Source organism: Anopheles coustani, chromosome 3 (genome assembly GCF_943734705.1).
Source record: "Anopheles coustani chromosome 3, idAnoCousDA_361_x.2, whole genome shotgun sequence".
Lineage (NCBI taxonomy): Eukaryota > Metazoa > Arthropoda > Insecta > Diptera > Culicidae > Anopheles > Anopheles coustani.
Genome location: NC_071288.1, coordinates 17,151,875 through 17,273,770, shown reverse-complemented (window position 1 = coordinate 17,273,770; position 121,896 = coordinate 17,151,875). Strand labels below are relative to the sequence as shown.

Genomic DNA, 121,896 nt, shown 5'->3' with positions numbered 1-121,896 from the left:
GGCGCTTATCGTCCGCCGCAGGAAACGGCACCATATGCTGCGGTCGCACATGGCCGGGAACGTACATCGAATCGCGGAAACAGATGTTTCTGTGTGTGCGTGCGTGATGGGATGTTGTACAGGGATTAGCATGGCCCGGTGCATGATGATGGTTGCACAAAGGTGAATTCCGGAGAGGTCAGCTGGGTGATTATTTGGCGCCTGTCCACGTGAACGCTATCCACGTAAGCACGTTTCGTTTCCCTCGCGGGGGAATGTCATCTGGATTCGGAAAATGGGAAATTCCCGCACCCTACTCGGGCATGGTATAATTTTAATTGCTTTTTGTCCGAGGCCGATTTGAAAGTGTCGCCCGGAGGAAGGAGATGTATGTTTCTTTTAGCTCAGGTTATTCACTAGTCGCCCACACAACACATATGCATGTAAATCGAATATCAACTTGAAATAATCGTACTTCTATGCAATATGATTGAATCGTAAATGATGCAAAAATAATGCCTATACGTACAAAAGTGGAGGCGCTAACCGTACCTTGTTCAAAATGTATATGTTTAGTCGTATATTTTCTAAGTCGGCATCAATTACGACTTACGATATACATCAGCCGGACATTGCTCGTTTATCTATACGTATGCATAAAGAAAATCGTATTACATTCTTAATCGGCATCATATGGAACAAAGAATATACATTGCTCGTACATTGTCTATGCTTACTGCGATTCCGATTCGTAACATACTAATATGTGATTCAATTTCTTCAACTTAATACGACTTCGTGTTGTGTGGGCGGCCCTTTTCACTATTTTGCAACGCGAGTTTTTGAAATCATTCTTTATGAATATACCCTCATGAAGGGCTACATTCATGGCTTTTTTAATACTGTTTAAGTATATTTTCATCTTTAGAGACTTGTACGATTATGAGTGAAATGAAAACAATTAACGTATTTTCGTACACCACACCAGTATCTTGTAAAGATTTTCTTTGTATAGAACATATACTTACTGTTTTTTTAAATCTACTTCAGTTCCAAACGATCTGATAATTTTACTGTTAGTATTTTGACAGGTCCTTTAAATTTTTTGCTAACCTTAACAAAAGTTAAATTTGATAAATATCATGAAACGATACTCGTTAAACAGAGACTCTGCATAAAAGAAGAAAGATCAAACGATAGAAATGTAGAAATAGAAGAGACTCACTAATTAAAAGAAACTGTATCTTTATGGTCGCATTAAAAACCTTACCTTATTGATTTCTAAAACCGGGATCAAACCCGTAAGCAAACAAGTCGTGTATGCTTGATTCCTGAAAAAATAACTACTTACCACAAACCGTCCCACGTGTTTGTTACATATTCCCGCACAGTAACCAAAATATCCGCGTACCGCATCGGTGATTGGTTCTGTTTGCTATTCCAGCTTTGTCCACGACGTTGCAAAGCCACCCACTTTCCCTAACGAACTTCAGCGGGCTAAATCTACTTCTCGCTTGCGTTGACCAAAGAGAAAAAGAGAGAGGGATAGAGAAAAAGAAAGTGAACCAGCGGTATCCACCTCCACCGAATCGAATGGCGAATGCCATTAGAGGACCGAAGCGTGGACACTTAATTTGTTGCGGCTCCCACAAACACCGCGAACGTGACTGGTGTCGGGAAATGCGATGCCAAAAATTACGGAACGGCCACGAAAGCCCGAACCGGGCGGAGGCTGCTTGCCATGGTGGTACGTGTTTTGGTTGAATTTGATCTAGGTTCGAACTATTTCAATGGTGTGCATGAATGTTTCGGTTTTTCGCGGAACGCTCCAAAAACACTTACAATGTAAATCAGCCATCGATACCCGTCCAAACATGGTTATTTTGGCTTTGTTTTCTTGTTTTGTGAAACGATTACTTAATTTTATTCAATGGTGTGAACCAGTATTCCTAACCCTAAATGCAAATATATTCCCGATCATATGATAACATAACGAACGAAGCCAGTTCAGTTATTACGAAAACACATTTAAATTAATTTACGAATAGGTTTAACTTTTTCACAACAAATAATAAAGCCAGGAATGAATTGAAAAGGAGCCCGCTTGTACATACATGAAAACGTAAACCCCATAATAGTACAGCGCAACAATAGGGTTCGATTGGGAAAAATACCATTCACAACCGCATGATTAATGATTTAGCTCTTCATTTGTGGTTTACCGGCTGGAGTTCACATCAACCTAACGCTTTACATCCAACGCATACCCCGTGTTTACCGGAGTTTAGAAAGCAAATCAATGGCATCCCAGCATCGATAAGCCTCCCGCGTTCGGATGCAGGTACACCAACAAACAGTGTAAACAGTAAACAGTGCCTGCTAAATAAACCCCATGACGGGCAATGCTGAAAACTGCGTGAAAGTGCAATCGTTAATGTCAAGTGAGCAGCACGCAACATTATCAAACCCCAAGCCCCAACGCGAGTATTCGCTACCACTTTTCCAACGGGAGTTGAAATGAAAAGGGATGCTAAATCGTGATTTCACGATTGAGATTGAAGTTGAGTTGTCCCGCACAAACGCCACGTGGGAGCGTGTTTCGTGAAAGCAAATCGTTCGAAAGCACGCCAACCACCGTGGGGAGTTTTCTAAACTCGAAAACTCGATGTAAAACTACCTTCACCCAAAGCGTACATGTGCGCGTTTTCCTGGTGAATGAATATGATTCAAACACTTGCTTGTGGTGCCGTTAAAAAAATAGCATTCTGTGCACTGGTGTTTTTATACCATCGCCGTGAACACTATGTAAATCTGAAATGGGGAAAACCTAGTATGCCCGAGTTTTCCCCACTGGTAGTCAAATGTGCTCACAGGACGGTGAGGACAGAACGGAGGGAGAATAATTCCACCGAACAAATGGCGTGTGAACATATTTTAACATCGACGTTAAATCAATTTTCCAAACAAATATTTGCCTTCCTGGGCTACAGTTTTTTCCTCTTATTTGTGTTGGAATCAATAATCAATAATCTCTTTGTGTTGGAATGAAAAATAAACCGTTTGTTTGCGTTTGAGCATAGCAAAAATAACTGGACTTTAGAAATTTGCACTTAAAGAAAGGTTTTTTTTTATTATTATTGCATTTAATTTCACCAATAAATTATGTTATACCTCCCGGTTCAATCAAGTGCTTTAACGGTCCTATCACTTTATTTTCCTCTCGTACGCTTTTGTACCACGGAAACTGCCAATAAAAACAACAGCGGCTGGGGGTAAATTTAGGAGTAATAAAAAAACAATCCTCGCCCCCCCCCCCCCCCCTTCTTTCCTACCCTCTTTAGTGCAAACGGAAGGGATTAAAAAACTTACTCCTTATTTCACAGCCCATGACCGGAACCCTTTCGTCCATCCGGCGCAAGCACGGTAAACATTGATCCTTCAAAGAAAAAGGGAAAATTTCGTCACCCAACCAACCGGAGCCTCAAAGTGTACGCATTACAACACCTAGCATTCGCCAACTCGGAAACGGTAGGCAAGTGGGCGGGAGAAAAACATAAATGTCCGTCGAAATCGGTACTAAGCCATCGTCCACGGCGCGGGAAAAGGACCTGCCCCATAAAAACCAAAACCCCTTAGAACCATTTTTCCCTACCACCAGCCCACGTTCGACACGGAAAACAAACCGAGCTTTCGATACGACCGTCCATTCGCGCGCTACGGGTACCTGGAAAATTATTCAAATGATACATCATTCGAAGCCAGTCGGTTCCCTTCATCCCGAAAACAATCAACCCTCGTAGCAATTAGTACGAAATTTGTGTTTTTAATTCCGACACTTGGCCAGCATTCCATTCCGATGCTGCCTTTCCCCCGGGGCAAGGGAATCGAGGGGCCGAGTCCTCGCGAAAACCTCCGCCGGTCGTCCAAGGTGTGGGGAAAGTAAAAGCCGTAGGGAAAACCGCGTCGACCCGTTCGGCTCGGCTTGCGGAAAGCCCGTAGAAAGGTGATGGTGTACTGTTAAGCCTGCACCGTTGTCTCTTGCCGTTCCTCTCAAGCTTCGTGGTGACCAGCATCGTCTTGCCTTCCCATGCAGACTACGGTCGGGTGAGTTTACGGCACTTATGCAAATTGACATTCGTCTGTCCGGTCGCTGGTTTGGTTGGAGATTTTCTCGCTGAGAAGTGACCCGTCATGACGGTCGGTTGCTTTTTCTTTTTTCTTAAACTCTTCGCGGATTGGAAATGTCCAGCGTTGCTCAAATCTAAAAATCATTTGAAAGAAATATCCAATAAAGAGCTTCCCTCAATTTTATGGATGGAAACGAAGAAGTTACCAATTCTCGCATGACCGCCAGAGTAAACATTTATATGTGTTTTCACTACAAAGAACTAATTTAACTTCTTTTCGTGAGGCATTGAGGGTAACTTTGTGACTTGGCACCATAGTACAAAGTACTCTCATTTGAAATTACCTTTGATAAACTGTTTGTGAAAACCTTTTCGCAATGTGAATCAATTTCCCGATGCGAACGAATCGAGACCAAAAATCAAACTCTTCACCGGCGGCAAATAACTATACGAGCATAATACGCAAGCAACCAACAGACATATTTCCCTTTTCCCAACTGTAATAAAGCAGTGTGCACCAGATTGACCATCTCGTTGGATAAAATCGTTCCATCAGGCGATACCAACCTAACCCCATCCAACCAGGGGGTTTTGTGTGCGCATAGAGCACTTTCAATTGATCTCTACGAATCAACCCTACGATCTTGCACACCGTGCTTGACGCTCTCCCACTCAGGGTGCGGAAAGAAAAGAAAGGAAAGTCAGTGTGTTTGCACAATGCTGCGAGAAGTATTTCCAGCAAAGTAAAGGAAATAAATTGAGTACGTGATACAATTCGGGTGCCATACATTATCCCAAACGTAGCCCGGGGCGGAATATGAGCGGCAGTGATTGAAGGGGTTCGCCGGGAAGGGGATGGTTTACCCTTCGGAAGCCCTCTCTATCGCGCATCCATTTCCCCTTATAGACGTTTTATTAACTCCTAGTAGCAAGAAAAACTAACAACTAACAACATTTACCGAAAACGAAAGCCTTGGGAAAGTGCGAAGGGTTTACTTTACTCCAAAGAGCAAAAGTCGTCCAACAGTGTCACGATCGGAATCGGTTCCCGATACGACCAGCGTCCTTTAACTAATCCCAGCGCTCCAGCGAGCGTTAGTTTCAAGCGCATTCACCTTGCGGGTGTCTCATCGTCGGAGAAAGAAACGACACCGTGCATTATCCATATTCGATTAGACGACAGCCGACGCCGAAGGCACGAACGATATTTATTTATCAGTAAAATTCTGTCTCGCTGCAAGAAGCCCTCCCTCCGGTGGCTCTTCCTTTTCTTGTTGCGCCCCGAACTCGACCCGGTTCGTAGGTATTTCGTGGAAAACTAAATCCGAGGACGACAAGAAACTGCACGCCCGCTCGGAGCGCGCGTCTGGCACGTAGGTTGACTATCGGCACTAGACGAAAGCCGGAAATCTCGATCGTGAAGTAAAATAAACGAAGGAAAAAAAGCAGGTGGAATTTTGGGGGGCTCACAGTTTCCGCTCCAAAAGTACACCTGTAAGTTGGTTGACGATGGCAAACAGAACGTCGCCACACATTTTCCAGGAGGTCCTTACGCCAAACAGAAGAGAAAACCACAACCATTGTGAAGAGTTGGTCACGAGGGAGTTGTACGACATGCGCTTGTTTTTCACTTACCTCCAATCAGGCTTTTGCAAAACCGACCGCTATCGATGCACGTGTACGAGCACCTTTGCCGGGTTTTTCGTCCTATCGATGCCCAAGAATCTTAAATCAATTTCGTGATCATTGACGAACCGAACCTTACCAGCATACGCTGCTCCAAGGAAATCCAACGTTCCAAAAGGACGAAGGCGGTATCGTAACGGACTCTTAATGGTGAAAATTGTCCAAGAAACCATCCGGTGCACAACAAAGAAAACCCTTGGGCACATACATACCCTTCGCAATTGCAATTTCGTGAGAGAATTCTGATTCATGGAACGGTGACAACTCCCTCGGTCCTCGAGGAGGCAAGGGGGCGGAATCAGGGGCTAAGCACTCCGATCTCGATGATGTATCGCCAATACCGGGTTGGCCATTGTTCCCCAAAATGGAGACCATTTTCTTCGCCCTACATTCCAGTCCATTGGAAGAACCGTTCCCATTCATTCGAAAGCAAAAAGGTTCGAATTGGTTCGATCTGGACCGAGTTCTCCACGAAAATCGGTTGGAACCCACAACCTCCCCCCCCCCCCCCCCATTATCTCACCCATACTACCACGGTACCGGTACAACGCTTTTCCTCACTTGCCATCCGCCGGTTGCGCCATCGTAAATTGAGCACGTTCCATTTCCGGCCCGGTCCCCGGAAATGAATGCTGATCCACTGGAGTTTTGCTGATGGAATTAGCACCGCCCGCTCGCTCACCTCCCGTCGGCGATGGGCGGATGGTTTTGTTGTCGTGCAGTGGACGAAAGTGTCTTAGCAAGTGAGCATTCCACTGCTGACCCGTTTCGGGTTCGGGACGGAGCTTATCCGCTTCCCTATTCGACTTGTTTACGCTTCGGGGCAGTAGTTTGCTAAAGTTTGGACATCGGTCCCGGCCCAAATCCGATGGATTCAAAGTTGGGCTCACCCCTCACACACATACACAGTCGGGGATAATGATATTCAAGGCGGTCGGAAGATGGACAGTTTGACGTCGCCCCGAAAGGGCTTGGCAGCGTCAACGAGTGCTGGTCGATCACTGTCGCCGGCAATCCTCGCCAGCCCATTGTAGCTGCGGGGTATGGTAAATCCGTCTCACAAAGTTGTTCACGGAAGCCAAAAGCTCCGGTCCCGTTGTTTACGATCCTGTAACGATGCCCCGCGCTCTCCCCATCTCAACCCGACCAAACAGGACACACACACACTCTCTGTTGACGTTCATTAGCGTTGTCCTACCCGTGGCCCTGCATTTTCTCTCGTACGCAAGCATGTAACGCTGAAACTTGGTGCCATCTTTGCGCAAATCCCATTAAGCTTCCGATAATGACTTTTCAAACTTTCTAATTGTGCGGTAACGTGGGCTTGGGGTTGGTGTATGCAAGGGACCCCCTTGGAAAACCCGGAAACCCTTTTCAGATCCCGGGCCGGGGCGAAAAGTTTATTTCACAATCGCTCGTGAATTGTCCTCGGCTAATCCGACGACCCAATCCTTGCAGGAAAATGCACAAACGAATCGAATCCAACGCTGCACTGAAGGATGCACGCACTCAAATTGTTTTCCCTTCCGTGTGTGTGCATGTGTTTATGTTTATACGTTATGTTTGAGAACGAAAATGTGCAAGAACATCCCGCTTAACATAGGATGACACACTCTGAATCCGTTTTGCCACCCGGAGGACAAATGATAGAAACCATTTTCGGATAAGCTCCGCTTTTGAGGGAAACTTTTCGAATGCAACAAAAATAATAAACACAACACCCGGGGTGCATACGAATGCGATGACTTTTCCCAGAACGAGCAACCGATGGAGACGCCTGGTAGTTCATCTGCTTTGCTGTACGATTACGTTGCGAATTTGGTAAGAAATTTTCCAAAATCTATTTGTTGAGCTTTAGATTTTGTCGGATTTTTGGAAATGAAATATTATCTCATGATTTTTCGAGATGAAATATCACCTCATTCTTAACGAGGAACTTTTTCCCGTAATGACGTAACCATGGAGGCGCCTGGTACCTCACTAGCTTTTATGTCATCAGGATTATGTCAGGATAATTTATTATTTGTGATATTCCATAAATCTTACTGTTTATATGGTTTTCTTTCAAAAAATGTATTCAAGTTTAAGAAATTAAAGTTGTAAACCTTTTTTTTCTATCCCAGATTTAAGTATCATTTCTTTTTACTGCACGCTGCCTTGGCTACGGATTAATAATTTGTCCTATTTAGGTACATTTTCCTACCGGGAAAGTTTCCCCCCTCTCCATACTCACAAGTTTTTTCCGGATACTTTTTTTCTGAAACCACTCAGTGCCGAACAACTAAAGAAGAACATATTTTCACCATGCATACCCTCATTCCTCTTTAGATCCGGACCATCTAAATGCCTCACGATGTTTCTAATATTCATATTTTTCCAGCCTTTTACCAACAAAAAACCTTGTCTGCAAGGCTGACTTTGGACCATCATCACTTTTCCATCGACGATACTATAAGATATTCTTCACACACACAATTTATTTAAAAAAAACCTTCACTGACAACCCACATAACCGGAGGGGACTTTGTCGACTTTGTTCTCTTTACCGTTTTGTATTAATTATTCCCGAGTCTCGGAAAATGAATAAACCCACTCGCATTAGCGCTGGCGGGCCCATTCGTCCACGGCCCGACGCTCGGCATACAGACCGCGAACCGACCAACATCGAGACAAGGCGAGGGAATGGTAAGAAAAAAGAAAACAACACTGCACACCCGAAATTATAAATTCATAGGACAACCCACAGAACCGGCACCGGGGCCAGGGCTGGCCGGAAATCGGTCGAAAGAAGGCTGAATCGAAAACTTTGCCGACAGTTTTTCCAGGGTCCATACGGCGATGCGGCCGATCTCTTGTTTGCCTTTCCATGAATTCGTTGTTTTTTTTTATGCCTCATTTCTCTGCTCACTACCATTTCCAATAAAAAATTCTATGACTAAAATTTCCGCTTAAAAGCTGCTTTCTTTCGACCACCGCGTAAAAGTGCCATCATGGGACGATTTTCCACCGCCCAGCCCGGTCCATTTGCGAATGTGAACTGCTGTTCTACGCACTCTACACCTTCTGCTCCGGTTGGCTCCATTCGGGGTTGAGCCGCGGTCCTCTTTATTATTAATCTGCGTCCCGTTTGGATGGTACGTGGTAATTTTTCATGAATATTAAGCGACTCCTGGCTAAGCCGGACTTTGGTGGCAACCAGGTAAGTGGTCCCAATTTGTATTACGCTCCCGGTAAAAATTTCCCTACGCAATATGGGTGCCCACTGCTTCCGAGCCCGGAACGACGCCTTCCGGTCCCTTCTGGCTGCGGTCAGCCCGCCGGGGGCGACACATCTGTGCGTGCGTTAGGGTAAAGCGCAACAAAGAAAACGGCAGCCAAAAATAAAAACAATAGCAAACCCTGCTCTCCCTACCCGGATGGTCCGGAAATGGTCAACACCAGCCACCGGCATAGGACGACATGCCACCGCTAGGTCGGAACGAGGCGAAGGATTCGCGTAACGATAAACGAAACCCACGCCGCCGAGAAACGCCAGGCCCATTAGCGCTAATGGCAAATGATGGAACGGTAGGCTTTCGGTTCCCGGACAGTCCGCGCGCCGGAGATCGGTGCCGGAAAAAAGGATAATGGAAAATATTACTTGTGAAAGGATCGGCTCGTAAAACCTTCGGAGGGCGAGGCACCGCTTTCTAATCCATTCGCTCTTCACTCGGCTATCAGGTGCTGGCGGATCTGTAAAGTACGGCCCGTAAGGACGGTTTGCTAATGCTCAGCTTCAGCTAAACTCATTCGACCAACTGGCCAAAAGCATTAGACCATCCCTTTCGATTCCAGTGGTGATGAAAAATTAGTAACGATCATTAGTATCTTTTTCCCGGTCGAAAATTGGAACGATCGGTGGGACTTTCTTCTCTTCCGACGCTATTTATTTAAGTATACTTGCTTAATTAGTTGTTAGATGTTTCGGTGCGGCTCAGAAAGGATTTTTATATTATTAAAAACAATGCCCATTAAGGAAGCTAGTTATATTGGGGAGGTTTAGAACGAGAGGAACTTTAAATCCCGCGAAAACCATTGGTGTTGTTTACAGAGTTTTTCATTTAGCTCTTTTGTTATTCGTGACTGTTCATATCTTGTTTTAGTGGCTTTATTATGTGTATCATATATTAGTTATTCATTAACTGTTTTAGAAACTATCCTTTGCAATTATCAAGATGAAATAACTGGCAAAGTCGTCTTTTATAGTAGTCTATTGGCTAATTTTATATCAAAAATTTCTTTATTATTCGTTTCAAACCCAATGCTTAAAAACAAAACAAATCAGCCATATGATAAAATACAAATTAACATATTTTTATTGTCTTTGTTTTTAAACACAACAATATTTACAAGCGCAGCCTCAACAATTTGATGTTTCAACTTTAGTTAAGCTATCCGTTGTCGATGTTGGTCTTCTACTTTGCAAATAATTACTCTCTTGATTAACTAAATTTGGTTGTCGTAAAATGGTACTTCCCTACGGCTAACATCGCTCAACAACTTGCCTTACAAGCTTCATGGCAATGGGCAAATTATAAACATGGCTATCAGAATAAATCTGTCCCACGTTTCCTAAGCAAAAGACAAACTTTTCAGCTCATTAAGATGCTTTTCATACGATGACCCTTTCATCCCTAAAGATTGACATACTGACATAAAAAACGGAAATAGACAAACATGCAATGTACCTTGCCTCACCCTAAAACATTTCATCTGAAGAAAAACTTCATAACCGAGCAGAAACAAAAAGAAACACTGTCCTCTTGCTCGTTCGGTTGGGCACGATTGAACACGTTTCAGAAGGTTCAACCCTACGCCATCCTTTTTCTTTCTTTTTGGAGCATGCAGTGCACGGTGTTTTGCCAAATATTTTCATACACTTTTTGCTGGAGTAAAAAAGCATCAACTGCTACCACTCCATGGAGCAAACACGTGCATACATACGTGTACTGGCACGAGCAACATGACTCGAAAGTAGTTTTGTTTTGGAGGGATACTATTATTGAATAGAATGTAAAGTGGAGGAATTGAAAATAAAACATCTTCTGACGCTTCTGCAGTACATCCTGAAAAAATTGGTTTAATTGATAGTTTTTAAACAATATTTTCGTCATTTCTTTGTTAACTAGGTTTTTCGTTAAAATATTTAACTTGTTTAAACAACAACAAGCATGATATAGAAATGTAGAAAACATTTGAAACAGGTTCACTTTAACGAATGTACTCGGAAGCGAAAGGTTTCCGGGTAGTGTATCTATTTTAAGTTTCTCTCCTTCCGATCCTTCATCATTCATTTGGTATGAACAGAGAAGATTGCTTTTTTCTATGTGTTTATTTCATTTGTGTTCTGTTTGAAGATTGGAGGTAGTTGAAAGCTTTTCTTTATCATACTAGCATTTTCATTTGGATAATTGTTCTTTCATTGTAAGCGACTCATTTTCATCAAATGACGTGTATCTAATCTTCAAATTGTTGCATCTACCGAACAACAATGACAACATGCAGCACGATTCTCCAGCCAAAGCCCAGGCTAACTCACTTCCGGAGGCATATTAATGCAGCACAGCATCAGTACAACATTGTGCAGCCTTTGTTAAACCCGAACCGACGAAACTGCTGCATACGGTCTGGGGCCGAGCAGTTCCGGACGAAGCGGAGCCCAACACAAGCCTGGCGAACTACCGGTCCTTCCGTTTCCCATTTCCACCCCCCGAGCCGGTATTTTTGTCGGATAGAGCGATAATAAATTTGGTACAAATTTCCATCCAAGATGTAACCTTGTTGTTTTGTTCTCCGGGAATGATTTCATGCCCGGCGTAGCGTGTTAGATTAACAACTTCAAACTTCTGGACCACCGCGCTCCGCTCCCCAAACCGGCTAGCTCCGTTCCATCTCTTCGCCCAGTTGACACCAACTTGCGACATCGTTGTGGCGTGTGATTCGTGCTTTTGTGCTGTGCTCGCCTCCCAAACCCGCCCGCTCCGCCTCCAAACTGCGAAGGGCGAAACTTTGGAGCGAATTGGAGCTTGAAGTTTTGCGGTTCTCTTTCCGTCGTGGTTTAGAGCGACGCCATCGTGAAGGATGGAGCTGCAGAGTTACCCCACAATCTCAGACGATCACACACACACACACACACACGCACACCAAAAGATAAAGGCACACCGGTTGTTGGCTAAACCGAGCTTCAATAACTCGGTCCATAATCTACCGCAGGGTAAGGCGCGGGCGGATGGCACCGAATGTTCCGGTTCGCGCTTACCAGGACCCCGTTTGACTTCGGGAAGGCAGATTTCTACTTCTACCCCCCACGGTGGCTTTGCTAACAGCCCAGCCGGAAGCCCCGAAACCCGGTCCGTAAATGCGGTACACTCTATTACGGGTCACGCGCCCTAAACCGCGGGTCACGATGTCAAAGTCTGCGATACACTCTAGCGTTTTCCCGGGGCCCAAATCCGAAACTTTTACCCCCCGAAATTGGGTCGTACCAACACCTACCCCGCCGGTAAATGGCTCGTATCTGAATTATCTTTCGCCGACTCCGGCAACATCTTCTTGCAAAACACCAGGCTTGGCCCGGATACCGTACCAAGGCGGGCTCGAGCTTCCAAATAATTAAACATTCCATTTCACTGCCTTGCCGTTTTTCCACTCGACGTCGAGGGTGGGCAAACGGTTTAGATTATGTTCTCGGCCATGTTCGCCCTGGGCCCGTGAGCTTCTTGCTCTCGATCCCCCCTTCACGCACTTGGATGCTATCCGGGCAACCTGCCACCTGATCCGCCCCAATCGGGGCGAAACAATCTAATCTAATCTGCAACGGGAAGCGCACTTTACCGGCCACATAATGAGCGGTGTGATTGTGCAACGTACAACCCTCCGCGGATGTTGGTTGGGTGGGGTTCCCGGAACTACGGGTGGGCAACAAAAATACAAATGTTGCAAATGCAAAAAAAAATTTTCACCAATTTTCCCACAATCGTGGTACGTTTTTCCGTGTGTTCAGTTGTCTCTTGTGGGTAACCAAACACTGGCTAGTGGCTTCAATTGTTGATTGAATTTTTTAGACTAGCCCCCAAGCATATTCTCCAATGGCATATAATTTATAGAATTTGTTTTCCGCTTTTCACTCGGGAAACCCCGGGAAGGGGGTGAAATTTAATTAAATATTTCTTTGGAATTTCCTACTGGGAACACAACCCACCAAATGAAATAATGTATGATTAATGGAAAAAGCTCACCCTTTTCTTTCGGTGTATCCGTAAAATGACGATCAAAGAGCTTCCATCACTTTTTTGGTTGTTATTTTCGTATAAAAACTACATTATTTCGGTGGGCAGCAAAATGAATAGAGTGAGGAAAATTAACATTTTTACGAAACATTTTCTCCCGGAATGGGAATTGAAATTCTCAACGCACTCGCTTTCATTGGGAGCTTTTTTTTGTGTTTTGTTTTATGCACTTTCATTGCCTGTTTTACTGTTTTCATGAACATGGGAGCTACTGGCATAACCAACCTTGTTCCTGGTCGGAAATATTCGATCAAAAATCACACGCGCAGTGAATTGGATTTTTTTTCCTGAAACAATTATCAGATCGAGTAGAAAAAATCAACTACATTATGGCAAATAACTGAAACATTTTTTGGTAAAAATAACCCCTATGTAATGTATTCAGTTTGATCCTTTCGGACATGGGTTATTTTCTGCATCTTTTTTCCCATCGAGGGAATATATATTTTTATATTTAGTGTAACAATTTTAACTCTAAGAGCCTTTACTGTATTTCTATCACTCCCCGGTGGCTTATGATTTCTGTTCATTGCACAAGGGTTCATCTATTAGCTTTCCACTCGGGTGCATCGGTCGGTGACGGTTGTTTAAGTAACGTTAAGTAACGCCCTTTATAACACTTCCGTTCCTCTCATCCTCCAGAAATCACTTTTTCAGCTTATTCCAACACCAGGAATGTAGCGACGGGTAGTGGTTGAAATAATTCACTTGCCTTTTTTTCGTCCCTCACCTGTATGCAATGCAAACATCAATTGCCGCCCCATGTGTGGCTCGGATTAACTAACCTACCCTTCATGCGGAAGACCGCGGGACTCGCGGAGAGGGTGGGAAGTCGGGGCAGATATTCAACCGCCAATGACAACAGCAACCACTAAGATAATCCTCATCAACAAAATGGCTAAACATTCCCGCAAACCTGCCCTCCAACCGGCATACCAGTACGCTCATCGTCCATTTTCACGATGTGATTGTGAATACCATCTTTTTCATTCGCAACGTAATCCTTCACCGAAAAAGCGGGCCAGATGATGATGATGATGATGGTGATGGCGCTGTTGGCGGTAAAGGCGGTTTGGGGGCCACGGAACACAGTGGATGGCGATGTATTGTGTTCAACATTATCAATTATTCCATCACTCGACGGTTTTCCACCGCCACATTTAAACTCCCAGCCTGCCAGGAGAATGGTTGACTAGGAAAGGGTGGTGCAAGTTTTCCCCAAACAATTCAATGAAAAGCTGTTCAGTGCGTTGTCGATTGCATTTTAGTTTACAGTGATAGACACTGTGTTTGCCGATTATGTACTGATGTTAATTTTTATGATGTTGTGTTGTCTACCTTTTCTAGTGTGTTTGAAATTTAAATAATAACAAAAATGAAAACTGAGTAACATCTCAGTTCTAGTGTGCTATTGATTGTTAATAAGCAAAGAAACATAAGATGCACTCATATTCAGTCGAAGATGGATGACGCTCATATCCAGAAGAGATCATTTCTAGTCAAGGTTAGCAGGAGTTCTCGTGGACGTTACTTTGTTTCGAATTGATATACTTTTCTTGCTTTTATAACACATAAACATTATTTAATGTTAATATGTTTTGGCAGCACTTAAACATTGCAGATTTTTTTAAGGATTTTTGCTACAAATTTGTTTTAATTTGAGCCATACAAAGTATTTAGTAAGAGATCTTCGAAGTTTATGAAGGAAAACACAATTTTTGGTTCTACAAAAATGTAATTCAATTCTAGTGCTCGCTAACAAAATTCAATGAAGTGGAAACAATCAGCAAATGTGACGTTTCACACTGTTGGAGGCCTGGAAAGGAATCCGGCGAAACATACAAATGTCCTAGTCTCGGTGGAATTTGAAACATTTCATGAAAATATTATGCCACTACACAACACCTCACATAAGGCCCCTACACCCACCCTACAACCTTTCCGATCCCTCGCTAAACATCGTGTCCTATAGACGCACACACATAGGTTGAGGTCGCGTGCACCAATTTTAAATTTCCCAGGATGTTGCATTTTCGTGCACATTCTCACTCGGCTGCGGGCATGCAAATATCGGTATGCATGTGTGAGTACTAACCCGCTCTGCCCTCCGTTATCGCTTAAAGGTTATTCCCTCGCGACTCCCAGCGCGAATCTCCTGGGTTTAGGCCTTTTGATAACTCCATCCATTAGTTATGATTGTTTTCGCAAGCGATAATATTTGAAATTCCTTCCCTACGACAAATATTTGCCGACGGATTTGTCGCATTAGGTATTCTGTTTGGTAAAATAGTAGTTGTCGTTTTTTTTTATTTTGCCCCTTTATCGGGTTTTAGCAGCGCTCCAACAAACCCTGGATCAAACGGGGCTTAGCAAATCGGCATCCCGCACTAGAATGGAACGTTATCAGGCCGCGGACGGAGATTGGAATTTATTTTCAATAACTTTATTTCACCCACCCACCCCCCGCTTAATAAGCCGTAACGATAAACAAGCGAATAAAAACGTTATTGCTATGAATGCACAATTTCAGGGCTGCACGGCCGGAAACACTCAGGCCCAACCCGCGGGCACGAGTTCTCTCGCTTTCCTTTTGAGCCAGACATTTATCAGAACAAATGAATACGACCAGCAACGAACAAGTAATAGAAAAAAAGAGAGGGGGAAGCAGGAAAAAAACTCCCTCCTCCAAACGCGAACCCACGTAGGGCGTTTGTACAAGTTCATAATTATTACAAACATTTTCCCGACGCCAAGAAAACGGCCAATAACTGTTCCGGCGCGCCATCTCATAATTTTACATTAAACAAAACCACAGCTTTAGTAGCGGCCCCGGCGGCAGGCCGGTTGGAGGGCAACCACAACCACTTCTAGCGGGGCAAGAAGAGACACCGGCAGTCACCCGGCCAAAGTCAAAGTTTAGGAAAAGAACGGCAGCGCCCGGTGCCGGCCCTAGAAGAGCGCCAGCATTGCGTCGTTTTCTTGCGAGGCTCTGTTTAATAGACTCATTAAAAAACTAAAGCCGAGCACCGGCGAACTTCTCGTCGGTGGCTTTGGTTTCAAAAGTTTGTTGGTTTTATTTTGTTTTTCTCCCACCCAACCGCACCCTTCTATCTAAGAGAAGCACCGTACTGCCCGTGTTGCGGCATATTGCGACCGGTTGTTAGTATAATTTACGTCCATGGACCGAAAAGGAAAAGCGGTGTACCGGGCGGACAGTGAAAGTTTGAACCTTGTCGGGAAGCCGCAACCGACGGGGCAAAACTGCTCGCAAACAAGCTCGGTCCAGTTGTTGGACCGGGGTTTTTTGCAGGCCCTACTCCCTTCCGCCCAAAACCGGGGTGGGTCGATGCCCGCGAAGCCCCCCGATCCCCGAAAACGGTGCTCGAGATTGTCGGTTGGCCACCCGGTTTGTTTGGGGAGCCAGATTTTCTGCCAGTGAAAATCCAGGCAAATTGCACGACTTCGTAGCCTTTACCTTCGTAGGTTCTTTTAACATGCCTACAAAGACACATCCGCTCACACACACACACACGAAGTGGCGACCGCAACAAAAAAGAGGTTTTCCGAAAAATGTTTTCTTTCCGTTTTTTCCACGACGGACCAGAATGGGGTTTAATTGCCTCCCGGCTTTCGGGAAGGGCGGTTGGGGTTGAATTTTCTTTTATTCTCTCCATTTTTGGACATAACGACCGCAGAACCGATTACTACGATGGTACCGATGACGATCCCGATGATGATGATGATGACGAGAAGTAAACTAATGAGTGTAATCCTTCGCATGCGAAAACTGTTTTGTTTTCAAAAGTCCTCCCCCACCGCCTTACGGTTACACTTCTTTTCGTCGACTGATTATAATTTATGAGTTTATTTTTACCGGTGACCACATCCTCCCGGTTTGCATAAACTGAGTGGACTCCGAAGAGGGAAGGGAAAAGAAAATAAGGCGTAAAAGTGGCCAAGTATAGCAAGGGAAACTAGTGCTCACACTTGTTGCAGGGGTGGATGGGATATTTTTTACAAGGTTTCCCACAGGAGTGGAAGGAAAACCCGACGGCTTTTTGTGGCTGATACTCCAAAGGAACACCGGAGGCCATCAAAGTAGTCAAATAAATGATGATCTTTTCTCCCCCCCTTGGTCGGAAAAGCATGGAAACAAACTTTACCACCTTGTTACAGACCAATCCTATTAAACGGATACGACCTGATTCGAGTGTATGGTTGCCAGCCCAGAAGTACATAATACACCAAAGGAACCAATGCTGTCCGCTGCTAAACTAAGTCCGGCTGGAGTTATACCGGTACGCAACACTTCCTTCGGTATTGTTACCGAAAGGACCACAACTTATGCTGACTCCTTGTACTAGCTTGCTTCATGGAACGGGAAACTTTGCGGACAACATCCACCAGCACTTCGAGGAGAGTTACGGCTATTGATGACTCCCGCGGGGAAGGGTAGCGCATTTTGTCTTTCGGCTCCACCATTGTCAACGAGTTTCCTATAGAGGAGAAAAATGCGATTCCGGTGAGGATGCACAAGCCGGGGCTGAGCGGGATGTGGGGGAGAAAACTTTGGATGTTTGCAGTTTAAAGCGTAAAGTTGGAACGGCTCGAAAGACTGACATTATGAAGCGTTAGACTACACCCCACCACCCGTCTCCTTACACAAAGCTCGGACACTGAATGGCAATTAGGAGATTAGGGAAACGCTGATAAAGCACAAGAAATGTTCCTTTTCTTTTGTAACTATTTTTTGCCGAGGATTGAGTTTCTTAAGGAGCAAATAAACTGTACGGGGAAAAAATGTAAGATACACCTCTTAAGAAAAATACATTGATTTTTCGTAGTTCACTGAAAAAACACCTCATATATTCGACTCTCTTCCATTCTTAAATATAGTTATTTGTTCAATTGTTTTAATAAATCTAACGACTTATAAGATGCTATCTTATCAATACGTAAATTAACATACAGATATGTTATACCCCGGAATGGCATTTGGCATGTATTTCAATCGAGAATTAAGTCGTAAAAGAGTTACCTACGTCTTTCAAAGGACATATTGTGAAACTAATTATTGAAATGATACCATAAACAATCCTGTAAGAGCAGAGTGGGGGCATTTAAATGTTTCAAGTACTGAGGGACACATAAACGAACCCGTTTGATGACTTGCTGTAAATCGGATTTTATGACATTTTCTTCAATAAAACAACTTCTCAGCACCAAAAAAAGACCAAACGCCCTCCAAAGCCCAGTGAAACATTTGCAAAAGCCTTTCCCCGTCATGCCAAACAGAATCCGTCCGTTCAAATGGCTGGAACGAAATCGTCGGTATCGCTTTTTACGCAGCGTATAATTCAATTTTGGAAAACTGTACAAAAAAAAATGGAAACCATCATCAGCGTGGGTTCGTTCAATGCAAATAAAAACAGGACGGCACGAACAACATTGTGTGCCACACTATAAATATTATCGTTTCGTATAAAATTTTTACAGATGTGCTAACCTATGTCCTCGCAATTGGGAGCTTCCACCCCGCTGGGCCTACAATTAGTGCACGTGGAAAAAGAAAACCGAGGCAATAAAATGCGCAACCAACCAGCCGACGGAAAGGGGGCTCTAGCAACAGCTTGATGACTGGAAGCTGGGAAAACGCACCATTTTATTTGGTTGTATCTTTTTTGACAATTTTCCTTTCACCTCGAATGAGCTACACGTGTCACGTGGTATGCATGCTCCGACTAGGCACGTTTCATTGTCCATTTTTCTCTCCCTTGTGACCACTTCGCATGGGCGAATTTTATGTAGTTTCTCCAAAATCCTGGTACACACTATCAATTGCAATTCTACCTTTTTCGCATTCAATCGGATTAATGTGCCTACGTTTTTCTATTTGGCCAACAAAAGGAGCATGAAAAACGTTTACGATCGGTCGACCAAAATCGTATTGCAGTTTTATTGCATTTTTGTATCCCACGGTGGGTTGAAGTTCCTTTCCCATGCGTAAGTGGAGTTCTCAATCGATGTCCTCTCTTCTTATTCCTCTTTCCCATGCTGTTCCTTGTTCATGAGGCAGAGATAATTTGCATAACCGTTCCTTCATCTTAAACGTAGCGGATACACACTTCAGGACGCACGACGTACCCGGGTTTATAAGTGCGCAGCAAATAGTATTAAGTAGCAACTAAAAGAGATGATAGAATAGCATGTGTTTTTTTTTTCGCCCTCAATTAATTCATCTTCCCTTCTGCCTCACGCTCGGCAAGGGAAGAAGCACGTTTAAAAACGTGGCGCAAAAGTTCTTCCCCTTTAGCCTTGCAGTTCCCCTTCGCTGAAGTGCTATGTTTTAGTTTAAGTTATGGTCTGTTTTTACCGTCGGAAGAATTAATACCGAAAGGGGAGTCGCGCCACGATCGTTGGCGTTGGGTACGTCTGTCAAAACAGTGGCAAGAAAGTTAGTCATAATTTATTCACAGTATTGTTTCGTATCTTGCTACTCATGCTTCAGTGCATCTGGCTGCAAGCAGATGGTTATGCATTTTTGGCACCGAAAAGAACTTCTCCTTAATACGGTCTGCTACGGGAGATTAAAGAAGCTTGTATCTGTGTGTATATATAGTTGAGCTTTAAAAGAAAATTCCTTTATGCATTCCATCGTTCCATTTGGTGTTTAACTTAAAAGAACCGACCCGATAAAGTTTTTTTTGCCCTTTCAAAGAATTTTTATACTTCTTTTTCGCAACAGAAAAGTCATTCAAAACTCAAATGAAACAAAACAACTTATTTGTCGACCGTATAGTGCCACATATAATTTTATTTTATATTTAAATCGCTTATAAACAACAAATCAGCCTAAAGAACGCATTATACAAATATTACTCAATCCGTCGCTGCATTCTCCGGCGGCGTGTAATTAATCTAATTTTTAAATTTGCAATATTTTGTTCGCATGCGTGCTCTTACTTTCATTCAACGGTTTGCGCATCTTTCTGCGCCATAAATACGACATAAATTAGTTTATTTTGCAATGTTGTAACCGATTTTCGCGACCAGGTCAAAAAACAAACGGTCAAAACGGGTCAGCCCCGTGTCACACGTTCGGTGTTCTCCTGCAAGGTTCATCTGACGGCTCAGAGGGAGTTGAGAAGAGACGCGGCCTATGTGTTCCGTCGGAAAATGTGGTCTAAATGCCGCCTAAAGCATACGATCCACTGTTGTGGCCATGCACATAACGTTAGCGAAAATGGAGCAGATTCGAACGGAGCGGAAAAAAGCGAATACCATTACACCAATCAGCAGCGTATAATTTCGCAATCGAACGAAACCAACAACTTGTTCCGCTTGTGTACCTTTCTACTGCGACTGCATCCAAGGTTTCTCGTAACGTGTTTACACTTAGTTGTTTATGAATTAATTTAGCTTAACATCGCTTCCGGACACGTCCGGAAGACGTAATTTATCTACCAATATGACCCCGCAGCTAGTAGTACGCCCGTCGCGGATTGTTCTGTAAAGATGGAAATTAAAAACGAAGCATTAAAATACCACAACCGGATATAGCCCTCCCCCCCTCGGGGGAGTTGTGTGTGGGTGTGTACACACCAGCGGATTCGGCCGAAAACGGTATGCCAACATCATCCTTTTCCGGTACGCGTCATACTCGTTATCGTTCACTTCCGGGTTGTCCGGCGTAATGATGCCCAAACCCTGATTATTATCCCGTTGCGCTGCCCTGCGGATATGGAAGGAACATCAAAAAGTAAGGTTTTTTTCACCAGAGCTACCACCCCAACCACCATTGTCTCCCTCTGTCTCTTTTTTCCACGCTTACTTGTTAATCGGATCGATAATGCCACTTCCGTCCGCCCCGAGACCCTGGCCCTGCTTCCAGCCAAGCTTCTGGAGCATCTGAAACCCGACGTTGTCCTCACGCAGCTTGTAGTCCTTGTAGTCGCTCAAGTTTGGCTGACGGTTGTTCTTCTGCGCCTCGTACTTCTCCATGAACTTGCGCAGCTCTTCCGGTGGCAAAAAATCACCAATGTGGTGCTTGCCCTCCGACTGTCGTGTCAGCTCGTTGGCCCACTTCTGGGTCGCTTCCATCTCCTGCTGGCGCAGCTTGTGCTCCCACGTGCCGCCCGTCGTGTCCTCGTCCGAATCGTACTCGTACTTGAACCGCCCACTGTTGGCCAACCGATCGATCTCCTGCCGCTTCCGCAGCATGTCCTGGTACAGCAGGTTGATCTTGTAGTGATCTTCCGCCTTCCTCCAGTCCTCCTCGCTGAGGTTGGTCGTACCGAAGTTTTGCCGTGCGTACGCCAACAGGGCCGGATCGGTGCGGTTTACGGCACTCAATTTCGCCGGCGGTGCTTTCGTCAGCGGTGGGAGCGGAGGTGGTGGGTGGTTGAGTAATGGCGGCGCGTTACCCCCGGCCGAGAACGGAGATTGACTGGGCACGAACCGTGGTCCACAGTCGACCGCCTGACCACCCCAACGACTTTTGCGTCGTTTGGCTGCCAACTGTTGCTGCTGCTCGTGTTGCAGGTCGGCTTCCTCGGCGGTGCGTTTCTCACCGGCAAACGAAGAAGAAGTGGACGGATCCTGACCGACCCTCGACTGTCCCATCTCTCCTCCACCTCCTCCTCCGCTACGTTTTCCTCCTGTTTCTCCTTGGGCACCAGACTGGCGCTGTTGACGACCTTGTTGCGATTGCATGGAACTTGGAGGTTGGTCTTGGTAGGAAACGAAATCGGAATCGGTAGAACTGTACTCGGGTCTACGTGAGCCACCCGACTGCGTTTCCGGTCCACCCGTTCCGGACGGTTTCGCTACGCCATTCGCCTCCCGCAGACGAAACTCCTTGTAGTCCTCAAAGTTCGGCTGCCGGTCCGACGTGCGCCGGAACTGATCGATAAACCGCTCATAATCGCCACGCATGAGGAACTCGCTCAAATGCCCTGGCCGGACGCGCTCGTACAAGCGCGTTATCTCGTTTATCCAGCACATGATCGCCTCCAGTTTGGCCGTGTTAAGCCGACGTTCCTCGTCCGAGTCTCTGCCCCGTTCCACGTTCCCTCGGTTAGGACCAGCTGCTGGCGATGGACCACCACGAACGTACCGCTCGTGTTGCTGAATCTTCGAAGTAAGATCGTCAAACAGGAGCTGCAGCCGATAGTGCTCTTGTGCTTTGTTCCAGCACTCCGCCGAGATGTCCGCCACCGAGCCGTAATGTTGAAAAACGTACTGCAGCAGTCCCGGATTGTTACGATCAATGACACCGGGTGCCAGGGTCGGTGGTGGCGGTGGAGGCGGTGGTGGTTGGGAGGTATCAACCACATTCATTACCTTTCCCCCGGTTGCTCCACTCCATGGGGCGGGCTGCTGCCCATCGCGCGAAGTACCGGCGGTGAACGATCCCGACACATTGCCGGAAGTGCTCGGACCACCCTGACCTTGTTGCTGTTGCTGGCTTCCATCCTGACTGCCAGCCGTTCCGGTACCCGCGTCGGTGTTGTCTCCCCAGCGTGACTTTTTGCGAAACTTCTGCCGATGGCCACGTGATCCCCCACCACCTCCACTGCCACCCGTGGCACTTCCACCAGCGCCCGAACTTCCGCCATTCTTCTCGTTCATCGACTCATTCGCACTGTCCCCCAGCCCACCGTTGTAGTCATCGTCGGAGTCGGTCGAACTTCCATCCTCGCGCCGATTCCCGGCATCGAACGTTTTGCGCTTGAGATTCTTCAGGTTGCGTTCACGCGCCTCCCGCACGTACTCCGTGTCGGAGTCCGTCTCCGTGGTCGACTTGTCGTCGTAGAAGTGCCGCTCGTCGCCGTAGAAGTTGGGCATCATATGGATAGGAATGTCCGCACCAGCCGCTCCTGCCGTCTCACCTACCGCTGCCGTTCCCTCGCCACCTCCGTCCGGCTTCTGCCTAGAAACTTCCTCGTTCGTCTCATCAATAATTGAATCGTCCAGCACGTCGGCCGGATCGTATTTGGTATCATCCTCGTCCTCCTCAACCATTGTGCCGCCACCATTCCCGTCTAGCTGGGAGCGTGCATTGCCACCGAACGCATCACCGGAAGCCACATTGGGGTGCCCCTCCGAATGGCCCCTCGATTGCCGCTGCACGACGATCATCCGACGGTAGCCACGGTACGCCTCGGACTGCTTGTCGAATATGAACCTACAGAGCAAATACAAACACACAAACATGCCACGACAAGAGGCAGAGGCACAGTGCAGGAATGGAAGGGAAACAAGAAAGAGAAAAAAAGAACAAGAAAGAAAACGAGACGGAAAGAGACAGAGAGAGAGAGAAAGAGAGAAAGAGAAAGAGAGAAGGAAAAAGAAAAGAAACGAAACAAAAATCGCACGTAAAATATTGTCAGATTTTTTTCCACCCAGCCTCCGCATCTGCTCTCCAGGCCTGGCCCTGGATAGCATTTCTGGGTTGTATTTTTTTTTTCTTTATACCCTAATAACATCACACTCATCTTCCGAAGGATCCGACGGTTGAAAACAAACGGAAGCATGATGTGAGAGAAACACTTAAATGGGAACACTAATCCTTACTGAATCTCCTAACGTTTTCTAGACTCTGTGTCCCTATTCTGTATGTTTTCAAACAGAACAAACTAATCATTCAGTTTCGCTAACTTTACATTTTTCATAACAAATCTAACCTTTTTCTTTACCTTTTCGATTACAAATAAACCTGCTAAAGGCCTACCAAAAACTATCTCCACTTCCCCGTCAATTTCATGGAACCTGTGCTGCTAAAACTCTAAAGATGATGAATATTGATACGTCCAGCAGTATCCTAATTACGTTCAGCAGTATCCAGAGTAGTATTCCTTCTTGCATAACTAAGAAATGTTCTTGAATTGTACGCTGTGTTTTACCTCAATTACAGAACAACTAAGAAAAATAATGTTGAATGAGCACTATAATCCGTTGTATAGAGTATTCTAAAAACTGGCTACAGCACTCCATCAATTATAATATTTTCTGCCTTTGCATGAAAATCTTTCTACCTTGCTTTCCCTAACTGTAGCATTATTTACACCCTGAGCAACTGTTACACCTTAACATATATGTTTATATATATAGTATATAAATGTAGTTATAAAGGAAAACAATTACCAAAGCGATGGATGCAAATCATTTTTACGTGAACATAATTTTTCTTCATAAACATCACCGATATCGGCAACCAATTGAATTAATTCTTCAACTGTGGTTGGTAATTTATCATGTTCTGAAAATACTATACAAAAATTATAACTAAAAGAGCAAACAAACGTAACCGGGTAACCGGTTCAGGTGGCCAACGTGCCGATGGAAAAGTAACGGTACTATTATGGGTAGGGTTAGATTTCTCTTCCGTCCACCGTACGCGGGGCACGGTTACACGGTGCCCCCAGACACGTCCTTTTCCATCGCGCCACATGGTAGCCACCGGTCAGTGAGAAACGGGTACTAACCTTGGAAGTTTGTTTCTACCTCGCCTGTGGCAGTCTCATGGCGGCCCACCTCATCCGTGCCATCGGCCGATGGTGAGCCGGTGGGGGCAACGGGGGGCAAATCGTAAAACGGTTCAAAGTGCACTTCATCGGCCATTTCCGGAAGCTGTGGTGGTGGTGGCGGTGGCGGAGGTGGTAGTGTAGGAAGCAACGATGGTGGCGGTACGTCAAATTTAAACATCTGTTCTCCGCTGGTGCTGTAAAAACAAACCAATGCGATCAGAAAGTGAACAGAGTTTGGGTTGGTTACCTCGACGGAACCAGTCGTTCCGGGAGATGCATGTGGTATGGCTTACCCAGCGGACACACCCACTAATGGAACCGGTTCGGCGCTTGCCGTCGCATCCGGTTCTTCCAACAGTGGTTTCACTTGGTCCTCGGTTTGCTTGACGATTTTTTCACTAAGTTGCTTGAAGCGCTCCAGAAACGAGCCGTCGTTGCTGAACGGGAGCACAACCTTCCCCGCCGCTTCTGGTGCCTCCGGCACTTCGGTGGTACTGCTGGTGGTGATCAGGAAAAACACAAAACATCACATATACATTACATAAGCCAAACACACAGCCACACAGTGGCTGGCATTTGCATCTGCATCAGGGGGGATCACTTATGCTTCACCTCGGCGTATCCTTCGTCGCTTCGGCTGCTATCTGTTTGGCCAATTCCAACGTGCGCTGCTTCTCTAGGATCTGCTGGCGTTTTTGGGCGATCAGTTGCTCCTGCTTCGACATCTGAGCGAATCGCTCAGTTCGGCTAAAGTTTACACGAGGCATACCGACACACTAATCGGCCCGCACACCACCGTCGGTGAGGAGAGTGTGTGTATACACACGCAACTCTTGTTTCGCTGATGCCTTCCCGGATGACGATACGAAAGGCGGATAGATTTATCCCGTGTGGCCGAACTTTACTGCTTTGCACACGCAACGCGATTTTACACAGTGCAACTTAGTTGCACCTGCGAAAAATCAATAAATTCGTACCACTCATCTCTTTTTCCAAACGTCGACTGCACTTTTGATAGCTTTGTTGATGAACGTCATTTTGGACGCCAAGGTGAGCTTGTTTCACCCACGTGATGTCCATCACTGACACTTTTTACAATCTTTTAAGAATAAAAAGGAAAACAAATAATACATAAATTGTAAAAATATTATTATAATATTTAAAAATTTCTGATAAAGTGTTGATGACACAACTGAATGCTTTAAATAATCTCAATTTTGTTTAAACTGGCAACACTGATTTCTTGTTTTGAAAATTTTGCGCTGTTTTCACGCACCCAACCGATCTGCTTTAAAATCAAAACAAACGGCCGCACTGCGACATTTCACCGCTCTATTTCGTGTAAAAATGGATGAATCTCGTCAACTTTCAATCCAATCCAGTGGAAGTGATGCTCAGGAGGAAGAGCTCAACCAGGAATTGCTGAAGTACTACAAAACATCGCTCATAATTGCCCTGCTTAAACAGACTGATTCGCCCATTTCCGTGGAGAATCGTGCGCTGCTTTCGATGTACAAGCACGATGGTGACATGCCTTTAGGTAAGGATGGTGAAATATCTTGGCTGTGCGTTAGATGATCGTCGAACGTGCTCTTTTATATTCCATTCCCAGGCCTAGATCACATACGTAATGTTGAATTGAGCTATCACGAACGGCTTGCGATCAACAAGTATGTCGAGGCTAAGATAATCGAACAGGCGCGACCATTTGTCGATAGAGCGAAGAAATTCTCCGGTGGCAATTTGAGTGAGCTGGCTGTGTCACCACACCAAGAGCAGATCCGGAATCTAGAGCTCGACGCAGAACGAGAGAAGCTGCAACAAACCCTGGCCCAGCTTAAAATTCGCAAGCTTCAACTGATGAATGCATGTGCGGAAGTTCGCACTGGTCCGTACCAGCGGAATAACGTAGAATTGAAGCACGCTGAGGCACGCTCAATTCAATCAAAAACAGAGTACGTAAGCTGTTCTTCGGGTCTGCAGAACTATTGGTGAATTCTAACTAACATATTTTCTTACAGATTAATTCAAAAGCTTATAGCAAGCGAAGTATTCAACTGTACACCACATGCCATTAAAGCCATCAGAGACGTAAGTGCCAACATAGATACGCTCCTAGGAAACGGTAAATAATCATTCTCGGAAATTTAAAAAATCAGTCCTTTTATTATCCATTTTTGTAATTAAATAAAATTTGCAAAGCATTCACTGAACTGAAAGCAGCCAAAATCTAGAGCACACCGCACACATTCAATCCGTTATCATTGTCACCAGTGCCGTTCCCCGCAGTATCCAGTGATCGGGCATCTGATTCGAATCAAGTAAAACAGAAAGTACGAAATTTGTGGACTGGCCCGTCGTTGAAAGAATGCCCGCACGAACGCTCGTTTTGTACAGCGGTGCTTCATAACGTTGCCCCACGTCTAATTCAGTACAAGGCTTAAGCCAAACGACCGGCAAGTGGGCGATCAGTTCTCGATGTCTCGTATCACATAGCCCCCCTTCGGTTCGATCCCATCGACCAGCTTCTATGAACAGGCCGTGTATAAAAATTCCATCTTTCGGCGAACGTAGACCCTTGAAACGGTCGTCCTTCACCTAAAACGGCCAGTAGAGAAAGTGTTATTTTATCACATTTATGACTCATTTAGCAAAATATCTTCGTACCTGTTCAGATTGGTTGTTAAAAATTTCCGACTGATGCAACGTGATATCCATTACTTCGAAATCAAATCGCAATGAATCGATTGGAATGTTATGTTTGCGTGCGTACGTTTGTAGTGTTCCTGTTAAAAATGATTGCGGAAAAAACAGTCCACATATCCACGAAGACTCCGGTATCCCATCGGTACACCAATTCCGCACGTATTCAATCCGCAGCTTCAAGTCCGTCACCCAACTGGCGAGCGTTTTTGTCGAGAGAAATCCCTTGGCGTGCCACAGCTGGGGGACCTGATTGTTTCCGAATGCGCGGTAAACCATTTCCAAGCTTTCGGACATCACCACGAGCCCTTGAATTGCCTTCTCTAAATCTCGCAAGCTGCAATGGATCACATCCAGCAGCCGATCGAACCTCTCCACCTCCTGCAGGAGCACCGTGGTCAACGAAGGTATACGGTTTTGGGAGTCGCGCCGGAGAAGACTTTCGTGCAGCTCGTCACACCCGATCGCAGGTGCGATTGCCTTGCGGATGGAATCTACTTTATCCAGACACAGCTTATCCATGGCAGCCACGGCCTCTTCGCCTTGCGCGTCGCCGCCCGTTTGGCTTTCTAGGAGGGTGTCCAAAAAGAAGCGCGTCTCGTTACGATTGTATATAATGTTGGCATTTTCGTGCATTCCAAAGACGTCTGGTGGATCATGAATAGGTAGCTGCCCAACGTATTCCATGTATTCGTCCATCTTCCGCACTTCAGGGCAGTAGTAAACTCCGCTTGGGCTGTAACAGTATCGTTCGTCTAGGATGATGGGCGAAGAGAACCGCTGCAATATCGATCGCAAACATCGTTGATCCCATACATCCGTTACACGTCCTCCGTATGTTATCTCTCCGTTGATGTACTCCAACGCGTCCCAGGGAATCGCCGCTCGCAGCTCTCGATCGCAATAGATATCCAACGTCCGGAGGGCACATTCTCGATCACTTTCGCTGAACTCGTACGTGATGTTCCATCCGAGCGGACCGAACTTTCGGCGCTCCAGGATTACTCCGTGGAACATGCACAGACCAAAGATCAGTGCACGCCAATTCCGACCCAACACGTGAAACTCGAACCAGCTCCGGTCAAGTTCTCTTAACGAGCGTACGAGATTCGATCGCAACCCTTTGGGAGGTTCATTTGTCACTTTGACCGAGTTTTGTAGTACACTGATCGGAAAAGAACGAACGGGCATCGACGAAAGAAACAGCCGAAAGCCTGAGTCGACCGTCTGCAGACCCATCGCGATTCGGTTCACAATTTTCTCCATCGACTCCATCCAAGACGTGGCCAGGTGACAGTTCTGTAAAAACACCCAGTGTCCTCCCTTGGTGCCAGCTTCGATCAACGTTTCGGCGGCCGGACCCTGGCCCTGTCCGAGGGAAATCGAATGCAGCTTCTCGACGCAGTCACGTTCCTGGGCGAACTTGATCAGGGCCGTCATCGGGTCCGACCCCGGCGATAGGACAAACACCAAGGGAATTAACGGCGAAATGTCCGAATACAGTGACGCCAGACCAGTATTTTTGGGCGGTTCCGTGTACCGCTTCCCAAGCGTATGCCGTATAAATTCCATCACGGCTATCACTAAGAACTCGTCTTTCAATGCGGCGACAAGCATTAGCTTTTCCGAAACTCTCAAACGCGCATTCCAATCTACGGTGGCTGGCTCGGGATCGGGCGCGAGACACAAGTCCTCCCGGAAGTCTTCGATCTCGATCACCATCGAACGGTGCAGATGTTTGGTAAGATTGGCAAATTTTGCCCGATCGTGCACCTCTAGAAAGCAGCATGCAATCCACTGGTTTTCGCTCACAAAAGGTGGTTTGCCTTCCAGTGAAAACTTCCGCTGCGACGGTCCGCGCACGATAAAGCTGAACTCTTCGTCCAAAAACTGCTGATCCTCCTTGCATACGGCGAACGCCACCAAAAAGCCGCATATATGCTTATGCTTCTCGAACAAACCGCGGCAGATGTTGGCGAACACGGTGAACGTAATGTCTTCCAGCAGACGCTGTAGGCGCTCCGGAAGCTCCACCCGATCGTGCGGTTGTTCAACGACCGAGCAGTACACCTGCGTGAAGTAACGCAAACTGAACTGATACATAGGATCGATCTCCGAGAGCGAGGCAACGACAAAGTACAGGATAGCACCGCGTGCAGCCAAGAGGCGATATTTTTCCCGTGTAGCTGCAATATTCAACTCCGTCCGTTCGGTTTCGATTAGCCGGTCGGCAATGATGGTGGACATTTCCTTTGATTCGTTCAACGACTCCACCAGTTCTTCATCGTCCAGTATGTTGCCCTGTGAACCATACAGGACCTTCAAGATTTTATCTTCCAACAGCAACAGCTGCTGTTTGTCAGAGTTTATGGTAGTGATCAAGTTATTGCGCTGTTTCTCCATTTCCGGCAGCTCTATTTTAATAATTTCACTAGATGGATAAAAAAAACAATGCAAAGCTCATCACTAGCTTGTTTTACAATGTGTGGCCGTTTCGTTCTCCCAATACTCACGCGAGCAGTTGATCTTCAAGTCCGCTTCGGGAGACGAGAAAGTTTACCAAACTCACTTGAATGCAAATCTCTGGCAAAAAATGAGGATTAGCCAGCTTAGTTGACATGTACAGGCGGAAGTTACTGTCGTAATCCACATCGACGTCTCCTAGCTTGATCATAAGCCTGCCGTTTTGCAGGAACACCTGCTTCATCAACACGGTTCCTAGTACCGGATCCAACGTCTCTTGAACGTCTTCGATCAGCATGGGAAAACCTTGACGGATGCTGTAGGAAAAGGAATAGAGAATCGTAATGTTATCTAGAACCGACCTGTGTCGTCTTACCATATTTCTAACATCCGCATCATATTGACATCGGTCAGTTTGATGATGCGCAACTCATTCTCCGCCTCCATGTTCCGTATCCAACGGTTGGCCTGCTCCTGCGGGTCGATCATAAGTGGCCACCGTCCACCCTCCGTCGCAATGATGCCATTTTCGACCGAAATTTCGTCCTGCGGCAACCCGTACATGTTCCACTGGCGTATCTGAAACGAATCGCCGAGGATCTGCACTAAGCTGAACGTGGGACTGCTCGGAATGTTCAACCGCTTGCACTCCGAAACCCAAATCTCCGACAGTGTACGACGATAGTCGATCGGAAACGCTCCCAGATAGGCGACGTAGGCGGATGCGACCAGCACGTCGCCCGGCACGGCAAAATGTTCCGCCGTCAGCTGCTTTACCGTTTCACGCCAGCGGACCTCCTCGTCAGCCAGGGCGGACGTCAACCGTCCGGCACGGTTCAATCGGGCCGCCGTCAGGTCGTTATGATCTTGCAGCAGCTTCATTTCTCGCTTCTTCTCATCCAGCTTCGACATGAGCATCGTTATTTTAGCCTCAATCTCGGCCAACTCACTCTGCTTCGATTTCAGTAGCTGCATTACCTCGCCCAACTCCCGTTCGGCTGCCTTCTGGCGCTTTATCTTCGGCTCTACTACCTTGTAGATTTTGGCGTACTTCTCGATGGCAATTACCCAGAGGCACATCGATTTCGCCACCTTTGACACCTTTTCAATGGTCTACATAACCAAAACAAGTAATTATTAGTCTCTAAGTGGTTAAAAAAGGATCGATCGAAAGTGTCTTCCACTTACCGCCGGTTGGAAATCCTTGTGGTCAACGTATGTTTTAATTTTCTTTATAATCGCCTCAGGAATATGCTCTTTGTCGTAATCCTCTAATTTTTTCAAAAAGTTAACATCGGACATTACCACCTTGGCTGTGTTCCAGTCTGGCCTAAAATATGCGAAAAAAACGAATGATGTCTCCTAAGATGCATTCCAATTACCATTTGCTTGCTTACTTTGCACCGAGCAGAATACATACAGCTTCCATTACAAACTGTACCAGCTTCGGTGGCTTTTGAAAAACGCGCAACTCGTTGATGTCGTTCTTGTTGAGCGATTTCAGGGCATCCTGTGCCGCCTGCAGTGTCGGAAGTACGATCTCTAAATCCTTGGCCGCCTCGTCGGCAATTTCCTGCGTTTCAGCCGCCTTCATTTTCGCCTCCGCCTCATCCTTGGCCACACTCTTCTTCACGTTTTCCGCCATCGCGTTGTCTGTGTCCAGCTTCGTTAGTAAATCTTTCAGGTTCTTGGACTTTTCCTCCAGTATCGGTACGAACTTTTTCAACTCTTCGCCCATCTCCGCTACCACCTGATTCGTCTCGAGGATCTTACTGAGCCCGTTCGCAATGCGATCCTTCTTCTGCACGATCGAATCGACACGCTTTTGCACCAGCACCCGATACTGGTTTAACAGCTGCAGGTAGCTGCTCGGTGTCGTATAGTAGTGGCGTCGCATCTCCCGGTAAAACCGCTCCGAGATGTTCTCAACGCTCTCGTGTATCATGACGCAAATTTGCGCGAGATGCTTACACTGGACCTCGTTGTCGGAGACATCTTTCAGCGAACCGATGGCTACACTTCGCAGTGCCTCGGCTGGCCACTTGACGAACCAATCGATAGTGCAGCAATTCACCAACGAAGGAAACATGCGGCAGCGCCTCCGAAAGGTATCACCGACCGGACTCATACACATTATGACGTGCAGGTTCGCCCGGACACGTTTGATAAAGTATTCGAAGATGCCATCGCGGGTCTGATTCGGATGACCGCTTTCGATGCACGGTGCCCGGGCGTTAAGGATTATTTTCTCATACTCGTCACCCTCGAAGAGATTGGGTACCTCGCCCGAGTTCAGTATATTGTTGATGTCCTCCATGAACGTTTCCTGCACGATCTGGCTGTCGGTAATGAGGAACACGGTCGGCTTGTTTAGAACACCCGCAAGCCAGTAGATGCGTCGTAGATCCTCGTGAAACGAGCCATGATCATAACCCCGCCGAAGCGCTATCTGATGGCACTGGTAACCGTTGATGTGGGAGGCCAGCCTCGAAAGGCTCTGCTTGCCCATTCCGGACACCCCAACCAGCAGCCCGTTGCCTCGTTCCGATCGCAGCAACCGCGCCAACCGAACGATGTGTTCGATGGCATCGGTGAAAAATACCAAGTTCATCTCGGTGCCCACCGTCCCATTGTAGTCCTCCAGATAGTCTGCCAGCACCGTTTTCAGTTTCTTCATCTCTTTGATTTCCTCGTACACCCGATCTTCGGCCGCTTGGCCAAACACCAGGAAATCGCCAAACAAAACCGTTTCTTCCGGCTGTACGACCGTGGTTTCGAAGTACCGTTCGCAGCAATCCTGCAGCAGCTGCTTGAAGTACAGTTTGTCCTCGTCGTTAATCAGCCGGTCGTAGAATACACGGAGCGCTTCGTGGTAAAACAGCCGCATCAGTTGCATCGGGTTGATGTAGCTCGATGCATCCGCCTGCAACACTCCCTGGACGCACTTGGATAAATCGCGTAAATTGAACACGTAGTGCGACTTCTTCGGAGTCGGTAGCAGCTCCCCCGAAATGCGCTCGTACACCGAAACGGCCGTCTCCACAATCGGCTCAGCTAGCGGGCGTACGGCCATATTGAAGTCCGTTAGAAAACCACCCATAATCGCTTTAAAAATGGTCTTCAACGAGTCACTGCTCGGAGAGGGCAGTGAAAGGAGTGCGAAGTGTCGAACGAAGCGTGGCGTGAGCACATTTCGACCACCACCGGGCGGTGCGCAGGCAGCCCCCAAGGTAACGTCCACGACATCCTTCCAGTACATCTTCTCCCGATCGTACACTCCCCGGAAGTCGGTAAACTGTCGCAGCAGCTCGATCGGTGGCTGACTGCCGTATCGGTCCAGCTTGGGCATGTTAACGTCGTCAATGAACACGACGATACGCTTGTTAATAGGCGCACCGAGGAGTGTCTTCTTTCGACGTTCCAGGCGTGATTCAATGAGTTCCTGCGTTCGGCCACTTTCACTTTGCGCGGAAAAGTTAACAATTATTGGTATTACGTCGCGTTGCATGAGTCGCTGGAGGATCTCGCGGGCCAGCACCGACTTTCCGACTCCGGTATCGCCGGTGAACAGCACGGGGCTCTGGTTTTGAAGCAGCATTTCGGCCACGAAGCCATACTTGGTCGTGTCGTGCGTGGGCACGAGCAAATCAAAATACGGCACCGTCGGATTGTAAGTAAACTTTGGATGTATCGCATTCCAACTTTCCCAGGTGCGCGTTTTGGTGTTGATGCGGAAATCCCAAAGCGTATCCTTCGGTAACAGCGCCAGCTCGTCCTCACCCTGGAGATTTCGGTAGAACTGCTCAAACTGCTCCTTCGAGTCGTCCAACAAGTTACCGGCAAAGGACCACAGCAGACACCAAGTGAACATTTTAAACACGTACAGCTTCGCTTCGCCCCGTTCCATCAGGTGCAGCCCCTGGGTGTCCTGCAGCAGCAAGTACAGTAGCTTCATCATCATCGTCAGTTTGCTAATATTGACCTGATGGATGTTCCACTTGCAGTTGCGCTGAAGGTACTTTGTAACGGGTTCGTAATGGCGCTCGTACAACTCGAGCAGGTGCTCCTTCAGATCACCATCCATGTGCAGATGCTGGACCGTGTTTAGCCAGGATTTTACTATCGATGTCCAGCCCAAATGTACCGGGTCCATGTACACCATACCGCAGCGTGAAACCGTTGCCGGTGACGCCTGCGATAGATCCTGCACCTCGAACAACATGTGGACCCAGCTGGTTAGCTTGATGCGTTCCGAGTTGGCCAGGCACAGCATTTTATTGTCGTCCAGCACGGTGTTGAGGTTTTCAATCCAAACCGCATCGACGGGACCATCACACACGACCCATTGGTGGATTTCATCTGTCAAGAATGAGGGGTATGTCCAATAAATACCGTTTACAAATCGTCCAAAAAAAGGGAAACGAGATTGTATGACTGACCTGTTACGCTCACTGCTGATCGAATGGACAGTCCTAGAAGTCCATCTCTCCATTCCATTGTAGCCAAGTTTACGAACCCATAAAGCTCATCCATCGAAACAGCTTTCGGATTGAGTGTTTGTATACGAACGGGACGGTACAACGCTCCGGGCACCTGATCAGCATAAAGCTTCTCAAACGCCTCAGCCAGCATATGGAGGACGGTCGTTTTACCACTTCCCGTCGGACCGACGAGCATCACTCCCCACCGCACTACCATCGTTTCGTAGAGTTGCAACGTTTTTAGTACCATCTCTGGAACTGGCTGCAAATTTCGATCGACCATGCACTGCTCGATCGCAGCCTGGAGTTTTCCACGCTCGGGCGATGGAAGATCGACCCCCGGAAATAGATCGCCCAGAATGCCGTTGAACAGGGTCGCATCGTTGGCCAAAAATTTTGGTAAATTCGAGTCTCGCAACGCCGATATAAGCGTCACAGTCTCCGGTTGATCCGGCGAGGCCCGCTTCAGAGCACCGGCCATTACCAGCACACTCTTCACCGCACGCATACCAAAATCATAGTGATCCTGCTGACTGAGCTGTTCGCTGCACAGCTTGTACATTTGCACCATCTTTTTGGCCAGCACTTTGGATCCCTCAAAACCCTCCGAGTAGAGGATCACCTCGGCGATGAGTGCGTAATCCGGTACCATCATCGATATCGGGCGGAACAGAGCCTTCAGGTTGTCCGGAAGCTCCGTTCTGCCCGCGTACCCAGGGTTCATAGTAATGAAAGCCGCACAGGACGGTTTTAGGCGGATTTCACGGCCCTCGAACAGAAAACGCTTCATCTTCGATGCCTTTGCGTTGCGGATGGTAATCAGCTGCTGGGCAATCACCGACAGTACCTCGATATCGATTCGATTGAACTCGTCAAAGCAACACCACGCACCGGATTGAGCTAGTCCGGTGAAAAATCGGCCCATCATCTTGTAATCCAACCCATCGGAACAGTTAAACACAACGCACTGAATGGCGAGCGCTTTGGCCAGATCTTTGGTGGTTTCCGTCTTGCCCGTTCCGGCTGGTCCCGCCGGTGCGCCGCCGAGGTCCATCTGAAGCGCTCCCATCAGGCAGAGGTAGCATCGGTCGGTCAGAGGGGTGATCACTAGCACGCCTCCCGCTCCCAAATATTCGTAGAAATAGGGCAGCCTAGCAGAGGCCATTTTCGTTTCGATCACCTCCGTTTCGGGCAACCAATAGTATCGTAACATTTTTAGCCATTCGAAATCAGTTCTGGAAGAAAACAAAATACGGATTGTATTCATGGAGGAAAGATGGCCATGGAAGTCAACTAGATTCTTACGATTTCTGCACACGTTTGTCGATCATGTTCGATACCATGTCCTTAGCATGCACATCGATGGTAATCAACGCACAAAGTACTCTGCGGACAAGCTTGGATATTTTTGTACGGGCAATCGCGGCCAGCACAGTCAAGTTTTTCGTCAATTTCTCATGAAACGCGACCATCTCGTTGGCAATATTTCCCCCTCCGTCCAGTATGGTGTGCACATCCGCTGCCCATTGCTGCTGGGAAATGGTTAGTACCACCTGGTTCGGTTGCTCCTGCATCCAGAATGAACGATCTTTCAGTCCGTACAGACGATAGCCTTGTCGCATGTAACGTTTCACGGCCAAAAACATGGCCTCCTCAACCTTGGCTAGCCAGTCCTCGACGGCACCACGTGCCTTTAGTCCTATGCCAAACGTGAGCCGTTCGCCTTCCGGTGAAATCATTGCTATAATGTCGTTGGTCATCGTCGGCTCTCCGCCAGTTTCGGATTTCTTCTTGCCAAACTCAATTTTCGCAATGGCGTCAAAGCACTTCGAGAGATGTGGCTGCACGGCATACGGGTTCTTCGTTTGTGCCAGTATTTCCAGCAGCTCGTCGTTCGACAAGAAATAGAACCGTGGAAATGCCATCCGCTTCACCTCCAGGTACGCCTCCAGGCAGCGAGTAACCTTCTCGAGTAGCAAGTTGTTGATTTGCAGCTTTTCAAGCACTCCCTCGGCCGTCATTGCTCCAAGCGCCAGCGGGGCCTTCTGAGTGCGACGCATTAGCTCCTTCCATGCTTTGTCCACCTGCAGAAACATTTGCGTTTCGTGAGGCAACTGTCGCTGGATGTCTGGAGCGGAAAAGATAGCCTCCAGATAGATCCAAGACTGCTGACACTGGACCCATTCGTCAAAGGTTCTCGAGAAGAGATCCAGCTGCGTCACCCAATCGTCCACCTTCGGCTTGATGGGGCCTACATGTCGGGAGGCGGCCACTGTGCTTACGTGGATGCTGGACTCATCCAGCACGGTTTGAATTTCCTCGATACCGGCCAACACGAACACATCCCGATGATCCCGATGGCTAACCACGGTAAGCTCCAACTCCTTCCAGGCATTTTCTACCTTATTGAGCAAGGTTTCCAGGCCAGCCTCGGCACTGGCCATATTCGATACCTCCATCAGCTCGGCTCCAATATCGTCCTCGAACGCATTCGCATCCTCGAACGTGTGTAAATAGATTTCCGTCTCCTCCGCCAGATGACGATTGAGGATCTGTTCAATCTTTATCCAGTGACGTGTTTTTAGCGCCGGATTGCGCAGGAATCCCAGTACCGGTATCTTGTCCTTAAACTCCTCCGCTTCACCCTTCAGCTTTGGAATGATATCGTTTTTGGGCAGATTTTTATCCAACATGGCACAGTTTTTGAGAATCTTCGTGTTAAGCGCTTCCACTTCGTCCATGTTGAGCTCGTGGAAATGTATCTCGTTCCAGATCTCCACCGATTCTTTCCACTGCTGCACGCTATCCCACAAGATCTGGCGCAGCTTTACCTCGTTGATCACGTGGTCAAGCTTCTCAAACCGTGTCACCTCGAGGCGAAATTCCTTTTGGTATTTTTTGTACTCTTGCGCCTTCCGCTGGCACATGGTGAGTCGCTCGGACAGATCGATCAAGCAATCGCGCACCTGCGCCGATTCGGAAGCTAAATCCAGGAGCCATTCCTTCAACACTTCTTCGTGAATTTCTTCGACTTCAGAGAAAATTTTCGTTATATCGGACTGCAAACATAGATCAAATTTGTTTATCAAATCCTGCTTTTGATCACGTTTACGTTGGAGGATGTCGTTAATCTCCTTCAAAAATTCTTCCATATCTGAAACAATAACAGCCAATGCAGCCATTAATTATTAAAGTGGTTTTTTCAATGCTACTAAAAGAAGGTACTAAATAACGCTCACCCAAATATTTGTCCTTATCCTCGTCCGAAAACGCAACGTTATAGGTTTTCATAATTTTCAATGCTTCGTGTGCATAGCTTAGCTCCTTCTCCAAGCTGGCCACATGCTCGTGGCAAACCTCCAGATGGTTGAAGTAGTAAATGTAGTGATTTGTTTCCTCCGGCACAATCAGCAGTTTGGTTTGTATCTCCTCGCCCTTCTGCTCAACGTAGTTGATTTTCTCCATAGCCAGCCGTGGAATGGTTTCGTCCAAAACGGCCAGGAGCTGCTGGCAGATAGGAGTGATTTCCTCTCGAAAGGCCACCTGTTTCACCTGTAACAATCCCAACGGATACGATTCTCCGATCTTCTCGAGATCGGCCATCTGATGGCTGAAACGTTCACAGTATGTTTCCAATATCTGTAGCTTGGTCTCGCCACGGATTATGTTATGGTCAACCGATAGATTTTCCTGATACGATAAACGAATCCGATCAAACTGGACCACATATTCATCTACAGCGTTGTAAGCTTCGGTTATGCCCTCGAATATTATTTTGCTGCAATAAAAACCCCAAATGTAACGAATTAGTTTGTATCCCATGATTGTTCCCTAACGATCATACATATCGCTCGACAGTTGCACATCATTCCGAATAATAAAATCTAAACTTGGTGGGTTTCCGCACAGCCGATCCTCCTTTCTTCCCATGATAGTTGGTCTGCAAATGAAGAAAAATGGAGTGTACTTAAAAGACAAAGCGAAGATATCAAATTAAGGTTTACTTACTCGGTGTAAATGTCGAAGAACATGTCACTTTGAAAGCGATCAATTTTATATACTGTTCGCATGACCAAATTACTCAAATCCTCCAGCATGCGAGTGGCTACCTCCCGAGAAGGATCAAGATCGATGCGTGTCGGTTTCAGCACCAGCTCGACGTTCATGAACGGCTGCTTCCGTGGCTGTTGCTGCTCGACCATGAAGTTCGAGAAGACGTTTGCTAAGTTTTTGAATGATTCACGTAAAATTTGATGCAACAGCGTGATCATCATCTGGTCAGCACACGCAAGAAACCTTGCCAACAACGCGCACAGCTTGCGCTTGTTCGCTCGCTCCGTGAAGCTCATCATGTCTTTGAGCTTTTTCTTATTGGTCACATTTATCGCTTCGTCTTGCGGAGAGAAACCGCGATCGATTAGTGTGTTGCAGCATGCGTCAACTACCAGGAGAAAAAATGAAATCATGAACGATCATCTATTGCAGATTCCTATGATATGCTACTTACACAGTACATTACGCATTTTATCCCGCAGATGATGTAACAAATCCCGCACCTGTTCGAATGTGGTCATTTGGGTTTCAATGAAATAGGGAAGGTGCCAATTTTCTGACACCGACACATCGAAAAAACGGAACCCAACCAGCTGAACGAATTCTTCCTGCATCGTGAGTAGAGCTTTGGCCAACCGAGGCAGTGCAATGAAGGCACATGCTCCAATCTTTTGGCGGGCACTTTCATACTTGTACCACTGAATGTTACGCTGCCAGATACGGAATGCTTTCCCTAGGCGGTAGTGTTTGAAAAATCGTAGCCCCGTGAGCCGTTGATACTTGCGATAGTCTACCAACCAGGTGTCTATCTCGGTAAAGTGATTTTCCGTATCGCTCCAGTAAGTTACACCGTGCCGGCTCACTGTGAAGTACTCGTGTTTATCCGCTTTACTGAATGGAACTTCCCTGTAAAATAATAAAAAAAAACGTTCTGGATTCTTTGGTTTGCTACGAATGGTCCCAAAATACCCACAGAAAACTGTACGGTGTAAAGTGTTCGCTGCTCTTTGGAAACGCATACGATAGAAAAACGAAACTGTTGTCCTTTAGCTGCTTTATCTTGCCCTCGATGAGCAACTCCAAGTCTATGGGAACGGGAATATTCAACTGCCGAGTACGGGCTGCAATCCGCTTCTTTCGTTCTCTGCAAAGAGTTAAATCGGATAACTTCAATGTACGATAGAGATATTGACAAGGGGCTATTTTACTTACTCCCCTAAGGCAAATGTAAAAGTAGCTTTTGGCTTCGTTAAAGCCGATTTTAATTTCTTCTGTCCTGCCGGTTTGCTCATTTTTATAAAACTGAACCATACGCTACCTAGATGCACATTTGGTTGTTTAAACTGCATACACATTTACCATAGCAACTGCTTACTAACCGTGGCAACGGCGACTTGGAAACCATGATCGCCCTGTGAGTGCAAGATCCACTGGTCAACAGGTTGGTGTTAAGACTTGAAGTAGGGAAAAGACCGCTTTAAGTCCTTCAAGTACTCACATGAGAATTGAAACTTAAACTTAAAAGCAACGTAATTCCGCTTTAAAATCATTCGTCTCAAATTATTAGGGAATTTTGTTTTATTATAAAAATATTAAAAGTACGAATAATGCACATTAATTTAAAAATTTAAATATATACTCCAATTCCAAGGAGGTGTCTTCCTCGAGGTCGGTACAATGGACTGCATTCATAACTTTATTTTTCCCAAACATGGCACGTAATGTGTGTGGTCGAGTAATTTTGGCTGCCTCCTAAAATTTTACAAAGCATGTTTCAGTAATGAAAATCGTTTCAACTATATAATTGTTGTGACACTCACCGGACAAATTGGACCACAAAAATCGCGAAAACTCTGGTAAGTACTGCAGCTTTCGTCGTACTTGTTGGTGATTTCCAGAGCCACACAATCTCCGCTGATCATTTGCATAACCATGGACTGTTATTGAAAGAAAATAAATACTTGTTGAATCATAACACGATGAATTGCAATTAATAAAATCCATAAAACTACTTTCCTCGTATTCCGGAACAACGCCCTTGTATACTTCGAGGAACTCTTCGCAGTTTGCTCGCTCAAACCGTAGCATTTTCATAGCAGTTATTGTGAATTTCTTACGCAAAATTTCCGTGATGATTTCGCCTGATTTTCCTTCTCGGACTACATGTGGCTTGATGATGCAAAGTGTACTATTCGTATACAAAGCCGACGAACGTAGCACAAGTTTTGTGTCGTTATTTTGAAATATAAAACGTGATTCCTAAAAAGAAATACATGAACGAGTCAAGTTTTACCAGAGCACTTTTACACGTAAAGCTTACATACATTGGCTGCATCTTCTGCTGATCGTGAGCAATATACGTCATTTCCGTACAATCCACGGAAGCTATTGGGAGCACATTGCTTCGCCTCGGAAATCGATTCAGGACCACATAATTCGCGATATTGGTTGTACGCATTGTTGCCGATGATTTCCAAAGCAATAAACGACTGGCTAGGCATACAGTCCATCAGATAATTCAAGCTTGAAGCCTCAGATCGAACTGATTTGAGCATTGAGGAGTAATTTTCATCTATCTTCAGCATTGCCAAGCGACGAACTCCTAATCCAGCCTTATGTAAATGGGTCAATACCTCCCCTACGTGCAGCAACGCATCAGCTTTTATCATTCCAAATGAGCTTCAAACAACGAGAGAAAACATGTAGCTATTAAACTTCATTTCGGTCTTCGGAAGTTGTTCTCTACTTACAGTTGTTCGTTGGCCTTTTTGTTTCTTGTTTTAGCATCTCCATAGTCCACAATGTCAATTTGTTTTCCAAAGATCAACAGCTTCGCTCCAATAAAGAAATCGTTCTCGCACAGGTCGTCGATTTTTGTGCGACGGAGGAAAGTTTTCCTCGTTTTCATGTCAATCAGCTCAACTGAATTGTCGCTGGGGAAAAAGCTGACCATCAACTGTCGATTCAGATCTGCCTCCTTTTGGTACCATTCTCCCAAATAAACGTTGCTGTGTGTTGTATTCTGCAAATACCGAAGGAGATTTCGTACTGTACCATTTGGTTTTGGAAGTAGCAAACAGTAAATTACCATAGTTGTTGGATTTTATTTCCACCGCGTACCTAACGGCGTTTTTACTGCAAAAGATCCAACGTTCGCCAGGAAAGCGCCTAGTTTGTTTACTACGCTGGTGTTGCCGGGTACGTTGGTTGCCAAGGTTACCGAGTGCGGTGTAATTATTTACCAGCTGTCAGAATCGCATTCGATCTACGATACGCTCTATTGATCTTGAACAGAAAGTAGCTTCGTTCATAGGACCTTGGTTCGAAGAACGGGACAAACATCTCTGTTTCTAATCATCTTAAGCGTCACTGTTTCACGCACACTTGGATAGTCGGTCGCCGAAATCGCATCGAATCGCTGGGTCGAATTAAATCAGTCAAAAACGCTGGAAAACAGCAAAGTAAGAGTTTTTCGCGTAGCAATAACTATTCAACGTTATAGCAATTACCGTTGGGAGTAACGAGAAACAGGAGTTGCACATATTTAAACACCGGTTGATCGTATTTTGCTGACCGAAAGTTGCGGTCGGCAAATCGGCGTATCAGAACGCCGCTTACCAAGCTTGGAGATTTGGCGGGAGTCGGCAGAATATTGAACGTCAAGCAAATTAATATTATTTGTGCTTTCGCTTGCTGTGCCTGAAAATGGGTGATCGTGCTGATGGAGGTAAGTAACAACGCCCAGATGGTAAACGCTTAGAGAACTTCGTCACTTAACCAAGCGGATTGTTGTTTTTTCGTTTTGTGTTTTAAAGCGGAAGCATTTGATGATGCGGTCGAGGAGCGTGTCATCAACGAAGAGTACAAAGTGTGGAAGAAAAACACTCCATTCTTGTACGATCTCGTTATGACACATGCGCTCGAGTGGCCATCGTTGACGGCCCAATGGTTGCCGGATGTGACAAAGCCGGAAGGGAAGGACTATTCGGTGCACCGGCTCATACTCGGCACGCACACGTCGGACGAGCAGAACCATCTGCTGATTGCGAGCGTCCAGCTGCCGAATGAGGACGCGCAGTTTGATACGAGCCATTTCGACAACGAAAAGGGCGAGTTCGGTGGGTTCGGCTCGGTGTCCGGGAAGATCGAGATAGAGATCAAGATCAACCATGAGGGCGAAGTGAACCGCGCGCGTTACATGCCACAGAACCCGTGCGTTATCGCCACCAAAACTCCGTCGAGTGACGTGCTGGTGTTCGACTACACGAAGCATCCGAGCAAGCCGGAACCGAGCGGCGAGTGTCATCCGGACCTGCGCCTACGTGGACACCAGAAAGAAGGCTACGGTCTGTCGTGGAACCCAAACCTGAACGGGTATCTGTTGTCGGCGAGCGATGACCACACCATCTGCCTGTGGGACATCAATGCCACACCGAAGGAGCACCGCATCATCGATGCGAAGAACATCTTCACCGGGCACACAGCAGTAGTGGAGGATGTTGCCTGGCATCTGCTGCACGAGTCGCTGTTTGGATCGGTCGCCGATGACCAAAAGCTTATGATTTGGGACACGCGCTGCAACAATACTTCCAAACCATCGCACACGGTTGATGCACATACGGCTGAGGTTAACTGTCTGAGCTTCAATCCGTACTCGGAGTTCATCCTCGCCACCGGATCGGCAGACAAAACCGTTGCGCTGTGGGATTTGCGTAATCTTAAGCTAAAGCTGCACTCGTTCGAGTCGCACAAGGACGAAATCTTCCAGGTGCAGTGGTCGCCGCATAACGAAACGATTCTCGCCTCGTCTGGTACCGACCGGCGGCTGCACGTATGGGACCTGTCCAAGATTGGCGAGGAGCAGAGTGCCGAGGACTCTGAGGATGGGCCGCCCGAGCTGCTGTTCATTCACGGAGGTCACACGGCTAAGATTTCCGACTTCTCGTGGAACCCGAACGAGCCGTGGGTCATCTGTTCTGTATCGGAGGACAACATCATGCAGGTGTGGCAGATGGCCGAAAATATGTATAATGACGAAGAACCGGACGTACCGGCGAGTGAGATCGAGGTTGGGGGATCTTAAAATGCACCTATCACTGTCCCTCGCCATCTTGCAGATGTTTCGTCTTAAATTTGTTCGTTTTTTTTATTTTCTCATGTACTTTAATCATAATCCTCACCATTGAAATAGTTGTATTGTTTCTGAAACTGATAAAATATGGCGCATCATCTTTAAATCAAACCAGTTTTTGAAGCAGATTGAAGCTAGTGTTTCTATTCGATGCGATCCTTCTAAATGTCTTTGTTTCCGACACGATTCCGTAATAAATAAGAAATTATTCCATCGCACTACACGATACGGTGGTTAAAACATTTGTACGTGGTGTATCTATCAATTTGTTTAATGTATTTAATTTAAATGTCCGTTTAAAAATTACAATTGTACGAATTCCTTGACGGCTATTTTTCGAATTAAAAGTTTATGTTCGTTCAACATTGTTTCTTGCTCTTCCTTTCAGTACTTATAGCATTTTATTTAATTTATTAGATACAAAACACATTATCTTAAAATGTGGTGTCGAGTTTTTTATGGACAAAAATCCAGTACATCGAATCGGGCGTCTCACAATAGGCCAATATTGCAAGCCCATCCATTTACCATTATTGGGCGCCTCGGCGGTGATTGTCCTCTTACCGCACCCATTCATGGAGAGGATTGTAGGGAAGAGAAGAAGTTGTTTTCCAAGGAAAGTTAAATTGCTATAGTTACAATTTTTTATTTTTGTTTTACGAAGCCAGCCAAACGAGATCATATGCAAGGCAATTATGCTGCCGATTTGAATCTCTCCAACCGGAGGCGAGCCTTCTCGGCGTAATCGACCGACCCGACCGATACCTTCTCGGCACCGTTAGCAGCAGTACTGCTGGCTGTCTGTGCAAACCGGGCCTGCCGTTTGGCAAGTTTTTCTTGCTGCTCCAGTTTGCTCATCTTGGACGAAACAGATCCACCGAAACGTTCGGCACGTTTCTTCAGCGCATCAAGAGACGGTGGCTCACCGGAAGATGTAATGCTGCTGCCAGTGCTGGCGGTGCTGGTGGTGCTACTAGCGGACAAACCGAAACGTGCTGCACGAGCTTGCAGCTTGTCATTTGTTCCGCTGCCAGTACTTGGTGTACTACCCGCAGCAGCGCCCGAAGCGGAGACCGACGCTGTCGACGATGCTGCTTGCGCTCCAAACTTTTTCGCCCGCATTTCAAGCCTCTCCAGGGCGCTCAGTTGGCCCAGTTTGACGACTTTCTTTTCTGGTTCACCGTCACTGCCACTGTTAGCACTGCTGTTTCCACTCTGATGCTGCTGCCGTTGAGCTTTTGGTTCCTCCGTTGATGCGGTCGGTGAATCCGAAACGATCGGAGGCCTCGTGATGGAAACATTTCGCTTCAGACAAATTTTACGCTGCGCAGCGGTTGGTACCGCACCCTTGGTAACGGAGCTCTTCGCATCTTCCCCTGTAGAGGACGGTTTCGGTTGTTGCTCGGGAGAGATAGACTTGGATGTTTCACTCGGCGTTGGAGACTTAAGAATCTGCTCCTCTTCCCCAACAGGATCAGTCAGGTCTTTATCCTCATCAAGCAAGTCGTCGTTTAGGTCATCGTCTTCTAGCAAATCTTCAGAGTTTGCCGTATCTTCCAGCACATCCCCACCGTCTACGACGACGAACAGGTAGAAAGTTAAGACACTACTGGCAGGTCAACACACGCACGCGATACTCACCTAACAGAGCGGACTGTAATCGGTCGACAAGCTCGTTTTTATTGCCCATGACGCTCAAACCTCTTGCCTTCAGCTCCTTCTTCAGATCTGCCACCTACGGAACAAGGAGCATCATGTTTTCAACATTTCAGGATGCTTGTGCGGCATAACCACGGATGGCGTCTCCTCCGGCCGCCATCTCCTTACCTTCATCTTTGTTATGTCGTTGTCGCTCATCGCGCTTACCGCACTGTTCTGATACTTGATAAAGCAACTATTTCCTCACTTACAGCAAATACTGTTTCTAAAGCAGGTAACACTAGCTATTTAACTGGAGTAAAGGAAACCAATTTCTTTTTGGGAAATGTATCCGCTAGCGCTTGAGTTTTGTTTACAGTTGACGTTTTTGACAACGCTGCTCGAATGACAATCAGGGCTGTATCCGATGGTCAGCTCATTTTGCAGGGCTGCAGAAACTCTAGAAAAGTTCAACCGGAAAGAAATGGGTTTTTATTATTTGTAAACTAATTCTCAAACATTAAATCTTCTAGTCAAAGTTAATATGTTGTCCATGGTTCATTCAAAGAGTATCTATAATTTTTATAGGCACTTTAAGGCAAAGTGACCTTACTCTAAACATCGCGATAATTCATCGCTAAAACATCGACAGCTTTCACCAAACGGTATTTACAAAAAAAACTTTATTTGTTTTTGTTTACGTTCATAAACTCGTAGCTCAGGTTCATAAAACTTAAAATATTTTCAATTATATCAAAGAAATCACTAACCGAAATAAAATGAAGTACAAAAAGTGTGTTTGGAAAGCGATTATTGAGCGTATCCTTTGCGGTTACTTTGTTGTACAAAATTCAATGCTCGAGCTATTTGTTAAACGTTTCAACTATCAAATCCGATTAGGAACACCGAATGTGCACAATTTCATGAATCAATGGACTGTTTTCGATAACTATGGATAAATTTAATTATACAAACATCCATATCCATTTAAAAGTAGTGAGTGTTCCCTCGAGGGTTGATGACTAACCAGGACAAATTCCGGTACTTTCATGTACTAGCTTCTGTGAAGCGCATATATATACCACCGTCTGCGAAGATGCTGCCTCATTAGTTTCTAAACTTGTGACCGGCGAAGGTGTTAAAAAGATTCTTGATTTTTCAAGTTTGGATCGACCAAACGAAGTCATGGACGTACAACAGCTACCGTTTCTAGCGGAGTATTCAAAGAGCAACCGAGCTTCGTGTCGCTTGTGCAAGGAGAAAATTGAAAAGGATGTGCTCCGGCTTGCTGCGATGGTACAGTCGCCAAGGCATGATGGCAAGATACCCCAGTGGTATCATGAGGATTGCTTCTTCAAGAAACAACGCCCGAAATCCGAGGGCGATGTAGCCAATTTTGGGGCACTACGATACGAAGACCAGAAAAAAATCCGGAATGCTATCGGTAAGCATGCGGTTTCACGTGTTGATGCATTGATATCCCCTAGACCATGTTTTATCTATTTTTCTTTGCTCTGTTTAGCCTTATCTGCTGAAGGTATTGTAGCCACCGCTTGCGAATTGAAAGGCAAAGGCAAAAAACGAACGGCAGGAGAGACCTTATTTTTAAAGGATTACGGTGTAGAATATGCACCGTCAGGGCGCTCCATGTGTCGAGGATGCGAAATAAAGATCCTGAAGGATGAAGTTCGCATCAAGAAAGTTTCATATGATACAGAAGTTGGCATGAAATACGGTGGCCAATCGCTTTGGTATCATGCAGAATGTTTCGCTAAGCTCCGCTCGGAGCTGGGTTACTTTGAAAAGGCCGAAGTAATACCCGGCTTTGGTTCGATCAAACCTGACGATCAAGCAAACCTCAAGCAATTGCTTCCGTACGTATCGAAAAATCATAAATGTTTGCATATGAACAATAAGTATGAATTATACTTTCCTTATTCAACAGAGCTGTCAATGCTGAAGATGTGCCTACCAAGAAGATAAAGGAAGAGGTCAAAGATGAGGTGGAAAAGGCAAAGGACGATGAAGAAGAGAAGCAACTTGCGGCACAACAAGAAGCTTTCTACAAAATACGGGACACATTGAAGAACTTGCGGGTAACGAAACTGGAGCTTACGAAAATTCTTCAACACAACAAACAGGACGTTCCGGAAAGTACTAACGAGGTGCTCGATCGCGTTTGTGATATAATGTTGTTTGGTGCCCTTGAACGCTGCCAAAAGTGTGGTGGCCAATACGTTCTGCAGAAATCGTCGTACGTATGCATTGGCAATCTGACCGATTGGGTAAAATGTTTGAACGAAGAGAAAGCCCCACCTCGCAGGGCGACTACAATTCCGGCCGCCCTGAAGAAGGCTTATTCATTTTTGAATGATTACAAACCCGTCGTCAGAGATCGAACGATTCGTTACGTACCACCGAGCACAAGCGCGGCAATGAAGAACGTGATGAAAGAGGAAAATGTCCCAACGGAACCGAAAGTGAAGAGGGAGAAACCGCCCTTGCACAATCTTGAATTTTTAATTTGGGGTAAAACTCCCACACCGCAGAACCAGCTGAAGCAAAAAATTCAGAAACTCGGTGGAAAGGTGGTAAAGTATTTGGCCAGTCATACCGCTGCTATTATTTCTACCCCAAGAGAAGTCGAAAAGATGGGATACCGGATGTTGGAAGCGAAGCAATTGCAAATTCAAGTCGTGCCGGAAGATTTCATCGAGTGTGCCCAGGCGGGTAATGCCCTTTCGTATATCGTCAGCCAAAGTATCTGCGACTGGGGTTCGGATCCACAAACGCGCATTCCAGCTGGGGAAGAAAGCAAACCACGATCGAAAAAGAGCATCTACGAAAAACACGTCCCATCCACAATGAAGATACAAATGAAGAACGGACTTGTCGTTGATCCAGATTCCGGGCTTATTGGTGTAACACATGTCTATACGGATGATGAAGTGATTTACAACTGTGTGTTGAATAAGGTGGATATTCAGATGGATAATAATTCTTTTTATAAAATGCAGGTTCTTGAAGGGGATCTAGTAAAGAAGTAAGTATTGTTATACTAGTGCTAAGAGAATAGATAGCAAATTTTTAAAACATGTTTAATGATTGAATGTCTAATCATTTTTTTCTATCCGCTTTCCTGTAGGTATTACTTGTTTCGTTCTTGGGGTCGCATCGGCACTACAATTGGTAGTGTGAAAACGGACACATACTACACCGCATTTGATGCAATAGAGGCATTCAAGAAACAGTTCAAGGAAAAAACGGGTAATGAATGGGATCGTCACGATTCTGAGTATCAGAAGGTTCGAGACATGTTCTTCCCCATCGAGATCGATTATAGTGAAAAGAGGATGAAGCGTTTGCCGGCGGATAGCGATATCAAATCAGAGCTCTCGCTGCCCGTGCAAGATCTTGTACGTATGCTGTTCGACGTAGATGCCATGAACCGAGTAATGGTCGAGTTTGAGCTGGATATGGAGAAGATGCCTCTCGGGAAGCTATCCCAGCGCCAACTGCAATCGGCGATGAAAATTCTATCAGAAATATCTGATTTGATCGGATCGGGTGGAACGAATGCGCAGTTTATCGATGCTTCGAATCGCTTCTACTCCTTTATTCCTCACAACTTCGGCGTATCAGCCCCGAAGGTACTCGATACCCTGGGACAGGTGAAGGAAAAACAGACCATGATCGAGAGCCTGCTGGAGATTGAATTCGCCTATTCACTGTTGAACTCCGAGGAAGGCAAGAGCGACAGAAACCCTTTAGACGTCCACTATGAACAGTTGAAAACGGAAATCGAACCGGTTCTGCCAAGCTCGGAAGAGTTCGCTTTGCTTCAGAAGTATGTTCGCAACACGCACGCCGCAACCCACAACGGTTATGAACTCGAAATTGAGGAAATATTCCGTATCAAACGTAAAGGAGAAGAAGATCGCTACTTACCATTCCGTACGTTGCATAACCGTAAACTGCTTTGGCATGGTTCGCGCCTCACCAACTTTGTCGGGATTTTGACTAATGGACTCAAAATCGCTCCCCCAGAGGCACCCGCGACCGGCTACATGTTCGGTAAGGGTATCTACTTTGCCGATATGGTATCGAAATCGGCAAACTACTGTTGCACCCACCCGGCTGATCCGAAGGGTTTGATGCTGCTGTGCGAAGTGGCGCTCGGTGATGTGCAAGAGTTCAGTAATGCCCAATACGTTCAAAATCTACCAATAGGTAAGCACAGCGTAAAGGGTGTCGGTCACACGCAGCCTAATCCCAAAGCATCACATATCCGGCCGGACGGAGTGGAAATTCCGCTCGGCAAAGGTGTTCCCGTTAAAGGGGTAAATAGCCCATTACTTTACAACGAATACATCGTGTACGATGTGGCGCAAGTAAATTGTCAATACTTGTTAAAGATGAACTTCAAATATAAGTGCAATTATTTATGGTAAGCCATCTTTACCTTGAACATATTTTTTAAACCAAAAGAATTACAAAATTGAATTAGAACACTTTAAAATGTAAGTGCTGTGTATCACAGTGCCAAAAAATTAGAAAAGCTTCGCGAGCCTGCAATCAAAGTCGTAACCAAATAATTCACATTATTGTTTATTTGTTATCATAATTACCATTGGATGTAATGCAATTTAGCAAATAACATATGTTATCGCTTTTACGTATGGTATTACTACATTATTAAAAATTATACGAGAAACTGGAATAAAGGTTGAAACGAGGAACAACTTGTATGGCACAAATTCATGAAAATTCAAGCCAATGGTATTTTCAGATAATAAATTCATGTTTGAACGCGTGTTAGGAGATCAATCAAGTCATCAGCGGTTCATTACGTAACAAATGCATCGGTTAGTATTCCCCCTTCGTATCTAACTGAAATATCCGCCAATTGTCTACTAACGCCATTATTTCTTCTATTTTGAACTTTTTGATGAATTCCCATAAACGCATGTTTAGAATGGTTTCCCGCCAGCACGTTCCCAAATGTCAAACTAGACGCCGGAATCTTCTATTCCGATGTAACTTCACGTTGCTTGTTTCACGTAGTGCGTAGATTCTCTCGTCTGTTAATTATCTGTATTTTCCGTACCGTTGAGAAGTTATTTCTTCAAGTTTTCACCGTTCATAGCAATGGACGCACAACAGTTACCATTTCTAGCGGAGTATTCTAAAAGCAACCGAGCTTCGTGTCGATTGTGTAAGCAGAAAATCGACAAGGATGTGCTCCGGCTTGCTGCGATGGTACAGTCGCCGATGCATGATGGCAAGATAGCCCAGTGGTATCATGAGGATTGCTTCTTCAAGAAACAACGCCCAAAAACCGAGGGCGATGTAGCCAATTTTGGGGCACTACGATACGAAGACCAGAAAAAGATCCGGGATGCTATAGGTAAACATGATGTGATTTTCAGTTGAACGAAACGGTTCCCCCTTGACCGTTTAATATTGTTTGGTTGTCCCTTTGTAGCATTATTTGCCCAAGGTGTTGTGCCTGCCGCCGGCGGATCGAAGGGAAAAGGCAAAAAACGCTCGGCTGGAGAAGCTCTATCCTTGAAGGATTTCGGTGTAGAATATGCACCGTCCGGGCGCGCCATGTGTCGAGGATGCGAAATAAAGATCTTGAAGGATGAAGTTCGCATCAAGAAAGTTTCGTATGATACAGAAGTTGGCATGAAATACGGTGGTCAACCGCTTTGGCATCATGCAGAATGTTTCGCTAACCTCCGCTCGGACTTGGGTTACTTTGAGAAGGCCGAAGTACTACCCGGTTACCGTTCAATGAAGCCTGAAGATCAGACCAAGTTAAAGCAATTGCTTCCGTGAGTATCTAACAATTTTACAAGCACAATTTTGCAAAATTACCACGATCACTTATTATCCTTCTATTTTCCACAGTGCCATCAAGGCTGAAGATGTGCCTACCAAGAAGATTAAGGAGGAAATCAAAGATGAGGTGGACAAAGCAAAGGAAGATGACGAAGAGAAGCAACTTGCGGAACAGCAGAAAGCTTTCTACAAAATACGGGATAAGCTGAAGAATTTGGGGGTTAAGAAATCGGAACTCATTGAAATTCTCGAGTACAACAAACAGGACGTCCCGGAAGGTACTGATGCTGTCCTGGATCGTGTTTGCGATATCATTTTGTTTGGTGCCCTTGAACGCTGCAAAAAGTGTGGTGGGCAGTATGTTTTGCAAAAATCGGCGTACGTATGCATTGGAGATCTGACCGATTGGGTAAAATGTTTGAACGAAGAAAAAGCCCCTCCTCGCAAGAAGACAAAAATCCCGACCGCTTTGAAAAAAGCGTACTCATTTTTGAAGGATTACAAATCGGTCGTCAGAGATCGGGCGATTCGTTATGTGCCACCGAGCGCAAGCACGGTACTGAAAAACGTTAAGAAAGAGGAGGGTCTCCCGACGGAACCGAGAGTGAAGAGGGAGAAACCACCTCTTTATGATCTAGAGTTTGTCATACTCGGTAAAACGCCTACACCGAAGGAGCAGCTGAAGTTAAAAATCCAAAAGCTCGGTGGAAAGGTGGTAACAAAAATCGCCAGTCATACCGCCGCTGTTATTTCCACTCCGGAAGAAGTTGAAAAGATGGGCTCCCGGATGCTGGAAGCGAAGGAAATGCAAATTCAAGTCGTGCCAGAAGAATTCATCGAGTGTGCCCAGGCGGGTAATGCACTTTCGTTTATAACGAGCCAAAGCATATGCGACTGGGGTTCGGATCCGCAAACGCGCATTCCGACCGAGGAAGAAAGCAAATCACGATCGAAAAAGAGCATCTACGAGAAACACGTCCCATCCACCATGAAATTACAGTTAAAGAGTGGGCTTGTCGTCGATCCAGATTCTGGACTGGCTGACAAAGCACATGTCTATAAGGAACACGATGTCATTTACAACTGCGTGTTGAACAAGGTGGACATCCAGCAAGATAAAAATTCCTACTATAAATTACAGGTTCTCGAAGCTGATCAGGGTAAAAAGTAAGTATTTAATGAGAATTTCAAGCAACCACTCGACTTTTGGGTTCGTTTGTTAATCAATATTTCTTCCAGATATTGGCTGTTTCGTTCCTGGGGTCGCATCGGTACCACAATTGGTGGTACCAAGGTGGAAAGTTTTAAAACCAGCTACGACGCAATGACGGCATTTGAGGATATGTTTGAGGATAAAACAGGGCTTGAGTGGGACCGTCACGATTCTCGTTATAAAAAGAATCCTGGTATGTTCTTCCCTATCGAGATCGATTATAGTGAGAAAAAGATGAAACGTTTGGCAGACGAAAGCAAAATCAAATCAAAACTGGCACCAGCCGTGCAGGATCTTGTACGTATGCTATTCGACGTAGATGCCATGAACCGAGTGATGCTCGAGTTTGAGCTTGATATGGAAAAGATGCCCCTCGGGAAGTTATCCCAGCGCCAACTGCAATCGGCTATGAAAATTCTATCAGAAATATCTGATCTGATTGGATCGGGTGGAACGAATGCGCAGTTTATCGATGCTTCGAATCGCTTCTACTCCTTTATTCCTCACAACTTCGGAGTATCAGCCCCGAAGGTACTCGATACCCTGGAACAGGTGAAGGAAAAACAGACTATGCTCGAAAGCTTGTTGGAGATTGAATTCGCCTATTCACTGTTGAACTCCGAGGAAGATGAGAACGGCAAGAATACCCTGGACGTCCACTATCAGCAGTTGAAAACAGAAATCGAGCCGCTCGAGCGTAAATCAGAAGAGTTCAGTTTACTTGAGAAATACGTTCGCAACACGCACGCTGCAACGCACACAACCTACGAACTCGAAATTGAGGAAATATTCCGTATCAAGCGAAAGGGCGAAGATCGTCGCTTCCAACCATTCCGCAAGTTGCATAATCGTAAACTACTCTGGCATGGTTCGCGCTTGACCAACTTCGTAGGTATTCTAACACACGGTCTGAAGATCGCTCCTCCGGAGGCTCCTGTTACGGGTTACATGTTCGGCAAGGGTATCTACTTTGCCGACATGGTATCGAAGTCGGCAAACTACTGTTGCACTAATTCAGCCGACCCGAAAGGATTGATGCTGCTGTGCGAAGTAGCGCTTGGCGACATGCAAGAGTATACCCAAGCACATTATGTTACGAAACTGCCTACCGGCAAGCACAGTGTAAAGGGCATTGGGCGCACGCAACCAGACCCCACCGCATCCCACAAACGACCGGACGGAGTGGAAATTCCACTCGGTACAGGTGTTACCGATGAGAAAACGAAGAGTTCTCTGTTGTACAATGAATTCATCGTTTATGATGTTGGCCAAGTTAACTGCCAGTATTTGTTCAAGATGAATTTCAAGTACAAATACTAACTTATTTTCACTTGGACCTGAATTTTATAATCTCAACTATATTTCACCACTTCTTGTTCTTGAATATCCAATGTCGAATTATGCCTATTTTCGTGTAATCCATGTAACGAATGAAATCATCACACAGTTATAAAATAAAACAAAAAAAGCTGCTTATAATTGATGTACCAGGTAGAAATGTATTCAGCACCTTTGTCAAGGATTTACGCCATAATAAAAAAACAAAGTTAAGTTACATAATCGTAGTTACATTTATTTGTAATTTACCAGCATTCCACGATGCATTGCACCACGCTGTATCCCGTTTGATATTTAAAGTTTATTTTTTGCCCGATGAAAAAAAAACTGACATATTGGCCAGTCCCACCTTCGTGTGAGATAAACAATAACGCAGTTGGTGTAGTGCGCATTTCGAAACGAAGCTTTGGATTTCATTCGCGCAATAATAGTGTTCCTCTTGAGAAATTAAAAGTACTTGGCAATAATAAAGATGTGCGGGCCGAGAGTCACTCAAAACCATTACTTCATGCCAGATCTTGAAGTGCAGTGTGGTTTGGTCTTCCTCAGGTGCTCGTAATCTGTCTAGGTGATTTCGGCTAAGTTACCCGATGCATCCAAGTAACACCGTATTCGTCGACCATCAATGACGGCGTAGTTATATCTAAGTCCACGTACGCCTTTTCAATATGGGAGACCAAAAGTTGCCATTTATAGCGGAGTACTCTAAAAGTAATCGCTCACGGTGCAGAACTTGTAATAACACAATAGACAAGGACGTGCTACGGCTGGGTGTCATTGTACAGGCAACGGGTTTCGATGGTAAAATACCGGCATGGCACCACGAGGGTTGTTTCTTCAATCGAGCACAGTCGACCAATGAAGAAAATGATTCGCTACCCGTATCCGAATGGGAAATAGCGCGCTTCCAACAGCTACGATATGAGGATCAGATAAGGCTGCGCGATAAGATTGGTATGTTTGTCTGAAAACTCCGATGCATATTTCATAGTTTAAATTCCATGTTTAATTTTAACGAGTTTTCTATGTGCTTATTCAGCTTCTACCGTTACCATCGCTGCCTTTGAAGTATCATCATCCGAAGATGAAGCAGATAAAGAAATCAAACCCGATAAAACAAAAAAGGATATCAATGAGGGTGAATGTTCTACAGCGATGTCAATTTCTTGCTCAAAATGTAACAGAATAATTGAAAAGGATGAGTTCGTTAAGGAAACTATAGATGGCAAGGACGCATGTTTTCACTTTGTATGCTTCCGTGAGGAGTCTACGGTAGGACAGCAAACCAAGCACAAGGACCTCGAAACAATCGATTTGGTTTCTGGGTGTAGTTCCCACGAAGTTGTTCAGTAAGTAAGCACACGAATTTAATTTTTTATTAAACTAATGATGTTTATGTTTATTGCAGTGTCTTAGACGATGATTATGCATCTAAAAAGAATAATCAATTGGAATTAAAAAGTACGGTAAACAGTGGAGTTGTAACTACGGGATCCTTGACAAAAAAGATAACCGATCATCAGGCCATTGAAACCATCGACTTGGTTTCGGCGTGTAGTTCGATGGAAAAGCCCAGACTGGCTCAATCCCACGAAGTTGTTTAGTGAGTAAACAATGAATTAAGTGAACTATAAATTGTATTAAACTGATGTTTTTTTATTGCAGTGTTTTAGATGACGATGACGTACCTGCAAAGAAGACCAAATTGGGATTAAAAAGCATGGTAGATGGAAGTGTTGCAACAACACAAGAACAACAAATTGCCGAGCAGCAGAAAGCCTTCTACGCACTTCGTGATCGGTTGAAGGCATTCAATATCGACAAGTTAGATCTCGTGAGGGCACTGCGATATAACGATCAAAACGTTCCGTCCGGGCTGGATGCGATATTGGATCAACTCTGCGACGTTATGATGTTTGGGGCGCTAGAATGTTGCCCAAACTGTGGTGGACAGTTTGAATTTCAAGAGACGGCCTACGTCTGCAGGGGGAGCCTTACAAAGTGGACGAAATGCCTCAACAAAGTAACGGTTCCACTGCGTAGAAAAACGGAGATTAGTGCCGATCTGAAGAAAAAGTATATAATTTTCCGAGAGTACGAGTGCGTCTTGGGCAATCGTATCATTCGCCAAATGACGCAAGTACCGTTTAATGGAGAAAGAAGTATCAAGGAACGAAATAAAACTAAGCAACAACCGCTGGCTAATATGCAGTTTGTCATAATAGGCAAACCGGCAAAAACGGAGAAGCAACTGACTGCAAAAATCTTACAAATGGGAGGCAAAGTGGTGCAAGAAATCACTAAACATACTGCCGCCATCATTTCCACCAAAGAAGAAGTACAACTTATGAGCAGCCGAATACAGGAGGCAAAAGACCTGCAGATTCAGGTAGTACTGGAAACATTCATCGAAAGTGTCACTGGCGGGGATGTGCTGTCCCTTATCGCTAGCCAGGCGATTTGCGACTGGGGTTCGGATCCACATACACGCTCCCCGACTAAGTCGGAGGCAGTCAAATCGCTTCCTTCAAAGATGAAATTTCAAATGAAAAGTGGCCTTATCGTCGATCCAGACTCAGGACTTACAGAACAAGCGCACGTGTACAAAAAAGGGGATGTAATTTACAACTGCGTTTTGAATTTGGTGGACATACAGCGGGATTTAAATTCTTACTACAAGATGCAGGTTTTAGAAGAGGACAACAAAGAGATGTGAGTGTATAGTGTTATTATAATTTTAAACACATCTCTCAAAAATTATTATTTGTTTCGCATTTTCATTTTAGGTACTGGTTATTCCGAGCATGGGGCCGCATCGGGACAACCATCGGTAGTCATAAGTTGCAGGAATTTAAGAATGCCAATGGAGCCGTGGAAGAATTTCACGAATTATTTTTTCAAAAAACACGCAACAATTGGATTCGGCATGATTCACCATATAAAAAACAAGCGGGCCTTTTTTTCCCGATCGAAATTGACTACAGTGAAAAAAATATGAAATCATTGACGGAAGATAGTGCGGTCAAATCAAATCTGAAACCCGCGGTTCAGGATCTGATGCGTATGATTTTCAACGTGGAGGAAATGAATCGTGTAATGCTCGAGTTCGAACTGGACATGGAGAAGATGCCACTCGGCAAGCTGTCGCAGCGTCAGTTACAGTCTGCTATGACTGTGCTGTCCGAGATTGCACTGTTGATTGCTGGCAGAGGATCACCGACGCAATTTATAGATGCTTCAAACCGGTTCTACTCTTTTGTTCCTCACAATTTCGGCCTTAACTCCGTTAATGTGATCGATACGGTGGCCCAGATAAAGGAAAAGCTAGCGATGCTTGAAAATTTAATGCAAATAGAGTTCGCATATTCGTTGCTAAATGTTGACAAATCGAATGATGGCAAAAGCGTGCTGGACGTACACTACGAACGGTTGAAAACGAACATCGAACCGATGGACCGGAGCACGGAAGACTTTGCTTTGCTTCAGCAGTACGTTCGAAACACGCACGCCGCAACGCACAAGGATTATGAACTGGAAATTGAGGAAGTTTTCTGCGTGAAAAGACAAGACGAAGATAAACGCTATGAGCCTTTCCGGGGACTACATAACCGTAAGCTACTTTGGCATGGTTCGCGCCTCACCAACTTCGTCGGGATTTTGTCCAATGGTCTCAAAATAGCTCCTCCAGAGGCACCTGCAACGGGGTATATGTTCGGCAAGGGTATCTACTTTGCCGACATGGTATCGAAGTCGGCGAACTACTGCTTCACCAATCCGGCCGATTCGAAGGGATTGATGCTGTTGTGCGAAGTGGCACTCGGGGATATGCAAGAGTATACGCGAGCCAGTTACGTGGAAAAGTTACCATCCGGCAGGCACAGCGTCAAAGGTATTGGTCGTACACAACCGGACCCGACCGCATCACACATCCGGCCAGATGGAGTGGAAATTCCGCTCGGCAAAGGTGTTACCAATGAGAGCATGGACAGCTCGTTACTGTATAACGAATTTATCGTTTACGACGTGGCCCAAGTGAACAGCCAGTATCTTTTAAAAATGAAATTTTTGTACAAAGTATAATTTGAAAAAGCGAAACCAGTAGTGGTCCTAACGAGCGCGAATAAAAATGAAGCTTAAAGGATTTATGGGTGCGCTTAACTGGAGCGGACCAAAAATGTATTCGCGACTGGCCATTTTTGCCCCGACTTCCCTTATTTATAAACTCGACCCGGAGGCGATGGCTGACCTCAAGCCGAAGTGACAGCTGGCGTTGGGAATGAAAACCGTTCCTAACATACATATTACTAAAACTTATAAATAAACTTATAACAGCCGTCCGGATCAACCTATTGACCTGACCGCACGCCAGTCAAAGCAGAATCTCGGATTGGAGTGATCACAATCCTAATCAATCTCGATTTGAATCGTCAAATTGAAAAGATAGTAGATTACTAATTGCTACGTGTTTTCTGCCCAAATACTTATATGTAACTCACGTACTTTGATGGCCTACTTTGATTCGATGGTTATATTACAAATTGTCCAACGGAACATTGCATACAGGTCATTGTATACAAGTTTGTAAAGAATGTGAAGTCGATTTAAAAGTTGTACACTTCAGTAATATATTCGGTTGTCGATTTATTTTTTTGAATAAACTATGGAACCACACGTGACTACAGCTCGAACGGTTTAAGTATAAGCGTATGATGAAACATATAGACCGGTAAAAAAGTTAATATCTGACGATACAATTCTATAATACACAATAATTGATGTTTCTTCAATTCAGTTATAATTTCAAGCTATTCTTATTTGCCACAGGCTTTCAACATGTTTCGTACACTACACTATCTATCGTTATTTCATCAATTTTTTCCACTACTATTGTAACAGTAAAGGACATTTAATAGATAGCATGTGCAATCGCCGTTCTAGCAGGGGGGTCTTTAATTTATCACCGATTGTTTAATGCCGTCGAGACAAACAACGCGTGCATAGTTTAATCTGTGTTGCGGTCGCACAAACATGCGAGCCAGTTTTAAGGAATTCCCCATGCCTTTGAAGTCCTACGTCATCGAAAACGGCCGCAAAAAATATACAAAGCCTTCTACTGTGGCATGGTACAAGACTCGGAAACCTGCGCAGAGAGAATGGTTGGTAACCGATCGTTCGAGCCCTTTTCTAATCGTAGTATTTTAACGTGCCAAAGGTGGATAATAAAGCTTATCGGTCTCTGATAGGATAAGGTAGTCCGATCCGTCCCCCGCGTTGGTGAGAAGTAAGAAAAGAAGCAAGAAAAGTCTGCGAAGCTGGAAACCATATAAAAAGGGGTCGTACACCTGCGGCCGCCAGTTCTGCGTCGGAAGGATGCTCAAGTTTGCAGTAATCTTGTCGTTGTTGGCCATCGCTGCGCACGCGCAGGATGCGGTAGGTTAACCACTCCGTAGGGAAGCTCTTCGATAAAATTAACAAGCACGGTACATTTGCTTGTTTTGTTCCTTTTAGTCCCGTCCTATCATTAACACCAGTGGGGGCCAGATCCAAGGTGTAACGTCCAGCTGCGGCCTGTTCTGTAGCTATTTCGCGTTCAACGGAATCCCGTACGCGCAGCCTCCGGTCGGTGATTTGCGCTTCCGCAACCCCCGTCCGCACCAGGGCTGGCAGGGAGTGAAGGATGGTAGCGAGCACAGGGAAACCTGCCCGTCGGGCGGTTTCCTAGGCGGTGTGTCGGGCAGTGAGGACTGTCTCTACCTGAATGTGTACACGCAGAACTTGATCGGATCGCGCCCGGTTATGGTTTGGATTCACGGTGGCTCGTTCACCGGGGGTTCCGGCAACTCGTGGATCTATGGCCCTGACAACCTGGTACCGGAAGACGTAGTGGTCGTCACGATCAACTACCGTCTCGGCATTCTTGGATTCTTCAGCACGGACGACACGCACGCGGCCGGAAACTGGGGCATGAAGGATTGCGTGATGGCGCTGCAGTGGGTGCGCCAGAACATTGCGGCTTTCGGCGGCGATCCGAACAACGTGACCATCTTCGGTGAGAGTGCCGGTGGAGTGGCCGTGCACTTCCTCGTCCTGTCGCAGAAGGCGTCCGGTCTGTTCCACAAGGCGATCGCCCAGTCCGGCACGGCCCTGGTGCCATGGGCGTTCCAGTACCGACCGCGTGAGTTGGCCTACCATCTGGCCGATAAGTTCGGTTACTCGCACGATAGCGCCCAGTTGGTGCAGAGCCTTCGCAATACACCCATCGAGTCGCTGATCAACGCTCAGGATGGCTGGTTGGACATTCCGATCCCGCGTGGCTTCAAACCGTTCGACTTTGTCCCCAATGCGGAACCGGTTAACTCGCCGGAAGAAACCTTCCTTACCCAGCTGCCGATCGATATCCTCAACGCCGGCACGTTCAACCACGTCCCATTCATTGCCGGATACATGAGCATGGAGAGTCTGTTCATGGTGTACGAGCACACGATCGATAGCACCGTGTGGCAATCGTTCACGCAGAACCCGGATTACTTCGTGCCGCACTTCTGGAACATTCCGCACGGTACGGCCGCATCGGCTGCCGTCAGCCAGGGCTTGCGCAATGCGTACTGGCAGGATCGGCCGCTGAACGACAACATCATGGTCGAGTGGCTCACCTTCCACACCGACCAGCAGTTCATCTACGGCATTGACAAGACGATCCGTCTGCATGCCCAGCGATCCTCCGCCCCGACCTACTACTACCAGTTCAGCTTCGATGGTGACCTCAACCTGGTCAAGCGCTTGCTGCTGCTAGGCAGCTGGCCCGGTGCGATGCATGCCGATGATATCCCGTACCTGTGGTCGGTGACCGACCTTACGCTCTCGCCAATCCTGCCGACGAATCATGCCCGTACCGTAAGCAACCGGTTCGTCCGTATGTTCACCAACTTTGCCCGGTTCGGCAATCCGACCCCGAACGCGGTCGACACACTGCTGCAGAGCCGCCAGTGGCTGCCGGTCACCTCCGCCACCGTGAACTACATGGACATTGGGCACGACCTGACGACCAGCGTCAACCCGAACGGACAGCGTACGGCCGTTTGGCATGATCTCGAGGCGCGCTATGCCAACGATCCGTTCCGTTTCCCGCGCAACTGAGGGCTATAGTCCCGGTCGCACAAACGCATCTGATTATCATAAGAGGTTATATACGAGCGATCGCTTGTTTCGCGGTCTAAATCGATAGGACATTAAAGGATACAATTTCATACATAATTTGGTGTCGTTGATTCTATTACATTGACTGACCGCCTCCTAGAGCATATCCGTTTTCGGTCTGCCCCCCCGATGCGACTCCATATATCTTATCCGAACCTCAATTGTTTCTATTAACATGAAGGCATTCAATGGATACGAATCCGGTTGAAATAATAATGTTCTACGCGTCTGATTTAGAGTTAGTTGCTCTGTTGAAGCTGGCTCCGCTAAGTGGTGTTGACCAGACGAAAAGGATCTTCAACAACTTACGGATTGCAGTATCATACACACATTCGAAAATAGTACTGGAAATGTTGGCCTTTGATCAAATCCGAATATCTGATCTGAGACTTGCTTAAAGGTGGATTTAAAAACAAGCGAAATCTCCTTCGTAAATACAATTTTTACAACCGATAGTACCACCAGGTGCGATTCGGGAGTAAAGTATGATTATAATTCGATTATCCATAGCTATAAAATGCGAATTTGCTTTCGCAGTTAAACAAAACGTCCGCATCATGATACCATTATCTTATCGATAATGCGTACCCCGACTGGGCCGTTAATGCTTCCCTCTTTCCAATGGCACATTGTGATGTTGATCTTATTATAAAAGGTTCCAGACACGTTGCAGGGGTCCGATTTCACACCATCATCCAGATACGGTCGACTCTTGACCACAAACACGCGTAACTGACGTCACTAGAGCAGGCCCTCATCGCAGAATGTTGTTCCGTGCTGTAGGGGAGATTATTGTGTTCGTGTTGATAGCTGTTTGTTACGTTGCCTCGCAGGATCCCGCGAGACCGATTATCACCAGCCCTGCTGGTCAAGTGCAAGGAACAACCGAATCGTGTGGCCTGTTTTGTAGTTACTATTCGTTCAAAGGAATTCCGTACGCAGAACCACCGGTAGGGACGAGACGTTTTCGGAATCCCGTCCCCCATGGCGGGTGGACAGGGGTACGTGATGGGTCTAGCCACGGGTCGGATTGTCTGCAGGCGAGCGTGATCCCGGGAGCGGTGCGTGGTAGTGAAGATTGCCTGTTTCTGAACATCTACACCCAGCTGCTTGTGGGCCAACGGCCCGTGATGCTGTGGATCCATGGAGGCGGATACGGTGCCAATTCAGGCAACAGCGACGAGTTCGGTCCAGAGAAGCTGGTGCAGGAAAACGTGGTACTGGTAACGATCAACTACCGACTGGGAGCGTTGGGATTCCTCAGCACCGGCGATCGGTATGCCCAGGGAAATTGGGGGCTGAAGGATTGTCTGCAGGCGCTTCGATGGGTCCGAGCAAACATAGCCGCGTTCGGTGGTGATCCAAGCAATGTGACGCTGTTTGGTAATTCAGCCGGTGCTGCGTTGGTCCATTTGTTGGTGCTTGCTGACGCACCGGCCGATGAAGGCCTGTTCCATAGAGCGATCGCCCAAAGCAGCACCACGCTGGTTCCGTACGCCTTTCAACCAGAGCCGCGATTCTACGCCGACCGTATCGCCTCGGCGCTCGGTTTTGGCACAGACAGTAGCGTCTACGTGGAGCAGTTGAGGTCCATCCCGGCAGAGCAATTTATTCCCTTCCAGGAGGCAGCGTTTACAATTCCCGTGCCTCGGTTTCTGCGTCCGATCGACTTTGGGCCAGTCGTTGAGCCATTCGACGCACCCGAAGAGACCATCGTTCGACAGCGTCCGATTGAGTTGATCCGTGGACGTGGCCATCGAGTCCCCTTCATGGTAGGGTACACCGATCTGGAGGGTGGGTTTTTTACGGCCCTCGAGAACGCTATAGATCCCACCGTCAAGCCACAGTTCAACGCCAATCCGCACCTTTTGGTTCCCTTCTTCTGGAATGTTTCACCTGGCAGTGCGGCATCGACGCAGATTAGTAATGAATTCCGGAACCACTATTGGCAGGGTAGACCACTCGATGCGAGTGTGGACTACGAGTGGACGGTGTACCAAACTGACCATCAGTTTCTGTTCGCCATCGATCAGACGGTGCGACTGCATGCACAGGCCGCTCCGTCAGTGCCACTGTACTATTACCAGTTCGCGTACGATGGAGATTTGAATCTGTACAAGAAAATCTTCGGTGTTACGCACCCGGGCGCGATACACACGGATGAGTTACCGTACCAGTTCCACATACCGGCAGCTATGCTGGAACCGATCTCGCCGACTAGTCATGCGAACACCGTGAGCAGTCGTGTCGTGCGGATGTGGACCAACTTTGCTCGGACCGGGTAAGCAGACAGCTAAGGGATTCCTTGGACCGTTATCGCTATGACATGCATTATTTCTTCCAGCAATCCAACACCAGTGCAGGATGCATTATTGCAAAACATGCAATGGCCTACGGTGGGGTCCGACGGGGCAGGCTATCTTTCCATCGGACACGACTTAGTACCATGGCAGCAATCACCAAATCCTACCAGAATGTCTCTTTGGTACAACCTCCAGCAAACGTACGCCAATGCGCCGTTCGAAATTTAACTCTTAAGATTTCGTTCACTACCATCCACTTGGATGTTATTTAGGCTTCAACGAAGAAAAGATGATGTAACTTGAAAAATACTTGATGAGAAGTGATGTTTTTTTTTTTAAAGAAAAACGATCAGTGTTACTTACTCACTTCTTCGAGAAATGAAACCTTTATTTAAGACGACTTTGAGTCGGATTGGTTTTTTCCTTTCATTGAACTGTGATGTATATTTTGATAAATTCAACGCCTACTTCACTTGGTCGCTTGCTTATCGACCGGTGTGTAGTACATCGAGTCGATGAAGCATCTTGTAAAATCTCCTATCAGCTCGCGATCCGGGACGGACTGAGCCACGCCGTAGATTGCCATCTTACCTTCCACGGGTTTGGTGGGATTTTGCATGATAAGCGCCACCTTCGCGCGCACGTGCTCGATGAACTTTTCCGCCACACCGTTCTCGGTGTGCATGTACGTCACGCAGATGTGTATGCTGAAGCGAATGGAATATGATCAAGTTGGTTTATGGAAAACGTGAAAACCTTTGAAGCTGGCGCTTACCCGGAAGGAAACTGCAATGAGTTCAAATTCCATCCTAGGCTGTTCAATTCACCTCCGAGCAGATAAATGTCAAAGTCTCTCGACCCGATGCCGATCACGCTCGTTGCCGGCGTGCCGAAGATGAAGATGTTTTTAATGGCACGAAGTCTGGTGGGAGAGAAGAGGCAGTCGATGACTTTCTCATTCCGCAACTTTACGGCGGCTTCAATAACCACTTACTGTTGTTCGATGTAACGCGTCGTGTCGATGATACGCTTCGTTGCCTCGACGTAACCGTCCAGCCCAAAGTTCATCATGGTTGCCCACGTGGCTGCGATGATCCCTCCGGCGCGAGACCCGTTCACCGTCGGGGATCCGTACACGCCGCCAGGCCAGTCCGTTGTCACCGTGTACTGATAGTGACGGTATACCTTCTTTGAGTAAAGGATCACAGATGACCCCTTCGGGGTGTAGCCGTACTTGTGCGTGTCTGCCGAAATGCTCGTCACGCCGGGGATGCTAAAGTCAAACGGACGAACAGGATAGCCGGCACGTTTCATGAAAATGATCAAGAATCCACCCAAACAGGCGTCGACATGCACGGGGATGTTGTACTTCCGGCCAAGCTTTGCAATTGCCTCGATGTCGTCCATTGTGCCGTACGGGAAGTTGGGTGCCGAACCGACAAGCATGACCGTGTTCCGATTGATGGCTCGTTCCATCGCCGCAATGTTCACCTCCGTCGAATCGGCGTGCACCGGGACTACCTTTGTGAAAATTCCCAAATATTTAGCCGCTTTGTCGAATCCTGTGTGCGCTGTTACAGGAAGCACCATGTTCGGTTTCGTAATCCCACGATTTTCATGAGCATAATCGCGGTACGCTTTGCATGCCATCATGATTGATTCTGTGCCACCCGTTGTCATGGTACCGCAGGCGGACGGACTACCATGGAACAGGTTTGCGGTCATCCGTACGACTTCAGCTTCCATTTTGCACACCCCCGGGAACACATCGGGATGTAACGGGTTAGTGTACGACGCCTTACCATAAACTTCTGTCACCAGCTTTATCAGCTCTGGGTTGTAGTAGTAAACGGCACCGGAGATAAAGCCCTCCTTCCAGCGGTAATGACCGAGTTCGAGATAGTCGTCCACTTTCTTCAGTATTTCCCCGTGTCCTATTCCATCATTCGGTAGCTCCGCGTAGTAGTTACCCTTCTGGCTGATGTCCTTTACAAAGCCATCGTTGATCTTCTCGATTTCAGCGTCGACCCTCCGGCGCACAGCGGGTATAAGCCGGGCTAGTTTGAACACCTTCTTTTTGGCTCGCTGGTAAACACTCTCCTCTTGAAACAGCACTTGCCAGAGCCAGATCGTACCGAGCACCGTCGTCGTGGTGATGGCAACAATCTGCCACGGCTGCCGACCAGTGAAAACACGATCAATCGATCCCGTAACGAGCCTTACGTGGGGTTCCATGTCTTTGCGACACTAGCGTGCTGCCGGCTTGCTATGAGAATGTTTTTCTCTGTTCGCAAGGGTACAACGATCAACTTTTGAGGTGCAATCTCCGATAAGGCTGCTCACTGATAAGTCCGATGCATGGATGATAACGAGAAGATTAACGGTTACACTACTAGTATACTAACATGGCAGAAGGAGCAATTTAACCGACGGGTAGGAATGATACACCAAAAGGGATTCTAATGTTTTTCTAACAAAGAACAAGGCGCGGCTAACCGTGGATGGTCAGTCGCTTTGTGTCCCATATAAGGGACAACTGATATGAGTTGAATATTGCTTGTTTCAGAGAGGTTCCTCTTTACTTGATTGTAAACTTTTGGTTCAGTTCTGAAGGATGGTAACTGTTTTGACTCCATTACAAAGTAACAGCAGGTTAGCTCATAAAGTTTTATAAAACAAAAAAACATTTGCGTAAATTTTAAATGCTGAGTGCATGTTATGTTCAACTTTAATTTTATGCAATCTTTTCTCATTTATCTGATGGTAGATTTGTTAACATTTGTTATTTTTTCAGATTTTGTAGCTGATTCTGAAGAATCTCTAATCTTCAACAAACTGTCCAAATGTTTAATGCTTTTACCTGGAAACTCTTCCGGCGTTGGTAATGTTATTCCTTTTCAATGACAGCGGCCGCGTAAACAAAAACATAATTGGGACGCTTGGGAAACGAAAGTACGAGCCTTCAGTGGTATTTATTTTTGTGTATAAAAAGCCTTCCATTTTAAGTTAAATGTTGCGATGAATACAATAACAATGTAAGTAGTTTATTTACGCAAATAGCACATACGTTTATTGACACATCTTTTCGTTTTTAGACCCAGCACCGATCCGACCACCTTTTGTCGCGTGTGTTTTGCAGAAATTAACCTACTTATTTCAATCTGTCCAGATACGGTAAACGATAAAGTCACCCGACACCTTTTGCATTTGGTTAAAACTCACCTTGGGTTGGAGTTTGGAGGTGGGAATGATTTCCATTGTGCGGTCTGTGAAGTGTGCTACCGGTTGTTGCGGGAGTTTGATTTGCTGTACCAGAACGCCCAGCAGAATAACGAAGCGCTAAATGTGCTGGTAGATAGCGTGCTAAACAGTCAATCAAAATCGTACCAATCAACTGAAGATGCATTGGATATGCAGGACACCACAGTCGTAGAGATCGTCGGGCAGTCTTCTCCCAGAGCGGTAGTGCATGAAAGCAGTGTTGACAATGTACGCCACGTAAAAACGGAAGAAGAGGATTTTTTCGATGGTGAAATAATTCTCGAAGAGGTACCCTATACCGACACCAGCCACGAAGAGCATCAAGTGCACGTTTTCCATCTCGATGGTGAATTGCAGCAGGTGATCATCGCCGGAGAACGGAGCAGTAACAAAGGGTCTCGGAATGGTGCCAAATCGCCCGTGGTGTTGAACCGAGCTAGAGATGGCAGAAAACAAACGACCCCGTCAAATGGGCGTCCCCAACTGAAGCAAACCCCTGTACAGCGTTCATCGCACAAGGGTTCATTTCACAGCATGAAAACTCTCGAATCAGGCAGAACCGTGCCAAAAGTAATTCAACAACAACCACAAAAAACACCCACAATGGCCAGGCGAATGGAAAAAGATACTCGTACCATCCAAAGCAGAAAACTCTACCGGTGCAACAACTGTTCGAGCTTGTTTGGCGAGCAATCTAAATATTTCAACCACGATTGTATTTCGAAGACGCGACCACCCAGCACAGAAAGAAAGTTGATGCAATGCACCGTTAAGCCAGAACCGTACAGGTGCCCCAAGTGTAACGTTTGCTATCGACGCGAGATGCTGTTGGAAAAACATCTCTACGAGGCACACGGTGTCGTTAGTGAAAATTTTGGCATCACGTGCATGATCTGCCAAATACAGTTCTCTCAACGGCAAGACTATGAGCTGCATGTTGCGGCAATGCATTAGATTTTATATATTAAATTGATTGATTGATTTGTCGTATATAGTCTAGTAAAAAAGAAACAATGTGTAGTTTCTTTGTGTTTCACGTGCATCATTATGCATTCGTTTGGGTGAATGAAGTGAATAAATGTGTAAAACAATATAACAAAACTTCCCCCCATAATTAATTATGCAAAAGAAATGTGGAAACTTGTCATCATGCTGGCGTAAATTAAATTCCAACGCTCGTAAGTGTATGATCAACATGGATAGAATCTTCTGGTGCATTTTTCTTACTTCCCATTAGTGGATTACTGGTTTTTAAACTATCCCCTATCCTTTCGTCCACCTCTACTACTTCCCCATACAGCATCCTACGCCGGAGTTACCCGTGGATGTGCAAACACTCACACACAAAAACACAATTTTCTTAATACTTTCAGCTATCTCTGCTACCCTATTTTTTCGAGTTTTGCTCCATTTTGCTGTTCATTAATTTGTCAAATATTACTTTTGATGCTGTAGTTAGTTTAACTTTCGATCACACTAAATAACACACCACATTTGATAAGTTACTGCTGCACGTTGTTTGGATGTTTTTGTTGGTTTTTTTTTTGCATGGAATCCCTCCAATGGGTCGTGTCCTTGTGAACTCGACGACGGACGGGGTTGGGAACGAGGAATTCTAATTACATACTTGCATGTCTCCTAAATATTCTACTCGCCTAGCCCCCTAGCTGTCTTCAGTGATACTCCAACCCAATTCTATTTTAGTTCAATTACAGGAACAAGAACAATCGCTTGATTGTGTCGTAGCAGGTGAATGTGAAAATCTAGGACAAGCTCACCATTATGTGAACGATCATTTTGAATGCCATTGTTCAACGCTGGTTTTGAGATCGTTTGGGGCATGGCATTTAAGGATAATCCATTTGCCGATACAAACAAAAAACGTTAGGAATATAAATTTAAGGATAATCCATCGGATTTAAGGATAATCCATTTGCCGATACAAACAAAAAACGTTAGGAATATAAATTTTGTTCAATAATATCATATTCAATACCATTGAAACTATCTTTCTTCTATACTGTAGTACAAATTGGTGTATGGAGTGGATGTTGGGGATGCAACGAACTGTGCTCCCGGTTGGTTCTTTTGATACTAATGTTTTTGCAACTTTTTCCCCATTTTCAAACTGTGGCAATTCCAACCAAAACTACGTTACCTTAATTATTGTGTAAAATTGGTAGAAATTGCATCTAAAAAATATATTTATCGTTAAAGAAATATCGTGCGCTATATCCTTTTCAACCCATCCCTGGCTGTTCCGTCGCTTCCTTGGATGGGCGTGTATTGAATGTCTATGGCTCATCAAATATAAAGTGCGGATCGTTCTTTTACAATTGTTCTATCTACGAGGAGTTGATAATGGGAGACTTCTTAACTCGGAAAACTGATGTGTGGCGCAAAACGGATGTGGTTTGGTTTGAAACTGGTCTTGAAACTCTCTTCTGGAAACTTATAGTTTTCCTCCAGAATGCAACGTTCTAAAAATGGTAAAGTGTTCTAAGCTCGATACTATTGGTATTGTGGTTGAGATAGTTTAAAACTGTGGTTTTAGTAGTGTGCCTCTATCGTGTGTGTTTAGGTTTCGATTAAAATTCTTCTCGCGTATGGGGTTGAGATAAAATCGTTCTACTCAAGGGACATTAGGCAAGACATCAATGGCCAAATATGAGCCATCTTCGTCACCATCATCCTGCCATTTAGTGAGATCGTTATTTCAATGCAAAACGCAACGCATCTGCTTAATGTTTCCGTTCCAAAACACAGCTGCTCCATCGTGGACCTGTCATGCTTACTCTTCCTGTGCCTTTTTATGTTTTAAAACGATTTGAATCTTTTCCCGGGCTGTGTTTGTGTCTAATCTGATTACGCACTAGTTTTTCTCCTAAGCATTCTACAGCATTAACATTTGCTAGCCCTCGGAGCCTATCCCTCAACCAAGGCTCGTGTACGCTCTGTATAAAAGGAAAAAACAAAACAACACATCTATCATTTTTCAGTTGAGAGTAATTGATTTTCCATAGTCACGCGGGCATGTCCCACCAGAGACTGTCGTCCAACATAACTGGACGCATGCCCTTTTGCGCCCATTTAACAGTCTAGTTTCCACAGTCTAGCATTCATTCGTGTCAAGTATTACGGGTGTTTCGTTCCTATACAACAAGATTACCGGTGGCGGTTGGCCACCGTTGTTACCTAAACGCTAAACGCTACAAGCTATCGGGGGAGAATTGTTACGATAAAATGTTCCATTTTGAAGGATCGGTTTGATTCGATTTGATTCTTTTTGGTATTTTTCTCCTTGCCACACGTAGCTAAATATATTTTCTTTTGCATATTCAAAATTGGGTTTCCTACTTCACTTTGATGTCTAAGTGCGCACGTGGTGCATGCTGCATTTCGTTTTCTGTATTCGTTTGCTTACATGATTCTCATCGAGCTACTGCTATTTCTACCGATAGTAATTTTGTAAAGTACAAACAGAAACAATAAAACAGAAAGACCTCCCTTTGTAATGCCTTCGAATGCTTTTTTGTGTTTTGTCCCCTCACGCAACCTTTAACCTTAACGCCAAACACGGATTTCCTTACGACCGTACGTTCGGTACAGCTTTACATAATGTACAGAAGAGTGCAAATAATTTACAAACATGAGAGACATTCCCTCTACAATGATTAAGCGCACGCTGCGGGCATAACAAAGGCTTCAAACAACAACCCGCTGGGGGGAACTGGGGAAAAACTTAATCAATCCAACGTTTGAATTATCACATCATCGTTATCATTTGCTTTTGTCATGGGTCGTTTCGATTCAGATGTCCGCCGAGTCGCGGTTGGAGTGTTCGATGGCGGCCAGCAGGTCATGTTTCTGGCGTACGTACAGTCGTCCTTTGCGCCAGGGATTTTGCAGTTGCAGCGGTCTAAAGTCGTCCCGTAAGCAACGCTCCCGGGCTCCGATCACCGCGACCAGGCAGAAATTATCTAACCGCTCGGGTGTGTAGATCGGTCCTTCGCGTCCTTTTAGCACTACGGCCATGTTGAGCTGCTTGACGACCAGGTCGATCACCTCCCGGGCGCTCGTTTTGGGTGTGACACGCAGCTTTAGGGAGGTCCCACTCGGAAGGCCCGTTTCGTAAGCGGCGTAAACCTGCAGGATACTGGTGGCGGTAGATACAATCGTCCCGGCAGCACCACTGGTAGCTTCTGCCGGGGCACCTTCGGCCGGTGGCTGATCGGGAACCGTTGCATACGACGCACCGGATGTGGTAGAGTCTGACGTCGTCGTTACGATCGTTACCGGTTCACGCTCCGGTTCCACTGGTTGGTACGATTTGGCCTCGTTCTGCAGTGCGGCGAGCGTCGGCTTAAGGTACGTTGTCGTGAGGATCGGTTTCGTTTCCTCGAAGATCTCCATTTCCTGCTGCAGCTCACGCTCGATGAAGTTGATCGCTTTGAGTGCCTGATCGCGACTTTTCTTCGCAAACAGTTTCAACGGTCCGGAAGGCTGGGGTGCTGGAGCACTCGTGCTACTGCTTGGCAGCTGTCGATTGGTGTTTTCTACGTCCTCGATAGGCGTTGTTATCGGGGTGGTGGTCGTCGTCGCGGGAACCATCGGTACTAGAAACGGCGAGCGAACGTTCAGCAGTGGACTAGACGTGGCCGAGTAACTGGAGTAAATGGTCGGTGGGCGGTTTTTCTTTCCACCACTGCCACCGGTGCCACCCATCCCACCTGGTCCACCTGTTTTACCATCGGACGAATGATGATGAAGATGATGATGATGCGAGGAGCTATTGAGCGTGTCTTCGGAGCGTGACGGTGGCAACCGCTGTACCACGGCAAACTCCTTCTCGGGCTCCACACCCGTCACCGAATAGTAACTACTGTGAGTGGCACCGGACCCAGAATCGGCACTGTTTTTACGCGACCCCGCCTGGCTTACGTTCAGAAAGCGCGCACTATTGTATTTGAGCAGCTGCTCCGATTTGGAGTATTCCGCGTCGAGCAGCCCGTTATGGCCGAGTGTGTGTTCCACCGCCGGGCCTGGCCACGACCCTCGTCCCGGGCTGCTTTTGTGGAAACTATTCGGGCCTGCGTTTCCGGGCGGATGAAGCAGCTGCGATTCACTGCCGCCTTTCTTCTTGTCCCCGCCACCCTTCGGTAGCTTGCCAAAGTAGGTGCTCTTGTAGTCCAGTATTTGCTTCATATTCAACTCCGGCATGTTGGCTCGATCACGTGCATACCCGATCACATCCATCAGCCACCGGACCCCCTTCCAGATCGTGTTCAGCCCCCCGGATAGCTCCTGAAGCTTCGCCAGTCGATCTTTCGCCTTCTGCAACTCGGAACTGCTGAATGCTTCACGGTGCAGGTGGTTCGCTAGCATCGTGTCAAGTTCCAGGATGCAGGACAACCTCGAGTACTTCTGAATAATGCTACCCTGGTACGTCTTGAGGTGGATCATCTCGAACGCCTGGATGGGCATTGACAGCAGGTCACCCCGTTGCAGTAAACTCTCCTTCTGACCCGGTACCGCACAGCTACTCTCGGCCGGAGGACAGATAATAAGGAAGCTGACGTCGCTGTTCAGCTCGATCACCTCGATGTCGTACAGTCGATGCGCAACCGCCACATCCACCGGAATATCCATATACTGGAACAGATTGTGCACGGCTTTGGTGAGCATCTCGAGAAAGTGCAACTGTACCTCCGTCGGTCCTTGGTGCTTTGGTCGGAACTCCAATATGCTGGATGGTTTGTGCTGTTTTATCAATTCCCACTCTTCTCTGTAAGCATACCAAAATAGAAATGTATTTTAAAACAATCGGAACTCTCTACCGTCAGAAGGTTTTACTTACGCAGACACATGAGGATTGTCACGGATTTTGCAGTGCGGCAGTACGTTGGGCGTCTTCACCGGTACCACCACCTGTATCACATCCACCGAGCTCTGCATCTTCAGGTACCCGACGTACAACCCCCGGGAGAGCCGTATGTTGGAGACCTGATGGTAGTTGATCTGCTCCTGGATCGAGTTCATCAGTATTTCGTTGATACTGCTGTCCTCCGTCGAGAGGGCCAGCTTCTTGTGGATCTTGTTCAGCGGTATCCAACGGGAGTTTAGCACCGATACCGCTTTAGGACTCTAAAAGAGCAACGATAATGCAGAGCTAGGTTATAAATTTCAATATTCTTTGCAACACTAAACTGCAACGAACAGTTTAAGAAATTAAATTTTAATTTCCTGTTCCTTGACGGTACACTTACCTTAATACAGTTAACACAGGACAGCACAACGGTACCGTGCACGTCCCGCAGGGGTCGGTAGAACAGTTGGCCGAGGTCGGTAATCGAAAGGGCGGACTGCATCTGACAGGCGGCCGACAGGAGCTTCGTGCGGAAGTGTATCGCCGACGAGGCGTTCCGTTCCATGTCCATCCGTAGCAGTTTCACGTCGTCCCAAGTGCAGGCCACCTATAAATCAAACGGTAATGCAATGGTTTGTTACAGAAAAAGGACAAAAAAATTGCCCATTGGGAAAGTTGAAAAATAAATCGCCAAACGGCCATCGTATAGGGTGCACCACAAATAGCAACCCCGGAGGAAAATGTTTGCGAACCATTATCGATTGTGCTCGACGAAAGTCAAACATTCCCTTGTGGTCTTGGCGGTGGTGGTTGTTGTTGTTTTCCACAGTGGTGAAAGAAAAGCCAAATTGAACTCGAGGCTCCTCATCCCCTCGTTGACTCGGGGAGAGAGGTTTTAAAGTTTTCCCCCCCAGCATACGACCACGGCGCTGATGAGTGGTTTGTTCTGATTTATGTTCGTCTCGCGTGGAAGAAACCACACAAACCGTTCGGTTTGGAGCGAGAAAATAAAACGAGCAGTTTGTCTTTGCTTCATAAATCCTTGCTACACATCCGGGTCAATATTGTTTACTTCTCGTGATCCCGGAGATCCACGTCGGTGCTTAAGAGCAAAACACATACAGCGAAAATGGAATGGAAAATGTGTCGTTCCATAACTTTTCCCCGGTGATTGTTTGTTCACCAGTTTGTTTGTCAGTTGTTGTTTGCGAGGTCCTGCAAAGGCTCATGAAAGAGTAGGGAAAAAATAACTTTGAACTGTGACCGGAATGAAAGCCGAGAGGGGGTTGGGGGAGAAAAATTCGCACCAACATTGAACCAATCCCAGACGGCCAAGACGCCATCGGAAGGCAAGGACTTAGCACCGCGATGAGCCTGGTTAAGGATTTTCTACTGCATTGGCATCGGTGATTGGAGTTTACCGTTTGTCAACATTAAAAAAAAAACGAACTTAGACCAAAGTTTACCGAACGGAAATAAACTGACACTCCCCCACTGACCATCTTCCCAGGCGGTTCCAGTCAAAACGGGGGTAGGGCAGATTTTTGCACAATAAACCCCATCGTTTTACTGTGTGCGCAAAGCCCTTCGAGGCAAATAAATTTCTCTTTAGTGCCCCATCGCGGGCTGGAGCTTCACCGCATCGAGCGCAGCATCGATGAATAAATAAGAAGATACTGAGCGCCCTTTCGAGGTCCTAAAGTGCTGTTGGACGTTTGAGGCAAGTGTTACGCTGTTCGTTATTCCACTCCTGCTTGTGCGTACGTTGATTCGTGGGGATACTCGGATGGTTCTTACCTTCATCAGCCAGTAGAAATCTGTGTGCAGATTGCTGGTGAAGGTTTCATCAATCTCAATTACCGGCACAAAGTCTTCGTTGGTGAGCAGTAGTTTATCCTCGTGGTACAGGACGCAGGCTAAGTAAATTCCTCTGTTTCCAGCAGGAGAGAGAGTATTAGAAAAAAGAGAAGAAAGGTCATTCGGTGTTCCTAACGTTTGCGAGGTGAAAACCAACCAACAAGGGAAAGGGAAACAAAGGTGGTACCGTACCGTTTGAGATTTTTCTGAAATTTGGAAGCCGCCGAGAAGAGCTGCTTGATGGTGGTTTTCTTCTTCGTCGCTCGCTTCTGCTGCTGCCCGGTACTGTCCAGGGCGATCTCGGACGCGTCCTCGGGCCGTGCCAGCCGGACCGCGTTGAACAGCTCGTCCAGATTGCGCTGCTTGCCGGCGAATCGGTTGTCGCGTCCCTCCACATCACGCCAACCTTTTTCCAGGGAAAACGGGAGAATGGACAAAATTGTACAATCATTACAAGAGTCCCCTTAACCCGGCACAGAATTCGTCCCTGCTAGCAACAAAGTCGTGCTTCCCGGTTCGAGTACAGCTCATTACTTTCTTGTGTCCCGCTTCTACCGCGGCAGGCTATTATCACGTGCTATATCCGTAGGGATCGTTCCCTTCGTTGCGAACCATCCTTACCCTATGACCGGAGTCACAGTACACTCCGAGGCCGGTACCCCAATGACCACAAACTAATGGCTGCATAGTCCGCGGTGTTCAGACGGACAGCCGGACAAACGGAGCAAAAGTGGCTTTTATTTCTCCCGAGAGGCATCGCAATCTGGATGCCTTCGGTTAGGTTTGTTTGGCCTCTCCAAATGCTCACCGGTACGATGAGCTACAAATGGTCGGGTGTAGAGACCTCGCGGACCATTGCTTGTCTGCTTCATGGTCAGATTTTTCCTACAATGAGGAGGTTTCCCGGTGGCATTACAATATGATCACAAACAAAACATATCCTTTGTATGAAAGAATAGTCAAGTACAGAAGTAACAACCTTAACTTAAGAATTGTTTCCACGATATTTGAATTAAAGAAAGCATTTCTACCATTAAAGCTGTTTTAACAGGTAAATGAAATGTAACATAGCGCATGAGACGAAAAGGATAGGATGTCTAATTGAAAATGCAATCCAATAGACGATCATTACCAATGAAAATTGTTCTCTAGCGATAATTATACTTTTTAATACAATTACTGATTGTGTTTCTTTGAGTTGCGGCTGCTTTGCTCTCGTGTTTGTACCTAAGCACGATGAGGGTAAACATAACGATGGAAGTTTAATTTGAGGGCAACCAAGGATGCCAAACAATCCAACAATCTGAGCGAGAATCGGGAAAACCGATTCCCAACCGTGGAAACGGCACGCTTGGAATAGCTTGGAAGCACAGCTCACGGAACAGTGGTGCACCGTTACACCGGACGTCCTTTTCATCCACTTACTCGACGGCACGACACAGTTCGGGACGGATAGTTTGTACGGTCCCCAGCCCTTCACGTTGCCGGCGCACGCCCGGAAGAAGTATCGCCGGCCCTGTATCAGCTCGTTCAGATTGCAGACCGCGCCCATGCACCCGTGGAAGCTGCACCATTCGCTGATCTCCCGCTCGCCCACCACGTTGCTGAAGTCCGACCGGGAAGACCATTGCACTGGAATGAAGGAAACGGGTGAGCGAGTGTGAGGTAATTTCGTTTGCAATTGTGAACCGCTCGGCGGCAGGAAGCGACGCACGGATGGGGTCGGTTGGTCGGTCCATTAGCACTCACCTTTGAATTTGGTCGTTATGGCACCTTCCAGCGGTTCGTACAACCGCAAGCTGACCGCACTGCACCCGGTGACGTCGATATCGATCCGGTTCGGCACGTCGGGCGGTTTGGTTTGCTCCCAGCCGAGTATCATCCGCCGGAGGCCCTTGACACGCCGTTCCCACAGTCCGACTTGCTTGTCGATCTCGTTGCCGGTGCAGCTAGTCACCGATGGCCCACTGCTGCCTGTTGGCGATAGGAAAATGAGGAAAAATTAATAGCAACTATCGTTTGGTCGTGTAGTGCAGGCCAATCAGCCGGAGACTCTTAACCTCCGAAAGATTTGCCGATTGTTAGGGTCGGGTTTCGATCAATGATATACATTTTTTTCCAATACATAAGAGAACTTAAAACAGGTCAAGTAATGTAAGAAACCTTAAGAGATCCGGTTCAATAATAATGTTACCATATAATGTTATTGGACGAAAACCACGTAAATTAAATTTGTTTATTGTGAACTGGTTTCAACTGTAATTAAATTACGATACCCTCGCCCTTTCGTTTTACCCCTAACACTGCCGGACAATACCTTTTTAGTTACAAATTATGCGTGTAGAAAAACGCATTCTGGGTTAAGTGCAGTTGCACTCAAAGTTGTAGTAGAATGAAGTGTTTACAAATAAATTAAAACCCGGATGACGGTATATGAGCTGGAAAGTGTTTGCACATCACCACGTTGCGTTGTCCTCAGTTAGGAAACATGCGCTTAGAGCATCCCCCTTCGACTCCCTTCAACGTCGGCAAACATTTAGACGTATCAATTTCCATCCATCCTGCACACAACGCTTGTACCTATTTTGAAAGCTCGTTTACTCAACTGCAATTCTCTGCACCAGAGAGTCCTTACTGCTGCTTGCGCCACATGCCACATCCCGCGCGGGAGCACATTGCCATCTTTTTAATCACACGGAAAACGCTCCGCACTTCGAAATCAATCGAGAATACGCCAACCGGCATCGAATTACTGCACCATCGCTAGGGCACTTGAAGTGATGCGAAAGGAACACTTCCGGAACTGGTGGCATTGCGCGTGGGATGCGCAAAAAAGAATGAAGAAAATGAAATACATTTTCCTCCGGCCAACCAGTGTAATGTGATTATTCCTCGGCTGCCTCCTTGGGACGGTAGTGGATGGAGTAGAGGAAAGACGGGCAACAAAATCAAAGTGGAACGGAAATTGCACACCGTCTCCCGTGGGGTGGAAGTTTGTTCAGGCGTGCTGGCGACGTCTTGGGATAGTATTTCAATTGATGCATATTTTATGCATTACGCGTCTTTTGCAGCAAAAAAGCGAGTCGATGCAAATGTCCTTTTTTCTGATGCTTTGTAATCTGATGGTTTTGTTCGTGGGAAGGAAAGTAAGTAATGCAAAAGACAAATGCAGTAAGCATTGGTGTCTCCTTTCCTTTTAAACTACCTCTTTGTTTTACTTGTCTTAGATGTTAGCCATTTAGTTTCAAGACGTTTTATATTAAATTGATTTGATCAAACAAGCCTTAAACTCGTTCAAGTCATAAATCTAGCACAAACAGACCGAAATGCATAAGAGCTCGTTCAACAACAAACTCAATATACAACGATCATACTTGCTGATCCTAAGCTCCAAACTAGATCCCAACAGATTAAATTGTCTTTAAAGTGCACAAAAGCCTGGCCACTTGCCTCTTGGCCTTCGCTCGGACGCGAGTAAATAACATTCAGTCGGAAGGATGCAGCAATTTACGAAACTTTCAACGAAATCCCACTTCGCCGGCGGAGATAACTTTGCCTCCCACTTCTGGAACAAGGCGGTAAAGACATCCGGCTGGTTCTGTAAACCAAACGGCACCACTTTCGACCGAAGACCATGGGGCAGGTTTAACTTAAAATGTAAACTCTCGTTCGGATTGCAATTTGGAAACTTTTCAACCAACTACTCGTACCTCCAGTGGCTCCAGTAAAGAACTGCCTCTCGACTATTTCGTTCTTTGCCCAATGTCCTTGTTGAGGGGGAGGGCAGGCACAGTTTACTTCATTCATTATGTTTCGGTGGTGAATTGGATTTTTTTTTCGAGTGAGCTTTTGTTAGGTACAGAAAGTTGTAATAAAAGAACAAACTTTCAAGTCGTGCGACGAGGTTCGTCGTTGGACATTGCTTGGCGTACCTGAAGACACCCAGTGGTGGAAGTAAAAGTCACGCAGGTAAAGTGTGTTTTGGTGTTAATTTGGTTACCCACTTTACCAAGGGAATCCAAGGAATGCCAGTTGAGAACAGTAGGAATTCCCGCGAAGCACTTCCCTACATTAAGTGTGGTTTTTATGTACCAAATACTAATTGAAGCAACTTTTACAGGCAACGTGAATCAGTAGTATGGTTTTAAGTAACAACTAACTTTTACGGTTTACGACCATTTTCATCTCTAGAGATATGTTTCGTAATTGTACCTTACGTTGGGTTGGTTTTAACATTTTTTTAGAATCCTCAGTGAGACGAGGTCTTCACATTTAATTTTTTAACATTAAACTGTTTTAGTAAAAGAACTAAAATCCCAACACGAAATTATCTGTGCAACTTGCACACCAGGAAGACAACTGGGAATCAACAATCGTGTAGGTTGATTGCGCTTGACAAACAACCCTTGGCAACCTGAGAAGCGTTGCTCCTAGCAACGAACGTTGTTTATTGACGCTGGAGCAGCAGTGGCGAAGCAACGTCACAAGGGGTTTCATTTCACCAGAACGTCGGTGACGAAAACACACCGTGCGCAATGCCATTGCTGCTGAAAGACTACACCTGGGAGCGCCGGGTCGTAAGTGATTCGGTGAGGATAATCGTGACGGTTCCGTTTCCGGGAAACAAACTTCAACCGGGCGATATATTCACGACGGAACAGTTCCTGAAAATTTCCCGTGCACCACACTACTGGGAGCTATTCTTGTGTCATCCGATCGATCCGGACACGAGCCGTTGTAGTATCCTAGCGAATGAGGTCCTGTTTGAGTTGATCCCGTCCGATCCGACTGTGATCTGGGAAGCGCTTGAGATGGACGTTCCTCGCGAACAGAAGGCGCCCTTAAAGGAGCAATATCTCGAGCGACACCGGATCCGATTGGAGGAACGAGCCAAGCAGCGTGCGGTGGAAAAGGATTGCATGAAGAAGGGCGAGATTCATAGACAGATCGAAAGGGAACGGTGCGACCGATCCGCCATCGAGGGTCTGCTGGAGTCGGCCAAAGAACGCGAGCTAAAGCGAATGGAGTTGGCCATGGTGAAGGACTACCGAAGTCCGGTGTCCGGTACCAAGCGCACTCCCAAAATCGCTCAGCAGACGAGTAGTGGTCCTCTGGTGACGAAACCTGCTCCACCCGACAACAGTCCACCTCCAGTGCGCCGCTCCGGAACGGTCGAGGTGACGTTCAGCAAGCGTACCTTCGTCACTCCCAAGCGCGAATCTATGGAGGTGGCCGAACAGGAATGGATCCGGAAGCAGGCGGCCGCTCGTAGGGCGACGGTCGGGTTCGCCAACGACGACGAGCTGCGGCCGGACGAGCGCAACCCGGAGTGGCTCAAGCAGCGAGGTGACACGTTCTTCCAGCAGCGCAACTATCTTGCCGCCATTGCGGCCTACAGTGCCGGGATCCGGCTGACGAAGGACTACTATGCACTGTTCCTGAACCGATCGGCCGCCCACTTGGCGCTCGAAAACTATCAACGATGCGTAAGTGACCCGGGTAGGGATTTCCTTGCGCTTTTCTGTCTATGTCTAACTCCTTTTTCCTTTAATATTCCTGCTTACCAAGGCTGAAGATTGCTCGACAGCCCTGGAACTGCTGGAACCACCGGTGGAGGCCAACCGGAAGGCTCGGGTAGCCTGTCTCGCCCGCCGTGGAGCAGCCCTGGTGAAGCTTGGCTTTTTACGCCAAGGCTATGACGAAATGGTGGCCGCCAGCCGTCTCGATCCGGACGAGGCGAGCCTACGAGAGGAAGTGGAACGTTTGAAACATCTTCTCGATCGGGGAACCGATAGCGATTCGGACTAAGACCACTATTATTGTTGTTCATCGATATTGTATGCTGACAATTTATTTAGGATTAGTTGATTAATTTGTTGATTAATAAACTTTGACTCCATTTGATGCTTTTGATTATACTCTCAGGTTACAAAGAGATTGTTTGCGTACCAAGAAACAAGACCAAAGTAGACAGCAGTCAAAGCTGTGTTCAAAATGTGAACACAATCAATCGATGGATGCCCTTAAAAGTTTTTCTAGCGTTTCATAGCGTTATAGAAGTTTCGAGTATACCTTAGAACACAAAAAAGAAATACCATGAAAGGAAAAACTCCTCTCGTTACCGTAAGGCTGTAGGTGTCCGAAGGCACGTCATTAAAGAGTCGATCCGAATCACCCGAATTGTTCGCCCCACCCCGCACCATAGCCAAACGTTAATCAATTTTACCTCGTCGGTCACGAGGCAGAACCGCCTCGAAGGATATTATTTTTACCGAGAAACCATCGCCGTAAGTGTCCCATCCCCATCTAGGTCCACTTCGGTGCCAGCGCCTCATTCTCTTCGGCGCACTGTACTGTACTTACCGATGATATTTGAGAAGGATGTTTTGCCGGCGTTGGTTCCGGACCCGGTTCGCTCGTTGCCGGTCGCGCTCGCCTGATTGGTGTCGAAGTTTCCCAGCTCGTGCACGGTCGCTTCGGCTTCGCAGAGCAGATTGTTCAGATGCAGTCCCATGTTGCTGTTGGCCGCTTGCACTAATTGGAAGAGACAGCCGCGGGTTTGGGGCGTTCGTTAGTGGAAGCGTTTGTGTGGGTGTTTGTGTGTGTGTGCTGGGCCTCCGCAACACACGCCTGGGCCAGCAGCGTCAGATAGTTGGCGAAACCGCTTGACTATTGTCCCGTGATCGTCTCTCCGTCCTTCTCATGCTACCGGTTAAAAGGAAAGTTCCTAGCATACTTCAAGACACAGGAGGTGGTCCTTGAACGCAGCCGTACTGTTAGGTATTTCAAGCCGCGTACTTTACAGTGCAAAGGACACACAGCGAGAGCAACAAAGAATGGGTGTAATTTTTAATTACAAAAAATAATTAAAACTCAATTTGTCTTTGGGGAAATCCATCCTGTTCCATCGAACCGGGCAACTTATGCTCGGGTTGGTCGGACGCTGATATGCTGCGTCATGGCGCAAAGGAGTGAGAATTAAAAGTGTTTTGCGAAATAAAACGGAAAACATCTCGGAGAAAAACGGATGCGTAAAACCTTCGATCTTTTACGTAGGACATATTACAACCAGGGGACAAAGTTATGTACGGTTTATTCGCTGGAAATTCGATGCCACCGTCGTCATTACTAACCCGAGTGCGCGTTCTCGATGGCGCCCTGCTGCAGCAGCATCTTGGTCATCGATCGGTTATTGCTGAGCACGGCCACGTCCAGTGGCGTGAGGCCGTCACTGTTGAGGCTGTTAACATCCACGTCCGTGCTCTCCAGGATGGTGCGTGCCTTTTCCAGGTGTCCATGTTCGACGGCCGAGAAAAGAGCTACGGAGAAACGAAAGATTAAAAATTGGTTTAGGTTAGACTAGTTGCCAACGATTTCCGATAAGGTAACGGTATGATTTGATGTCCGTGTTCGGCGATTGATTGAGGGCTTTGGTGAAACTTGACTGATGTACAGTGCAAGACCATACCGAAAAAGACCGTAAAATTAGGACCCGATTAGGCAAATCTGAAATGCTAATGCGTTGACGCATGTAAAACCTCCGAGCATAATTTCGGTATTTGCAACATTATCGCAACGGAAGCCCTCGAGACGGAGCGAAACCGTTGGAAACAACATCCTAATCCTCCTCCCGGCATTACCATAATCAGTGCCCATTTGAATTAAGCTAATGCGATGCATTCATTCGTATGGTTCGCCGGTTTTCTTCTTTTCGAAGGACGCCATCTAACAACATTGTAGTCGCGTTCCCTCGTTAGTTGCTTTTAAGAAGCAATTTGGCGCATATTCGCTAGAAATCACGACCGACAATTGTCAATCGTTACGAATCCACGCTGCGGTCGTAATGTATTCGCTCTCGTCAACTCCCCCACCACGCGTTGTATTATTTTTGTCCATCCAATTTACATCTCCCCCGAGGGGGGGGGGGGGGGGGGACGTGGGTGATCAATTCCCGGGAACTCCAAATCCAATGTGGCAGCTGTCCTCCCCGTTCATTTATGCACACCCGGGCGAGCGGACGGTTCGAATGTGTGCGCTACTAGTTCCCAATCATGATTTATGCTCCGCCCGTACGCAGCCCGGTGTCATCTATGGATTGATTAATTTGACAAACATAGGGACGTGGAAGTTCATATCGGCCTCCGTCTGTCCGGTGATGATAATTACGCGTAAATAAATGATTATCGCATTTGATACACGCAGGCCGATCGGGTCGGGTCGGGTGCATAAACAAACATGGTCAATCGCGAGACGCAGTTCTAAATATTTAACCACATTTCTGTCACCTGCGCCCGCCCGTGTGTGTACTTCTTCTTCCGCTTGTGTTTGGTTATTAACGTCAATGATTCTCTCCTCGATGTGATTGAAATAGTGTGGGAATGGTTTAGATAAGTATCATCGCTTGGACTTATTTATAGCATTCATCGGAATAGAATATTACTCGACATTGGAAGAAAACTATGACGCTCGGAATGGTATTATCGGAAAATCAAATTATCGGACACGCAACGCAGCGGATTCGGCGGAGGTTTGCGTTCCAATTGAGGACACCCGAGGACCGTACCGTGCAGATGGATGTTAATTTGGGTCAGTTTGTCCAACTGTGCCTGCAGCTGCTTGTGCTGCTTCTTCGTCGGCTGCTTCTTCTGCTTCCAGTACGACGGAGGGGCGATCGTGGCCGCTTGCGGGGACTGCTGTGACTGGTACGGGGGCAGCGGGGACACACTCTTGGCGTTGTGCACCGCCAGCACGTCGACGGAGTTGGTGACCGTCACACCACCCGGCCCGCTCAAATTATGATTGTCGCTCACGGTCAGTCGGTTCGAGCGCAGCAGCAGCAAGTGCTGTGCGTTCCGGGCGTTCCGCTCCGCTTCCCCGTTGGCGCTGCTGGCGTGGTTTGCGGTCGGCTTGCGGTGATGGTGCCCACCTACACCGCCTCCTCCATCGGACGCCTCGTCCACCGAGCTGGTCGAGAGGTGACGCGTTTTCTTGCCGATCTTCGGCGACAGGTGGCGCTTCGGTACGTGCACCGACGGTTCCTGGTGTTCCGCACCGGGCGGATGTTGCTGGTGCGGTAGGAGGTATTCCATCCTCGGGCCGGTAGTTGTAGCCGATACGCTTGAGAGGTTCGGTGAGCTTACGCTCGAGATGCGATCGAGTGCGGACGACGTTACCGACGGCAGGGAACCGGCCAGCTTTCGACGATCGGTTTCATTTTCGTACACAACGGTCACGTTTTGGGAGCCGACTCCCTGCTGATGTACGGCGCTGGGGAGTGATTGAGCGGATGCGGTCCCGGTTTGCGTCTCGATCGTGGCCAGCGAGTTGGTGGAGCCGTCGCAGGACTTTTGGCGGGGTGATGACACACCGGAGCCTGGGCAGGGGATTGTCGGGCAGGTGAGGCGACAACTCGGAAACTCTAGGTTCGACAGGGACCGCGTGACCAGATCCGGCAGGCTTATCTCTGTGTGGTACCACCGAAACAATATAAAACGAGAAAGAAAAAGGAAAAACAGAAACATAAGAAACAGAAAATACAAAGATAACTAAATAAACTAACGTAATAAAAATAAGTTTTGTCATTTAAATTTGAAAGCAATAAAAAAAGGAAGTTGATAACAAATTACCCAATCCCAAAGCGGAAGGAAACACAAAAAAAGGGAAGAAAGAAAGTAAGGTAAGGAAAAGTGTGAAAACAAGCATAATGAATGTTAAAAGGTTCGCCCATTTCGTACCCTAAACGGACAAATTAATTACACACAATAAAACACACGGAGCGCGCTCGGTTGCTGCCTTTCGGTTGCGCCCGGGACGTGTCACGGAAACGGCTCACGCTCTTATCGTAATTGTAATCTCTATACACCGCCGTTCCTAGGTGGCAGCTAGGACACCGGATGAGCACACCGGGCACGTCTCGTCCGGCGTTGAAATGATTGTAAATTGTACTCAATTTATTTTTGAAATCCCCTCAATCCGTGGGGCATTCATGTCCGTGAACACCACATCAGCCCGTAGAAGCCGGAAATATTTGCACACCGTGGCATTGCGTTCACACTCAAGCAGTCTCACAAGGAAGCCGAGTTCATGCCACCTGCAGCAACCTGTTTCGGCTTGAGGGCACGTTGAAAGGATGCGTGTGAGAGTTTTCCAAAAACCCCCCCTTCTCAAAGCTTCCACTCGGTGCTTCCTGATTCCGGCCGATTTGCGGAATGAAAGACCGGCGGCACTAATCTTGAGCGTTTCTTGTTCGAATGGAGCCACTCCTTATGCAACACCTCGGTTGTGCCTCGGACGGTCACGAACTCCCGCCGAACCATCCGGGGTGAAAGTGTGCGGTATCGGTTGGGTTGGGCTTTCCTTTCATCAACCGGAGTGTACTCGTTCATTAGAGAACGCGTCGGTACGTTTCCGCCACGGACTTGCCTGGAATCCGGCCAAGGAACCCGAGCTGCACCACGTTGCTGAGTGATGGTACGTAATTCATTCGTCCGTTGTTGGGAATTTAATATTTTCAAAGAGTGTACCAGGACACGGTGGTGTGAAGCAACCTTCCTCCCCCCGCCTTCCGTGGACGCCATTCCGTGCGCTCAAAGGATCTAATTCTGTCGGTCGCTAACCATTTCGCCAGATGCACTTCTCGGTGCTGCTGCTGCTTCTGCTCCTGCTAATGGAATAACCACACGCTTTTTGCTCTCCGGCCAGGTTGCCCTGTAACGCTCGCCACTTTAGTAGCGACTTTTCTTTTTGGTTTTTCCATCCCTGCCCCTTCGCTTTCTCACGCCCAAGAAGGACTCAGCGGTGAACAAAACCTACTGCGAGATTGAAACAAAACGTCTTCTGCTCGGGTGCGGAATAGAAAAAAAAAAACGCCACAAGAGAACGCGTTTCAACGACTCGTCGGCGCTTCTGTTTCTTCAAGACGGGCGCGAAGAGGAACTAGCAACAGTCGAACCCTGACGAAACCTACACGGGCACGGTGTACTATTTTTATCGTATCAGTGACGCCACCGATAGTGGACCGGTTTTCCCTTCTCTCCCTTGGGGAGAAAATTTTCCACCGACCGGGCGGGTTTTCTTTGGAGCGCTACGCGTTTTGTTTTTTCCCCCACAGTGCGTTGAAAGCTCCATCGCAGCTGATGGGAGGCAACGGAGGTGGAGGGGAAGATCTTCATCTGAAGCGACGGAGTGACGAAATGAACGGCGGAACTATAAATTGCATCCTTTTAACCACACTTTTTTTTGTCTGACGTCTTTTTTTTAAACCATGGACCAGGCGAATGAAGGAATAGGAAAAGCGAGCACAGAGAAAAGTAAAGAAGAGCTAAACCTGATAACCGATGCAAGATGAAGATGTCGGTTTTCCATGCCGGAGCAGTTGATCCGATTAAAAAAAAGTCCTTTGTACGTAGAAAGCGTGTTTTGGACGTAGGACGGAAGTACCACTTGGGGGAAAAAAGATAGTTCCCGTATGCCAATTGAATTTTTCCAGAAAGATGTGATGGTTTAGTATTTTTATTTTTCCGTTATATTTAATAATTTTAATTTTACACGATTTAAAAAAAATGACGTTAATCTCGATAAATTAACGGGAGATGCATCTTGAAAAGTCACACAACTTTCAAGTTTTTAGTTGAATAATTAAAAGTAAAAATTTAATTGAATGTACACAACTCTTTCCTTTTTTTCTCACATCATTGTTATGCTTTCCACAAGTTATCATTTATCAGGAAGTTGTTATAATATAAATTAGCTTTTCTTCAGGAAGCGCAGCGAGCGGTCACGGTTCGCTCTTCGGATAATGAATAATGCCAGCGAAAAGGGCCAAGTCCGGGAAAGACATCTGGCAACCGGCTTGCTGACCGCCACCCGTAACCATTAAGCTTAACTGATTCTTGCTGCACAAACCTAATTTCGTGCGCTTTACGTTGAACAACGGCAACGGCCACGCTTGATGCTTGAGGATCGGTTCTTCAACGTCCAGCGCGTGGATGGTCAACTGAAGAAAAGATATTTGAAAAAAAAAGAAAACCCACACAGAAAACCTACACGCTCAAGTAACTTTGAGCCAAGAAGTGTAACGGAGCAAATCATCAGCCCTTGGAAAACCCAAGGAAAAGTCACCGGAGGAAAGGGTTGGTGGATCATCGTCGCAATCCAGCGATGTCCGACAATGGCGGTGACAGTTTTGCAGTTTTCATTTACAACCCACCTGCCCGGTTCCATTCCTCCCCGCTTCAGGCGGTTTCGTCTGGTGGAAATGTTCCGAGTCCAAAAATAGAACGACATCGTTTTCCATCGTGTGCGGGCGCGTGCCCTTTCCCCCTTCTGCCGCAGACCGACGATGGGCAACGGAGGGCAACAGTTCCGGGCTCGGTAACCGGCGTGCAATAATGCACTTTTCCACCCAACACTCCACACACACATTGGGATTACACACACCTACACCCGACGCGCAGACCCCGTCGTCGTCGGAAGTCCTTGAGCTTCCATTTCGAGGCGGCTGCTTAGCTTTCTTTTCGGCATTTCTGGAGACGGCAGGGAAAGGGGAAGTGGAGGGCAACAGTTGCTTGAGTGGAGGTGCCTTTCGGGTTCAAGCATATTGGGTGCATTAAAACACGAGGCCTTTGTACATTGCGTGTGGAAAGCAACTGGCAAAGAGTACGGAATGTACATTATTCCATTTGCTCTACTGCTTTTGTTATTGCATTGTTATAAAAAAAAAAGAATTTAAAAATACGGCTAAAATCTGCTCGACATGCCAACGATGAGGCACCGTTTAGTTTCTGCCATGATTGTTGTTTTTTTTTTCAAATTTTTAGTGGTTTTCGTTCCGTTTCTTTAAAAGGAAAAGCTAATTTTTCCTTTTAGTACGTTTTGGTTGAAACAATAATTAACTAATGGCAATAAACTTTCGAAAAACAAAAGGAAAAAAACCGGCATGTGAAGTAAATGAGATTTTTCATGTTTGGAGGGGTATAACTTTTCAACCAAACATGGAGTTTAAACACGAAACGTAAGAGTACCGAAATTTTCAAAAAGAAAAGCTTAAGAGAATTTGGAATAAAAGTAAAAACCCAAAACATAAAATACAGAAAGGATCAAGTATAGCGTCTGTGTTAGATAACCTTCTACACTCGAAAGTGAAAATTGTAATACAAATCCGCACAACGGACAAATCCAACCTTAGCTACTAAGCTAAGGATCTAAGGAGTGGACCGGAAAAGTCACACCGGTGACACACACATTGACCAAAAGTGAGCTTAAATCGTAATCTTTCCTAACACTAGCCGGAGAGAATTGCGCCATTGTGTCACCGGCTACGGTTGAGGAAATCTGGCAAGTTGCAACCACTTTTCCTTCGAGTGCCACTCCAGGAACCCCGGACCGCAGGATCGATGAGGGATTTAGGGGGGAGTTTGGGTACAACTTTCGTTTCCTCTGGTGACACACACATGTGTGTGGCATGCCGACGGAAAAGTTTAACCATATAAGAAAACCGTAAAGCACGGGCGGAAGAAATCCTTACTGGTGCTATTGTTCGCCCACACGGAACCTTTCCGTATGGTGGCCGTTCGCGTGACGGTGAGCGAAGCCGGACGTTGCTGCTGGTGTGTCGGTTCTGTCACCGTCGGTCGCTCCTGAACAACGGGGAGATGTCCTTGCTGCTCCTGCTCCGGTGGAGTTCCACCGACGACGGTGGGTTTCGCGGCAGAAGGATTGGCGAAGGTGGTTGGCTGTTTCCTAACAACAGTCAACTTGAGCTGCTGCCCACTCGGAATGTCTTCTGGTCGGTTTTCCTTGTCCCGCACCGACTGGGAGCGGGCGAGTGGCGTGACGGTGGCGTCGGTCGGTGGTCGTCGGTGCACTTTCAGCGAGCTCTGGACGGTCGTCGAGCGACAGAAACCCTCCATCAGCAAGGCGGCCGCTTTGGGCGGAACGTTCGCCGGAAGACTCGGAACCGGCGGACCATCGTCCGCTTCCTCGTCGACGGTACGCTTCTCCTGGAGGACCTTCGCGTGCAGCCGACGCAGCTCGGTGTAGGTGAGCTTCAGCTTGTGCAGCTTGTGGCGCAAACTGCGCCGCACATCGTCATGGTTCGGGCGGGAAAAACTCGCGTTCCGCAGAATGCCACTTCCGCTTTTGCTGCTGAGGCTGCTGCTGCTGCTGCTGCTGTTACTTCTCCCGGCACCGACCGGAGAGGACTGGGCCAAATCACCGACCGCTGGCAGATGCGAGTAGTTTACGGGAACGATCCGACCGGAACCACCGGAAGCGCTTGGCTTCAGTCGAGTTCGAAGGCTGCGCAGCGAATTGAATGACGATCGCATCGAATGGCTCCGACGGAACGGTTGCTGGACGTTGCCGATGCCTGAGCGTGACGGATCGTTGCCGACGGGAGTACGGCCCCCGCCGATGACAGCCGCCATCTCCTCCTCGTCTCCGAGCGTGTCACTGCTGTCGTTGAAAACCGCATTCGAGTAACATCCGTCGGCGGCGATGCCGTTCCGTTCGTAGAACGACTTTTCAGAGGATTCGCGGGAACTGCTGACTTTACTGCCCCACTCATCCATCTGTTCCCTTCTTTTTGTTTACACTACGATTGAACTGTGTTGTGAATGGAAAATCCGTATTAAAACACCATCCGGGAATCAAAATGAGATCCGGTTTTGCAGCACGACGGAAAGAAAGCGACACTTGTGGCATAAATTAAACGAGTTGTACCCTGCTTTTGAAATGTATCCTTTTTCCAAAGAAAAAAATAACCATAGCAACGCTTGGAACACCTCGATCAATGAATGAATTTTAAGCCTACAATCGCTTTACAAGGTTTGAACAAAAAAGCAAATTTGAAGGCTTGGAGTTAAAAAAAAAGTTAAATACCCTAATGAACCCCCACAAATGTTACCTCCCCATGGAATTAAGGAAAATAATTTATACAATCCGTTTCCCCCACCCGTGCGGTCCCACTCGTATCCCGCATATCGTATCAGATGGAATACTAATTTGTTTTATGTGCTTTCGCAATCGATTTTGCAATCGAAATTGATACTTCCGGTTGGAAGGAAAATTTATCGTTTGAAAATGGAGCGAAATAATGGGAAAAGGAAAACCCTCCTAACGAACCTGCGTGGATATTTTTCACACTTCCCCTACACGCCTTTTCCCGCCTTTTATGGGTTTTATTTTCCGAAAGCTCTGGGTTTAAAAACATTCCCATTCTTCCTGTTTCTTTCCTTTTTCGCCTACTTCGATGGATGGAGTGGTGAAAGATAATGGGATGAAAGTCCTTACAAACGGAAGTATGCGATGAATTTATGTTTTCTTTTTTGTTTGCCGACCGATCCACAAATGGGAACCGCGTTGTAATCCGCTTAGGAAGGCGTCCCCAACCCCCCACGGGAAGGCTCGGAGAAATGCAGCCCGGGGGAGGACGAAGCGAAATTGAATAACTTTAACTCTAAAACGCCGGTGGAGGTAAAAGTTTTTCCCCCACATCGTGCACAAAAGCTTTCCAGACTGCTTGAGATTTGAGCCAAAAAAAAGGGAACCAAAATACCCAATACTATCTTTAAGGAATGCCCTTCTTCAAACGGACCAAACGGACGTTGCGTTTGCGAGGGACACGAGTTGCGTGAGTTCCCACGCAGGTTCCGGTCCCTATGCAAACGACCACCCGGTGTGGTTGTTCTATTTTTGGTCACCTGGAGGTTAAAACTTGTAAACAATATAATACCACCACCAACCAGAAAGGGACGTTTGTGCGTGGGTGCATTCCTGGAAGGAATGGAAATCCTCGCTCGCAGAAAACAACTTTCGAGGTGCGCATCAATCGCTGCGAGAAACAACGAAAGGCGGTACAGCTTTTAAAGTTTATTTCTTCTTCCTTGGGAGTCGTTGTTTTTAAAGGCCCACACGTTGCGCTTGGCCGTCCGCTAAGTATCCGTGTAAAAACCTTCCCGGGGACGCACTGTTTATCCTGATCAAACCGCTACACACGCAGCGGACCGGCTCGGAGCCGTTAAATGGAACTGGGATTTGTGGCGATCCCCCGAAGTGTGGCCACAAATCTTCCGGAAGCCCATCTTCAGGGCCACTCAATGGCCGCCGAGCGGAGAGATAATCGCTTAACCGCACCAACGCCAGCACGAACACACGGGGCGCGTGTGTGTCGTAAAGCGAATCCCGCCGTGGAAGTTCATAATAAACCAACCGACCGGTCGTCCGACCGACCACCTCACCGGAAATGGCCTCCTCGGACCCACGGTTTGTGTGTGTGTGATGTGAAAAAATAATACCAGGAAACACGAACGGCAACGGTAAAACCACGTCACCTTCGAAGACGATGACGCAAAAGTCCTTTTCGGTTTTCCTTCTCCTTATTAGCCAACAGGACAAACTGGCGAACGGAGGAGGGGGTGGGCGGGGGAGTTTAAAAAAGATCGCCTTCTTTCCCACCAGGTCGTCGTTCGTTTGTCAAATCTGTAATTCCCACGACTCCCCCCCGCTCTGGAAAATCGCATCGGCGACGAAGTGTTCGTTCAAGATAGGCGCGGAGGAGGCAAATAGAACGTAAAAGGATATTTTAGTACATAGGAAAACAACCTACGTGCACGAGGGACCTTCGCGGGTTCGGGAGATGACGCCATTTAATTAATCTATAAATTATAACAATCCTCCACGGGACTTTAATAGGGTGGGGTAAGGGTGTTCTAGCCGGTTTAGCCATTTTTCGGCCAACGCAACAAAAAAAGTAGCGTACCACAACATTTTAGCACTGATAAAAATGATCCCAAATCCTGAGCCGGCCGGGACCCGACGTGGTGTTAGCCACGCGCTTGGGTTTTCGACTCGGTGTCGCACGCTTTATTTATTTATGGCGTTGACGTCAGCGCCGAGGTCTTAGGAGATCGAGAAACTTCTTAGCTCGCTGAGCTGCTGGTTCCGCTTTGCGCGATAAAAATGGTGCTGGATGGGTCCAATTCATTCATCACCCCCTCCCGGTTGTTTCGCATTCTTTCTTTCAATGTTGTAAACTTAAGAAGCTTTTTTCTTGCCGATATCGCGATTTTCTTATTTATCCTCACGTTCGCGGAGGAGAACTTTCTTTTTGATCCAGTTCTGAAAACATTCCACCCACAACGCGACACGACGACAAAGTCAGTAAAGTGGGAAAGTCCATTACCCAGAGCAAAAGGACACGTCGACGGGCCGCACTTTCTATTCCGCTCGAGTCGAGGAGGCTAAAGGTTCCACGTAAATTTAATTTAAATTTCACATCGTCAGTCGAGCTTTCCCGCGAGAATCGAGGAGGAATAAAAGCTCGCGGGGAGACCAACACCAACGCACCCACCAAATGGAATCGCTATTTCGTTATCGGGCGCCATCGTTCACATTCTTCGGTCGGATTTTTCCCGGTGGCGTGCCGATGTCCTCCTAATTGGGCGTCGTAAATCGCTCATTTCATCCGGTTGGTTTGGGTTCCGGAAAAAGGGTTTTCACCATCGCTTTAGCGCACCCATCGACGTGGACGTCGCACGATTTATTGGCATCACGGATCGGTGGGAGGGGTTAGGGGAAAACCACCTTGTTGAGGGAAAAATTGGCAACCTTCCACCGTCCGCCCCCCTATGTCACCGCAAATCGTTGTGGAAATCGATTGAGGAAATGGCTTTTAGTACGAAGTGAGATGCACTAACACTAAGCTGTCGATAAATCTTGCCCCGGCTGATGGTTCGATTGTTGCGGCATTTGCGCTGGCGGTTTTAGTTTTATGTCCCCAATTTTTCCACACCCCAAAACCCCCCTCGCCCTCGTTGGGGCAATCCTTTCGCTATCAATTATCGAAAAGTTTGCTCATTGAATATTCAACAGCAGCAATACGCGCGCATAAAGGGTCTGGGGGTTGCTTACTTCGCCAGTCGCGACTTTGGCCCGTGGCTTGGCAACACGCCGACCAACGGGGGATGGAGATAAATTATAGGAGCCCGCGGGCCACGGACGACGATGATATAGCGCGCCGTTCTCGTGTCACCGTGACACGCTCTTATCTGTCGACGTCGGCGGCGGCGGCGGCGGCTGTCTGATTTATTTAATTACGCCACCCAGGTCCTTAGAAATGTCCTGTCCCGGTGAGAGAGAGAGAGAGAGGGGGAGGGAGGTGGTTCCTACTCCGGCCTAATCGGGTGCGAATTTTGCCGACAGCTGTGAGGCACGGATTTGGCGTGTCGTTTAGCTAAATCGACACCAGCTTGCGCGGGTCGTGAAACAGTCCTCAGCGGAGACGACGTCAGGTGAGCACAAGCTTGCCGAACATGCCAATATGTTTCAGGTTGTCGGTTTGCAACGGCCTGATAGGTAGCAATTTATGCTTAACACGAGACTTTCACAGTCATTACAAATCGGTCGTTATGTAAAGCTTAATGACTCGTTTGTTTTTTATTAAAATATTAGAGGTTATGTTAAAGCCTCAGAATTTAAGAAACCATCAAGAAAACATAATCTCAACCATTTGTCCGCAACCGGTATTGGTAATGGTGAAAAAGTGAACGTTTTTACCACAGTCCATCGGACCAGGGAGCATTTGAGTTATTTATTTAATTCAACAGGACAAATTACGCGACAATGGTAGACGATGAATAAATGGAGGAACCATTTATCCATTTCATGTACAACTCGCTTTTCTTCCTCCACTATATGACGATTCATCTTTGCGCCCCAGACATTCCTTGTTTGCTGACTCGCACTCCAATTTGGTGTTTGGTGTAATTAATTTGGCCCATTTCATTCGGTGCCGTTTCGATTCACCAAATACGCCGAGTTGAAAGTGGGTTTAATCGGCGATAGCGAAAAATAAAGTGAACCTCACACCAATGCTATTTTTATTGATTTCTGATCGAGAAGTAACCGAAAAAGTCTGCACAAAATGTCAACCGGGCCAGTAGGAACCGGTGTTTTTCGAATGAATTTCGACGTCTGCGTGGGCGTGATGATGGCGGCAAAGTTGTTGTAAAGAGTTTTGGCCGGTTGGGAGGATTATAAATATGTGATCTTGAGTTATATTTGCAAATAGGGAAAAAATACTATAAGAGCGTTGACACAATTTCATGTTTTATGATTTTTAAAATATTTTTTTTCGTAAAAATGTTAAAAGGTTCATTACGTGGCATACAAAAAATGTCACAGACTGGTGATTGAGTGCCACCGTGCAAACGGAATTAATAGCTAATGAGCGTGCCCGTTCCGATGTTGTGGCCAAACGAGCAACCAAAGCGTGCAGCTGACGTGTACCGCAATTAGCAATTAATTGGGGCCGGAAATCAAGTCGACCGAGGAATGAGCCATCGGTGCGAGATTTATACGGCAACATCAAGGTGTGATAACACGTCGTCGGCGTTGGCGTCTTAATCGCGGCAAAGAAGGGCTGTTCTGCTGTGTTTGACATTTTCCCAACCACAGGTAAGAAGAAAGGAGGGGAAAAGAAAGCGAGAAGGGGGTTGCGTGCGTGACAGATTTTCATGATTTCCTAAATGAATGCGAGCGGAGACCGAAGGGTCGTGGATCGGTTTCTTTCGACGAGCTTTTAAGGGTCCCGGACACTTCGACTGGAAAAAATGGCCCAGAAAGAGACATTCGAATTGAATTACCTTTTTTCTTGCTCTCAGTGGGGCTGTGGCGTTTTCAAAAGGATCATCCGGTTTATGAAGCCGACGACCAAAAGGAAGTATTTGCAATTCCTTCAAGTACGGCCACGACGCACCGAAGGACTAAAATTATTCATCTCTTGTTCGGAAACCGTCCAACAGCAAGTGTCCTTCACTCCGAAAGGGTAAAAGAAAGCAACTGTCACGGCACCCCCATTTGCCTCCCAAGTCCGGTCCTCGAAATGATTGATTTATTTTTGGTCGCAATGATTCTAGATAGGTAGCGTTTCCTCGGAGGTCTCTCGACGGCCGGTCGCCTCGGTGGACTCTGCAAACCACTCAATTAGATGAAAATGCTCTTAACAGGCAAGAGCAGGTGCTCGAGAGGCGCACACCGAAAGGCAATTGTGCTAATAAAGTGGCACCCGCCCGAAGAACGTCTTGAGGGAAAGTACTAAAACGCGATAGAACATTTTCTCCACGGTGGACGAGGCACGAACTAAGAACGTTGAACGATCTACTTGAGCGACGACGGTGTAATTAGTGGTCTTCGGGCGAGCGAATCGAGCGGAAAATGCAATTCCATTCCGCTGGAAAATGCTCGATCCAAGCGGAAACAAATTCAATTACAGCTGGAAGATTGTGAATCGCTTCGCGGAGTATTCGAAACCCCTTTTGTGCATCGCATCGAGTCGAACGAAGGGTCAACAAGTTTGTCGTCAATCGGGAGTTACGGATGAAATATTTCAATTTTGTTACAATGTTTTAATTGTGCTGCTGTATGTTACGAATTGCTACCATAAAATGGAAAAGTTATGGTTATAAACTTTTCCTAGCTCCTGCAGCAGGGAACATTATTTTGTAATCAACAAATCTTGTCCGTCACACCGAGAACTTCACGGACGGTGTCATTTCAAATAAACGTTGACAGATTACGACGAGGTCACCCACTCCGGGAAAGCCAATAAACGTTGCGGTGTACGCAGTGCGATAAATAGGAAAGTTTCATCCGGGAAAAAAATAAACAGCGTGTATCCCACCGCTGATTACCCTTGTAAGGACACCGGAACAGGAAGGCAAGCGTGGCGTAGAAATTCATCAGCATCCCCAGTTCCATTATCAACACGGACCGTTGCCATGTTTGGCGTTCTCTCCGGTGTGCAATTCTAAACGATTACGTACTACGGTCCACCGCACTACGATGGAGATTGTTGCCGCAAAAGAGGCACGAACTTTCGGGCAACAATTTGCCCCGCGATGAACACTGAAAATTACTTCGTATTAAAATATTTAATTCCCTGCCAGGTAGGAGGTGGAAGAAAACGGTGGACGACGAAGGTTCGGAACTCCAGAATCCTGCCATTCTAGGCCTAAGCCACTGAGGGGAGATACCAACCGTGGGTAAGGTTAAACTTTTTCTCGAACAGCACAATAAAGAGGAGACAATTTTTAGCGACAGTTTAGTGATAATTATGATTGTTACAAGATCTCTGCATAATCGCGTTGAGATGAGAAGGAGAAAAAAAAGAACTGTTCTTTGCCTTTCGTGTTTGTTTAAAGCTAAATTTCTTAGCCAGAATTTCCAAACCTTAATCTATGCCATTGCTCCCGTATTAATCCTAGCTCCGCGCCAAATATTTCCCAATGGTTAGACTTCCGGAAAATTCGTCCAATGGCCCATTGCCTTCCATGAAAGATACCACACAGCGCGTTACTTAATCCAGTAGGAGGGCCACCATCCATTTTACTGCCGTATCTCCGTGGAAAATTTAATTATGTTACTTTCCGTTATCACACACCTTTCTGCCCCCTTCCCTCTAAGTCCATATCCGATACCACCGCAATGAAGGGCTTAAACAAGCTTACGTTAGGAATTAAGACGTTGACAGGCACGCCGCCACGCTGGAAATTGATTGCGGGCCAACCGTTTTCCTCCCGGGGTACGTGGTTCAATTAACGGGTGTGTGTGTGTTGCTACTTTTTCGGTCAGTCATCATCATCATCATCATCATCACCAGTCGTCGGACTGACCCGGTGAAGGATAACGGCAAACACGAAAAACGCTCGAAGCCACCGGGCGCGAACCGGAAGCCAAGGTCCATGCTTAATTATTTGCTACCTTTTCGTGACCGGGCACTATCGTCTCCTTCCCTGCCGACTGCTTTCCCCTCAACCGGTTCCGGTGAGTTCCGGCAACGGTGTCCAAAAGCATCCCACCCGAACCGAGTGGGACGACGAAATACTTTCGCCTTCGCTCGGTGAGCATTTCCTTCCGCGCCGGCGAAAATGTAATTATTTTGCATTAAAATATTTTCCCTCGATCCAGCTCGTCTTTTCTCCGAACCGGAAGATCCGCACCGTTCGCTGTGAGTGAAAAGTGAATTGGAAAGCGTGGTGGAAAGCATTTCGATCTGTGTGGGGAGCTGCGGAGGGACGGGAGGGGATTGGAAGGGCCAGAACTCCTGCATAGGTTGCGTAAGGTTGAACGGTGATTTACGGCTCTTATTCTCTTGCCGGACCTGTAAAGCACACGGAATTGGAAGGGAAAACGGAACGGAAAGGAACAAACTCATCCCAATTTATTCAATCGACTCCAAAGGAAACACGTCAAGAGCGTCGGGGTTTTTTTTTGCGCCTAGAACCATTGCTTCTTCTATTTACCAACAGAGCGAACGAACCTGCTGCTCGATGTAGAATTCAATTTCAACCTATATCTATCTTCCATTGCTTTATTAACTCCCGAGAGAGAGAGAGGGGGAGGGAAAGCGTCGTAAAGCTTGCGCGAAAGTGTAAGGGAAGAGTGTTACAGTGGGTTCTTCTTCTGCTCGGAATCAAATTTGTTGATAAATCAGCGTCTCGTTTGGTTTCTCGAGGGGGAGAAAGTTTTCCCATTACCGCCGGCCAGCCGTTCGTCCGCAATCAGCCTGATTATACGGCTTCGGCGTGGAAAATATCGATTGAGAAGCCGTCTGCTAAACGAACCTTATTAAGCGTTTTTTTTTATATTTTTCATTGAAGTTTACGACAAAATTTTATCACTTCCCGTGGGTCGTAAATAGTTGTTTATAAATCCGACACGCGGAAGTGGTTATAAGAAAATGAGAAAACTGTTTTACGTTCTGCCTTCCGGTTTCCTTCCTAAAATATGTCTTGATCTTATAAAGCCCACTCTCCGCACGGTGTTGAAAACTTCTTGAGCAGCATTCATAACAAGTGTCGAAAAGCCAGACACAAAACGCCGATCTTGCCATCAGCCATAACGATTGTCTTTATCGCCAGGACAAGGCAGGTTAGAGGGTCGTGCCGCTTTTAACCCCTTAACGTCGCTGTGACTAGCCATTTTGAGTTATCTCCATTCATTGAAGTCACGGAACACTCCAACCCCTTGCCGCGAGGAAGCCACACACACCAGCCAGAGAGGGGAAAATGTCCAAAAGAAGTCACCAAAAATGTCATGCACAGCATGTCTTCCGTAAACGACAACTCACTTCCGTCTGACAATGCGCTAGGCGGCAATCTTTTGCAACCCCATCGTCTAAGGAGCGCGGAAGTGGGGGCAGGAAAACACACACATGCCGTGTGTGGGAAAACGTGCGAAATGTGACGCAATATGAAACGTGCACCACGTGCGGGGCGCGTGAGTGTTGCTCGGTGAGGTGCTGTTGTGTTTGTGTACATGGTTCATCCGTGCGATTAGTGCGCGAGGATTGTGTTTCCGACGTGCCGTGCCGCAGACCGCACCCGAAACGAGGCGGAGATTGCGGAAAAGTTGTACCATCATCTTCAGAGCCTTTGGGGCGTAGCAAGAGGAACTGGAACGGAATGCTCCATACACGCTCCACACGGCTTTCGAGAGATGAATTGAGATGATTGTGAAAGTTTTGCGTCCCCTTTGCGTGCAGGTTTACCCGGTGCTGGAAGGGGAGTGGGGAGAGGAACAAGCAATGGAAAACGTTGGAAAAATCTCCACAAATCACTTGACTTGGAAGCGGTTGAACTTCAGTGAGAAGGGGGAGGACTTTCCACGATGGAAACGCTGCTTTTGCTTGCCGGCAGTTAAAAAAAGCAGGTGTTCCCTATCAGGTGTAGACAATAAAATGAAATCATAAAGAACACCGGATCCGGATTGTGGAAGGCAAATACACCACTTCTGGGATGCGGATTTTCCTACACACATCCTGGGTGGAATACAAGAAGTGGCTCGAAGGCAACGGCGGGAAACTCCCCCTCCAAGGAAACACTCCAAGAGCACCTTCTTTTCTCTGCTGCACGTAAAACAATTAATTGCGAAAAGTTTGATTTTATTGCCTTCCGCCATCGACACCGCAACCGAGGGATTGTATGGTTCTTCCCCCACGTCGAGCACCAATACTTCCTAAGGGTCATTTCTAGATGAGCCTATTACGGAGGTCGTTGGTCTTACTAGAGGACGTTGAAGCTAGTGATGAGCAAATCCAATCCCAGCTAGGACACTCACCGACTGATCCAGATCGGACTTGGGCTCGCTTCTCCGAATCTGATCCGAGCTGACAAATCTAGATCCGAAGGCATCACAATTCAGGATTCTATCTAAATCTGAATCTGAATTTCATATTTGGATCCCAATAAAATTGAATCCGGATTTAGCGAGTAAACACTTCATTGGGGTCATTTCTAGATCGGATGGTAGCTATTACGAATTTGTTGAGCATGATAAGGGAAGTGGAGATAGTGAAGAGCAAGGGAAGAAGTTAAGATAGTTTATCAAAATTTCTATTGTGAGAGCTGACAGATTCAGATCCGAACGAATACCATTCCTTTTGGATTTTGGAGCTGGAACTCATGGTAGCTAAAGATATGAATCCGAATCCTGGATTTGGATCCCAATATAGGAGTCGGATCTTGAGTGTCACGAAGTTAGATTCAAATCTCAATCGATCCCTAAAATTCTTTATGGATCCCATTTCCCAACACTAGTCGGAATGCCGTGGAAAACGGCCGGTAAAGCTACCAAAAGAGCCGTCTATTAATTAATTTTCCCTTTCATTACAACTGTTCACACCTGCTGGATTCATTTAAATGCGGCTTTTTGTTTTACTTTTTTTTTGTTGGCCTTCACCAAGGACACTACGCACAATCGTGTACCCCTCGGGTGCTAAAGGAGGCCCGAAATTTCCCAGAAGCCAACCGCGACCATTCGCCTTGACCTTGTTTTTGTCCGATCGTAATGTCAACCCAGCCGCTTGCTACGATTTGATTGTATTATTTCTAAACCCAAAGCTCCCAAATCAACATTGTGGGTAAAGTGAAACAAATTTGCGAAAAAAAAGTTACAAATGCAAATGCAAGACAGTGTGTTTTTTTAAAGACATCACTCTTTGGAGCAGGTTTCGGTGGCAAAAGACGACCGAAAAACGTGTTCCAAACAACCGATCTTGGGTCGCCTGCCATGTGGCGCCTAAAAACACTCAACGGACAAAAACCCCAGCAGAAATTTGGCGCACGCTGTTGTAAAGCGTAGCCAAAACATTCGCCCTCTTTTTGGGTAAACAAATGAAAATCTCGGCACAACAGGACGGGTTTTCCTTCGGGTAACCTTCACAGTGTGTAGCTTATTCCGTCCGGGCGGAGTGAAAATTTATGCTGGTCCCGCAAGAACACCGCAACGCGTTTTCCAGCTCATTTGTTTTACGTTGGTTGTTGTTATTATTCGTTGGGGAGGGCACCAACCCCCCGGGGGAATGACCTTGAAATTAGCGTAGTGATGTTGAAACGGTGAGTAGTAGGTGTTTACTATCATTTTATAATATAGAATTGGCCAAAAGAAACAAGCACTTTGCATTCATTAGTCGCAAAGCATCTTTTAACCTTAGCTATAATTCCCTAAAGCATCTAGTAGGCTGAAAAAACCAAATAAAATATGCTAGGAAGGTACACAATACCCTGTATACCCCCCCCACAGAAAATACCGCCCATAGTATACCTCAACAATGAATTTAAAAAAAGGAGTAGGACTTTCCTCAAAAGTCCATGAACTTTCTTTATTCTTTCATAAGAAGACTTTCTTCCAGACCAAACTTTTTCTTACGTCCCACGTCCTTACGTAAGTTGAAGGAAAGAAAGAAATAAACTCAACAAATTTACGGTAGTTTACAGGAACAAAACACGAACTTTAAACTGCATGACAACAAACGAAGATAGAAACGGTGAAGTTCAGTAGAGAAGGTAAATGACACAAATTACACCAACACCTTCGGGGCAGTTCGGGAAAGGAAATTGCAACTTTTTTTGTTTTTTCTTGACGAGGAAAGAAATGAAAAATGTAATCAGCGTAACTGTAAGCGAATTGTTGCACAACGGGAAAAACAAAGGCAGTTCCCGGTACGGCGAAACAATACATCATCTTCGTAAATGGGTCAGGTGCATTTTTCATTTCTGGTATAAGAACAGGCAAAAGCGAAACAACAAAGGCAAGATCATATTTGTTAATGGACAAAGAAAAGTTTGAAAAATCGTATTTTAAATATGCCATTGCCGTAGAGTATTGAGTTATATTTGATTTTCAAAAGGACGAGAGTGCATTTTACTAGAACACACCGAGCGAAGAGTTTCATTCCGTTGATTCTATAATTCCAACAACTCGCTCAGCCTCAGTACCAAAATGCAATAAAATCACGTCTTATTAGGAGACCAAAGTTTGGTAGGGCGTTTTTCAGCGACATCCGGATCATGCTTTAGAACTAAATCTGTCCCGTCCCTTCGTGGATAAGCTCGAAAAAGGACTCCGGGAACCAGCAACATTTAAGGATATTTGATTACAGCTTTCGTGTGATCTTCTCTGCTGCGGGTTAGAACACCCTGAATGGCTTTTCCGGCGTCACCGTGGCTGCCAAACCCATCATCGGTGGACGCCACAAGCTTCCTGCGATCCGCTTGTGGATAATAGAATTTAGAACTTAGTGCACCGCATCAGCGTCGGTAACGAACCACCGGGAAGAGTTATGGAAGTAAACCCGCCTCTTGGAAAAATGTAAATGGTCGGTATACACGCCCCGGGAAAACTCGTCTTTTTACTTTTCCGCAGTGGGGTATCGGCGATAGCTCCTTGCCACCCGTTTCGGAACTCTTGACGATGCTCCACACGAAGATCCGGTTCAAACTTTGCCTTTCCGAATGGTTAATGAAACATTGAGGAGCTGAAAGGCTGCGTTCATGCCAACCGGGAGAGAGATTCTTAAGGCAAAACTTTCCATTTTTTTGGATTTCCAAACAAGTCACACCACCGCCCTTCGGAGTCGGAAGCTTGGCGGACATTCTTTCCGCCAGGCAGAACTTACACGCGAGTCGGAAGGAAGGGAAAGTTTGCAGACGCACTTTGCTTGTTAGCGTCGCGTCTCAATTTCGCTTTTCGATCTCGATATGGTGCAGAGACGATAAATTACAGCGACAGAAAGCTCCGAATGTTCCCCCTGGAAGTTAGGGTTAGTTCCTCCTACGAACGAACTTTTCGGCGATGCAATCTGATGCACTTCGATTTCGACACAAAATGGGTCAGGTTTCATGTGATGCAAAGTTTGCGGAGAAATTCCACCACTGACCTTTGGCACCAAAACCCCAACACAGCAACTCGCCCCAGCTACTACTGATTGAAATCTTCTCCCATCGTTCCCGAAGAAAAGGCAATGGCGATAGAGGAGACATCGCTCCAAACTATGCCGGAAATGTCTACCGAGGAATGTTCACAATCGTCCCTCGATTCCGAGCGACAGCACTCCGCTCGAACAATTCCGTTTGAAGTTGCCTCCGAGCTTCCGGCGAGCAACCATCAGTCAACGACGTCCCTACCCCGTCAACTCAAGCTTTCGGGGAGTTGTTGTTAGGGTTGGTGCGTTGCTACTTTTATCACGTCACGTCACATCATTACTCCTCGCGGACTAGACACCGCTCACATCCAAAATGATGTCGTTCAGCTCGACGTGAATGATGGTTCGATCGTGCTCGATAACGAATCGAGTGTCCTGTGGGGATAGCGGTAGGTCGCCACCGTCGGTATCGCTTTCGCTCCGGAGCACAACGAAGGGCAAAAGTGAGTGCAAACCCCGAAGGCACAGTCACTTCTAACGTTGGGTTTATCAGGGAAGTTTGGATGGCGGGTGGTGAGCAGGGGAAGAGGCGCACCGGTGGTTAACACACCACTGGAAGGAAATCGAATTACTACAATTTTGGTCTGCTGATTGATAGGGACGTTTGATATGTACCAGCGGTTAAAACACTAGAGTGATCAAAGGGGTTCAAAGGGAAAAATATGTATACATGATTTCGTAAAAATGAACTCGGTGTGAAATTTGTAAACATTTGTAGTCATTCTGAGTTACATCGGCAGTCTTCGTCCTTTTTGTTTGAAAATTGAGGCTATTTCTGTAGGTTCACCAAGGTGTTTATACTAGTGATCAATCAATTAGTTGGGATTCGAATCTCTATGACGACTAGCAACTCTTTTACCCACTCGTTCATTCTTTTGGGATTCGAATCCCCGATTAAAATAAAAAAGGAGTAACAAAAATTTTCCGTCAGGGTTTAAATCAATCATTCATTAGTAAAATTCAAATCAATCATTCATTCTTACTCATTTCGCACATCACTAGTTTATACATTTCTAAGCGTTTTTGAACTTTGTTGCTTTGTTTCATAATGTACAGAACTAGTTTTCGACGCGGTCGGCCATGCTTTTCGCTTTTGCACAATTCCGTTAACATTTTTGCAAGTGATTTTGACAGATCCCGGCGAGGCAGCTTACTATTTTTAAGACATTGATGTGAGTGAACCATTGTGGTAAGTGTACCAATTTATTTTTTCATATCGGTTCTTAAAAATACTCCTTTTATATTCATACTATCTTGAAGAAAAGGTCAAAAGGAGTTCCAGGTTATTTCAGTGTCAAAAGAGCAAGCGCTTCCTTAGCAGCTGACAGCTATTCACGCGTGAGCTCAAAACGTCTCCTCAACAGAAGGAACACGTTCTATAAATCGTGATTTATGCGTGACTTTCATTCAATGCCAGTCCGTCCTGCTTTTGTTCAGCCTGGGTTTTTCCCCAGTCTGGAACTAACTCCCGAAAATAAGAAAAACAGCCTGCGGGGGGGGACAAGAACCGATCCTTCAAAATGTCACACCGATTAAACAACCGATTTCCTGTTCTGTGTCCTCCGACGTGCTTGGGAGGGAAAGCTATTCCTGCCTAAGTCTTTCGACTCGAAAATAGCAGTAACACACCGAAAATAAAAACACTTTCCACACCGGCGCAGGGACTTTTCACCAGCAACGAAGCGTTCTGCCCTTTTCCCGAGCACAATGGAAAGCACTTTTACGCTTTTCCTACTTCTGTCGCATTTTGTCGCTCCAGCGTGACCATCATTCCGCTGGGGATGGAAACTCATCCGGAAACTTTTTTTTCTTCTTCTGTTAACCACTTCCACCACGAGGGTTTTTTCCTGAGATCGACCGGCCTCGTCGATGCTGTTCGAAAAAATAAAAAATGCCTACAAACGAGGTGGGCTAAGCGAGGTGGGAAAAATATATATATCCCCGGTGGCCGCGTCGCTAGGCAACGGCGCGTTGTAGTCCCAGCTGTTAATGGATCCTTTTCCTTCCGTCAATTATGGACCCCCAAAGCCCCAAAGAGAAGAAGAACAAGCTCTCTGGATAAGGGGGAAAGAAAGAATTTTTCCTCGTTCCAGGCCCAAAAAAAGCCAAAAAAAAAGGTCGCAGGATTCAACGAAAGGACGACGACGAAATGGGTTCGATGTTAGACGCCAGCCACCAAATTGAGGTCGATTTGTTGCTCCCGGCGATTGGCGAGGAAAAACCCCGTTCGTCCGACGAACGGCAAACCTTCGTGATTGGGGACCGCGCGCGCTGCTTTTCTTGGTAGTTGTAGGGGCCCGTGTGGGCACTGGCACCCCCCTCCCCCCACCGAACAGCCGGAGGGGTCTTTGACTTTTAGCGTCCTTCACCGTATAATAAGCCGGCAGGCGGAGGAAAAGATGGTTATTATGTGTTGTTTCGCTTTCGGTGCCAATTTGCTTCGTGACGAAGCTTTCCCATTCGCACGTTGTCAAAAACCCGTAGCGGCAGGGAATTCGAGAAAGGGCATACCAAATTTGGCCCTTTAGTGTGCGGGTGTGTGAGTGTGTGTTGCCTTTAAAAAGGATGAAAGTTACGAGGAGCGAATGATCGATTTATGATGCTCGATTACACTGAAGCATAGATCCGAACCGAATGTGGAAGGAAGCCGACTTCAAGGTGACATGTTCATCGTTTTCTTTTTGATGGTGTCGAATAGTTTATCTTGAATTTTCCTTAAAGGGTTAAATTTCTTATGCTTAGTTTACACGATGCGCAAAACTCTGAAAATCCAGGCGAAAATATCATTTTTTCTGTCACTTTTTTTCGCTTCGTGTAGACGTTCCTATTCGTGAGCCGATGCAGATGTAAGCGCATTCAATGTTGTTTTGATTGTTTTATTGTAAAAAAACACCACAGAAGTATTGTGTACACTGCAATCTTATCAACAACCACTGAACATTATCAAAAACAACTATTTGCCATCCACCGGCACTCTATACCAGGTGCGCAAATCTATTTTTCACTCGCCGACCGAAAAACAGATTTTCGCTTGCTTTGACAGTTGACTGGCCAACTGACAGCATTTTACCGCTAACTCACAGCATTTTACCGTTTGCAAAGGTTGCTTTGCGCTTCGTGTAGATCAAGCATTACGCTTGAATAAAATTTATATCATGTTTTTCTCACGTCAAAGCCAGATGGTTTGTTGATGCAAATGTGTGACATAATGCCACGATGACGCGAACGGGTTAGCGTTAGTTTCCCAACGCAATTCAATGAATTTGATTAAATAGGAGACTTTCCACTGTGTTTTCCACCTTTTCTATGCAACCAGCCCGGCAACGCAGAGAAGGTCCATCGATTTGCGGGTGGTTTGTAATTAATCCGTTACATAAACATATCGTGAAAGTCATGATGGTACGGTATTATCGTCCTATCTATTTTCTCCGGTGTATTTTTTTTCTCCTCAACCCTCTTTCTCCCTCACAACATTTTCCTAACAGAACAATTGAAAACGCAAGAGGCTTTCTCAAGCACGTCATCGCTTCGTTGCGACCGGGAAAGTGATCCGGCACCGAACAGCTGAACAACTTTCTCTTTCGCCACAAACCGATGGGGGGTTTTGGGTGTTGGGGGTGGCCATGTTTTCCGCCAACAATAGAAACGATGGAAAACAACAAAACGTGGGGTAAAGGTACGCACCGGGATTGTTTCATCGTGGAAAATGAAAGCACACACAAAAGAAACATCGCAATGAGTCAGGTACGTCATGCACCATTGATCTCGAAGCACAACATCCAAATCAGTCCGGGGAGGCAGGCCATCTTTCTCCTCGTGGTCTTCTACGTACCCGTTCGAATATAAAACCACCCCCAAACAGCAAGCGCGCACTTATTCCAATTCGTCCCGATACATACATTTCGCAACGGAAACATCGCTGGCAGTCGCGGGCCGTCGTATTTTCCTGCGCTTTTCCGCAGCGAACGATCAACATAAATTGAGCGCGTACTTTGAGCAATGGTTCGGGGGTTTTCTGCGTTTTTTTTTTTTCTACAGGGAAAGCTACCGACTTTGCCGACTGCTTATGACGACGGCGACGACGATGATGATGACGATAATGATGTTGATGGGAAAAAATATGTCTGACTTTCTGGCCTTTCCGGCTGTGACGGAGCTTTGCAACGCTTTTCGCGCGCACCCCCGCGAAGAAGAAAACCCCCGTTTGATAAACAACACTTTACGGACGAAGGAGAAATAAATACGAGATGGGCGAGAAGTGAATTTGTTCCACGGCAGACATTTGGCCCATTTGGCTTACTGTAACTTTTTTATATGTGATATTTTTGTAGACTTTATGCCTCCTATCGACATTTGGGTGCGCGTGTTTTCCTTTGCGAAATGGAGTGTATGTTTTTCAATTACATCTCCGCCACGATTTTTTCCCCCCATTTCTTCTCCATTTGTTCGATCAAATAATTTCCCTCTCTTGCCTGCTTTTCCCGGTGCTTTTTTGTTTTTATCTCGCGCCCCTTTTTTCCCCGCAAAACTGGCGTGGAAATTTGTCCACATTATCTTTGTTTCCCCTTCGTGGCTTTTCCCTCGGAAAGTGCATGTGTGTGTGTTTGTGTGTGCAGACTGCGGAACAAGGGCACACGCGCCACATTATACTCTTCATTTCATTCGAAAATGACAGTGAAGCAATTTTTTCCCGATTAATTTCACTTCAGTTCTTTTGTTTTCCTTCGCCCCGGCGTGGTTTCGATCTTTTGCTTTCCCAACCCACGCGATTTTCCCGTTGCTATTCTCGTTGTTTTCGGAGCCGCGATTTTGTGTTTTTCCACCCGCCCAATTTCCAGTGCCAAGTTCGCTTTCTTTCCGCTGATACGCTGCCAAAACCTACGGATTTCAAGCTAACGTAATTTCGAACCGGGTTTCTTGTTTGCTTGTGATGACGTACGATATTCAAACACCAGGTGGAAGAGTAGGCTGTTTGGTTTGGCTACTGTGATATGCTCTTGGGCGAGGTTACGAACGACTCAAACACGACATTCACTTCTGGGTTGTTTCTTCTTTTCGCCGATTGAACTCGTAAAAACTCCGTTTCCGTCAAACGAACGCCAAACACCGGATCGCACACACTTTGCAAGCAACCAGTGGAGTGGGTGCTGGCTATCTTATTTGATTTCCATTTTCCGAGCCCACTTTCATCGTGCTTGTTTTCGGTTTATTGCCTTCCGCGGGTCGTGAATTTATTACTTTCTTTCCAAACACACACACACGGGGCACACGGGGAAACAACACGTGTAAAATAGTCGCACCGGTGCGCCTATTTTCCGCCCGATTTTCCCACAACGCACAACAACGCCGTGTTGTTGCTGTCGAGTTTAATACACTTTGGGCACAACCCCGTTCGCTTGCGAGACGATCACAATTTAACGCGCGCTGACATTGCAGCTGCCAACGCAGGGTTTGCCCTGATGGGGTAATATGATTTTCACTTTTCGACGCGCGGGCCAAACGATGTTTTTCACACCGATTTTTTTTACTCGCTCACTCTCTCTCTCGTGTTCCGCTAGTTAGCTAACGCCCCGGCAAACATTTCCGCAAACAAACACTCGCTTGTCGTTAAATGCGCGAACAAAACAGGGCGAGTTTGGTGGCGCGTCCCTAAAAAGTCATCTCGGTTTAATGAAGAGTTTGGCATCAACCGCAAAGGCACACACTTTTGCACGGGGAAAGTTCCCGGCTTCGTCACCGGCCCCGGGTGATTACAGCATGCACTTTCTTTAATCTTCTTGCGTTTTGTCATCGAAAAGTGTCACCGCGTGCGTGATGCGATCCGCCAGCCGGATGCGCGTTCCCGTAACTGACGAAAACAAACGCCTCGCGAAAGACAAACATTCAGAGGTCGAAAGAAGATCATCGATGCCTACTTTGTGACTACCCTCACAAACACTGTTTTGACGAACGGCGGGTTTTTTGTACTTCACCACCACACAACGGGTTGGGTGATAAATATCGCTTCCAGGATCACACGGAAAAACATACACACACACACACACGCATGGGCTGAGAACGCGAGCTCTTTATGATATTTTGAAACGAAATCATAAACGAGCGCGACCAACGGTTAACAGCTGCTGCGTAAAGTAAGTAACGGTCGCATAAACATCCATCCCTTCACGCACACACCGAACGAACCCGCTTTGCTTATGCTGCGCGTGCAGGTAAGTTTGATGCTGTTTCCCCTTCGATATTCCTTCAGCATAATGCTGGTTTCGCCGATTCCAATAAGAACGAAGTGAACGACCACCGGAAAACACCGCGAAGGGAATGATGCCTAAAGAGACTCCAATAAGACTCTCGCCCTTCTTCGACCCCCGACGCAGCACATAAATTGAACCATATTTCTCGACCCTTTGGTCTCCGAATGGCCGGCCATAAAAGAATCGCACCTGCGAACCGGTGTTGTCGTTAACAAATCGTCCCGTTTTGTTCCGCGTGTGGCTTTCTTCTCCCTTTCCACGAGGGAATCGATCGGTGGGGGGGGGGATGAGATTGCATTACTTCTTGTAGTTCCACCCTCGCTTGGGGATCATAATTCGATGCGAAACTTTCCTCTTTTCTTTTCCTCCAGCATTTTCCCTCCAATGGAACGCATGGTTCTATTTATACGAGCAACTTTGTGGCCATAATCTAAGCTTTGGAAAAAGTCGAACTCCCGATCGCGAACTCGTCATGGATTTGTGATCCGATTTCTCCATCCCTCCCCCGGAGGGGGAACCGGAATGTAATCATCTTGCGTACGTCTTGTGCCCGCTTCCGCGGTAGGAAGGTACAGGTGCAGCTGGGAAATGAGTGTGCAATTTTTTGTTTTCCGTTTGGGTAAACTTTTTTTTTCGATCGGGGTTTTATCAAAACCAACACCAGGTGATGTAGTCCTTTCCGCCGGTGAAAAGCATATATTTTGTGGCCTCCTTCATGGAGGGATATTTTTGTGCTTTTCTTGAAGTTGCGTGTATTTGGGTGTCTTACCGAACGGGAAAAACGATCGTCGTATTTTACACATTTTTCCGGTGGTTCCTTCGGTGTTGGCAGCCCCAGTACTTCCTCGAAAGTGCGTCTGCCTTTCGCGCGCAGGGCCGGGGGGTTTTTCGTCAGCTGCCAATTCGGTTTGCTACACTGTTGGGAACGGTTGGGAAAGTTTTCTTTAAACAGCCACTTGCCGGCTTCGCCCAACGCCAGCTGAGACGCGCCGAGTCAAGTACCGAGCGTTCAATTTATTCTTTCAAAACATTTTCCATTTTTCTAGCGCGGAAAACCTTACACCTCTCGCGGGCGTACGCTTCCGGTGAAGCTCAAGAGGACTATTTTTAGATACATCGTGTGCCAGCAAACGCCGGAAACGCCAAAGCCCCACGAGAGAACCCGTTCGACAGGGTTCGACCCACTCGATTGAGTTTCGGTTCGCTATTTTGCAAAATCTATTTTCGGTTCGACAAAAAAGCTCTTATTCTCCATATGTTTGTGTTTTCCTCAAGGGACGTTGGGGCGCGTGCTTAAATTTATTCCTTTCGATATTTCAAGTGCATCGGTTGTGTTCATAGTACCGCGATTTTTAGAGCATATTTCACTCACTTCGCTTACGAGAAAACAACATCAGCGCCACGGCGGAACCTGCAATTGCTCCAACAGAACTCTCCGCAACAGCAACAACAACTTCCGGGTCTGTGTTTGCTTGCCAAGCCAACCGCATCCGACCGTCGACGGGTTCACCTTTGGTTTGCCCCCGGCGAAAGCGAACTCGGTGGTTTCTGGTTATCGATTTTCCAATGTTGACATTCTGCAGTAAACATTGTTAGTGCACAGCTTTCCCACACGGAGCGAGACAGAGTGATGCATCTTTTCCGACCGGATGGAAATCTCGCCGCGTGCGTTCCATATTCAATTAGAAGCTTGGCGGATTTGTTGTGGATTAATTACCCCGGGTATGCAGCAGCGTGTATTGCAAGGGGTTGCACGTTCTCACAAGAAATATCCTGGTTGTTTGCACATTTCCTGTGGGCTTCCGGGTGTGAGTAATTCCAACCAAAGCGCCATTTACGTTTCTTACCGTAAAATGAAGGATGATTCACGACTCCGGTTGCGCACTCTCAGGACTTGCGATGCGAATCAAGGACTTCAAAATAATTGCTAGAACATTCTTTCCATTCCTTTACATGGCTTTTCGTAGGCTTTTCCACCGCACCGTAATTGATAGGTCACAGGTCGTTGCGAATTGTAATTTTGTTTTCGTTAAAGCCTCTCCCAAAAGCTTCACCTGTGAAGAAGGCAAGTTGCGGGTGGTAATTAAAATGGAACAGAAAACAACCGTGAATAAACAAACGAAGCAAAACCAGTGCCTCCTTCGTTCGTCAATCTTTCACGAGCCACAAGGTGGAGATAAAAATTAAGCCTTCAAGCGGCCAACAAAACTGCCTAAAATACGCCATAAGGACACCGGGACCGTGAGCACACAAGCTTCGTAGGCCGGAGCAATTAATTTTCCTCCCGTTACCGGATTGTGGTGGTCGTTTTCATTTGGGCTTTCGTTTTGGGGCGCAAATTACACCACAAAACGAGAAAAACGGTCGTATCACACAATCCGTACACGGTGTGATGCGGTGGAGGTTCGTTACATTTTTTCGGGAATTGTGCCAAAAAAAAAAAGAAGGTATGTATCTCCCTTGGTAGTAATGGAAACATAAATATACCACACCAGGCCAAAGTTACATCGGTGGCGGGGGGCTAAAAGGACACGGATGTGTTGTTTGTGTTTGGTTGTTCGGTCGCGGAAATCATTATTTTTACAACCAGCAGAGTTCATGTCGCTACGACAAACATTTCGCTTTCTCTCTTGTTGTAAAGTATTTTTCAATCAGGCAATCCACACACACACGCACATGGATGGCAAAGGAAAAACTGTAGAATATATATTGAGGAGGAAAACTCACCCGCCCACCCCCGGGGCAGCCGATCGATGGCATGTAATCGATTCCTCGTTTCTAATTGAGCCTCAGTCATCTATACACACCCCAAGCGCCTTAGGTATTCGCTCTTCTTTATTTCCTCTTTGAGAGATAATAAACCAAGGCCACAGCGTCATGGAAGCATACTCCATCGTTTCTGCGGTCAGCAGGACAAGTGCTGGGAAATCCTGTCCTCAAGTCGCGCCCTCTATCTTGTTACTCTATCTCGACTGCAAGCAACAAGGTTCCGAATAGCGAACCAAAGTGTTCGATTACGACATCCACGCACACACACACACTCCGTTTCTCCGTTGCGCTTGGAGACTCCACGTGCTGCCAAGCACGTTGCTGCTGATTGCGACAACAATAATAATAAAATAGCACAAATAAATGGCGCACATATGTTTCCCCCATCCCTGTTCCAAGGCGAGCCAAGGGAACACCATCGAGCGCGCCCATCCCATCCACCAATTGATGGCGTATAAATTGAATAATTATTGACATTAATAAGCAATGGCTCTATCGTCGTTTGCTCGCGGTCCTGGGGGGGTGGGGAAACGAATCGGAGACGAGTTTTCCTTTGCCAAGCTCCAAGCTTTTCCACTTCGCCAAGCGTGTCGGAGAGAAGCTCGAGGACGTTTGCGCTGAAGCGAAGTAAATTTATCTTTCAACCACCATTATATGCATATTTCCTGCGAATAGGAACCAGCTTAAAGGATCGTAAGACGGGGGCGCTTGGCCGGAAAGGGAAGTCGAGTCCACCCGGCTCGACCTTCGTCGATGGTGGTGCCGATCGTCGGTTGGTTTCCAAGATAAACCATGCCCTGCCCTGCCGTGTCGAAGAAGTCTCGGCGCATTATCTTTCGGATCGCTAATTTAACTCGCACAGATCGCCGAGCAAGGTGAATTGGTGAAATCACGGCTAACCACAATGTTTGCACTTCTCGGTTGGTTCGGGACTGTCTAATAATGAACCGTTTGTCTTTCTGGCTCGGTTCAGCCGCAGGTTTTGGCGGGATGTTGTCAACTGCAAAGGGATCGATAACTTCCACCGGATTGGCACCGAACAAAAGCTTCGGTAGAGGAGACTTGAGGTTTAATAAATTTGTGGCTTAGGAGTTCTATTTCAAAGTTCAGCAAAGCTAAAATGCTAGCTCTTAGAACGGAACGCATAGTACAAATTATTGCATAGCCTTAATCGTGATAATTAATTAACTTAGCTCACCGTAAAGTGTATTGTTGGTCTACCAAACTTAGTTTTCTCCTCCCTGAAGGCAAACTATTATACATTCTCCAAAATCAAATACGCACCAAATAAAGGAGTTTATCTGCTCGCATATTTTATCGAAAACTTTTACCGTGATGCAGAAACCGCATCACCCATAAATTGTGCCAGCTGGAGTCGCTAACGACGAAAAAGGAAACGGGTATATATTGTATCCTAAGGATTACGCCAAAATGGCAACGAGTAACTCGCTTATTTTGGTCCCGGGGTAAGTTTGAACTCAAATTTCATTTTGTGGAACATAAATATTGGTTTCAGGGAAGCGAAAGAGAAGTAAACCGATAAACCAATGGTAAAAAGAACAAAAACATAAGCTTTGTATGCGAACAACGAATGACTCTACATGCGAAAAGAGATTAGTACCAGAATAACCGCTCTGCGAAGGCAAAAATCAGACGAAACTTGCAAAGAACCTTCAGCTAACCAACGAAGTCCCAGTTTCTTGTTGGGTGGTGGTTTTATCCATAACCAGTTGTCCAATACTAATCCAACGCACACAGCTATTTTCACTGGGTACCATGAAAAAAGTTTCACTTTTTTTATTTTCGCAGCTTAAAAAAACGCCTTGCAAAAACTTTCAATGATCCAATGAGTTCAATGGGAACACTGTAGGCGATAGTATGGCACCATCATTCATGCCTTCGCCCATTTGTCATAATTTCACTCCCGTGGTAGAACTTGGTAAAACTATCCCGGTAGCCGGTGGGTCATTTTCCTTACCATGGCCGCTCATGCAAAAAATCAACTTCTGGCGTACAAGTTGACCTAAAGAAATTACTCCACGAGCCATTCGAACCATTCCCAAGGCGTGAAAAGTCATTACAATTAGTGGGACGTTGGGGGAAAGAAAAAAAAGAAGAGGGAGAAACCCTACCCCCATCCCAACCCAGGAGGAGGTTCGCTTGCAAATGGCGACCATCAATTCTAGTTTAACTGACGTCGATACGGTCGCCCACAGTGTCAGATGACGTGGAACTTGTTCTTCAAATTCGTCCCGTAACTTGAGCTTCACCGGAAGTTCACGTTTCGACACCAGTTTAAACACCCGCTACTCTAGGCTTGTTTCATGCCGGAAGAAGTCAATTAACTAATAAGCACACACTCAAAAACTCGGAACCCGTGGCCCGCCTTAAACTTTGCTGTCCATCCTCCACGCACTTTGGCTATCGAGAAATTGAACCGAAGGTTGTTCGAAGGAAACGAGAACCTTTACTTTCTGTTGGACGGATCGCGCAACAACCGTGGGAGCGTCCAAGAAGATACCGGAGTTCCAGAGTAAGGCACATCAGAACTTCTGAAGTTTTTTCCGCAATACCCGCGTAGTTGGGAACGACTGGGGGGTCTAAGGCATAAGTACACGACGTGATTACCGAACCCTACCACCGTTGGCTAATTATCGAGAGAACATTGCGGAGAACTTGGGTACGGTTCCGGTGTACTTGGAAAGGTTTCTTAAAATGTTTGAGAAAGCAAAGTTTTACTGCTCGCGCACAGTGTTTGGAGAAGCATCTCCGCCAAGCCACCGGAAGTCTTGGTACGCGCACTCGGACTTGAAATGCCCTCGACCGGGGAACTAATATCGAACGCTGCTCCGCTCGACGACCGACTAGATAGACTTGTTCGAACAGTGCACTTGATACCCCCAGCTGGAGTCCCATTTCCAATAATGACGCACACTTATCATCGGGCCCTGTCGTGGGAGAATCTCGAACGTTTCTAAAGCCGTCGGTGCCTCCGGCTATTCGCGTGTGTACCTTCACGGGGCGACGGGGTTCTGGGTTGCGGGACATCAGCTCCTCACACCTGCAGGCACACTTTGATTGATAGCATTGTGTCGATGCAGATGAGAGGCGTCGCCTACTATAGTAGGCGTCGACGAAGTAAGTGTGAGCGCTGTTTTTGATGCATCACTTGCAGCCGCTTGATAACCGTTTCGTGATGGCAAGGGGAGGAACTGGGTTGGAAACCTAGACTAGCACCATCGCGGGTGTTTTCCAAGGGTTGGCGAGGTCCAATCGATTGGATCCACCAGCGATCCACCAACTTCACCGATGTCGAGTGCTATTAGAGGGTACTATTGCGCATTAGAGCGTACTAATTTCGCAGCTTTTACGGAGAGTTGCTAAATTCGAGGCATTTCCATCTCGGGGGAAAACTCCGCCGGAGAGGGAAACCGTCACGAGGATAATTGTGGATGATTGTTACGATTGCACTCATTAGAACCTAGAACAGTTTCGTGCCCGGGGAGGAAGGAATCGATGCATACGCTGGTGGTCAAACAAAACGACAATAACTACCACCATCAGCAGATGACGATCACAACAAGCATCGATCGTTAAACCACAAACCTAATGCCATTTACGACTTGTTGTTCAGCGAGTTAAAATGGAGTGCCATTTTTTCCGCAAACACTGCACAAAATCCTACATACGAATGTGGTTTGTGCTTAGTTAGCTTTCGCGGACAAATAATGTCCATTTTGAAAAAGGGAACATTTATTGCTCTACAGGCAAGTGTTTGTTTCGTGAAGCATTTGAGGCTGACTCTGTTTTGTATGCTAACGATAATAAAATATACGCCTTTCGCATGTGTCTCCACATTGTTTGTGCTATTAAATTGACACTTTCCACTTCCCAGCAAAAACAACTTTTTCAAAAATTACTTTAAGTTTATATTATATACTTTTGAGATATAATTTTATGATATTATTTTAATGCCATACCGAACAAGGTGATGTTCAAAATGTTTTGGAAAGATTATCTATATTTTAAACAGAAGCCAACAGATTCTCAAAATTAAATAGAATAGAAACACACCAATAGAGCACAAAACCCATCCACATACTGAGCTCCAAAACACGAAACTGCTCCATAGTTTTCCTATGAAAAAGTACACCAACTATCTAATCAGTTTAATGATTCCGTTGCAGTAAAATAAAAGTTCTTTCTTGTTTCATTTTTTGCAATTAGTTTTCCCTGTTACTCAACCATTGCGTGGGATGCTCTTGCTCAACTTTTTGCTATCCGCACATCGTCCGGAGTGTAAAATTTACAAATGCAGCCCGGTTTTTTTCTTTTCGTTCTTTGCTAAAAACTTTTCACTTTAATTAAGCTCAATCGATCCGGCGATGGGCGCCGGCTAATGATGGGCAACCTTTAACGAATGCCAGCACACGAAAGTGCAGCTGGAAGTGAAACTTTCAATGGTTCTAATTGTTGACTGCACGCAAACCAGTCGTGCCGGGAGGAGAGTAAAAACCGTCTTCCTGCTTCCGCCGTACAGAATGGAACGCTTCGCCAAGAGGCCTTTAACTATTCCTGATTACCTGAAGCGACGATAAATTCAAACTTCCGCAAAAAAGAAACGAAAACCTACAAACCCACACAGGAAGCGGATAGCTATCGGAAAGGAGCCCAACGTGGGCGATGGTTGTTAACGCAAAAAAGGAAAAACAAACCCCCTTCGTTGGTAACGAGCAGCCACTATATGTGTCTAATAATGGTGAACGTTTGACGGGGCGCTGAATTGCCCAAGTATCGTCGTTAAGATCCACATTTTAGTGGCTGCTTCTTCCCGTCCGCCCAGACGCGACGTAAATTGTTACTTTATCGGGAGGAAACGATCGTTTTCCCGGCGTCGTGTCAATGAGAGACAGTGAGACTTTTATTTTATATCGTTGCCCATTATTCCACATCCCCGCTCCAATTTCACGATGTTTATGATATTGGACGAACAGTGTTGAGGGCGTAAGAGTTGCTAACAAATTGGACAAATGTCCTTTTTTATATCCAGTACCTTGTTACATTCTTAAATTAAAGTCGCTTACACTTAGTACAGAATGGCCATATTCCTATTCTGCTTCATCCTGCCAATAAAAACGTTCTTATGATACAAAAGATGATTAAAACCCCTCAGTGATTTAATGACATTAATGAAAAACAAACATGTGTCCATTTCAATCACAAGTGACCGTATGGAAATTATTCAGTAAATTCATTTTAATTGGTCTAATTAGATTATTTACAGCGTGTGTCAGAAACGCTCGAATCACTGCACTCAAATAAAGGCAACCGACCATTTGCATTTCGCTACATACAATAATTAAACAAATGGTGCTACCGAACTGTGAAATGCATTTCACTCCGCGTCGATGCATCCCACGTTGATGAACTGCAACGTTTCATTACGACCATGTCCACTGTTTATATTGGCCATCGGGGAGGACCTTTGCTGAGTTGGAGCTAACAACAATACGCGACCATCTGCTATGAAAGACCGATCCGCACAATTGAGTTCAATAAATGTCGAAATTAATAAAACTTCCATCAATCACAGCCGCGGAAAAAGCAATCACCAACAGCAAAAGCCGGCATTAAAAACAACCGCGAATCCAACAGCACTCCGGGGGCACTGGAGACCGAGTAGTTAGAATATCTGAACTCTATGCGCCCAGAGGTCATAAATCAACATTTACCGGCGATTTTCGTGCGGTCCTTTTTTATCACTTGCTATTCTGGATGCCAAGCGAGGCCGCGGGCAATGGTCGAAATCGAAATATGAAACTGTATCAATCAAATCGCGTTGGCAGGCAGCTCCGAGGAAGCATTCGTCCAGGATCTTGATTTGGTGATCAACCATTCGCTTCGATGGTAACACAAGGAGAAGGAAAATCCAAATATTTAAAGAAAGAATCGGAGACAAAGGTTACAGTAAAGTATTGCCAAAATCAAATTATATTCTTTCAGTGAATAGAACGGATAGAAGAAGGAGCCCACTGTGCGGACAGCTTGGATGAGTAGAATTAGCTGTGAAATAGACGATAGAGCTTCCTTCCTGGGAGACGCACAAATCCGGTCCATTGTAACACCTACACCCCCGCCCGTCGGGATCCTTACGAGGGAAAGTAACAAACGTTCTCGTTATCCAGTTCCATCAATTTTCCGTTTTTCGGTTTATGCCGGGCACCCGCCTCTTGTATGAGCACAGTTTCGCCTTTCCTTGTCCCATTCCTACCCGCCAAGCTCTGATTACAATCAATCTCTGCTATCATCACTCCCGGAGCAGCGGAGTTCCGGACAACGCCGGCGTCGAGCGATAACGAGAAAGGATGATCTGGGCACGGGGTCTGCACTGGACGATGCTGTGGGAAAACGAGCGGAGGCCCTGACCGAAAAGGTCCCGGTCGCGAGACAACAACGGACCACCGGGTTTTCGCCTCGCCGTCGTTCTTAATTCAATCTAATTTAGAAACCGGAGAGCGCATTTTCTCGTCGCCCGTACGCCGGATCTAGCCGGAAGCAGTAAATTTTATAATTTCGTTACGGCATCCAAAGGAGTGGAAGCCGGGTGGATGCACGCTATATTGGCGTCTTCCATGCCGTTCCCGAGAGCGCCACGGGTCTCACCCACTTCTTAGGATGTGCAAAGGATAACAAACGGGCAAGCCGAGCGGCGAACGAGCGCGTTTCTAGCGTCGAATCACCGTCGTTTGGCTCGAGGCTCTTCGTCGTCGTCGCTCGTTTGCGCTCCTAGGGGTTCTAAATTGTCTCAATTGCCAATTGAGCCCCCGAAAAGAAACAGTAGTCGCACCGGACGGACGGCGAGCAAACCGTTTCTTCTCGTTGCACGACGAAACCGGCACGTTACGGCCACTTGAATCCAATTATTCTCGGGCGTCTTAGTGTCGGACTACGTTGGCGTTCGCAATGTTTGATCCGGAGCAAGGCGATGATAATAATGATCGTGAGTTATGAATTGCTCGGTGCCGGCGCAGCGGTGAGAACCGGTGTCAGCCCGGGTGAAAGTATCAAACCTTGATCAAACTCCAGAGGATGGCTTTCGATTAAATTAAGCTTCCGGAAGCTGCTGATGAGTTTCAAAGATGTGCAAATTATTTACCAAAGTTGGGAACGATTCTTATCGCACGGAAGTTATCGTTTGTTCTTATGATGAATGTTTACCGGGATCACTAAATAACTTTTGTGTCAAACAGTAAAGAATGAAAATGGGCGGGGTATTGTAATAGGCTATTTATCAACCCCCGGTTTGAACAACTTCATTAAAATTGAATGAATATGGTCTAGCATTGTGTTGTCGATTTTTAAAACCAAAGAAATCCAATCATCCTTCCTGTTTTAATAATTAAATCGAAACGCATAAACCTGTGACTCAATGTAGAACCCATTGCTACCGGTTAAATAAATAATTTGGATCAAAGATGGGACGCCAAAAAGGGGGCAAAACTTAGCTTATTAAATAACATTACCTCCCAAAGCATTACGCACCGGAGGACCCACTTCCATAACTTGCGTAAAACACGATGATTAAAGAAAATAAATTATCGTTCATTCAATTTCTAAATTAGCTAAACCCCTTTTGGGTTGCTCTCAGCCCGAAGTTCTTGCCGACAAGGATCGCACTGTTTGCTTAACAAGTTATCTCGTGAGTGTGTCCCTTTCGCCCCCGGAATGGCGTTCGGCCGCTTTAGCCACGACAAAGTTTAGTTACAAATCTTGCCTCGAATTTTGGATTCAATTAGCATGTGTGCAGGTTACAATAATTTGATTTGCCGCCTTAACTACCGGCCAGCGTTGATGCCGTTCGGGGACCTTTCAGTCTCCACAATGCATCACCATTTTCCGGCGAGACGGTGTGGCCATTTGTTAGCGGTATTATCTGCGAAACCGAAACCACGCAATATGCGCAAGGTAACCCCGGCGGATGGATCATGTCAAACCATAATGCATCGCTTATGCTCGCTCGGTGCACAGTGGGCACAAAACCGACTGTCGGGAAGGTGAGACAAGCGTCGGAGTGTTCGCACACGGAGGTAATTTCATGCTTTCCATCCTATTTCATAACGTTAGGAGGGTTGGCTAGAGGCTTGAAGGTATAGACTTCCGTGGTGCCGCGACGACACGGGGCGGACACGGAAACTGACACCGAACAACGCGGGTGCCAGCACGTGGTGTTAACGTACGTTTTGATAATGGTGGTGCTCGGTGCGCCAGCTGGCCAGCATAGACCGCTCATTTAATCATGATACGATGCGTGCTGTGCGCATCGGATGGTCGGAGGCTGTTTGCGAAGGTGAGAAAATTGATTTCGCACAGTGTGCAGTGCCGATGGACAAAATTTTATACGCACTACAGATAGAAATTTAATGACAGCATGAATCCAAAACATAGCGATTTATATGTTTGACAGTCATATTGTTTATATACTTCTAAAAAATGATGTGAATTGAGAAGAAAACTTGGACCCATAATAAAAAAAAAAGTCGTAAAAGTTTTTGTTTTTGTATTTGACCAAATTGCTCTCTACGCTTCCTTTTGACGACTGTGCCTGAGGAATGGTTTTGCATTACAACGGAGCAAAAGGGTAATTTTTTTACTCATTTCCTGTGCCTTCGCTGCCGGCCAATACCGGTACGGCGGTTACTGTTGGATATTAAAAATAGTTTTTCTCTCTTTTTCCAAAAGCGAGCATTGCTCAATACTGATTATTCACGTTTCCCTCCGGAAGGCACATCCTTCCCTTGCCCCGTCGCTACGAACTACGGAAACAACCGTGGAGGTCTCGGTTGTGAAGTGTTATGCAAAAACAGACAACTCACGTGAACGCTATTGAAGACGCACGTCGCTTGGTTTATTTCTATTTCTTAAGCAAACTCGAGAGGCGCAAGCAAAGAAAAACTGGTACTGTACACCCAGAATTGGCCCATTGCCATCGGTAAGGAAAGGTGCGAGCGTTTTGACGTGGTTTTACGACGCACCGGAAGTTCATCACAAAGGCCATAAGAGGACGAAGTGCGAAGGTACGATCCGACCGGGACGTGGTTGAAATTGGTAACCGTGCGAATACCATATCGCACCGAAAATGATCAACCGGAAGGGATCATTCTGTGTCGGCAAATGCTCTGTGGACGTTCTGTCTTCCGGATTGGCTGCGGAACCGGCAGAGCGATTTGATGAAGACACCTTTCTACTCTTGTAGAATTCAAAGCAACCTTAAGAAACCGTTACGGGGAGATTGAAGATACTTTGATTGTCTATTTCACACGAGGGATCAAGAAGTTTATTATCGTTATTTTTTTTTTTTTTTGATAAGTAGGTTCAACACGGTATCCGCCCATCTGAATCCTTTCGAACTGTGTATGGAACGAATGTAAGATTTTTTCACAAAGAAAAAAATAAAAACATCATTCAATATGAGGCATTTTCGGCCAGAACAAATCCCAACTTTAAAGACACTTGAATATCAATATTCCTTAAAACAACTCTATTTTAATTGAAACAGGTTAATCCACGAAAAGGCGCCATTTACCACTAACGATACGAACAACACATTGGCCTGTTGTCTGCTTTTGTGGTCAACAAATCCGATTGGAGCAACAGGGAGATCGGGAGATAATAGTAATCATGGGCAATAATAAGCGTTCCGCACGCCCCCGCAACGAATAATGTTGAAGGAAAGCCTAATAAAGGTCCTTCTGTTGTTATGTTCAACATTTGACATTTGCACGATGACAGCGCGATTGACGGCCATTAGCGAATCCCGCCGTATCTGAGGCGCTGCGGATTACACGATTCAATGGGTGGCATTATCGGTGGATTCCGATTTATTAGTAGCTCAATTAGCTTCGGACAGTAAATGATGGAATCACGTGGAGTCGTGGTTTTGCGAGGGAGTGTGATACATCATTTATGAAGATAAGATGATGGAGCAGTTGGGATGGAAGTACGATTTGATTTTGATTGACTGATTAGTACCTTAGGAATAAGTTAGTTTAGCCACGAACTCAATAATATTTCTTGACAATGGGGTCATAGGGAAAGGGAAACAATATATATGAACTGTATAGTACAATTTATATACGTTGGACCATTTAAAACTATTCTACATATTTTAGCCTTTTAGAAGAATTTTAATCTATGAACAAGAAATAAATTTATTTACCTCTGATTTATCCACAACTCCACCTCCTATCTCGGCAACAATTGATAGGAGTTACGACGATTTTCCGCAGGTTTAAGCAGTTTCGGAGGTGTTTATGCTGTTAGAAATTTTCCTCGCTGCTTTCGTACCACATATTTCCCTCGCGGTTGTTTTCCATTATCATTCTCAACTCGTCAATTTGCCCGTCGAGGTCGTTGCTCGATCAAATGGTAATTTTATCTTTTTTTCGCACGCATCTCAATCGATTGTTGGAGCCAGATTTTCCACCTCACTGCAAATTGCATTTCATCGCGTGGTAAACTGAAGTGATTTCCTTTTTTGTACGTCTCACTCTTTTCCATCTGCCGTGCTCCACGGGGCGTAAAAAATGTCGGAGTAGGCTTGCGTTAATTTTTGGAAAAAATATTGAAACGCTAAACGAACGGTGAGTTGATTTTCCCGCAATCAAAGCCGCAGAAGTAATCACGTGAATCACATGCACTTTCCTTTCACGCACGTCTGATCCAATTTCGGGCGAACATGACCAGAGGGATTGATATTTTTGTCGGGAATTTTCATTTAACTTTTTCACCACACCACTTACTCCCCCCAATTGAGCACTTCCTTAAAGGGAACCAAGAAGATATTCTTCTTCAAGATCGCACACTCTTATGCTGAGGATCCTTGCGCGATCTTTCGGCTCCCGGTCCCCCCACTTTACCCTTTCCGACCACCAACACACTCGAACACACGTGTTGCACATACGGTGACACACACAATGGTATGGAACGCGTAAGCGAATGGCACACGCGCGCAAGGGCCCCGTCGATTCGCGGCCCCAACTCAAGACGTCGATTCTGTGCAACTTTCACTTTGAAGATTTATAGCGCGAGGCATAAAGCTCAACAAGCGAAATCTTCTTTTTTGGCCCTCTTTTTTGCGCACAAAGTTGTGGGAATCGCTTGACGCTCGAACGGGCCGTCGTGGAGGAGGTTGGTTTGATATTCTCGAGAGAAAGGAAAAGAATCGCGAAAGCGCGCACTGAATGCTTCTCGGAAGACTCACTTCCAGACCACAGAAAGCATAAGCATAATAACAAGTCGTTCCACACACAAGACACACGAAATACAATGTGACCTCCGAACGTGCACACCGATTGTTTTATTACACAAAAACAATAAACAAACATTCGGAAGAAAGTGAAACAAACTCAATTGAATATTAGCAACGCCTTGGACGAAACTGTCAACACTGAAAATGGTCACAATGGTACCGAAAACCAAGGCCTGCTGGAGCGCTTTACAATCACGATCAACCGCGATAGTCAACCGTGTACGATGGTACTGGTTGGTCTGGTTTTCAAGCAAGCTCGTCTCCTCGCGTCGGTCAATCTGCGCTGCTGCTTCTTAGCCCCATGTGCCAGTGT

At 46.4% G+C, this 121,896-nt stretch overlaps 15 protein-coding genes across 18 annotated transcripts; 9 read left to right on the top strand and 6 right to left on the bottom strand.

The window, feature by feature from the left end:
* Positions 1 to 19,906: 19,906 nt before the first annotated feature.
* LOC131272685 (uncharacterized) lies at positions 19,907 to 25,614 on the bottom strand. Of its 3 annotated transcripts, none has more exons than XM_058274511.1 (7): positions 25,261 to 25,614; positions 24,942 to 25,145; positions 24,607 to 24,842; positions 24,266 to 24,389; positions 20,952 to 23,306; positions 20,723 to 20,852; positions 19,907 to 20,627 (listed from the first exon to the last, which is right to left on the bottom strand). In XM_058274511.1, exons 1-7 carry the CDS (start codon positions 25,413 to 25,415, stop codon positions 20,601 to 20,603), a joined length of 3,231 nt encoding a protein of 1,076 aa, XP_058130494.1. In that variant the 5' UTR covers positions 25,416 to 25,614; the 3' UTR covers positions 19,907 to 20,600. The 3 variants fall into 3 exon arrangements, with proteins under 3 accessions (XP_058130494.1, XP_058130496.1, XP_058130495.1); XM_058274513.1 differs by having other exon boundaries at positions 24,266 to 24,380; XM_058274512.1 differs by having other exon boundaries at positions 24,942 to 25,142.
* Positions 25,615 to 25,949: 335 nt separating this feature from the next.
* LOC131258738 (uncharacterized) lies at positions 25,950 to 26,867 on the top strand. The gene is made up of 3 exons (XM_058260116.1): positions 25,950 to 26,188; positions 26,261 to 26,603; positions 26,670 to 26,867. The coding sequence occupies exons 1-3, from the start codon at positions 25,996 to 25,998 to the stop codon at positions 26,779 to 26,781; spliced, it is 648 nt and encodes a 215-aa protein (XP_058116099.1). The 5' UTR covers positions 25,950 to 25,995; the 3' UTR covers positions 26,782 to 26,867.
* LOC131272036 (dynein axonemal heavy chain 6) lies at positions 26,854 to 39,640 on the bottom strand. The gene is given in 14 exon segments (XM_058273650.1): positions 26,854 to 27,246; positions 27,316 to 29,782; positions 29,865 to 30,131; positions 30,191 to 30,927; positions 31,003 to 31,144; positions 31,212 to 34,173; positions 34,254 to 35,530; positions 35,601 to 37,449; positions 37,535 to 38,073; positions 38,140 to 38,235; positions 38,304 to 38,736; positions 38,803 to 39,254; positions 39,322 to 39,492; positions 39,561 to 39,640. Coding segments are annotated over 14 exon segments (11,865 nt in total).
* A 267-nt stretch (positions 39,641 to 39,907) lies between these two features.
* Positions 39,908 to 41,564, bottom strand: LOC131258736 (nucleoside diphosphate kinase 7). Its single transcript, XM_058260114.1, has 6 exons — positions 41,437 to 41,564; positions 41,099 to 41,370; positions 40,673 to 41,027; positions 40,367 to 40,607; positions 40,169 to 40,287; positions 39,908 to 40,100 (listed from the first exon to the last, which is right to left on the bottom strand). The coding sequence occupies exons 1-6, from the start codon at positions 41,437 to 41,439 to the stop codon at positions 39,963 to 39,965; spliced, it is 1,128 nt and encodes a 375-aa protein (XP_058116097.1). The 5' UTR covers positions 41,440 to 41,564; the 3' UTR covers positions 39,908 to 39,962.
* A 187-nt stretch (positions 41,565 to 41,751) lies between these two features.
* Positions 41,752 to 43,740, top strand: LOC131258733 (chromatin assembly factor 1 p55 subunit). The gene is made up of 2 exons (XM_058260110.1): positions 41,752 to 42,075; positions 42,164 to 43,740. Exons 1-2 carry the CDS (start codon positions 42,054 to 42,056, stop codon positions 43,429 to 43,431), a joined length of 1,290 nt encoding a protein of 429 aa, XP_058116093.1. The 5' UTR covers positions 41,752 to 42,053; the 3' UTR covers positions 43,432 to 43,740.
* LOC131258737 (uncharacterized) lies at positions 43,735 to 45,509 on the bottom strand. The gene is made up of 3 exons (XM_058260115.1): positions 45,307 to 45,509; positions 45,121 to 45,214; positions 43,735 to 45,053 (listed from the first exon to the last, which is right to left on the bottom strand). The coding sequence occupies exons 1-3, from the start codon at positions 45,334 to 45,336 to the stop codon at positions 44,173 to 44,175; spliced, it is 1,005 nt and encodes a 334-aa protein (XP_058116098.1). The 5' UTR covers positions 45,337 to 45,509; the 3' UTR covers positions 43,735 to 44,172.
* A 793-nt stretch (positions 45,510 to 46,302) lies between these two features.
* LOC131258730 (poly [ADP-ribose] polymerase-like) lies at positions 46,303 to 49,663 on the top strand. Its single transcript, XM_058260106.1, has 4 exons — positions 46,303 to 46,561; positions 46,640 to 46,991; positions 47,063 to 48,160; positions 48,263 to 49,663. The coding sequence occupies exons 1-4, from the start codon at positions 46,303 to 46,305 to the stop codon at positions 49,566 to 49,568; spliced, it is 3,015 nt and encodes a 1,004-aa protein (XP_058116089.1). The 3' UTR covers positions 49,569 to 49,663.
* Positions 49,664 to 50,209: 546 nt separating this feature from the next.
* LOC131258728 (poly [ADP-ribose] polymerase) lies at positions 50,210 to 53,720 on the top strand. 2 transcript variants are annotated; one of them, XM_058260105.1, is made up of 4 exons: positions 50,210 to 50,524; positions 50,618 to 50,954; positions 51,031 to 52,128; positions 52,201 to 53,720. In XM_058260105.1, the coding sequence occupies exons 1-4, from the start codon at positions 50,266 to 50,268 to the stop codon at positions 53,492 to 53,494; spliced, it is 2,988 nt and encodes a 995-aa protein (XP_058116088.1). In that variant the 5' UTR covers positions 50,210 to 50,265; the 3' UTR covers positions 53,495 to 53,720. The 2 variants fall into 2 exon arrangements, with proteins under 2 accessions (XP_058116088.1, XP_058116087.1); XM_058260104.1 differs by having other exon boundaries at positions 50,603 to 50,954.
* Positions 53,721 to 53,928: 208 nt separating this feature from the next.
* Positions 53,929 to 57,607, top strand: LOC131258727 (poly [ADP-ribose] polymerase-like). The gene is made up of 5 exons (XM_058260103.1): positions 53,929 to 54,466; positions 54,552 to 54,861; positions 54,921 to 55,115; positions 55,178 to 56,224; positions 56,299 to 57,607. The coding sequence occupies exons 1-5, from the start codon at positions 54,181 to 54,183 to the stop codon at positions 57,590 to 57,592; spliced, it is 3,132 nt and encodes a 1,043-aa protein (XP_058116086.1). The 5' UTR covers positions 53,929 to 54,180; the 3' UTR covers positions 57,593 to 57,607.
* Positions 57,608 to 58,603: 996 nt separating this feature from the next.
* On the top strand, positions 58,604 to 60,722 carry LOC131258731 (juvenile hormone esterase-like). The gene is made up of 3 exons (XM_058260107.1): positions 58,604 to 58,668; positions 58,756 to 58,942; positions 59,021 to 60,722. The coding sequence occupies exons 2-3, from the start codon at positions 58,883 to 58,885 to the stop codon at positions 60,647 to 60,649; spliced, it is 1,689 nt and encodes a 562-aa protein (XP_058116090.1). The 5' UTR covers positions 58,604 to 58,668; positions 58,756 to 58,882; the 3' UTR covers positions 60,650 to 60,722.
* Positions 60,723 to 61,473: 751 nt separating this feature from the next.
* LOC131272027 (bile salt-activated lipase-like) lies at positions 61,474 to 63,304 on the top strand. The gene is made up of 2 exons (XM_058273639.1): positions 61,474 to 62,990; positions 63,054 to 63,304. The coding sequence occupies exons 1-2, from the start codon at positions 61,474 to 61,476 to the stop codon at positions 63,238 to 63,240; spliced, it is 1,704 nt and encodes a 567-aa protein (XP_058129622.1). The 3' UTR covers positions 63,241 to 63,304.
* Positions 63,305 to 63,361: 57 nt separating this feature from the next.
* Positions 63,362 to 65,609, bottom strand: LOC131258732 (sphingosine-1-phosphate lyase). Its single transcript, XM_058260109.1, has 3 exons — positions 64,007 to 65,609; positions 63,788 to 63,934; positions 63,362 to 63,719 (listed from the first exon to the last, which is right to left on the bottom strand). Exons 1-3 carry the CDS (start codon positions 65,245 to 65,247, stop codon positions 63,482 to 63,484), a joined length of 1,626 nt encoding a protein of 541 aa, XP_058116092.1. The 5' UTR covers positions 65,248 to 65,609; the 3' UTR covers positions 63,362 to 63,481.
* Positions 65,610 to 65,936: 327 nt separating this feature from the next.
* Positions 65,937 to 67,376, top strand: LOC131258735 (uncharacterized). The gene is made up of 2 exons (XM_058260112.1): positions 65,937 to 66,047; positions 66,108 to 67,376. The coding sequence occupies exons 1-2, from the start codon at positions 66,031 to 66,033 to the stop codon at positions 67,225 to 67,227; spliced, it is 1,137 nt and encodes a 378-aa protein (XP_058116095.1). The 5' UTR covers positions 65,937 to 66,030; the 3' UTR covers positions 67,228 to 67,376.
* A 403-nt stretch (positions 67,377 to 67,779) lies between these two features.
* LOC131272017 (uncharacterized) lies at positions 67,780 to 88,566 on the bottom strand. The gene is made up of 11 exons (XM_058273627.1): positions 87,522 to 88,566; positions 82,560 to 83,459; positions 81,130 to 81,315; positions 80,360 to 80,530; positions 75,746 to 75,970; positions 75,422 to 75,628; positions 74,189 to 74,402; positions 73,937 to 74,069; positions 72,540 to 72,746; positions 72,131 to 72,417; positions 67,780 to 72,058 (listed from the first exon to the last, which is right to left on the bottom strand). The coding sequence occupies exons 1-11, from the start codon at positions 88,564 to 88,566 to the stop codon at positions 70,084 to 70,086; spliced, it is 5,550 nt and encodes a 1,849-aa protein (XP_058129610.1). The 3' UTR covers positions 67,780 to 70,083.
* Positions 78,532 to 79,804, top strand: LOC131258734 (dynein axonemal assembly factor 4-like). Its single transcript, XM_058260111.1, has 2 exons — positions 78,532 to 79,482; positions 79,565 to 79,804. Exons 1-2 carry the CDS (start codon positions 78,532 to 78,534, stop codon positions 79,802 to 79,804), a joined length of 1,191 nt encoding a protein of 396 aa, XP_058116094.1.
* Positions 88,567 to 121,896: the final 33,330 nt, after the last annotated feature.

What these genes read in the sequence shown, in the direction of transcription:
- LOC131272027 (XM_058273639.1), top strand. Translation starts at nt 61,474, where the DNA reads ATGTTGTTCCGTGCTGTAGGGGAGATTATTGTGTTCGTGTTGATAGCT. An exon ending in ACCAACTTTGCTCGGACCGG is followed by an intron (nt 62,991 to 63,053) that starts GTAAGCAGACAG and finishes TATTTCTTCCAG; the next exon opens with CAATCCAACACCAGTGCAGG.
- LOC131258727 (XM_058260103.1), top strand. Translation starts at nt 54,181, where the DNA reads ATGGGAGACCAAAAGTTGCCATTTATAGCGGAGTACTCTAAAAGTAAT. An exon ending in AAGGCTGCGCGATAAGATTG is followed by an intron (nt 54,467 to 54,551) that starts GTATGTTTGTCT and finishes GTGCTTATTCAG; the next exon opens with CTTCTACCGTTACCATCGCT. An exon ending in AGTTCCCACGAAGTTGTTCA is followed by an intron (nt 54,862 to 54,920) that starts GTAAGTAAGCAC and finishes TGTTTATTGCAG; the next exon opens with TGTCTTAGACGATGATTATG.
- LOC131258733 (XM_058260110.1), top strand. Translation starts at nt 42,054, where the DNA reads ATGGGTGATCGTGCTGATGGAG. An exon ending in GGGTGATCGTGCTGATGGAG is followed by an intron (nt 42,076 to 42,163) that starts GTAAGTAACAAC and finishes TGTGTTTTAAAG; the next exon opens with CGGAAGCATTTGATGATGCG.
- LOC131258730 (XM_058260106.1), top strand. Translation starts at nt 46,303, where the DNA reads ATGGACGTACAACAGCTACCGTTTCTAGCGGAGTATTCAAAGAGCAAC. An exon ending in AACCTCAAGCAATTGCTTCC is followed by an intron (nt 46,992 to 47,062) that starts GTACGTATCGAA and finishes CTTATTCAACAG; the next exon opens with AGCTGTCAATGCTGAAGATG. An exon ending in GAAGGGGATCTAGTAAAGAA is followed by an intron (nt 48,161 to 48,262) that starts GTAAGTATTGTT and finishes GCTTTCCTGTAG; the next exon opens with GTATTACTTGTTTCGTTCTT.
- LOC131258734 (XM_058260111.1), top strand. Translation starts at nt 78,532, where the DNA reads ATGCCATTGCTGCTGAAAGACTACACCTGGGAGCGCCGGGTCGTAAGT. An exon ending in TCGAAAACTATCAACGATGC is followed by an intron (nt 79,483 to 79,564) that starts GTAAGTGACCCG and finishes CTGCTTACCAAG; the next exon opens with GCTGAAGATTGCTCGACAGC.
- LOC131258738 (XM_058260116.1), top strand. Translation starts at nt 25,996, where the DNA reads ATGGATGAATCTCGTCAACTTTCAATCCAATCCAGTGGAAGTGATGCT. An exon ending in CGATGGTGACATGCCTTTAG is followed by an intron (nt 26,189 to 26,260) that starts GTAAGGATGGTG and finishes TTCCATTCCCAG; the next exon opens with GCCTAGATCACATACGTAAT. An exon ending in TCAATTCAATCAAAAACAGA is followed by an intron (nt 26,604 to 26,669) that starts GTACGTAAGCTG and finishes ATTTTCTTACAG; the next exon opens with ATTAATTCAAAAGCTTATAG.
- LOC131258731 (XM_058260107.1), top strand. Translation starts at nt 58,883, where the DNA reads ATGCTCAAGTTTGCAGTAATCTTGTCGTTGTTGGCCATCGCTGCGCAC. An exon ending in CTGCGCACGCGCAGGATGCG is followed by an intron (nt 58,943 to 59,020) that starts GTAGGTTAACCA and finishes TGTTCCTTTTAG; the next exon opens with TCCCGTCCTATCATTAACAC.
- LOC131272017 (XM_058273627.1), bottom strand. Translation starts at nt 88,566, where the DNA reads ATGGATGAGTGGGGCAGTAAAGTCAGCAGTTCCCGCGAATCCTCTGAA. An exon ending in CATCGAGAACGCGCACTCGG is followed by an intron (nt 80,531 to 81,129) that starts GTTAGTAATGAC and finishes TCTTCCAATTAG; the next exon opens with TGCAAGCGGCCAACAGCAAC. An exon ending in CCTGTGTTAACTGTATTAAG is followed by an intron (nt 72,418 to 72,539) that starts GTAAGTGTACCG and finishes TTGCTCTTTTAG; the next exon opens with AGTCCTAAAGCGGTATCGGT.
- LOC131272685 (XM_058274511.1), bottom strand. Translation starts at nt 25,415, where the DNA reads ATGCCTCGTGTAAACTTTAGCCGAACTGAGCGATTCGCTCAGATGTCG. An exon ending in GATTTGCATCCATCGCTTTG is followed by an intron (nt 23,307 to 24,265) that starts GTAATTGTTTTC and finishes TTTGCTCTGTAG; the next exon opens with GTTCATATTCGACAAGCAGT. An exon ending in ATTATCGATCCGATTAACAA is followed by an intron (nt 20,853 to 20,951) that starts GTAAGCGTGGAA and finishes CCATATCCGCAG; the next exon opens with GGCAGCGCAACGGGATAATA.
- LOC131258732 (XM_058260109.1), bottom strand. Translation starts at nt 65,247, where the DNA reads ATGGAACCCCACGTAAGGCTCGTTACGGGATCGATTGATCGTGTTTTC. An exon ending in ACGCGTTACATCGAACAACA is followed by an intron (nt 63,935 to 64,006) that starts GTAAGTGGTTAT and finishes CTCTCCCACCAG; the next exon opens with ACTTCGTGCCATTAAAAACA. An exon ending in TCATTGCAGTTTCCTTCCGG is followed by an intron (nt 63,720 to 63,787) that starts GTAAGCGCCAGC and finishes CATTCGCTTCAG; the next exon opens with CATACACATCTGCGTGACGT.
- LOC131258736 (XM_058260114.1), bottom strand. An exon ending in CAGCAGAAGATGCAGCCAAT is followed by an intron (nt 40,608 to 40,672) that starts GTATGTAAGCTT and finishes ATTTCTTTTTAG; the next exon opens with GAATCACGTTTTATATTTCA. An exon ending in GGGCGTTGTTCCGGAATACG is followed by an intron (nt 40,288 to 40,366) that starts AGGAAAGTAGTT and finishes TCTTTCAATAAC; the next exon opens with AGTCCATGGTTATGCAAATG.
- LOC131258728 (XM_058260104.1), top strand. Translation starts at nt 50,266, where the DNA reads ATGGACGCACAACAGTTACCATTTCTAGCGGAGTATTCTAAAAGCAAC. An exon ending in AAAGATCCGGGATGCTATAG is followed by an intron (nt 50,525 to 50,602) that starts GTAAACATGATG and finishes GTCCCTTTGTAG; the next exon opens with CATTATTTGCCCAAGGTGTT. An exon ending in GAAGCTGATCAGGGTAAAAA is followed by an intron (nt 52,129 to 52,200) that starts GTAAGTATTTAA and finishes TATTTCTTCCAG; the next exon opens with ATATTGGCTGTTTCGTTCCT.
- LOC131258737 (XM_058260115.1), bottom strand. Translation starts at nt 45,336, where the DNA reads ATGAGCGACAACGACATAACAAAGATGAAG. An exon ending in ACGACATAACAAAGATGAAG is followed by an intron (nt 45,215 to 45,306) that starts GTAAGGAGATGG and finishes CTTGTTCCGTAG; the next exon opens with GTGGCAGATCTGAAGAAGGA. An exon ending in ATTACAGTCCGCTCTGTTAG is followed by an intron (nt 45,054 to 45,120) that starts GTGAGTATCGCG and finishes TCGTCGTCGTAG; the next exon opens with ACGGTGGGGATGTGCTGGAA.